The 104317-nt window shown below is 37.8% G+C and overlaps 1 protein-coding gene across 1 annotated transcript; it reads left to right on the top strand.

Annotated features, from left to right (window-relative positions):
• Nucleotides 1-3042: 3042 nt before the first annotated feature.
• On the top strand, nucleotides 3043-95304 carry galnt18b (UDP-N-acetyl-alpha-D-galactosamine:polypeptide N-acetylgalactosaminyltransferase 18b). The gene is made up of 11 exons (XM_028438863.1): nucleotides 3043-3487; nucleotides 47126-47321; nucleotides 48717-48883; nucleotides 60057-60240; nucleotides 62553-62750; nucleotides 62939-63053; nucleotides 79044-79229; nucleotides 81052-81189; nucleotides 86760-86855; nucleotides 91770-91934; nucleotides 94871-95304. Exons 1-11 carry the CDS (start codon nucleotides 3250-3252, stop codon nucleotides 95015-95017), a joined length of 1830 nt encoding a protein of 609 aa, XP_028294664.1. The 5' UTR covers nucleotides 3043-3249; the 3' UTR covers nucleotides 95018-95304.
• The last annotated feature ends 9013 nt before the right edge of the window (nucleotides 95305-104317 follow it).

Below are 104317 nucleotides of genomic sequence, written 5' to 3'. Positions count from 1 at the left end.
GTCTACATCACACAACAGAAGTGTAATAGAAGTGAGCTTTTTTCTGAAAAATTAACATCACACACTTGTGATTTTTTATTGCGATAAACTACGTACAAATGTTATCCGTCAATACCAGGTGCAATATCCACCAAATGTTTAATGAGCACGGTGTAATTTCACATTGATTGGATGTTGCACATTGTTACTTTTGTTCCTCATAGTCGGGATGACAGTTTTTGAAAATGTACAATTTAGTATAAAAAAAAAACAATAATCATGTCCTAGCTGATAATTTTAATAAAAACAATTTGCATTTAAATTACAAACAATTTGTCTTGTTTTGTTATTGATTCCCTTGAGCTGAGGTTATACCCAGAGCAACTATGCAAGTACTGTATGTCCAGAATTAGTCAGAAAATACCGGCCTGTATTATTGTTGTGAGCCCAGGATCATGTATTGTCCCACCTCTAGTGACTAACCATCAAATTCAATCTAGTTAATCAATCCAGGGTTTGTTTACCCTTTGGATTACAAACAAGTCTTTGTAACCCAAAGACTTGTTTGATTGAGTTTACAACACAATTATTCCCCAGAGGACGTGTTTCATACATTAGGACATGAGTGGATAACACATTTGCTGAACCCAAACTAACCTGTTTCTGTGATAGTCCTATAGTGTGGAGATTAGGGATGCAATAATTCTCAATAATATATTGAACCATTCAATATGGCATCCACGATTGTGTACGGACTTGTAAACCATGGTTTTTACGGCCTGGCGTAAAGGCTCCGCCCTTGTATGTTACTCTAAATTGGCATTGCCCGTGTGTCTGCTTGTGCCTGTGAGTCAAGATGCAGGGATTAGGAAATCCGTTATGTGAATAAGCCAATCACAAGTCTAAAGTTTGGCGACGCTGACAATAAACAGTATTAACTTTTAGCATGGTTTGCATGGTTAGCAGTTACGGCTGCAAGAGAGCACTTCTGTCTTTAAAGTTAGCATTGTGGGAAAATTTAGCTTTCATAGTCCAGTCAAGGAGGAGAAAACAGTGAAAAAAATGACTGTACACATTGTTTTACACGTATAGCCTATTTAATGGAGACACTTCCAACACGACTTCACATTTGCGGCTTCATCACCCAGTGATATTATTGTCTGAAGAAGGTTGACCGAATAGGCAACACCATCATCTAAAAAGCAACAGTCCCTCCCAGTGCCTTTGTTCACACTTAAAGCTGATATCTGGAGTTTCTGAGAAATCTATGTTTATGTATCATTCTTTTGTAATGCAAAAAAATACCTTTTACTATGGTCTACTGCTGGTGGTCATTCATATACATTAATGTATATAAGTCCCTCCTTCGTCCTATAGACCCCTATACAAATGGAAACGATCGCCGAGTCCACCCAGCCAATAGGCTTTGACTTCCTGTTTTTGAGACTGTCAATCAAAGTAAATGTGGAACTGTGCATAGAAACAAGGCTGTGCATCACAACAGCAAACAGGTAAATATGATTTTGGCTCTTACCTGACCATAGACCTATATTAATGTGACCCGATGCGACCTTATGTTCTGCGATGCAAAAAAGTAGAGGCGTGGCTTCTGGTAGATTGGGAGAGGCAGTGGGAGGAAGTGAGGTTGTTTAGGGCGGGACATTGAGACGTTTCTCAGAAACTCCGGATAGCAGCTTTAATGCTCAAACATACTCGGGCAGACTCTGTTCACAACGGACTCCGCGCGGACTGTCCGCTCTCCTTAGAGCTTACATACCCGGGCGCACCGCCGCGTAGTAGTTTCCATTAAAATCCCACATTTTCCACAATCATTAGTGCTTCTTTGTTGTCCTTGTACTCCTGGGATGCGTTTTAACGGCGTCTGTACTGTGGTAGCTCATCTGCCAGTCTCTCCTCTAAACTCGTCTTCATCTCTCCTGCTCTGTTTCACCAGGCGGGTGAAATGCAGGTCGGTGTTGCATTTAGTGCGGGTCGATACAATGCCGAGCAGTGTTTTGTGTGACACAAAGCACGCGGAGAAGTCCACGCGGTCGTAAAATCTGAGCTTTGCATTGCATTTCAAAATTGGCTCACTTGTTCAGGGAAACACGAAAATAATGAAGGCAGTATCACCAAGGATTTGCAGCTGTTTTCGGTGGTTGGAGATGTGGGTTTTTCACGTTCTAGATCCACGTTACAAAATAAATGGCCAATTTAAGTTTATTACAGGTTTATTTGTTGAAAGTAATGAATTTTAGTTTATTTATTTTATTTTTGATGAATGTTTCCCTAGTTTATCCATGAGCTGCCAGGGTTAGGTACGGAGCCCTGGAGGTGACATGGATGAGATTAAAAAAAAAAGGGTAATTATGGCGGGATCCCGACTTACTAAGTAACTTGGGGCCCGAGTTAATAAGTCGGGGCTTGAAATAGTTAACTCAGGGGGTGCACGAGATAGTACTGGGCTCAAGATAATTAAGTCGGGCCAAAATTAGACTGCGGTAACGCCATCAGCGGTTTAAAACTAGAATGCCCCGTTTACATCGCATATTCTGGTAAAGCCGCCAGAAGCCGACAAGAGCGTCATGATGCGTTCATGTACACCTCAAATCACACCAACAGTACAGGTGTATTGTACCAAAAATTAATACAAAATCTAATTATTTGCATGACACTGCACCAGATTGTTGTTCTACAGCCTCTCAGGTACCTCCGTGTCAATTTTCAACTCAAGTTAACCACTTCTCCTTTGGAAGGGTTAGTTTATTTTATATGTATTTTATTAAGTTTTGTTTATTTTATATCATAAAATACACCACACATAGAAATGTGTATGAATTTTGTTTTTGCTTTAAAGTAAAATAAAATGGCTTAAAATTATCCCTTGCTGTTCTTTAAAATGTACTTAAAACACTTTAATGGCCTGGGCCATCAGAACTGAACCGTGACAAAAAAAAAAACCGAGGTACGTATTGAACCGTGGGCTGGCTGTATCGTTACATCCCTAGTGGAGATGGTATATCCCTTCGCTCCTATTGGCTGCTGCAGGATGCTGGTGGCTCTGCTGTGGCTTCAGGCTCACACACTGACTGGACTCAGAGTGGAGCACAACGATGCATCGTCTAAAAGCACTAAAGCCTGTTTAATAGTCCTCACTCTGCAACATCGGATTCTGCATCGCTGCACTATCGGAGGAAATAACTTGACTATTGTGGGTTCGGTGTCCGCTCCTCCGCTCTGACACGCTGCTCTGCATGGAGGGATGTCGGCATGGCTTGCACCAGGAGAACCAAAACTTTGGTGTCCACATGCGTGATCCTGAGTGGCATGACCAACATCGTTTGTCTCCTCTATGTCGGATGGGTGACAAACTACATCGCTAACATTTACATTAAGGTGCCGATGCCTTTAGCGGAGAGAAAGTTAGAGGCTGATAAGCGAGGAGACACTCTGCGGATCATGGAGAGGCTGGACCGGCTGGAGAACGTGGTTAACCAGCACATCCAAGGTAAAGAAACAACTGTGTGTACCTGTATTACCGCGATACGAACCTTCTGCTGAAGCCTTTTCATTTCAAACAATGAGGTCTTGTGTGTTGCATGAACTCTGGTGAGGTTATGGAATAAATCTGAAACTACTTCAGTCCAAAGGAGGACATTTAGATCACTTCTTTGATAGCCTGAGGTAGACTAGGTGTGTTCTTCACTTCATGCTTACTTCTATAGCAGTGGTTCTCAACTGGTGGCACTCTGGGACCCACATTTTACCACCGTCATTAAATCGTGACCCAGTTGTTTTTTATTTTTTATAATTCAACCAACCAAATTAATTCTTTCTAAAATAGCTGTTGAAAACACATGCATATAATCTTTTTTTTAAAACATAAATCTATATATTTTCCTGTGTAACGTACATTTCACAGCATGCCTGTCAAAAGAAAAGTTTATTTCAAAATAAAAGACAAGTCCAACATGAGAGATATTAAGTATTAATTTATTTTTGACCAGTTGTCCGCGACCCACCCAGTACAGGTCTGCGACCCACCTTTGGGTCCCGACCCACCAGTTGAGAAACCCTGGTCTATACTACAATGATCAAGACATTGATAAAATAAACGAAAGAGCTTTAGTAAAAAATAAAAACATGTAAAATGGCTGGAAAAAGCATTTAACCTGTCTGAGGTAATAGTGACAATCCAAAAAATCAGTTATTGAATAAAAAAATAAAATTTTCAATATATATATATATATATATATATATATATAATTTATTTATTTTAAGTCTTAATATTTTAAGGACTAACAAAGGCAACAGAAAAACAAATGTTCATTGTGTCCTAATTGGAGAAGATGGAGCTCACAATGTAAAGACAACACACCTAAAGTTATCATTTGTATCTATAGCATTTTATATTAAATAAAAGTCCATGGACCCATAGTTTGGTAAATCTGTCATAATTCCATCCATCATATGCATGAGGTAAACTCATGCTGAGGAGCTTCTGCAGATATAAAGCAAACACGTGTGGATGAATATTAATAAATCTTCCACCTACGATCATCAGTTATTCTCAGCTTTGCTCCTCAGAAGTTTTAGAAACTCTGGTTATCAAGTTCTGGTGTTTAAATCAAAAATCACTCTTCTGTAATTTAAAATATATATATATATATATATATATTTATGCATTTCCATTTATTTTATAAAGATTCTCAACAAAAAGTCTTGCTATTTGATTTGGATGGTGTGGTATATGGTAGGACTAAGCACAGGATTAATGTTACAATGTTATTTATGTGATATGGAGAAAATGACAATTCTGATAAACATTTTACTCCCTATGCACAGCACAGATAGTGTGAAAATGTGTCCTTTAATTCTATCTGATGAAATAACACGTGATACGTGTCAGGTTGTCAAATCACAACTTGAAGCGTATCTTCTGGATCAAAGCTTTGATTAATTTAGACTTTAATCATCACAGCTATTGAGCAACCATCATTCGCTCAGTGCTGGTAAACACAATTATAAATAGCAAATAAATACAAACTTCTACCTGTTTATTCTAACCTCTAAGGATTCCAACTGGCCAAACTGATTTACTCATTTTAACTTGGTCTGCTGCCAGGAATGTGAAGAATCTCTTTGCTCCGACGAACTCATTGCTGGTGTACAATTTCTTTAGCATGATTGAACATAGTTCATTTTTGTTCCCGTCTGTTCCTATAAAAGAGCTGTTCCCCGTCACCTCAGAGGGAAGCCATTCAGTCGGCAGGTTTCAATCTAAAACGCACAGAGCTGCTACAAAAGTGAGATGCGGACAGAAATCTTAGTCAGGGTTGTGCAATGTCATTCCATCTTAAGCTGGGGTAAACTTACCTCCCAGAAGTGGCTCTTGATTTCAGGCCACAGCCATCGTGCTTCAGTGAGGAGCTGCTAATGAATTACTTTCAATGTTTCAGGTCCTTCAGTTACTCTAGGTTTGTAGTTACAGGTGCTGTTGTTTGCTACTCCACCAGTGCCCAATACACAGATAAGAGGCTATTATTTGAAATGTTTCAACTCTTGCATGGGTTAAGCAGATAGTTATTGTTAGTCACTGCAGTTAAGAGATTTTGGAAAGTGTATACTTTCAGCATTAAAAGGATTATTTCTATGAAAGTGGCTGGCAGCTGTCTGGAGCTGTCCTAAGCTTTCATCAGGGTTTTTATTCTAACGGAGGTCCGTCAGAAAGAAAACCAATGCTGTTCCCCAAACATGGACCTTTTATTTTCTTTCCACTGTCTTCTTAGGTCTTATAAAAACTAGGCCAGTCGTTCTGTTGTTAGTTATATATATAAAAAAAAAAAGGCATGCATATTAAATATTTTCACCTTTACTGCTCTCACTCACACACACAGTATGGCAGACATGGGCAACTGGCTGCCCGGGGATCACTTACGGCCCTCGGTCTAACTTTGTGCTGCCCCCAAATTAAATGCGCAAAAATTACAGAAAATCCAAGAAAACAAAAACAATGACACTAAAATTTACCAAAAACATACAACATTACAGAAAAATACAGTGAAAGATAAGACAAACAAACACAAAAAATAGTCCAGAAACGCACAAAACTACTACAAAAATGAACAAAATGACAACAGTGATAAACAAAACAACAAAAATACACAAAATGAAAAAAAAAAAAACATACAGAATTATAGAAAATGACAACAAAAGTACAGAAAAAGATATCCATCCATCATCCATTTTCAAACCCACTTGCTCCTGTTTTACAGGGTCGCGGGGGTCTACCGGTGCCAATCTCATTGGGCGCTGGGCGGGGGGGTACACCCTGGACAGGGCACCATTACAGAAAAAGACAAGAGAAAAAAATTGATTACTCTTACAGTACTACAAACAAACTAAACGACAACACAAATACACAAAATTGACTAGAAAAAAAAGGAAAATGACAACAAATACACAATGACTCTAAAAGAAAAATACACAAAAGGACAGAACAGAAATGCAAAAAATGACTTGTAACAAGGAAAACAACAGCAAGCCTACACAGAATGACAGTTTTGTGTATCAATTAATGCTCAGATCGGTCATTATTATAAGTGACACCTCTGCAGTACGGCATCGATGTGGATCGTTAAAGGTGTTGATGCACATTTCAATATAAGATCCTATTTCTAAACCTCTGATTTCCAGAGAGAAGACAAATATCACAATATTAGCAAGATTTTTTAGAGTAAAGAGTTCTTCAATCACCAGGATCTTATGAAGGTGAATTATGGAAATAACTGCTGACAACATATCACAGCATATTTGCATAAATAAAATGGGTACCATGAAAGTTCTTTCAATATGCTCAAGCATGGAACAGCATGAGGAGATGTTAATTCATGTTCCCATCTAGTTTGAGTGTATTTTCTGCCAATACAGATACTCTTGATTCTATTAAGAGCTTGCGTCATCCACACTCCCTGACAAGCCAGAGTGTCATTAGTGCACTTTCGACATCTCTAAAAATACGTCTTTCTACATCGTTATGAGAAGCAAGTGCAGAAGTTATATGTGCTCAGTCTTGCATTTTTTAGAATCGTACTGTGACTTGCACACTTTGGAAACCTTTGTGAACCACCAGAGCCCTCACACAACCACAGGCTATATGTGCACTTAGTGCATTGGGGGCCCAAATGAGCTCCCATACCACACCGAGCACTACTTCTTGTTAGAATTAAACATTTACTCCGCAGAGTCATCAGAGATGTCGACAGTAGCTGGATTTCCATTACAGATTTTTGCAAAATAAAAGCTATATTTCTGATTGCGCTTTGAACGTGTTTCCATTGAAGGTTGTTTTGAGCAGGGGCCTCGTAACTCCCGTGAAATCTCATCCTACGAGACTTTGCTGCAGGAAGACGGACGCTCAGAACCTCCTTATAACGTTCTGTATTCCTTTGTAGTTTCACGTCTAGTGAGGCAGTAATAATGTTAAGAAATGTCCTGGTCTCCTCTTCCGTTTACACGTACCATGCCATGTTTTCTCGGAGAGAAGTGGTCACGTCATGTGACCATGTACGTCACGTTCTGTGATGTGTATTTGCCGAAAAAGTGTTTCCATTAACTTTTTCATTTCCGATATGATACCGATATTGATCTGATATCAGCATGAATCATACGTACTTCTATTACTTTTTTTTTCTTTAATAAAAAAAATAATGACTTGTTTTGTAGTGTGGAATGTTAGAAAAGGCTTGATCAAGTGATGTTACTGTCAGCAACAGTAGATATGAGAAAAACTGACCCATTTTTTGTTAACCAATTGGTTGCAGACATTTTAACCTTCAACATAATATCTACAGTATTCTACAATTGAATAAAATTAAAAATGAATTGAACAAAATTAAAATCCATGATCCGACGTTTGTTTTCAGGCTGATATCGGACCAATATCGATATTGGATTGGGACACTCCTAGTTTCCATAGCGCTTTTACGATACTTTTCAATATCGAAACGCCTGAAATTCCTCCTCATGAAAGCGTCAAACCCTTTTAGCGATATTTGAGTGTCCTTATGAAATTCAGGGATTTCCATCACCAGTATTTATTGCCCTATTTAGATTTTGCCAATTCCAAAGGTAATGGAAACAGTTAGAATCAGCTAACACACAGGATTCAGGCAGAGTTAACTGGTGTTTGAAAAGGCTAAAATAACCTGGCAACCTGCATTTTTTTTCTTCATGTATTGAAAACAGACAGCCAAGGGGAGTTAATAGGAAGGCTTGACTTAACAGGTTCGTACAAGCCCTTCACGATGAAATGTGCTGCAGTAATCACATTGGTGACTCTCTAAACTACTAGCCATTGGCTATGTGTTTTAGGTAATATCAGGAAAGACATTCAATGATACGTTGCATTCGTGTTTTTAAAACCAATACATTTGCAAAAATGTCAGACTAGACTAAAGTCTAGTTCTACCATTTGATTAAGTTGTAGCACCACCAAGAAACATGAGGGAAGATAGAAAGCAAGAATTAAAGAACAGGCAAACAGAAGACATCATGAATAAGGTTGAGAATTAAAAGAAAATCCACTGTCATTATGTGGAACAAAGCAAACTGAAAACTAGCTTAAACAACGTGCCACTTCAGTGCTCAGGAGAGGGAACGGGTTGGTTTGCAGGCGGTAACGCCTACTGAATGTAACAGGTGTTACTGCTATGACGTTAACACAGAGATAAAGTGATGATTAAATAAACCATGGGATTATAACGAAGGCACGCCCGCACTAATAATAGTATTATCGTTCATATTTTCAGTGGGATGAGCTGATAGACTTGCTGCTTTTACAAAGTCAAGTTTCATTAACAATGATGTTCAATGTTGATGACAAGCACTTGTTACGTCGCCTCCTCTGACCTTTAAGGTTGTGTAGTATCAGTGTGCTGTCTGATTGAAAGGCTTTGGTATCTGTGAGACATGGTCATTAACATGCTGCTGATTAAGCTGCAAATGGTCCTGACATTTCCCTCGATGCATGGGCTTCAAGCAAATTTACCCATCATGTCAGTTGAGAAGCTCAGTAAATCAGCTTTTCAGCCGATGCTCAGAGGACACTAATGTCCTGGTCTTTATCGGACTGGATTTTTCAAAGTGACAGAGTCTCACTTCAGAATAAACGAGTAGGATTGGAAAAAAAATGATCCGGGCCTTTCCGGGGCTGTTTGCAGGTGTTCATGAGCATGTTAGAGCAGGTTGTGGTATGCAGCTCTTTATAGTAGCACACACATGTGAATTTCCATGGAAATAACCATCCAAAGACTCATGAATTCAGATTTGATAAAGGTTCACAGTAAAAGTAAAACAATAACAGAAAAGGTAAGAGTTTAAATGCAAACTTTGCATATTGGTGTAAAATGTTTTTCTTTGTGATTGTGAATTATGGCTGTAGAAACTTGCTTGTTTCTGTGATAACTTGATTTTCTTTTTTAGAATTTCCTATTAAAGAGATTTTTACTTGGCAACAGTGGGAGCTCATTATCACAGCGGGTAGGACACGATGCACTGTGGAACTGCTACAGTAAAGAGGTGAAAATAGGCTTTTTGCTTGTTTTGTTGCCTATTTAAATTATGAATGCAGCTTGTTGTTAGGTTACAGTGATTATTTTCCCAGCAAATGTAAGCCCACATAAATTGTGTCGACATGGAAACATTAGCCAGATCAAAATGGAAACAAGAAATGTTTCTTTTTGAGCAGGTCATCTTTGTTGCAGAGTGGGAGTATGTAATGAGGGTAAACGTTGGGCAGGGACATTTCCTGGTGGAAACAATGATCCACCATCAAATTGGGTGATTTTCAGGCCAACTAAATTCTTCAGATGAATTATTGTTCAGTAAGATTGGACAGTTTTAGACTAAAAGAAGAAAAAGCAGCATAAATCTATGAAGATTAACAACAGATATGGTTTTTACAGAACTTCATGGCCATGGTTGATTGCTTAATGCCTACTTTGGTTTTATATAAACAACCATCTTGAACAATAAGAGCTACTTTAAAACCTTTCTATCACAACAAAACCTTAAAGGGAATATTTTATAAAGCGCGTCAGACTGATCAGAAGAATAAGAACAGTACAGATAGTAGAGGGCTTCAGGTTTCAACATACCCTCTGTAAGGTTTTAGACTTTGTATTTTCTATTTGGCTGTGTGCAATTTCTCCGAGGAAATATGGTTTCCTTTAATAATCCTAAAACGTTACATTAGATTAGTTGACTTTGAAATGGTGCGATGAGGGACTGTAAGCTTGGGTGATGTGATAAACCGTATATGTTGCTCTGTGCTTCCTCCTCTGTTGGCTGAGGATGGATAAATGTGACTCTAGTCTGAAATTTGAAGAAGTTCAATGAACGGATGGATGTTTGGCAATGAACTATGAATACAATTATTGTTTTGAAAAAGTTCAACACTTCTCAAGGCTGTACAGTGCAACAAATTTAATTCCATTTGATAATAAAAATCCTTTTATGCGCAGGGAAAAATGGATCCATTCGCAGTGTGAGGCGGTTGCGCTGGTATGTCTGAAAAAGTGGGTGACGTGACAGGTAATCAGGGAGAAATGAAATAGAATATAATAAGACAAGAGAACTGAACGAAAGCGAGATTTTTGAGTGTGTGAAAAGGCTTATTGCACGGTAAGAAGAACGGACAAAGCGGTGCATCATCTGGTTCCAGTAAAAATGACCATAAAAGGCTGTAAATTGACTGATGTTTAGACGTGGGGCAGTGAAGAGGAGACGTCATGTGGAGATGTCTTATCAGTTGGAACACAGAAATCTCTGTTAAACCCAGAAATCTCTGTTAAACCCAACAAGAGTGTAGCAGTCTGCCTACCTGCCCGTTCTGATTGGCCGAGTTGTCTGAAGGGCACCTTCATCAGCTAATACAGTGCGGCTTACTGTATGTGACGATGTGGACTTTGTATGGATTGTTCTTGGAAAATGGCTAAATTATTGGGATGCGGCCAGTGACGTGCAGTCAGGGTAGGCAAGGTAGGCAGTGCCTACCCAAGCGTGAATTGATATTTCGATTATTTGTTTTAATTTTAAATGATTTATTTTTCCATTTCTGATAGCCTACAGTACCTATAAGTTTGAAAGTGTCAGCATTTTGTGCTTTTCATAGCCCAAATGACTAAACATCGCTATTTCCTGGTACGGCTGATGCTGTTTCAGTTGTAAGGCAGGAGGAGGCCACACTGTCTCTCAAAAGCACATTGCTGCTCTGCCTCTGGCCCCATAGTCTGTGTTTATGTGTTTGCGCATTCAGTTCCCCAATATGAAAACCATTTAGGGTAAAAAGGAAGCTTGGTACGCTGCCTTTGGACGTAACCATGCTATGCTAAATGCTATACGTACGTTCAGAGTGCATTAGTGAATTGATACAGCGTGGCCGCTGTACTTTCTTTAGCTAGAAGCGGCATAACACTACAGAAAGGATGACAGCTAGAAACTATAAAGAAACTTTCTTTTGAGGAAAAATGACAGCTTTTAAAAGATGGGAGATCAACACCTGAGCTACCAGACCTTCAGCAAAGGAAAAGTCAGAAAATGTTTCGTACTTTTCACAGTGAATGGTAGGATTGGGTTTGTGGATGTGCCTCACTGAGGCTGTTCTGAGTTGTTGTTGTTGTCATTTTCTCCATGTTTCAACGGATGCGCTGCCGTGTTATGAGATATATCTTGTTGGGAGAGTATGGAGGCTATATTGATAAATTGTTTGTTTTTTTTAATGGGGTTTTACAATGTTGATTTTGCTAGATTAACACTTGCCAGCAGAAATATGAAATTATCATTGGTGTCAACATTGTTGGTCTCGATTTGCAACACCCTGCCTACCCAACCCTAGGGTTCATGGCACGTCACTGGATGTGGCCAGAGCGGTGCGCTCCATAGTCCGGAAATTAATTATGATGAAAAAACGCAACATATCCACAAGCAAACATCAGCGACGGTAGAGAGGAACGACTTCCTCTTAGCAGTAAGAAATCTCCAGCAGAACCTGGCTCAGAGGTGGGTGGCAGCCATCCCAGCTGGACTGGCTGGGGTTAGTTGACAGAAACAGGAGAACAGAACAGGAAAGGAATATTTCCCCCCAGCTTGACCTGATCTATTTTAGTTTCAGGTAGAAAAAAACAATCAGTGGTGACAGACGAGCTAAAAAACGAATGCAGGAGCTCAGTACCACAATACATATACTGTACATGATCAGGTTTATTTTTATCTATTGATCTGTAAGTTAGCTAAACATTACTAAACTTTGAAAATAAGCCTCAGCTAGCATTTGTGTAGGGCTGTCAGGAGTAATTATAAATGAAATGACAGTCCATCATAAAACACACAGACACCCATCAGTTGTGAAAAACAAGATGCTGCCACGGCTATTGTGTAGGCCTGTAGTATTTCTGCTGGCTGCGGGAATGACAGCTGTAGTGTTACACTGTCATAACTTGCTGAAAATTGTTAGTTTCATACAGGGCTGGGTCAGTTACAATTACGTTTTCAATTGCCCATGTTCAATTACAATTTAATTATGACTACAGTGGGCAGCATTTTTTTCTAACTGCAGTTATTTTATTTATTTATTTTATCATCAGAAAGTCAATTACAATTCTGTTTTCAATTACTAAAGTTTAATTACATTTAATCACAATTACTGAGCCTGAAATAAATAACCTAATACAAATTAATTTTCCTCTTGTGTTAGCATCTGTTATGATAAAGGGTTCTAAATCAGCTGTAAAATACACTAAAACAAATATCTATCGTCTCATTTATTTCCTATCTATTGGTTACCTTGTTAGGCTTCTTAATCAATGAAAATATAGGTTTTAATAGTCTTGGTGTGGGCTTCTGGGCCTTTTTTGTGTCAGTATACCCAAGTTTTCAGTTTTTTTTTGTTTTTTTTTTAAATGGTAAAATGTGGGAAAGCTTGATATGAAACATATTTTAATCATTGTTAACTACATATGTGTTGAACTGTGCATTGAACTGTAACACAGATGCAGGTTGACTCCTAAATTGTGTCCTGGATTGTAGATTTCTAAACTGGCAGACCACAGTATGTACGCCTGCGACACTGTGTTTCTGACAAAGTGGTCAGCAACACCGGGGTCCCACAAGGGACGGTCCTCTCTCCCTTCCTCTTCACCACGGACTTCAACTACTGCACTGACACCTGTCATCTCCAGAAGTTCTCGGAAGACTCTGCAGTGGTTGGATGTATCAGGGAGGGGGACGAGGTGGAATACAGGGCTGCTGTGGACAGCTTTGTCACATGGAGTGAGCTGAACCATCAACAGCTCAATAGGACAAAGACCAAGGAGCTGATTGTGGACCTGAGGAGGACCAAGAGGCCGGTCAGCCCCGTCTCCATCCAGGGGGTCAGTGTGGCAGACGCCAACAGACTCATAAAACTTGTATGGCGTCAATTTAGTGCCGAAAACCGTAAACTGTAATCACGTTATGTGCTCGCTGTTACTTCTGTGATCTCTCCACGCGTGGTGATGTTGAATTTTAGCACTTTGAGGGCGGGCATTGCATAGACGGCCCCTCCTTTCTGATTGGTCACTTTAAACGTCACTTGAAAAACAGTCAGAGCCAATCAACGGCACAGTAGGGCGGAGCATCACAAAACCCATGTATTTATTCAGGCCTTCATGTAATCTACTGTTACATAATTGTATGGTTTTAGCATTTATAGAATCTTTTTTAATCCTATGTTGTTTTATCATTATTTTACTGTTGATAATCATTACATATTTTATTCTATCATTACATATTTTATTCTATTCTATTTTATTTTTGTCTTAATCAGTTTTGATGCTTTCTAAATCTTTTTTTTATTTTGTCCATCACTTCTACTTTGAATTGTATTTGATTTGTTTGAAAAGTGCAATATGAATTGATTGGTTAGCTGCTTGTCATGGTTGATTAAAATAATGTAGTTGGTTGCAGCCTACGTATTTGTGTATTTCAAATGGTACAACTGATTAGCTGTCCTAACATGGAAAAGCCACAGGTAATTGGTCTATTATTTTGATATTTAAATAGACCAGTTGTCAAAATATGTGTTACCTGAAATAGTTTGTTTGGTATGTCACACCTTTCCTCCATAGCTACAGTGAGGACACATTTTTTTGATAGCAGCAGCTACCAAAAAATGTGACCTGAGTTTCCTCAGTCCAGCTGTGGTCCAGAGTGATGAAAGTCTGTGGTTATAAATATGAAAAGCATGTAAGTCACCTGAAATAGTTTATTTGGTATGTCACACCTTTCCTCCATAGCTACAGTGAGGACAGAGGACTCGTAGGAGGACTTGTAAGAAGAATAAACGAGGTGCATTACAATAGGGTCCTACGTCCTAATTATGTCAGAATTGTAATTAATTACCAATTGCAATTATAATTGACCCCAAACCTGGTTTCATATCATGACTTCCTGAAATTGCCTCACATATATTTAGGTTTGTTTTCTTCTAATTTTCACATTTTAATCAGTATTAAAGCAGAACTAAGAAACTTGCGCCTAGCGCTCCCCCTAAAGGTCCCTTTGGTTATGTCACTGTCCTAAAAACTCCACCCCCCCGCCGCCTGACCCACCCCACAGCTACATGTGCACCTTTGCGCTCCCAAGACGATTGCAACCGAACACTGAAAAATCCTAATACAACAGTGACACTAAGGGTGCCCATGTGAACAGCATGAGGAAGAGACAAGTAAAATAAATGAATGATGTGGGAGTAATACGGAGTGTGGAAATGTGTGTGATGTGTTTGTGTGCTGACAAAGCGGCTCTGAAAATAGATAGATATTTGTGTGTGTGCTGCCTAATGGAGTGCTGGGTTGTGAGTGTGTGTGCGTGCCTGTTGCCGCGACGACAGTGTGTGTGATTGCTGTGTGTTGCCGCGGAGCTGTCACTGCATGGAGTCGCGCTGTTCCTCAAACAAAGGCCTTCTCTGCCTTTTTTTTTGCTGGCTCCGCCATGATATAAGTTTGGTAAAAGTGAATTTGTAGACAACCGTGTGCAGCCCTGTGGTCATAATCTAGCACTAGTTTGTATTGGGCTGTGTAAAGCAGTACGTCTTGCCACCGGGTCAGAGGCAGGGAAAGTTACAAGTGCAGTTGTCTGGCCAGAGACAGCAGGGAGAAATGAAAGACCCCCCAATCACCCCATAAACACTTATATTACCCTCACAGGGACTATGAGAAGGATTTATTAAGGTGAAAAAGTTACTTAGTTCTGCTTTAAAGCATTGCTTTAAAAAGGGTGAGGATGTTTCCCCGACTTCCGATTTAATTATAGTAAATCAATTATTTCATGTGCTAATGCATAACACGTGCATAATTAATGTGTTGATGATAGCAGAGAGTTTTCGATCCAAAAGCAATATTAGTTTAACTGGGTCAGTTCTATGTAAATTAGGTCTTTTCGCCTTTAAAATCAAAGCTAAAGGAAAGATTTACGAATAAGGATTTAACTAGAATTTAGGTTTAATATATAAAATATGCTAATGTGTAAAAAGTCAGGGTAAAAGCTGTATTTTAATTAGTCGGCAGTAAAAATTGGCAACCCCAAGAGATGTTATGTAAGCAATGATACCAAAAAATATTCATGTGATGGCAGCTGGGGCATGTCTCATAAATATACCTTAGGTTTGCCTTTCTGTGATCAAAACATACACAAAGCCCATTCAGAGACTGCTGCGTGCTAAACCCCTGAGCTTTGAATAGCTCAAACACCAACATTTTCTGTGAATAAATCTTTGCATACTTTTCTATCGTCTGTTCAACTGCATCTAAGTACCTGGGATTTACTGTTATTTGATCAAAATGTGAATGTAACCATGGCTATAAGCATTTTATTTTTTCCTTTTCGATTTTCGTGACGACCCTGATTTATTAGTCAGCGCTCATTGTTTGCACCCCGAAGGCAAAACTTTGGGAATCAGGAGCTGCATGGGAATATTCTGGTTTTGCGATTCAGATAAATCACAAAGTTATTGAACTGCAGGGATAGAGAATTCACTGGAGAGTGTTTAGTAGAGAAAACATTTCATCATTTCGGTTTAATGAGGCTAAATCGTCTTACAGAGAGAAATCTAGACGTTGTGAAACCTCAAACATAAAGCAAAACCCTGATGTGTATAGATATTTATAAATGAAATGAAACGTTTTTTACACCCCCATGCTGTAAAAACATGTTTCCACAAAATGCTTTTCTGCTACATGTTTACAAGACTTGTCAGCGTTCGGATTTTGCTTTTACTTTTACTTGTTTGCACTGTTGTATTATTTATGACACTAAGTAGAGAAGGGTGCTTTGGTTGGTACACATCTATCACATACAAAATGTTTTCATCAGCTGAATGAACAAATGTTCGCTGTCAACATTTCATGCAGTTTCTCTCCTTTGAGCTTCCAACTCATGTTCAATCATTTTAATAAATCTAAGCAAATTCCTAACACTTTGAAATGAAGTAAGCTATATTTAGCAGTTGTAGAGAAGCTGTTACATGAGAAGACAGCAATATTTTTTTAAAATGAGGTCAGTTTCTGTTTTTACATTTACAACTCTAATGTGTATAAATTGAACCCATGCATTTTTTCAAAAGTTGCATTCTGCCCAAATCTTAGCTTAAGGTTCTCTAAAGACTCGATTATTAAGTTCTTCAGAGAACACACAGATTGGTTTCATCCTGTAAACAGAGGATAAACACAGGTTCCATAACGTCTGCTTCAAAAATTGCTTCCCTGTCTTACATTTTAGACAGATTTATTGTGTCTTTGTTGACAGGCGATCACTGTTGTCTGTTATTTGAGCTCAGCTCACATTTCCAAGAAACACATTATTAGATTGACATATTTTTCAAAAGATAACTATCCATGTTACCTTGATTATTTGGATCATTTGATTACATGCTGTCAAGATCTGCCATTCCACCAGCATCCCAGTTTGGTTTTGGATAATTTTCAGTCAAAAAGTGAAAGAATAGCTCTAGGAACGTGTGAAATGTTTATTTTTGAGGTGTGTATTCAGCTCTTCAGGCTTTGGCCCAAGCCCTGAAATATTCATAAATGTTACTCAGTGGGGGGTGAATCCATTGTGCAATTTATGTTGTTGTGTACTTGAAACATCATAACTGTCAGTCCATCATTTATTTCTAAAGCTTTTTACTAAAACCAACCAAGGAGCTTCATACTAAAATCAAGTAGCAGAGGATACACTGAAGCTAACAGTAAGAGACAATAAACATTGTTCATTTTTGTCTTCTTTCACAAGCAAGTCATCTCCATCTTTTCATTCCATCTTTTCCCTCCATTTATCAATGAAAGCACCAACTGTTACGTCCTATTTTACTGCATCCATAAAGCCTTTCTGTGGTCTTCCTCTTTTGCTCTCATCAGGCAGCTCCATCTGCAACAGCTTTTATCCAACGTATCCACTTACAAATCAAATTGAAAGGAAGATAATAAAAGTAGCAAAAGCATAAAAACACATGTCTATCTATCACTCTGTGTGTGTTATCCTTGTCCTGGGTGTACCAAATGCCCTCATGTGATCTTAGATATTCACCAGCTGACCCCAGCCATGCACCCATTACCTAATAAAGTCTATACAGAACCTTAATATCTTCATTGTTTTTTAATTAACTACATTTTTTGGTATAGCTTCACCAAACTATGTGTTTATAAACTCTGTGCAATCCTGGTAGTGCTAAAATGGCAGTGGTTCATGGGTTTGTCCAGGGGTTGGCAAACCTTTTTACTCGCTCGCTACATTCTGCTCTATAATTTGATCCAGGGGCCTGACCATGATCACAAGCAGATGGATGGTGTTTATGTGAATTAATATCAATGCCTTGTAAAAGCTATTAAACACAAATTTTAGGCACTCAGAGTCGTCAAGTGGCAAAACATGGATAATTGTAAAGCAAAGTAACAAGGTAGAGAAATTGCCACCCACCACACACTACAAATTAATGAATATAATAATAACAATAATAATAATAATAATAACGGCTTAGATTTATATAGCGCTTTTTTCAAGGAGACTCAAAGCACATACAGAAACCGTTATTCATTCACACCAGTCACTCACATTAGTCATACCGGTGGTGGTAAGCTACAATGTAGCCACAGCTGCCCTGGGGCATACTGACAGAAGCGTGGCCTACAGCCCCTTTGACCACCACCAACATTCATACACAATTCATACCCATTCATACGAGACAATGTGGGTAAAGTGTCTTGCCCAAGGACACAACAACAACGACTTGGATAGAGCGGGATACAAACCCCCAACCCTTTGGTTATCGGACGACCCACTCTACCACTGAGCCATGGTCAGAAAATAGTCATATAGCAACATCCCTACTAGAAAGTGTGACAAACTGACACATATGTCAAATTCTGCCCATAATCCCTATCAGTTCTGTTCGACTAGTAATCATGTTTTCCTGTGATTGAAAATGCACACAGAGCTTAATCTAAAGTCTGTTTATAATATATTGTGATGAACAAGGGGGTCAGATTATTATGACTGCATTTCGATCTGAAAAGGGCAAGGCAGTGGTATAAAGACAGGATTAGTTTATGGTGTATTAGTTGAACCGGATCATTTCACCTGGTGGCCTGTCACTGCAGAAATATCACACAATCACACGAGTCGACTGTCCGGGGTTTTGTAAAAAACGCGCTGGTGATTCGCCGATAGTTGGTAATTAAAGGTTTCACAAATAATGTTTTGGGGCCATGTCACATATCTCCATGCTGGTATACCTCTCATTGAACAGGTGCCTGACGGTCTCGGAGTGTGAGTAATGTCGCCCTGGAGATGTAATCTTTTGTGATTTCATCGTATAAATCATCTGAAGCATATGAAAAGTATAAAATAAAAATATAATACAAAAGTGAAATAATAACTGGAGTTGACTAATACCCCAGTTAGCATGTTTGATACAATGTTGGGAAGTTTAAGAGCCAGTAAAGTCATCTAAAGTGGGAAAGATGATAAAATGGAAAGGAAACAGAAATGTAACATCTATTAGAACAACTATACCGTTACATTTAAATGGCATATAGTTAAATGTAGTTGAGCTATCAAAACTAATTTAATTATTTGTTAAATTCATTGACCGGTTAGTCAATTCCTACCAAGGTAGATAGATGGCCTCAAGTATAAGTAAGAAGTAGTTCAATTAAATAGTACTCACAGTAAAAGGTACTAGTTACTTTTAACCCCCAACATTTACTTTTGGTAATAAATCCCTTGCATACAGTAAACATCTCGTATGTAGACTTTAATTGGACGAGACTTGCACAATTGGAACATAATTTAATTTACACTAACTGTATAAAATAAAAGGTTTGTCAAAATGTACAATTCTTTTTTGAAGAGTAACTAAACCCCTGCTTTCTGCTGACCTGCCACGAGGAGGGAAATTCAAAAAACACCTTGATTATGGGTGTTACTGCCATAGCAGTAAGATACGCCCACGCCACTGTGCGCAAAGAAAGACGGTGATACAAACAATGATGTTTGCACACGCACACGAAGCTCATGCACAGCCTTAGAGACACCACTCAGGGGGAAACAGCCCTGCTCTCCCATCGCCTCACACTCACAGCGATAAGACGTACACACACGTCCACTCATGCAGAGACAGACGGGAATACACACAAAGCATAGATGTGTCTGTAAATACACACATAGCATAGATGTGTCTGTAAATACACACATAGCTTGATGAGTCCTCTGATTGGCGGACTGGTGACCCGGCGTGCGCGGGGCGGTTACCGACGGAAGGCAGGTCAGCGGAGCGGCGTCTTTTTAGCCTCCTCAGAAGCAGTTTTAAACTTTTTGCTTGCCTCGGCAGCAATGAATTAAGTTATAAAAATGATCAGGCACTAAATATAGCTAAATGTATGAACTCTAAAACAGTGCCATGCCAAATGTGCCATGTGGGTAACAACATAATGGGTTGAACCCAAGAAAGTGGCTTTGTATTGATCATTAATAGCACGACTAAGAACATATGGATTATTTGATTATTTTCTGGTAATTTTATTTTTTTTGTAGTTTTTGTTGATCTTTTTTTTTTTTTTTTTAAATACTTTACTCATTAATGGTTGGGTGTAGAAATGTAACAAATGTACTTATTTTAAAAAGTACTTAAGTACAAGTAAAATTACTGATTTAGAAATATACTAAAAAGCCATAAAAGCAATTAATTTACAGTAATGCGAGTAATCCACTACTTTCACCTCTGCTCATTACCCAGGATTGGATCAAAATTTAGAAAATAATTGTTTACATCTGTTAAAATGTATACCTGACAATAAAGTAGCTTAACTCAGACCCAAATCCATTAAAACATTTATCATTGTATGGCCTCTCTGTGACTTTAATAAGAATAAAAGTGTCTGTTTGGATCACTAATGTGGTGCTGGGTTGATTTGTCTACAGGACTCTGCTTTTAATATGACAAGATAAACTTTCAGTTTATTTTAACTTAATATTGTCTTTTAATTTCTTGCACAAAACATTTATTATTTACATTCCTAATTAGAAAAACAATGGCATACAAATTAATGAATATGAGGCTCGTGTATTAATTTGAAAAGCATTTTAGACTTCTAATCACTCACTTCTAATGTTTTTTTCCTCAGTTCATTAATTTCGCATCAAGTTCATTATTATTTTTTTCTTCACATCCATTTGCCTCAACAATGTCACATCCCTTTGTTTCAAACTAAGCTATATAATCTACCCTGCTGTAACCCAGGCAACACACCAATCTCCCTCCGTGTTTTCACCTGTTACCTCACCTCACTATCACATCCATCAACTTCCATCCAACCTCAGCCAAGTTGTGTTAAAGGATCATCTCTGTGGTGGCGTGCTATTTGTTAACTTGTGTCTAATGCCTTCTAACCTTTGGTTCTTCTGTGAACCGTTCCCAACGATGAACTGCTTCGCCATTGGAGCGCTGGTATCTGAACCATACCAGAGTCTGTGTGTAGAAAGAAGTGCTGTTTTTCTTTTTTCTCTGCTTCACCTTGGTTAAAGAAATCCTGTTGTCATCCATCTCAGCAGAGCCTAATCGCTGTCACCTGTGTGTGAGAAATTAAAATCACAATATAACGTAGTATAAAGCACTTAGTGTTCTCTTAAAGCTTCACATTTACATAAAGACAATCACTCATCGCTTATCCTAATAATTTGCTAAGAATATTACTTAAATCTTAGGTTGCCATCTGTAGAACTTTGAGGGTTTGAATTCTGCTTTGATTCTAAAACAGTCAGTGTCAGAACAACGTGTGTCCTGCTGTAGCAAGTGGGTGCCACTATATCAGTTCTACGACTCAATTACGATTACCTCTGCGATATACAACTGCAGCTTGAAGCGTGAAGCTGCGTATGTAACACAGATTACACGGTTATATAAAAAAAAAAAAAAAAAGAATAGTGGGTCTATTGATGGATAAGCAGCAGCTCCTGTTATTTGCTATCATTGTGATCCAATCAGTCTCAGGTTCCTGTTATAAATAATGCAGTGGTTCCTAACCATATAGGAGGCAAGCTTCATCAGTGCATTCACCCAACCTTTCGTATCTAGAGATTTCAAATGTAATTTCTTCAGCTTGAATTGTGTGTTCTACTGCACTTGTATTTCCCATTTGCATGCAGCTTTAGAAAGTGTTCCTTTAGTTTTGCTCGACTGGAATTGGTTAACTTGGCATTGAAAATCATGCATTTGGGGCGTGTACTCCAATCTCAGTCTTTTATACAGGTCAGGGTTCTCATCAGGAATCTTTCACAGCACTGGGGGATTGCATGGCGAGTGAGCGCCATGGAAACAGAAAGCTTTGAAATGTATGAGGGCCGAATTTAGTAAATATTACTGCTACTTTAAAAAAATAAAAAATAATTTGTTGAATTGGTGAAAAGGTCATGAAGAATACTTTTACTCATGCTTGGTATATATTAAAAAGACTGATTCCAAGACATGCTTTTCAAATTCAAATGAGTAATTATGTGGGACCCGCAGTAATATATTGGACTGTTATGGACAACCCGTGCCCGCCAGGAAGTCTTTTTTGTGTCCAACAATTATTAAGACGTAATGTTTTAAAAAAAAAGGAAAAAATACAGAAAAGCCCCGTACGCTACTGAAAACGCACCATAGGAGGTGACATCACTCCGTAGGGGATCAGAATTAAAACGTGGGGCCTCTTATGCTCAACAGCGCTGGCGAGAACCTTGCAAGTGAATCCATATTGTACGTATTCATCCAAACACTTTCTTTTTTTGCTCAAAATAGTTAGTATAAAGGTATTGAAAGATTAAGAAACTCCCGTTATGTGATCAGCTGCACCGTAGCCAATGATAGCCCAGCGGAGCGAGATGTCACAAATAACACGAATGGGGAGAACAGAACGGACACACGTGTGCAAGCGTGAGTTTTTTTTTTTTTTTTTTCAGAGCGCCTTTCATTTTAATTTCTACACATTAATGTTTAAAAAAAAATATATTTTATCATTATTATCGTAATTTAGCTTTTAACAAACTAGGACATTTATTTTCCCTGTTTGTGTCTTGACTTCTGCCAAACCCCTGGTTAAGAACCACTGAAATTATGGTTAGAATATGATTTTCTTTTAAAGATAAAGTCAAATAATATCAGGATCAGAGGTGATAATCAGAGACGTTGATAATCCCAGAGGGAAATTACTTTTGTTACAGTGCTTTACAGTTAATGAATTATAGCAAGGAAAGAAGCACTAGACAAGATTCATACAACAAACAAAAATTACATTAACATAAGAAACTAAATAATAATAATAAGTATAGAGTATATGAGAGTAAAGTCTACGTGTTTACAATTTGTGCCGCTCTGTGTAAAGTCGTGTCATTGTCAAATGCTAAAAACCCATCATGTGCTTTGATTTCCTTACAAATTTGCTCTGCAATGTTTTCATTATCCACGCTACATCCACCACCGTGAAATTTAGGTTCAGCAAATTCCCCCACTTTTGGCAGGTGGCAAAAAAAATATTTCCATAGCTGTTTGATACCCAAAGGTTTTACTTAATCTGAGCGTTTGAGCCTCTAAAAGCCGGATGTGATTTTATTGACGTGATATGTTGTTTACTGACACTGTAAAGTGTAAACCTTTGAATTTCTGTGTGACAGAAGGTTGTAATCGATTTTTGGGGCTGTCACTTGAATAAATCGTGATACAGCAACGTGACAAATATTACCCACAACCGGAACGACAGATCCACTTGGTGCTTGTTTTAAATATACTGAAAGAAAGTTCGGCATTTTCTTACTGACAAATGCAAATGTTTTTACACACTGCTTGAAAACAGTCATATTGTAATGTACGCTACTACTCAGGTTCAACATCATACAGGTGACTTTTAAAAATAGTTTCTCTTCAGTCATCAGACACCATGAAAACTACAACGTCAAAAACATACAAACATTTCAGACACAAAGCACTTTTAACAAATAATGACAACAAATAGGGACGAGTGAAAGTTAAAAGTCACAATTACCGTGTGTGATCCTCTCAAACCATGCAGAATAGTTAGGATTTTTGGACATATCAGTTCCCTCTGTAGCAACATACATAGGCATTTTCCCTCTGCAGCCACATTGCATCTGATTAATTCCACAGGTGCAATTCTTAATTACCTGTGGTCATGTGACTTGACTCATTCCCATAAAATAAAAACAGTCCACATTCTTAAATCATATGAACTTAAGTGCTTATGAAAACAATTACAGAAACCAAAATCTAAAACTGCGTCTTGGACAGTTACAATATATACAGTAATAATATATATATATATAGTTTTCTGCTGCTTTAATTCTAACATATTACTGTTAGTTTCATGTCAAAGATGTTAGTTCTTGCTTTGATTGATGGATTCCCTTTATTTGATGTGGACCACAATTACATTGGTAACCCAGATGTGTTGTTTTGAGTGTGTTAGCACGTGTGCTAATTTACAACATCTGTCCACAGGAGGCTTTTAAAAAGGTCAAAAGTAACAGAAATAATAAGAAAGTAAGGAGGAAATATGCGCCGCACAAAACATTACAAAAAGCAAAGTAATATTCAAAGTTAAATACAGTCATAAGTTATAGACCCTTTGATTGTTTGTAAACATTGTGACTTATTTTGTTGGGCGGGGCTTAGCCTGGAGGCAAAACCACAATTGTCTTTGAATGTCCGCTGGAATCCTATAAAACTTTAATTTACGTCCACTAACGTTATTCCTCCTATTCTGGCACCCAAGCAAAGCACACAAGACAACATTCTAAAGCTGTAACATTACCAGTTACCACAGTCTTTAGCCAGCGGCGTTTCCTGTTTTTGCCTCGAGCTAGAGTTGTGACATCACTTGTGACGTGGGCCATTTGGGGTCTATGGGCCAGAGGCAACATGGGCAAGTGAGAAACCAGGTAAAACTATAAATGTGAACACAGTTGTTTTGATTTTAGCCATTGTTTGAGTCCATTGTTGAAAGCATTGTCACTAGTCTCTAATTTTTTGAATGCATGGTCCCAAAATGTTGAGACTTTAGGTTGGTTCTTCTTCTGTTACGCAATTCTTCCTCACAATGTAAAGGGTGAAGCAACACTGCCCTCAGCAGTTAGCTCGGATCGTTCAATTAGTATAAATATCTCCATATCCATAGTATTTACTTAAATCTGATAGGAATATGGCAATATCACCCTCTCCTCTGCACACACCCAACACAGCATAACGTGGATGGCTGTTCATCATAGGAATGGGATCCACACAAGGTTCCTGCTGCTAACAGAAGGTTTTCCTTGCCGCCATGATGAATTCATGTTGGGTGTGGGATACATATGTATGTGTATATACGTATATATGCATATGTGTGTATCCATAAAATGAAGAGTCCGTCCTTAAGACTGCTCTACTGTAAAGTGCCTTGAGATACCATTGGTTATGATTTGGCGCTATACAAATAAAGATTGATTGATTGATTGATATCACAACAACAACACAAAACAATAAACTACCACTAAATAGCTTATTATGTGTGGACAAAATAAAGAGCGACACAGTACATGACCATACATGTATTTTCAGCAGTATAGCCAAAAGAGCCACAGCACAAAAACAGCTTTATGGAAGTTACATTTACAGTTCTACAACTTTGGTATCACAGGTTTTTTGGGGGGAAAAAACCACAAAATGACGCATCAGGAGTAGAATGCCGACGCACGATCTTAGGCAGACATTGGCGAGACGTATGCGTGCTATCTGGGTTTAATACTATTTTTTTTTTTTTTGCCCACCCCCCCACCCCCGGCAAGAATCTCAAACTCCGCCTATGCATGATAGGTGGTCCAGCATTCAGGCTGTATTTTGTCAGGCTGATTCAAACGCTAGCAGCTGCCATCAGAAACACGCCGCCAGCCGCTCAGTGTGCCTGACCTAAGGTGCAAAGCAGTGCAGTGTAAAACCTTCCCCATCATGTGCTTTTCTGGGGCATCTGCTTCATGCAGATAAGAACTGAGCCCTTTCACTTTTTTACCTCAAAGCTCAGGCTCAGTGTTAATAATTTGTTTCATTGTAACTTTTATTAAATTAATGTTCGCTCTACGTTTGGCATGGAGCCGTTTTTCCAGAGTGCAAAGATGGATGTAGAGGCTTTTTTTTTCTTCTGTGTGATATGTGGAATCGTGTCTGTTTGGCTGAGATTACAGAACTGAAACAAAAAGCAGAAGATGAACTTTCATCTCTTTTCAGCGATAGCTCTCACTGGCTGTTGTTGCTGGAATAATCAGCCTCAGGTTCAACATATGGGCTGAAGCAACTTTTCAAAGCTTTCTCAGGCTCAACAATAGGCAACAATGCTTAGTGGCATGTTGATGGGAAAATCATTTACTGTTTTGAGTGGAATTTATTCACAGGCTATGTTAAAGCGCTTTGTTTGTGCTTTGCCTCAAACTACAAAAATACATGATGTTCTTTTTCTTTGCTGAAAGGGACTGTGCAGTCATGTCTTTTGTATCTGCAAATGATTCATGAAATGAAAACACAAGTCACACAAGGTCTTTTGACTTCATGTTTTTTACATGCATTTTTTAAGCAGCAAAAACCAAATTTTTTTTAGTTGGGTTTTATTTGAGCTCTTTTCACCCTGAGTTAGTCATTTTGTTTTAATAGTTTTAATACTGAGTGACATTTGTTTTGTTTTTTTAATGTACAATTCTGCAGTGACACTAAATCTGAATCGCACCGCAGCTCTAACAGTGAAGCCACAAACTGTGGGCAATATATTTAGCTGTCACCTCCCTCTAAACATCAACAATCTTCTCTGTCCTGTTTAAAGTGATGGACTACAAGTGTCAGTCACCTCATTTGGACCTGTTACAGTGATACGACTGACACTATATTGTTTATTTACCTAAGACACACAGGACGTTTAGATGAACAAACACTATAAATAACATGTTTCAACTAAACACAAATTAAAAGCAATTTATAATTATATCCAGTCCAACAACTCAGAGTTTTCCAATCAACACATTCCATTCTTAATGTGATCCCAACATTTCTACCAGCTTTTAGAGTAATATCATGTATTCTCAGTGTAGACTTTTTCAGAGTACTGAAACAAACCTAACAATCTGTGTCAGATTCACAGCAGATGTGACTTTTAGACTTGATCAGATTGTACTTTATTAATCCCACAACGGGAAAATTCCCTGAAAAATAAGGAAACACAAAATATGAGAACAAAAATATGAGAACAAAAATATGAGAACAAAAATGTTTTAACAAATACAATGAACCTATGAGGGAAGTATGAGATGTAAATGAGTTTGGTTGATACTTTCTGATAACGACTTCATTTGTTTGTTTCCTAAAACTTTACAAACCTAGATACTGACCTCTTTATATGATGCCATATCTGGGAAAGATAGGCTAAAGCATTTTCTTCTTGGTAAGAAAGAAGTCAGTTCTTATTTATTTCAAGGTTTTAGGTCCAATACTAACAGAAAATGCTTTAAAAAGTGTTGTCCATTTATTTCAAAGGCAAATGGTTTTCTACTGCAGGGTTGTTTTTCTTTTTTTTCCTTTTTTTTGTTTGGATCAAAAAAATGCCTCTTATCATTTAAACTGCCTCTGCTTTGAGTTCCATTTCTCAGTGTGTTTGTAAGCTACAGTCTGGTCCATGTTTATTGTTTGCATCAGACAACTGAAATATTGCAGCAATCCTGTTTACCTGTTTTCTTCAGGGTATGTAGTTTTAATATTGATGAAAGTTGTTTTCCTAACCTGTAAGTCACTTTGACTCACCATCCACTCAGCAAACACTGTTATTCACTTATCAACAGGTCGACTGAAAAAGCAGCATTGCTCGTGTAAAGGTAGAGCAAGGGCAAACCCCTAGGCTTTCATTTTCTATCCAATAACGCAATGTCTGATTTATCGCTCAGTCTGTTATCAAGCTTTAATAGATGAGAGAAAATGTGGATTCTGCAGTCCATAAAAGTTCAATTTTTCAATGTTCAATTTTTTTTTTAGTTTGCAGCGTGTGTTCTTTTACTTCTGCAGAAAAACATTTAAGATGAGGGAAGGCGAGGTAAACAAACAGGAATAATGTTGTTTTTTTTTTCTTTCTCCAACTCATTGGAAAGATTTCTCCAGGGATACCAAGGTCAAACACCAACAAAACAAGGACACAGACTGAACTAAAAGCTGGCCTGAGCAAAAATGCAAAAAAACAACAATATGGTTGACTCAAAGTGATGACTGGAAAAAAACAGAAAAGTTGATAGTACAAAAAGATTGTTTAAGTGTTTTCGAGATCAACTCCCCTCAGATATCAAGGACTTCTGTAGGAACCAAAGCTCTAAATCATGCTTCGGAGCACTTTGACTACACGTTGTAGTATGTAGTAAATATATTTATTATAGAAAGATACGGAGCCCTAAAGGGACACAGGTAATTATTATTTTTTTCATTGCGTGCTCACGTAAAGGTTCCACGCGAGCACGTGATACTAATACATGTTTGCGTTAGGGGCAAGGATGTTTTTTTTTTTTTATTGCGTGCTCACGTAAAAGTTACACGCGAACACTTGATACTACTATTGCGTAAGTGAGCATGTAAAGGTAATTGTTAACTTTAACCCTAAGGCTGAAATAAAGCTTTACTAGATCTTCTAACACAGTGACGTGCCATGAGCACTAGGGTAGGGTAGGCAGGGCGTTGCAAATCGAGACCACCAATGTTTTTCCTCAAAAGAATGTTTCTTTATCATCTCTAGCGCTGTCATCCTGACTTTAGTGTTATCCCACTTCTATCTAGAGAACGTAGCAGCGGTTGCCACGTGATATCAATTCACTAATGCACTGTGAACTTACGTATAGCATTTAGCATAGTATGGTTACGTCCAAAGGCAGCAAAAAGAGCTGCTTTTGGACGTAAATGGTTTTCTTCTTGGGGAACTGACTGCGCATGCGCAAACATAAAAACGCGCTATGGGAACAGTGGCAGAGCAGCAATGTGCTTTTGAGAGGGGGCGTGGCCTCTTCCTGCCTTACAGCGGAGTGAGACGGTGCAGCATCTCGGCCGTACCAGGAAATAGCGTTGTTTAGTCGTTTGGGCTATGAAAAGCACAATGCTGACACTTTCAAACTTATAGGTACTGTAGGCTATCGGAAATGGAAAAATAAATATTTTATAGTTATATTATAATTAAAATAAATAATCAAAATATCAATTCACACTTGGGTAGGCACTGTCTACCTTGCCTACCCTGACTGCACTTCACTGCTCTAACATGATTAACTCCTTACGAGCAGAACATGCAGCCTGATGACTGACACCCACGTAAAACATTTCACGTGCGCGCTTAAAACTATTACGTGCTCTCTTAGAACTACTTTTACACGCTCACGTATTTGTTTCACGCGCTTGCGTGGAACCTTTACGTGAGCAGGCAATAAAAAAAAATATCCGTGTCCTTTTAGGTGCTCAGCAGAAATAACATAAAACAAACGTGTTGTTAAAAACACGCCAACATGAGATTTTCCACACTGGGAGGAGAAGCCATTTTTGATCTTGAATGAATGAATGAATGAATGAATGAGGGCAGCATGGTGGTGGAGTTTGCAAGTTCTCCATGACATGGGTATTCTGTAGGTACTCCAGTTTCCTCCCACCTTCCAAAAACATACATGTTAAGGTTTATAGGAGTGAATGGTGGTTGTGGAAAATAAAAGTGAAAAACTTTGTTTAAAGTTGTTGGTTCAAGCCTTGGCTTTCTGTGTTGGGTTGTGTTTGTTTTCCATTTGTCTTGGTTTGGCAGTTTATAACATGTATGGTGGAAATAGATTAATGTTTTTGTCAATAAATAAATGACGAGTATAGTCCATTGGGCCAGATCGCAGACAATTATGTCTGCCTCACTGCGAAATGGCCTCGTTTCCTGCTTCTTCTTTTTTTCCATTACAGGCACTCCAGCTTCCTCCCACAGTCCCATAAAATGTATGTTATGTTAATTGGCGTCTCTAAATTGTTAGCTCAATTAGAGCTGCGTCTCAAATGTCGGATATGACAGACTGGCCTCGATTGGCCTAATGCATCTGTAATCCCTGTCAGCTAATGACCTTTTCACTGGTTTATTGCTTTTCCCTCAATGGCCAATCTCTGATAAATACTAAACATGCAGTCCAAGGACAACATAATCATTTTGAGTTTTTAAAATCTTGTCATACCTCTTGTTTTGCTTTTAAAACACAAAATTACAATAAACTTTTATATGTCATCAAAGTGGTTTTTGTTTTCGTCGTGGTCTTGTTTCAAAATCACTTTGACTAAATCTATCAAAGTTATAGTCAACTAAAATAATTGTCATTTATTATTTAACTGCTATTGATCGCTTAACTTCCTCCACAGGGACAACTTTTGTTTGGCTCTTTTTACATCATGCTCCGCCCCTTTACACTTACCTCTTACCTTTAAAATAACTGATTGCAAGCAATTTGTTCATATGTATTTCAGTTTTTAAAAGCATTTTTATGTAGTTTTAATTTTTCAAATAAAAATATCTTACCCTTCAGTAATCCTGTCATTATATGATTGTCTTTGTCTAGTCAAGTGGGAAGAAATTGCTGAATAAAAAGTAGTTATTATCTTGTGAAGGACATAATATGTAATATAATAATGCCTATCCAACCCACTCCCATGTGTAATGATGAAGGAATATGAGCTGACCTGTCTTTGTTCATAAGGTTAGAGCTAATCAAGGTAGATTTCATAAAGAATTTGTAACCTTTAGGTTTGATGATGCCTGCTTTGGTTCTGTTCTCAATGAATAAAGTGTGATATGACTATCTTGGCCTTCAGTTCACTTGCAGCTAATGAGAACATATTTATCCTTATGAAGTAAAATAGTTGGCTGCTTTCTGCATTTGTCTCAGTTTCTTTAACCTTGCTTCTTTGTCTGCAACTCCAATCTCCATAAATCTGTACAATGTTAATAGCACTAGTGTCTCAACAGCCTTTTAAAAATGGTCTCTCTTTACACATTCATACATTTTAAAAGATTGATGGTTTCATTTTGTTGCGCCTTTTGTGCATGTATTTTGTGCTATATTTACAGCGTTTTGCTGAATTGACTATACCCTTCACATTTCAGCAGTCAGTGTATTATTACTTTTTAATAGGTAACTTAGTTCATTTCTTGTGGAGTTTAATCCATGTTTTTCAACAAGCTGTGGGTTAGGGTTAGTGATGAGCCCAGCATATATCATCCAAGATGTATTTCTTTTGCATTTCTCTTGTGAAGATAAAGTGAAATACTTTCTAAAAATCTAAGATGCTAAATTTTGCAATAGATTGCTGATAGTCAGGGTAAGTTTAGCAGAGTATTTCATATACTTCTCCATGTAAGAGCTGGATCTACTTTTCTTCCTGGAGGCTACTCTCAGCTTGACCGTTAACAGCAGATAAGAACTTTCAAATTATGGAGTTTAACAGGTTCAATATTTCTTTTACAGAAAATAATATTAATAGTTTAAAAGCAAATATGGGCCGTGGAGTTAGTAATCAGAGGTTTACAACTCTTTCTAATGATGATCTGTAGAACTAATTTTCTCCCAGAATGAATAGACAGTGATTCATTGAATATGAATGTAACAGCAGTGCAGCACACTCCTTAACTCCACATTCTGACCACAGGTTAGTGTTTGTGACTCAAACTGAGGCTGAATAATACATGAACGCAATAATATATGACCTGGGGCTTCTCCAGGGTCTCATGGGTTTGAGGCCAAGGCAGCACATGGTGAAAGTAGTTTAACAAAGTATTTGGGAAATGGATGATGCTCTTGAACTCTTAGCACCTTGTCATTAACCAGAGAGTCAATAGCCATAAAGAAAGTACCCTTAACATTATATTTTGACCTTATGACTCAATCGTATGTTCAGTTTTTGAAACTTTTTTTCATTACTTTTGAATGGATTGATCTGTTATGTAAATGCAATCAAGATTTACATGCAATACAAATTAGGGGTGTCCCGATCCGAATTAATTGGTTTACAATAAATGGGTCTGTTTTTTGTTTTGGTTTTTTTCAATAATCAAGCCTTTTCTAACATTCCCACTACAAAACAAGTAATAAAAGTATGTATAATTCATGCTGATATTCTATCGGATCAACATCGGTATCGGCCAATACTCAAGGATGCAATATCGGTATCGTATCGGAAGTGAAAAAGGGGACATCTCTAAAACAAATGTTACATTTGATACCAATTCTATAAGACTATTAGGAATATGGATGCCATGATTACAGATTTTCTTGGTGGAATTATTAAATCCCATTAAAGGGGGGGTATCATGTATTTTTCAGGCACATAGTACCTTTCTGTAGCATACTCAAATAACTATGCTACCCAAAATTTACAGGGTTACTAAAGGATGAGTTCACCCAGAATGTAGGCTTATTCAATAAGTTAACTGCTTTATTTTTACCCCGGTAGAAAGTGTCAACCACAGCCCTCCACTACAGCCTCTGTAGCTCCGTAGTGGGAGGGAGAGTCTGCTGCCTCGGTTTTACAGACAGTAACAAGGAGGGGAACAAGTTTTTTTTTTAAATGTTTTTATTTTTATTATGATTAATGCGTACATAAATGAGTGCAGACACCATGAGTCAGAGGTTTCTTAGAAAAGTATTTACAATAAGTAAATTAAAAGCTAAATCTGTGGAGGCGGGTGCTGTGGGCTGAACTAAGGAAAAGAACATAGGAGGGGGGAGGGGGCTCATCCCCAAGGCGGAGTCACGTCCCCTCTAGGAAAACAGCAGGAAAATGGCTGCTAGCAGGAGATTTAAAGATTACTCAAAAATAAGTGAATCACTGGAGGCATAATCTTCAGGAGGGAATGACACTAACATGATATAAAGCTTGAAAATGTGATTTTTACGTGATACTCCCCTTTAAACAAATAAAATACAAACAAAAATATCAGAAATATCACTAAATAATATATTATATACAATGTGTAATTATTGATATAATATGAATTAAAGAATGTAATTACAATATCAGAAATATATAAAAGCACAAGGAGGTGATGATGACTGTTATCTTGATATTTGATATTTCATATACATTACATATATATCTTACTTTTTAAATAATTATAATTACTGTTATACTTTTTTGTGTGTTTTGTTCTTTGTTTCAGATTTGTTTTGTTTTTCTTTGTGGCAGCCAGTGTGGACAGCAAAGTATGAATTTCATTGTGTTGGGAAATGTGTTTCCTTACTGTGCAGATGACAATAAACACTTTGAATCTTGAATCTTTGAATCCTATACAGGCCATTGTGACACTGAAAGTGTTTGATGATTTTAAATGAACCAATCGACCTCAAACTGCGTCAGTCATGTTTGCATACCAAGAGCAAAACCAAAAAGACATGTTCGGTTTTACATATTACATAATTGCAGATCATAGAAAATAACACTATTTTCTACCAATTCATTGTTATGTTAGGTAAACATTGACATGACTTTACCCAGTTACTACAATTTACTTTGGTGAACAATGCCAGATGGTTATCCCACAGGTGCTGAATATTTGATGTATTGCCTGATTTCACATCATATTGGAGGCGGTTTTTTTACATTTAGTCTGGCAGTCTTCCACAATGACACCCTGGTCATTTATTTGGAGGGAACAGCTCTTCATCTTCCATGCTTTAGTTTTTTTGGACTGACACGCCTTCAGATTGCAACTGCACGAAGCAATTTATAATTTATACTGATAGTCGACTTGCTTAGACGTCTTGAAAAAAAATTTAATTTTTCACCATGGGGTTTTCCAGGAAACATTTTAATCACACATCTGCATCCTACTGTCACAGCAGCATCTAAGTCTGTCTATATTTAACAAACTGATCTTAAACCTAGTTACATGGAAGGTAAACTACATCTGTCCTCTGTATGTTGCTCTATTTCCTTTAACTGATTTCAGAAGCTGTTTTTTTTTTTAGCGTGATGTAATTCAAGCAAGTTGATGAAGCCGTAATCTGCTTATTGAGAGAACTGTAAACAATGAGGAACTAAATACGCATTAGAGAACTGCATCACATGCTTTTCGGTGCTCTGTTCCTTATGAGGGCCATTGTAAACAAAAGTATCTGTATGTTGTGTACATTTCTCTTTATTAGGGAAAGCACAACTTAAACTTCAGCCTGCAGCTTTAGGAAAGAGCTGAAAAACATCTTTAAAATGTTTTTCCTTTAAACCTCCAGGTGATAAATCAAGAGTCGTCGCCTGAATAATCAGCCATCTACAGAAGAGTTGATCAAAAAAATAACTTTGGGGAGGGGGGGGGAACTCTAAATCTGTCTTACATTTACAGCCATGTGGATGAATTTTACACTCCACAACCGGCCGTTTGGGAAAAACCCCATAACAACTTATTTTAAGTCTGCAACTCCTTGAGATCGAAAGTTTAAAGATGTCTTGAACTTTTCTGAAGACTCTTCTCGGTCAAGAACATCTTGACAGAAAAGCACTCAGGGCAGATTTACTAAGATCTCAAATAAGAGGTTAAGTCTCTTGCATGCCTTAATACTTTGGTGGGGGTGACCCCTTACCTGCTGTGAATAGGGAATTTACTAAGATTGCAGCACAAATTGGTGCACCTTGTCATGACCCAGCTTGAAAAGGTCACAACAACAAGAAAGGGAGACGAGACCATGGCAAACATTCAATCAATATTTATTGTTTAATTAAACAGAATCATCCATCCATTTTCTTCCACTTAGCCATTGCCAGGTCGCAGCGGCAGCGTCTTTAGCAGGAGACACAGACCTTCTCACCAGCCACTTGAACCAGCTCTTCCAGGGGGATTCTGAGGTGTTCCCAGGCCAACCGAAAGACAAAGAGTCTCCAGCGTGTCCTGGGTCTTTTTCCAGTGGAAGGTGCCCTGAACGCCTCACTAGGGAGGCGTCTTAATTTGGTATCTGAGCCACCTCATCTGGCTCTTCTCAATGCAGAGGAGCAGCCGTTCTACTCCGAGCCCCTCCCGGATAACTGCAAAAATCAAACAAATCAAATTAAACCAAATTAGGTCAAATTAAACCAAATTCCAGTTAAGTAAACCAAATTAGATTAAATGAAACCAAATTCCATCAAAGTAAGCCAAAATTAGGCTAAATTCCATTAAATTAGATATTTACATCATAGCATGTACATCAGTAGAATCAGTAGTGTAAAATATGTATGACTGAAGGTAACACAAGTGTTGTAAGATGTAACTAAAGCTAAAAACCTAACATAACATAACCAAGTCAACCCAAGGTGTGATGTATACCTGTGTGGAGGCCAGAGGAGAGAGTGAGTGAAGGATTATGGGAGCTTAAGTAACCTCAGCACACTGGGCCCAGGTGTGTGACATTACCTAATCAGCAGCAGGCTGGAACGCTGAGCAATCAGCACATGATGCCATGGATAACTAGGCTACGTCCCTCCTATCTCCTTTCCTATCCATAACCCCCTGCAGACGTCACAGGGTTATGGAAAAGTGGTTTGAATGTAAATCAAAGGAAAAGAGGTTACCGGGCTACGAGGAACAAAAATTAAACTAAAGGAACTTCACATTGAGAATGGTTGCTCACACTCACCTTCCACTCACAAATATTAATTATGTTGAATAAAACATAATGTGGCTAAAAATGTCTCTTATCCCTTTTTCTTGAACAACAGAGTGTCTGTTTTATGTCAGTTATAATCTGATCATTTGGCTTACATATAATAAATTATGGGTTTAGATCATTAAAAGTTGTTCAAGGCATATTATTGCATTGGTAATTTACATGATCTCCGTCCCTTGTCGGTCATCGTGAGTTTCCGGAAGCGCTCGGGTGTGCGTGACCCTTTAAATGTTGTCGCCGCAAGGAATTGTGGGTCATCATTATGTGGTCTCCTTTGGTAAAGGATGCATTGGTGTTTCCTAGGATAAAGGAGGATATATAGGAATCACTGAGCCTCTTTTCCTCAGCTTAAAGAGAACTCTAAGGCTTTTTATCATGGCCAACACCTAAACACTTCCGACGGTGAAGTAACAGTGGATAGGAAAGAAGATAGGAGGGACTATTCGGATTCAGCCAATGTCTTTGTTTGTGGTAATTATAAGATTCAAAGAAACCAGTTACTCTGGGAGTCATCTGACTTGGGACTCTCATCTTTCTCATTTAAGCCGATATTTTCTGTGGAAGTAAATGCTCAATGTGTTGCTGGGGCAGTTCTTCGTTTCGTGGCTTGTATCATAATATATGAAATAACATATACATTCCTACACTGCGGAGGGCAGCATTACACTCTACAGTGTACAGCCTGCCAGTAATCCAATAGAAGAAGAAGATGCCATGAGCATCACAACATGTAGATATAGTTGAGACCGCCCTATTTAGATGAGCATTTTGCAGTAATTGGAGGCGCAATAGAGCAGCATCTGCACTTCCCTGTCTGTCCATTTAATTATGTAGCCAACAAAAAAAATATAAACAAGAGCTGTCAGAGAGCGCAAACCTCCGCCAAGGTTAGGGGTGCAAAGTGACTGGGCAGGTGGTGCTGAGAACCAGCCAAACATCCACATTGTGCTCCGAAACTTATTCTGGATACTGTATTCACAATTAATTTAATTTGATTTAACTGAACTTCTTGAGGTATCCTGCTAACAAACGTCCACATTGACAAACTGATGGACGGATGGTCAGCTGCTCACACACAGTTTAACACTGCTTTTCCTTCGGTGGCTGTTGGTATAAACTATATTGATTTCAAATTTTGTCACACCACAACCTGACATGACCCACAAGTTGAAAACCTCAGATCTTAGGTCAAAGACAAACTTTTATTCTTCAAGAGCTTTTTCTTGGGCAAGTAAAGCTGTGTTTATCGATTGTCCCATCTTCCTCACAAACTCTACTACTTTTGCCATCATGTATTTTGTGCATGACTGTTTACCTTGCCTACAAGATGGATTCTCCTGGTGTTCACAAACACCACAATCCATCTTGTGCTGCTCCCGCCTTTGCCTTTCGAACCCAAACCGAACCAATCATGAGGCAGCGTTGTGGTTTCTGGCGCGATATCCGAGTGTGACGAAAGCAGAAGCGCCGAAGCAAAACTGGCGCATGCGCAGTTGCGGGCAGAGGAACTAGCTGGGCTACCGCTATTAGCATAGCTCTAAATCAAATTAGGAAGATGTCGACACAGGAGGATGAACGTGTAGAAGCTGATTTAAACTCAGTTTTAGAAAAATCCAGCATTTCTTTTTTTGAAAGAGCAACAGCGAGAGGCGCTTTGTGCTTTTTTGGACGCTAAAGACGGCAAAGCGGAGCCTTGTTGTTGTTGTATCAGCATTTCTGTGGCGCATGCTGATGACGACATCATCATTTGTTACCGTGTGATAGGCTAAAACAAATCATGGTGGACAGGAGCTTTGCCCCATCAGCTTCAAGCATTCTGTTCATGTCCCTCCCTGGTTTCGCCAGACACAGACCCAGATCGATGTGGAGAACTGGAGTTAGAGGGAGGGCTACACATCAATCAATCTGGCTCTTGCTCGGTTACGTGACTGTAGCCTGCTGATATATAACACATTATGATGAAGTATAGTGCAGGGTTATGCTGTGAAAAAGCCACTGGAAAGTTAACTCCATACATTTTTAAGGTCCTCATGTTTTAGATTTTCACATTCTGATGTAGACAATAATGCCTGTAGCATCAGATTGCAGAACTAGTTTATGTAACAAAATCCATAGAGAACTTGATTTTTCTGTTTACTTGTCTCACTGCAGATATATTAAAGTTATTTATGTAATATTAATTTAAAGACAAATTAAAAATGTATATTTGTTTTTCATCCCGTCTCAAAAACAGTCGTCATCATTTTCATTTATTCAACAGTTTCTGTCATGTGTGTCAGGGTAAGCCGCTGTCTTTGTGCTTTCATGAGCTCTTGTTTTTAAGCCCCTAGCGCAGCAAAAGAGTTTGACGGAAAGTTGTCGAGAAAAGTAGGTCTTGTTTAGAAAAAAAAAAATTCAAGGTTCACTCTTTGAAATTTCATTTCTGGAGAAGAATGCGTCAAACAGATAAATATCCTTTATGTGAGATTAATGGGATTCTTCACCCCGTATGTTTCTAAGCCTTCTGTTTATTTTTCTCATGTCAAAGCTCTGAAATATATTTTATTTGATATATTTGTATCCTTCTTAAATGAGAGCTTTTAATGGGAAAAGGTACACCTTGGACTTTTAGAAATATGCGGTAAAGGATCAAAAGTGCAGGGCATGGATAAAAATAGGAGGATAAGTGAAAAGATGCCATGTGGAAGATATTTTTTTCTTTACAGTACTTTGAAAGTCAAATCTGATGGGAGCTTTTAAAGAAAAAAAAAAGGAAAGAAAGACAAGACGTCTCTGATCACTGAATTTATTAGAATAACAAATCAGGCTTTTCAAGGCAAACAGTAAAAGTAAAAAATGTGGCTTAGGAGACACATCTCTGTGGATTGATATTAAATAATGCTCTTTTCAAAAAAGATGAGAAATATAGCAGTAGGTTGGTAAAAATGTCTGGATGGTAATGACTTTCAATGACAATCAGCCAAGAATGAAAGTTAGAAATGATCTATGTGAATGGCATGACTGATTTCAGCACATTAACAATGAGAAATGAACAAAAGCAGCAGAGCTGAAAAAGGCAGCTCTGAGTAAACAACACACATTTGTCCTAAATTGTGCCACTGCACACGTGCAGCCTTGCACACTTACATAAAGCGGTGATGCTTGTCACTTTTTGACTCTGTACACGACTTAGTTTGCAGTAACACTTGTGTACTGGTTGTTTTAGAAAGTAAAATAAAATACAAAATCAGTGCCCATGAAGGGGAAAGACGATTAGCAGCTTTCAGTTACTTCAGTGAAATCCGAAAAAGGCATCACAGCTCTGCTTTGTTTATTCTTGTACTGTACATGAGCTCACACACTCCTGGTGGATTAGTTTGTAATACAAACATTGTAATCTGACTTAGTTTGCATAAACAGGCAATAGATACATAAATGGATTACCGCTGCGATAACCTCGACGGCTTGTCCAATCCATCCTGTGGATATTGCATGCAGTAGTGTGTGTATGTGTGAATCATGAATTTATTATTCACACTGGATTTTCTAGTTCTCGCTGTGTGTCGTAAAGCAAGATTTGGAACCTAACAACAAAGCAAACACACATTCTTTGTAGTGTTTACTTATACATTTGTAATATGAATATCTTTCATTGTGTGCGACTGATAATTTATGCACCTGAATATTCTTTTTAAAAGGGATTTTTTTTTTTTTTTAATTCATTTTCTGCAAAATTGAGGGTTTATCCATGCCCCTGAAACTTAGCGTGTTGCAAGTACTAGAAACACCAGAAGAATCTCGTCTAAGCTTAGTTTCAGTTTCAGTTTAACAAAAAAAAAATATTCAAACATAAATCCCAATTTAAAAATATATAACAAGACTGGCAGAAGCAAAAATGCTTTTATGCCCATCATAAATCATAACATTCAAGTTACCTTTCTCAATAATTCACACAAAAGAAATGCAAGCATTCAACAAGTACATTTGAGGTGCCTTTTTTCAAATTATATATATATATATATATATATACACATGTACTTTCTTTTAAATACAACATTTAACAAAAAACGCAGACATATTTCTACTGCTTCAAAACACTCTAAAATACATTGTGACATTTTTTTTTTGTTTGTCACTCGTTTTATTTCTTTATCCACATTATTCCACAAATGAACCCCTAGAACAGACAGACATCTTCGTTTTATCTTGGTAAAATAAATTGATCTCTTCAGCTGTATTTGCTGGCCTGTAGTGAGAAGTATTTATGAACGCCTTCTGGAAGAGCATTTATTTTTGCTTTGAACATTGTCATTATCGGTGTTATTTTATCACAAAACACTATCTTTTTAAATTTCATAAGTTTTGATTTAACAAATAATGGATGTGTGTGGTCATAATATCCTGCTTTGTTTATCAATCTTACTGCCTTATTTTTTTTTTTTTTCTAAGTTGGACAAACTTCTCTGGGTTCAGACATTTTCATATTGATGAGGCTTGACTTCCTTTTAACACTCTGAAATCTACATCACGGCTCGTATTTGCTCTTCTTTAATGTCAATAGTAAATGAATAGAGTGAATAATTTTGACAGCAACACAGTGTTTAATGCTGCGCCTCTGTATCCCACTTCTGTTTGATTGGATGCGTGTTGACACTGACTGAGATTAAATCGCTTCCCATGTGTTTTAATTGGAGAACATTTTCTGACGAAGAGCTGCAGAGTCGAAAATTGGTGGTGCAATGGTTAGACAGGAATCGTAAACCGATTACGGTGTTTGTGTGTGAATTTTTGACATGACACCTAGATCATGACATCTTTTAATTACAACTCTGTGTTACTCCAAGGGTTTGGATGGTTTGAGTGCTCAGTCAGGGTGTAAACAACAATAATTGGTCTGGTATTGTGCTCACTCATTTCATTTCTCCATTTCCTCAATTATAACCCCCCCAGCAAACCATTACATGCCACACTCAACGACGTGGCTCACATAAAACAAAGTTAGGCATTGTGCTACAGACACAGTCACAAAACGCTTCTTCACACAAATGTGTCACTTATCTATAAATACTCTATTTTCAGCTCCAACTAACAAGAGTGTTTGTTTTATTTAGATCCCCATTAGCTGTACTGCAGAAGCAGTAGCTATTCTTCCTGGGGTCTACATCACAGACTATATATTCACACAGAAACAACAATATAATTAAAATAAAACACAATAACCAAAGCATACATAATACACAACAACATGAACCAAAATACACACAACATAGAAACACAAAAATTAAAGTAAATTAATAATTGATGAAAATAAAATAAAAACTCTACCTGTATGCAAAATATTCAGGTATAAAATTATGCCATACATTACATATCAATGTCTTTGTTTATTTGTATATCTTGAAACCAATATCCGACGTGCTTTGGACTCCTAAGTTATCTGAGCATCACCTACAGGATATGAAATTGGTTCTTTGCTTATGAGAGAAGGTAAAAGTAAAATGGTTTATGATAGATAGAAGTAGTTAAATATTACTGTATAGTGAGCTGTAGTGTTTGTCTTTAAGCTGTGCCCTAATCGATGAACGGAGTGGTTTGTGATTTGGGTTTCTATTGGAAATGAGACCTTGAGGATAGTCAGACTAAGCAGTAGGCACACGTGTGCATTTTTATTTTGTGATTGTAGGGTCATATTTATGTACTCAGTCACTCCCTAGGCTTCAAACGGCCAGTAAGTCCTAAAAGCATTGAAGCACTAGGGGTGGTGGAGAAAACTGATAATCAATTCATCACAATTTTATTATTGACAATCATGAATCAATTCTTAAATTTCAAAAAAAAAAATTTAAGATATGTTCACTTTTTCCAAATTGTAATGCAAACCAGGCCAAACCTTCTAATTTGGATATTTCAGTTACATTATGTATATATTGAATGTGCTGTGAGGTGTTGCTTAAAAGTTGAATAAATCAGCATTTGACTGGAAAAAAATAATCATAAGTCGTTAATGTTTAAAAAATCAGTTTGTAATCGAATTAAGACTTTGATAATCAAATGGAATCAGGAATTTGAGCTATGCCCAACTGTACTACTGTATATACATGATAGAGATGTCCCAATATCGGATATCTGTCTGATACCAGCCAGAAAATTAATATTGGATGTAATCTACATCTGAAATCTCCGATATATATTATATTATATTTATTCAATTGTAGAATACTGTAGATATTATGTTGAAGGTTAAAATGTATGTAACCAGTTGGTTAATAATAAATGGGTCAGTTTTTCTCATCCTTACTGTTGTTAACTATTGTTCTCTGTTTGAGTAACATCACTTGATCAAACCTTTTCTAACATTCTACACTACAAAATAAGTCATAAAAGTACATATGATTCTTGCTGATATCGTATCGGATTGATATCAGTATCGACCAATACTCAAGGCTGCAATATCGGTACTGTATCAGAAGTGAAAAAGTAGTATCAGGACATCCCTAGTACGTATATATTTTAAGTTAAGAGGATAAAAGGTGTGTCCCACTGGAAGCATTTCATCAAACGTCTACACCTGTTGTACACGGAGTTGACTTTACACATTATTCTCTAAAGTGTCAAATATTCTAACCATGTTTGACACTGAAAAGGGTTTTTACTTTGGTAGAGAGAATGAATAACTGTAATATTCATCCATTCATTTTCTGACCCACCTGTTTTCAGGGTTTCCAGCTCTCAATGGGCATTAGTTAAGGGTACACCCTGAACAGGGCGCCAGTCCATCGCAGTGTTATGTTTCCTTTTTTTTTTTTTTTTTTTTTTTAAAGCAATGCTAGAATGTAGTTTATTTTCCTTATTTAGTGATGTTTCCGCTCGATTGTTGCCTGTTTTTTTTGGTGTTGTTGTTTTTGTTTCGGTGTGTGACGATCAGTGTGCTCTGGTGGTGTGGCAGAACATCTTCCATCGTCTTTCCTCTGTGACAGCCAGACACCAAGCTGTTGCCTTGCGGTGCACGTAATGAAAGCACACCTAGTGTTTCACACTGCACTCGCCTACAGTGCTGCTGGGACTCTTGGGGAATACTCTTCGTATCTATACACACACACACAGACACACACACTGAGCTCCTTGCCTTGCCTCAGGTGTAGGTGCCATGCTTTGCTTGAGTTAGCGCCAATGTTTTTGGACTAATTGGGTTGTAAAAGGAAATCACTCACCAATCGCAAGCTTAGAGCTTCTCACGTAATCGCCTTGATTAAGAAAAGTCATGTGGGATCTTTTTTCCCTCTTTGTGCTTCACAACAAAGCCAACAACAATTCCTTTTTATTTTTTTTTTAACATATGTAAAACAGATCTTCTGAAACTGATTTTCTCACTACACTCACAGTCTCTGTTATGGACCAACCAATATACTTTCAGATTTAAATCCTTTTTTTTCTTTCTTTTTGGGAGTCATATTCCCACTGCATGGATTTTTTTTTTCTTTTACCAACATGACATGCATTCACTTTTTGACATCTGAATGTTTATTTAGGACAGCATCTTAAGTTGCTCTTTGAGGACAAACAGAACATTGATCAAATATCATAAGCAAGAGACTGCATCGCTGTCAGACTATAACTTTTATCAATAAGTGATTACATTTTTGAGCTTTTTGTTTTTGGCAGAATCTCATCTTTATGGGTTGAAATCTTGGCTGCCCATGTTCTTTAAATTTTAAGGAAGTAGGACAGTCAGAAATTCTGACAGAATGCCTTTTTGGCTTCTTGTCAAACTTTTTGAGAAGAAAATAAATATTCCTGCCGTATCAAATCGCTGAATATAAAGCTACAGACTGCAGGGGATCTACTGCTCCTAAATAATAGCGAACCATAACCTAGCATTCACCTTTTTGTTTTTTGTTGTTGTTTCACTGGATGATCCTCTGTTTGTGGTGAGGGAATTGAATAGCAGTTGTAGTGTATAGTGGATGTCCATTGACCTGTCACTAGTGTAGTATTTAATACTACTTTCAGAGCCTTGAATGACCCCTGCTCTTTAGTAGCTACATTACAGAGATCAACAGTGATAAAAAAAAAAAAATACAGATTAAGCATTTTGAATTCAATCTAATAATTAGCCAATTTCATTAATGATGACTTCACTTTATTTAAAAGTGTTCCAATCATGATCTGGGCCAAGTCCTTGGCCCATTACCACCTTTTGAGATTCATTTCTCACATTGCCAACATTGTTTGGTGTGCACACGGGTAAAAGTAAAAGAGAGATATACTCTGTGCTTAAAAGAACTTTTGACACTTACTTGTACATTTGATATTATTCTGAAATTCGACGCGTTATGAAATCTTTGGTTGTAGCTTTTGTTTATTTTCAAGCTGAAGGCATAACCGTTTTCACTGAGAGTGCAGTTTGGGTCAGCGGGCTGATGTTGTTGTTGGTCTAATAGCACAAAAAATGGTTGTTGTGTCAAGTAATTTCTTTGCAAACTAGGCATTTGCAACAAAGCTATTCTACAATAGGCTCAAAGTTCACCTCAAGCTCTTCTGAGAGGCAGATTTTATAAAGTTTGTTGAAACAAACAAAGAACAGCTAAGAACAAAGCTGGTTGTTTAGCTGTACAGTAATTGTTGTGCTTCACGAGTAGGGTAAGGATTTAACATATTGATCAAAACACTGTTATCTTTCCCTTGTATGATTAGGCCCTGTTTGTCTCTGGTTTATAATGTAATCCCAGTACAATTACCTCTTTGCAGCCTCGTTTTAAATCTTACCAGGCTAACATTGTTTGTGTGGTAAAACGATCGGCTCATGAATTTTAACCGCCCTCAATCTGCTTAAAACACACTCTGTACACACACTGTACACACGTAGGCTCACACACTTCACCTTGACTTTTGGCTGCATGTCACAAAGGATTTATTCTTGCTCCTCTTCGAGGCTTTTTCGACTTAAGCTCTGTTCTTTGATTTTTAAAGACTATCTTCAACCAGACTAAATAGGTAATTGTAGGAGTTCTTATTATTTTTCTTTTGCAACACCTTTGACCTAGAACTCCTCCTAGGCTAGTAATGCAGCACTAATGACACAAATGTCATCTCATAGGGGCAATTGGAGCCAAAATGTCAAGGTCAAGGTCACGCCAAGTGTCAAAAACCCAAATTTTCCATCTCTCTATGAATTTATCGCACAAGTTCGATGCTTACATTTATGAAAAGCTCATCTCAATTGGAGTATTTTATTTAATCACATCAAAGCTGTACGACCTACCAGTAAAAAGATTGATAGGGGTCAAAGTTCATTAAGTCACACAAAAAAAAAAAGTTTTTTTTCCAATAACTTAACCACAAATTGAGAGACAGTGCTCAGACTGGTACCATTGAACAACATTTTCCTTCAATGTGGGACCTACCAGTAAAAAGATCAATAGGGGTCAAAGTTCATGATGTCAGAAAAAAAAAAAATCCTATAACTTGGCCACAAATTGAGAGACAGTGCTAGACTGGTACCATTAAACAACATTTCCTTTCAATGTGTTACCTTGGCCTTTGCTCAAGGTCACCTTTAAGGTCAAGGTCAGTCTTCTGTTTTTTCTGCATTATATAACTTCAACAAATTCAGATCCAGGTTGTCATTTTTACTGCGAATTTTACGTTATGAAAATAAACTATTTATGGAACTACATAAACATATATTGTATATACACACATATGATGGTGTACTGTATAGATATTGTAAATCAATGCAGCTATTGATGACATATTACCGAAAATCCCAGTTATGTCACTCGGAATCAATGGATTTGAATTGCCCGTCAATAACTTCTGTTGTCACAACTCTCTCTCTAAACGGCTCTGGTGTTTTCTGTTAAAACTCCTGCCTCCTTATTCTCTGCCTCATGGTCCTTTAACCTCACCACATGACATTAGGGAAGCAGTTGATATCCAGCAGGTACAGAAACGATTGCTACAGGTGATGGGGCATGCAAGTCAGTTGATGTCAGTGACATCACGTCCCCTTTTATACTGAAAAATACAGCTTTGACTCACTGCAGTGACCCTTGACAGTGGCTGGTTCTGTGCAGAATAATTATTGAATCACACCAAAAATATTTTATTTTTCCTTCTTTTAAGTTTTATTTGTTGAATTTAAATTCCAACTTGTACAAAATACAGCTGAATACCATTATTTTATTTGTGTTTATTGTTTTCACCTTCATTTTATGACTGTTTGCTTTATTTATTTATTTTTTTTCTTTTCTTACCTTGTCTGCACATGCTGTCGAAGGTCAACACTATATATTGTGCAATCTTTTCAAAGTCAAAGTCATCTTTATTGTCAATTTTTCAACATGCGCTGGACATGCAGAAAAATCCAAAAAAAAGTTTCTGTCTGATCCACGGTGTAAACTAACAGTAGAAAGATTTTAAAATGTATACAGAATATAAAAGATACAAATAAAAAGACAGATTTCCAAAAATGTCCAGATACTGTGCAAATGTGTGCATTTCAAAAAAGCAATAGCAGCAACAACAAATGTCCATGGACCTGTATGTACCGCAAGTAAATGAATATAAGGCACTAACTTAACGAATTAAATAATAATGATTTGTTTTGTATTTTAAGAGTCCTTTTGTTTTTTTGTTTCTGCGACAACAATTCATGTTTTATTATTGCAATTAAATAAATTATTTTTTATTTAATTACATTTTTTTACATCTTACTGTTGTTACTGCTCATTTAAGGTGGCTAATACTGAATGATTGAATTGTAGCATGCTGTAGTGAAGCAGCCACATATGGCTCTATATGTTCCCAAGTGGCCCTGTTCGGGAAGAATCTTATGTAAGTTGTGTGTTAGATGTGTAATCTTATGTGTTATAATCCCTGTGCCCCAATTAAGCATCCGATATTCCAAAATTGGCTACCAGGCTTTGAATTTAGACACGTGATCTAAAGGTTTTCATAATTCCCACTGTGTATTGAGGTTAACAAAAAGTGTCAGTGCTCAAAATCCCCACAGCGTCACTATATCTTCACTCCTGAATGCTATGCACTATTGAACCTGAGTAATATGCCTGCATTACAGATACTTGGCACTTATAAAACCAGCAAACGGCAAGAATATTCTCTGATTTTTTAGTTTTATAGTCGCTGTTAGAAATTTTTACTGCTCACTTGTACTTGACGCTGATGCCATTACTTTTTAATTTACTTTTGTGTGGCTGAGGAGACTCGGGAGTTTTCTTCTGAAGTTCTTTTACATCTCCCAAAGCTGCAGCAAATGTTTAACAGATGCCACCAGTGTTAAATGAGTTTTGAACAAATCGGTGTTTCTATTAATGGGGTCCACGAGCAGTAATGCCCAACAACACTGAACTAGTGTCTATAAAAACTTTTACTGCACCCAACTTTTGAATCCTCCTCTTTTCAGTTGTTTAAAAAATAGATAGATGGTGCAGATTTCCACTGTCGCTACACACCCATACAAACAGAGAGAGAGAAAGGGAGAGATTAGAGTTTGAATATATCAGAAAGTCCATGTGTTTCACTGCTTTGTTATCTTGAGGGATATTGGATTCACTGTGTAGGTCAAAGAGCAAAGTCACACACATCACTACCCAGCAGCTGCAGGTATGAATCAACTCCTTTGCTCAAGGACGTCGTAAATAAGAACTGCAGAAGGACAGTCTGTCTTTTTTTACAGTAATAAGCCACCCCTCACCTGAGAACATGCATTACTGTACGAGAAGAACTCCATACATCACAGTGATTACATTAGCATTATCAACTTCACACATTCCTCAAATGTCACCTCACACACAGTGTCACAGAAGTTGACATTATTCAGCCTTGACAAACAGTCATGAGTCATTTGTCTTTCTGTGCCTCCCAGAGACCCCGGGGAAGGAAGACAATGGTCAGCCGGACTCGTCATTCTCTGACATGTCATTGTTTGCTCATTGGGGTCAGGATCTCAGCCCGGAGAACCGACGAGTGGCTCTGAAGATGTTCCAGTACTACGGATACAATGCCTACCTCAGTGATCGCCTCTCCTTCGACAGGCCACTACCCGAACTCAGACCTGAGGGGTAAGACAATGGCATGATGATTATGTACATTTAGAAAAGTATATGCACAAATCATATAATCGGGCTATTGAACGCACAGCTGTATTGGCCACATTCCAGTAATTTAGCAATTTTCCAAGATAAATTCACGTAAAGGTCGCGCCATGACATAGGCCACACCCTATTGGCTGATGAGGGTGCCCTTTAATCAGAACGGGCAGGTAGGCGGGCTGCTGTACTCCGGTTAACGGAGGTTTCCGTGTATTTCCTTGTATTCTGATCAGTTTTATTTCCACATAAAGTCTCCTCCTCACTGACCCTCGTCTACATATCAGTCCATTTACAGCTTTTTATGGTCACTTTTACTGGAAGCAGACGTAATACATGATACAAAGCTTCATCCATTCCCATGCACCATCACGTTGATTGGCCTCTGAGTCAAAATTCAGACACAATCGTTTCTGAACAAACGTAACATGGTTATTTGGCTGATTTTTACTTTGTCCGAAGTGTTTCAGCGCTCTCGCTCTCCGTGTGTGTGTGTGTGTGTGTGTGTGTGTGTGTGTGTGTGTGTGTGTGTGTGTGTGTGTGTGTGTGTGTGTGTGTGTGTGTGTGTCACATCAGCTGTCGGTCTCTGTCCTGTGTGCGATCGCTCCTGATAAACCTAGTGCAGTGATTTGACATTATGCCATTTATTATTAACTACTATTAACTACTATATTTTTAACCTTATTGTACTGTTTATTCGCTCTTCCTACCGTAAATGCATACGTGAGCACCTCTCCCCAAAGTTATTACTGGTATTTGATTTTATTCAAGCAATCAGCATTCTTATTTTATATATAATATATACACATTATCCAAAGCTCGTTTCTGAACGTTCAGTTCATTGTGATGTTCAGTGGCTGTCACAGTTAATTCATTCACTTTTAGTCTCTAAAAAGCTGTTGTGGTCTGATCAGCATGGCCTGTTCACATCATTTCCAAAGCAACATATTATAGGACACTAAAGTTATAGACTTTATTGTCAAAATTTCCCTCCGGGGTTGCACTTTGTAGACGGTCCCTGCCTTGTCTGCTCTCCTTCAGAGGGAACACTACTTCTGCCCACACCTTATATAATTAAAAAAACTTAAACCGTGCATGCTCTATATATTAGCCTTAGACGTTGGTTCCAAAAGCTTCTTTGGTAACATTCCTAATGCTATAGATGTCATTAAAAAATGCACATAAATTAGTACCCAAGCCAAATTTGACACTTTGATAAATGAACACACTATAGAAATCTGGCAAAAAGCAAAGTTGGCTTGAAAGCAGAAAATCTCCATCTATCTATTAAGCTAGAGGTGTTAAATATATTCAGATGTATCAAAGTCTAAACATGTCTTTAATGATATTTATCTTTGGTTTCCACAGGTGCAGAAATATAACCTATCCTCTAAACCTGCCTCAAGTGAGCGTCGTGTTCATTTTTGTCAATGAAGCCTTGTCAGTCATCTTGAGATCCATACACTCTGCAGTCAACAGGACACCCTCCCATCTTCTGAAAGAGATTATCCTGGTGGATGACAACAGCAATAACAGTAAGTATCACCGTTGTTAATGAAGGCAATTCACATTAGTCAGAAACATACCGAAAAAAGGAACGGACTAGCGTATCTTAGCAGCAAACATTAATTTTAAATCTTTATTTATTAAGTACTTAACCCCACCCCTTCAGATGACTCTCCTTGTTGTTTTCTATAGCGTTATTGTGATAAGGGAAGAATTATATACGAACTTCTGAGTATAAAGATAAAAGATTTTAGTGGCAAATAAGCAGAAAAAAGATGCTCAGGTTTTCTAAGGAATTTCTGTACATCCATCTATGTTTAATTTCTAATTGTGTTGAGTAGAACTATGATAAATTTGAGTTTTTAAGCATTATATGGGGGTATATATGTTGAGATATAAAACTATGTACACTTTTCATATTCTTTTCTTTTATTTCATTATATTATAGTTGAAACCTACATGTAAAAGAGGGGGATCGAACCTCAAATAAATATTCTCTGTTTTTACAAATGTATTTAATTTATTGTAATTGTACTCTCTGAGTTTTGTTCTAGGAAAGAGGACTTGTAAAGATCACAGGCATTCATTTACGTCATTATTCTTTCAAATGTTGTTGTATGCCACCCGTTGGAAACTTTGTGCGATTGTTCAAACAAAAATACAGAAGAATAAAGAATTCATGTATTTTTTATTTATTTTTTTTTAAAGTCACACAAGGTAAAGATGCTACTACACAACTCAAATCAGGATGTTAAACACTATAGTTGGAAAAAATCAATTCACAAACAGCATTTTAAGGTGGAACGTGTTCTATGGGAGCGTTCTTTCAACAAGATCCTTAAACATTCGTATTGTATACTAATTTGTCTCACTGTGGTCCGTGAGGTAGCATAGCAACTAATCATATTTTAAACTTTAAGAGTTTTTAAAGCTGCTTCTAACATAGATGTGGGCTTTATACGTATATGTTTAGCTTTTTAAATGTGCTGTTTCTCACAACATTAAGTATTAGGTTGTCTGTGAGTGTTTGTTTTATTGATGACGTAGTCCCTGTTCTTCTATACCTTGTTGTTCTGTAAGGAAGCTTGGCGGGGTACATCCTGCACATATTGTCAGAGATACTGGCTAATACAGTGGAATATTTCTTTGCACTGTGGGGGAAGACATAGAAAACCTATCCACTTTTAAACTCTGTGCAGCAGTACACTGAACCAGTGTAGAAGCCCAAATGTCCTTGTGGTTTGAAGATACCCCAGGTTTCATAAGCATTACTACATATCCAATAGAAGTGTGCCAATACATTAATTATTAAATTCATCGCGATTCGACGCATGACGATTCAATAACGATTCATAAATGTTAAAAATGTATTTCTTTACATAATACCTAAAGCATGCTGACCACCTTCTGTTCTTACACAATAACGTGGCATTTAAAAACCCAAATTCCACAAATGTCATGAGAGCTGATGTGGTAGGTTTTATGTTTTAAAGTTGCTTTGATTGTGCACAAGTTAATTGGCTCACACCCTCTTTGTTCACACATGTGTTGAGGAGGAACCAGAGCCATTCTTAGCATCTATGAGGCGAGGCATGCTGTGCACACGCTCGCACTCCTGCCGTCAGTCAGCTGTTAGTGTTGCATACATAAAAGACATGTCTTCAGAGCGTGAGAGGAAACCAGTGTAAGCACAGAAAATTAACTCAGCCAACTGTGATCGCCACAAATCATTGATCACATACAATTTTGTTGAAAAAAGTCCATCTAATGTCTAAAATAATCTTCCATGCTATTTCCTGTACAGAGATCTCCCATAGCTTATAATATTGATAAGTGCTTTTTACCAGGGTTGGGGTCAATTACTTTTTTCAGTTACAATTACGTTATCAACTACCCATGTTCAATTACAATTAAATTCCGATTACAGTGACGCGCAATTTTCCCAATTACAATTAAATCACAATTATTTTCTATCCTCAGAAAGTCAATTGCAATTACATTTTCAATTACTGAAATTCAATTCCAATCAATCACAATTGCTGAGCCTGAAATAAATAACCTAATAAAAGTTATAACATTCCTCTTGTGTTAGCTTTCTGTTAGTAACTCTTACAATAACGGATCCTAAATCAGCTGTAAAATACACTAAAAACAAATATCTATCTTCTAATTTCTTTCATATCTATTGGTTACTTTGTTAGGCTTCCTAATCAATGAAAATATGGGTTTTAATATTTTTGGTGTGGGCGTCTGAGCCTCTTTTGTGTCAGCATACCCCTCGATTTAAAATTTTTAATGATAAAATGTGGGAAAACTTAATATGAAACACATTTTAATAATTGTTAACTACATACTGTATATGTAGAACTGTATTGTAACTGACAATAATTGAGGATTTTTATAGAATGTCCATGTCAATTACACTTAATTACACTCAATTACAAGTGAATTATCTAAACTCAATTTGCAAACAAATTACGATTACGACAGCAACAGATTTTTTTAAATTATAATTACAACTGTAATTACGGTGTAATTAACGCGATAACAATTATAATTGACCCCAACCATACTTCAAATAATTTTACCCAAAAATCTACCCAACTGAGACAGAGTTCCAGTGATTGCTGAAGGCCCAGAGGGCACAATGGGATAAGGTTCCTCTTCACAAGATAAAAAAGACATTAAACAGCGACTCATCTCTGGAGCGGAGCTGCTATAGCTGACGCTCACACTCAGCTGCTTAGATGTGCAGCAAATTTCACTGCTGGCATCGAAGCAAAGTGACCAGATGTTACACCTGACATAATTATCCCCAAACCTAGAACATTTAAAAAAAAAAAAAATTTAAGTGTACACAGAGGCTACTATTACCGGTGCTGGTTGATGTGAAATGATACTAAATGATTCATGTTCCCAAAATAAAGACATTTAACCATTGCAGGTACCGCAGAAGACAACACGAGCAAGAGCATACAAGAGGTGTGTTGAGTGTTCTGTCAGTTTTTTACATGAAAGTGCGGCTCGTCCGTTGGTCAAATTTACTGGTTTTTCCTCTAGCTTTAAAACTACTTTAGTATTCACTAAAATAAATACAATTATACCACTAATTATAGCTTCAAAGCTCAGAACGGTGCCCTGGGGCTACAAACACACCAGCAAGCTGATTAGGTCTTTGTGGACATCTCATTAAATAATTTTAACAAACTAACTTTTTTTTCTGTGTGGGTTGAGGGTGTTCACTGTCATTTTTAAATCTTCCATGAGCTATCCATTAGCAAAAAATATATTTTACAAAAGGGTAAAAAAAAAAACAACCTCCCACATTGAAAAGAGACTACTGTATATGGTTGACAGTGCAAAGGCTGCGTACCATATAAGGGTGAAAAGAAGGCTGTAAAAGGCAATGGGACTAATCCAAAGTCATTTACAGGCTCTGCTCAACTAAACCGGCTTCAGTGCATTTAGCAACGGGCTGAATTAATGTTGAATGTTAAACAAAATGTATTCCTAAGTGCTAAACACATTATAAAACTTTGATGCAATGAGATGTAAATTTAAAACATGAAGGAGCTTACCCCAAAATAGGGACATGTTAAAATTTCATGAATAGAAGGAGCTTTATAGCTTCACCTCATTTCTTTTCTTCAGTGAACTCATTACTATTGTGTGGTATCTACTATTTTTAACAATGGAGGAGACCATTCTGGTTAAAGCCAGTTTTTATTGTCCAGAATGTTTAACTCCTCGAAGTCACCTTGCTTTGGTAGATCTATGGTACAGAGTACATCACAGTTTTGCTGATATATCACTGCATTTTCTTCAATGAGATAATACCTGACTGAGGACAAATCTCTATTTATTCCAAGTTGTGAGTCCAAAGGCTTGAATGCAGCCTAGATGATCAGTATTTGCAGCTTTTTGGAACAGGCTGTGACTAAAATGTGACATATGTAGTATATAAGTTTCATTTGGTCATTTACAGTGTATTTACTGTCTCTATTCTAAATAAATGAATAAAATAAAATAAAAATAGATTAAAAAAAATAAATAAATCAAAAGGATCCTTTCTTTCTTTGGACATCTTATTCTAATTCCTGTTTGTGCCAAAGGAGTCTTCATGTCTTGATGGATGGATGGATGGATGGATGGATGGATGGATAAAAGGAACGGTGAGATCTTTTTGGGCATTGTATGTTTAATAATAAAATATAGTAATTTCCTCAATTTTCAGAGCGTCATGTCTACACAAACATGTTGGTGAGTAAGAGACAGTCTTAGAAGACTGGCTGTGGGAGCCAATGATGATAAGCAATTTGTTTTCGACTCCGGCTAGTACAATTTTGGTCGTCTTGAGTCCTGGTCCCCGCCAGTATTCCAATAAAGTGGCCTTAACTCTCAGCCGAGCATTTAATTTCTCCAAGTTGGTTTCAAATTCCTTTTAAACGTTCTTTTGAATTCGTTCATCACATCAGTCTGAGTATTAAGAGCCCTGCACAATCCATCAGAAATGACTGCCAGCCTTCCCCAAACAGCTGCCAATGTAATACGGACTTTGCGATGGGTCAGAAAGCTGCCAGCTCCAATCAGCAGCATGCCTGCTACCATAATTCCAATCGTGTAGATGTCTTCCAAGTCCTCAATGGAAAGAATGGACAGACACACGACCCTCCGCTACGAGTCAAACGCGTATCCAGCAGCAATTGTTCCGTCCGGACTCGAGAGCTCACCTCTGCCCGTTCTGTTTGTCGAAAAAAATTGGTCGATTGCATTGAGAGACCAACTGATCAATTCCATAATTTTGGTTTTTGGATGAAGATGTTAAAGAGAGGCTCCTATTAGATTCAAGACAAAACAAGCAGCAGCAAGGGCAGATAATGTGGGAGAGGACGCAGAGAATGCGACTGCTTTTGTCAAGTGCAAGAAGAGAAGAGAACCTGTTATCAGTTTAATAGGCTGTAACAAGCACCTCTGATATTTGTTTAATGTTAACAAACATGCTTTTTCCCTTTAGCTCTCCTCGTTTTCAAGTATTTCCACCATTAAGTCTAATTACCTCTTTTTTCATCAAATTGTTCATTGGAATGCTTCATTATCTGATACACTGTTTTGTTGCACTGTTACACAATTCAATAACAAGTGTCTCTCCTTTTCCATTGCATAAGGTTTTTTCTACCCTATGTGAACAGCATTCTGGGATAAGCATGATCTAATCCAAGTTTTAAACTATTATATAACTCGCCACACAAGAGACTCTTCTCATTACAAACAACACATTTAGCCTTTGGCTCTTTTAGTAACATTTTGCCGTTTTGCTCAAGCAGTTAAAAACTTTAATGTCTAAAGTTTTCGCTATTATTACGTCAGTGTTTCTTTGGATAATGTCAGTCTGTGCTGAAGTTTCTTGACCAGGTGACCTGTGATGCTGCTGAGATTGTTCTTTGGGTGGAACTCATTAGCATGTTCCAGAATGTGTCGTCACAAAAGGAGAAGAGGCTAAATGACCCACCAGACTATTTCCAAATTGGGTAAAGTTCTGTACTAAGGACCAAGAAATACTTGCTTACATGTAGAACTAGTGCTGTCAAGAAATTATTATTATTTTTTTTAATTATAGTTATAAGTTAGCACATCATAAATGGTAAAAACTCTTTACTGAGCAATACAATTATTGAACACTGTACTCGTTGGTTTTTCTCTCCTTCTGATAATAATATTTATCCAGTGACTTTGTTCACTTGTCAGTCATGGACTTATTCCTTTTGGCTCTGGACCCTGTTTTTCTTCTCCAGTGTGGATTGGAGACACGGCGCGGTCGCAGCATGTTGCAGCTAGCTGCTACACGTTTAGCATTGAGGTGGTAGCGGAGGCAAAGCTCCGGAGATCGTCAAACTCTTTCTTTCAAAATTTGCACACAACTGGGCTTTTGTTTTCCATCCAGTGTTTTTATAAGTTGTAGTCTGTGCATCGGTATTATGGGTATACCGCAAACTCTTGAAATGAGAAAGGTTCCGTGCTGTTTGGAGTGCAAAAAAAAAAGTTATTAACGGTGTTATTTTTTTAGTGTGTTATTTATTTCTGCAATTAATTAATTGTAATTAACGCATTAAATGTCAGCCCTATGTAGAACCAGCGTTTGGAGCAGTATTCATCAATCAGAAGCGATGTAAGATGACTTGCAATTCCACACTTTAGCTTAACTTCTTCCTCCTCTCAAAATCAGAAATGTTTTAGTGTTACCAGAGTTTGTAAGATGCTTTACAGAAATGCACACATGGGCATTAGGCTCTGACTGTCAGGATCTAAAGCAGTGGTTCCCAAAATCTTCAAAGGGAGTTGTAGCAGAAAAAGTTTGGGAGCCATTGATCTAAAGCACATCACAGGGTGCAGTAAAAGTGCTCTGTCCCCGTGTTGATGGCATTCTATAAGGAAAGTGTGATTAGATTAAGATTGTTGAGATATGTTTGAGAGCATCAAAGTATTGGAATACAGTAAATCCCCAACAAACAGTGTGAGCTGGACACTGGGAGGTACAGGTTCTACTTAAGAGTCTGCTTTGCTAATTGAGGAACATTTGACCAAGAACTCGATACAATGTTGGACTTTGGTCTCTTAGCATGTTTTGCCTGAGGTTTTTTGTGGTTTCTCAGTTCTTGTCCTATACTCTACATGGTGGAGGTCGACACATTTGACAAAACTGTGCTTCGATTACTCAAGGAAGTGCACCATTCACATAACGTCAACTGATTTTATGAGGTTTTAAGGTGTCTTCCTTGTTCAGCTGGAAGGCATGTGTGAATCTGTAGTAAAATGGCTCACTGTGGCATCCAAATGCTTCTCCCACCGGCATTATCAAATTGAATTTCTTGTTTCCTGGTAAGTGCAACGCCCAAGTCCATCCACCGTAATGTTCATGGCCTTCTTAGCAATAATGTCCAAGGAACTGGATGACACATAACTAAGCACGAAAATGTCTGATTGAAACACAAAGAGTAGGAATGATATGTATGCTATGCTTTTTGGCAGAAGTCTCCAAAATGGGGATATTGAGGAATATTACATGTGTTTGAATGCCAATAGTTGATATAAATGACTCCAAAGACATTTCTCACCCAAATTAGTAACAAAGATGTTTTAATTCAGCTTTAAACTGATCATCTAAAGTGCATTCATGTAATGGCTTGAGAATTGCTTTAATGCTGCTGGACTTAAGGTTTAAGATTTTCAAAGTGAGTGTGACTTTGATATTTAAAGAGAGATTGTCCCTGTTACATGTTGCCAAGTGATGCAGTGAGAAAAAAACATCAAATTAGAAGCCTGCATTCATGCAGATCTGCCATCTGTGGTGCAAACAGAATTGCCTGGGTGCTAAGAGGTGGCCTCAACATGCCCGACAAGAAAAATAAAAAAGAGAAGGCCTCATAAAATCTGTATAGAATTGGACTTGCATGTATATGCCTATATATATATATATCACTGACCACACAAAACGGTTTTAAAGCCCTGTGAGCTTTACATAGCAAAGCTTTCACGTTGTGCCTTTGTGGATTCTGTAGGTCAGTATCCATGTGAGAGATTTTTTTTTTTTTTGCCATATGAGCTCAAGGCTAAGATGAAGGTTCTGCTGCCCACAATTATCTTTCTTCCCTCTGCTCTTTGAAAAATCTGTAAAAATATGTGACATCAACTAAAAGTGAATGTGATTTAATATAGTTATTTCATAAAACTGAATGATTATTTAAAATTGACACACGTTTAACAAATGATAGAGTAGAAATGAATATGAATGACTAAAATGATCAAAGATAAGCTGCAGCAATCTTACTCAATATCTGTCAAGGAAATACTGTCTCCATTTTATTTAATACATAATTGTTTGCATAACAAAATGCTCTCCAGCACACTAACATGCAACGATCCATTTCCAAGACACCAGCAGCTCCCAGCATGCATCATGAAATAAACCGTGATCATGTACAAAAAATGAATGCCAAAATGCCTTTCAAACACTTCAGGTGTACTGTGTACTCTTTATAATCAAACATCTAGTTAATACTGCGTTGAATTGTTGGCAATATGTTCTCATTCTTCTTCAAGTAAGTTAGTCTCATCCAGGCCTTTTTATTGTCCCCTGGGAAACAAGACTTATCTGTGTCTCAAGTCAGTATTCAGAAGAACAGATGCATCACTGACTTTTTTGCATGGTTTTTTTTTCATTTGGTCCAATATCACTTTGGCCTTTCATTGTCTTCTGGATTTACTACTCGTACAGTCGATGTAGGGTGTAACCTCCCCATGCAACAACTGTTGGTGGGAATGCACAAATTGAAGATTTGTAGAACTTTTAGATGATTCCAGCTTTTAGAATTGCCATCTTAAGGTTCATCGAGAGTGTTGGCTTCACATTAAAAATTCACTTATACAGAGATCTTGTCAGCCAAAAGCATATTAACATCCAGTGGGAGGGCATTGGTTTGAATTAAAGAAAGCCCTAATCGTGTTTAGAATGATACCATATTTATAACTGTCAGCCATAAAGTATCACATTGAATCATCTTTCTGTCTTTGAACCTCTCACAGCCTACTATATAAAAAGGCTGCTTACAATCAGGGTATAACTCAGATTTAGTTCACCACACAGAGAACATAAAAACTCACTTCCACCAACTATTCGCAACCAACAGCATTCAGTTCCTATTGTTCTGAAATAAAATCTAATCATTGATTAAAAACCTACAAAGGCAGATGAAAAACATCTTTTTACAAACTCTACATCAAAAGGCTTTGACCTACAGTTAGTTGAACCACGTTCTTTTCACTGTGACACATCAATGCACACCTCAGTGATTCTTTTTTTAATGAAGCAGGTTGTATTTTATCCAGTTGTAACACATGCTAAGACCAAGCTACTCTGAAAATGATGGTACTTTATTGTTGTCCTGTTAAAATAGAGGCACATATGATCCATTATATGGATCTACATGAAATGTTTGCCTTTCAAGTTTTGAATGGATGGCTTGAGAGAGTGATTGCACCCCAGTATGTGTTGTACTCTTTTCTATTGAGATTTTATATTACCATCAGATATCAAAATGCTGCTGAATGGATATTTAAAGAGATATTCAGTGTCTAGCCCAAGGACACTTTAAGATACCACTTCCTATAGTCAGAGTCGGTGCCAGACAAAATTAAATGGGGGGGGGCATTAAGAAAACTGAAGGGAACACACATTTTTGTTCATTCCTGGAGTTATTCTATATTGTGTGCTACTGAGAGGATTATCTCTCATTCAGAGTGGAGTGGGTGTGTCGGTGACGTGTGGGGGGATGTTGGTGACAGGTGATTTGTTAAAGGAGGATACAGTGGTGATGTTTTGACAGGTGAACTGTCATGCTGTGTGTGAAGCAATAAAGAAAGCCATACCTGTCCGTCCTATCCTTCACGGCTTCCACATCGGTGATCCTGATATTTTTATATGTCTGTCGACGGAGCACAAGCCGGCGGCACCGCAATGTTTGCCGCTACGGTCATGGTCAAGTTACCAGAGTTTTAGCAACAAGACCCAGAGCCGTGGTTTCAGCACGTGGTAGCCTAGTTCCAGCTCCGAGGTATCACTGCGGACGACACAAAATATTACCACATCGTCGCGGCGGTGGATTCATCCACCACTCGCCGAGTGATGGGATTGCTGCGAGATCCACCGGTGCACAGCAAATGCACCGCTCTCAAACATCAGCTCCTACGTTTGTTCCAGCTGTCTGACACTGATGGAAAATATGCTCGTGCTGCTGGGATCATGCGACACCTTGTTCCTCTTCATCCAGCTGTTTCTACGCCAGCTTCCGCCGCAGGTGCACGTGGCTCTGGCCACTTTGCCTCTGGTGCGGGTTAAGGACTACCGGGGAGGAAGCCGATCGGATTCTGCTCGAATCACGGCCGTACGGAGTGCATGCCCTATGGCCGGCGCAGTCTCAACACCAGCCGGAGGAAGGACGCACCGGCTGCCATCGAAGCGGTGACGGACCGACGCAAGGATGACAGCCAGCTGTACTTTTTCCACCGCAGTTTCGGAAGTAGAGCCAAGCGCTGCATGCTGCCCCGCTACTTCTCTGTGCAGGGAAACGCCATACACAAAAACAAAGTCAGCTCGCTAACATACCTCTGATGAAGTGGTCGCTACAGACACGGGTATTAGCAGACTCTGCTCATAGGTTTAAAATCCACTTTTTCGACATTCCTCACTTTTGTGAACAACAATCTTCGGTACTCTATAAAATCTCTTTTTCTTTTCTCGGTTAGAATGATTGGAGTAGCCATAAGCTACACAAAACATGGGCATTTTGATGCAACCTGCTTCCAGTAATGTATATTATGGTCCAGTTTTTATCCAATAAATATATTTCAGCTAGCTTGTGTTGTTGTCAGGGTCTATGAAATCTGCCTAAGGCCTTCAGAATCAACAGAGCAGGCTCCCGTGCGCTGTCAGTGAATGGACTCAGTCAGTTGTGACAGCCAATCAGATGTCGTCAAGTAATAAAAAGTTTGTTCCAAGGCGCCCCCTGTGGAGTGGGAAAGAGTGGAGTGGTGGGGCACAGTAGGTCAGCGGGGGGGGGGCACGGCCCATGATGCAACACTGTCCCTAGTGCATCACTACGTTTCTACTATGACACCATGTCATGTACACAAGCTTCAGGAAAAAATGTAATTTGCATTTTCTTCTTACTTCCTAATGTGAGGGAGTTCAGATGATATAAACGTGTTCCTCCCTGCATGATGTTTAAAACGTGGAGTGTCACTGCCATAACTGGTAGAAATATATTAGAATTTTCAAGCAGTCAGAAATGATGTGGCCGTCTAACACATTATGAAAATATTCATACCTCTAGCAATAATAGAAATAAACTTCAGATCAAACATCTAACCCCATGGACTTCCTAAATCTCTGCTTGTCTCGAGCCTTCGATATTGCAATATCTGTGTTATGATTGGTAAGTCTGAAGTGCTAGCTTGAGTGACTGTTTGCTTCAGTGATCAAAGCAGTGAAGCATGAGTGCTTCTGGTCTTTGACTTCAGAATACTGTCCACTGGAGGAGAATGTAATAAGCTCTAGTGAAAAATAAATCTAAAGCTATCATTGTCTGAAATTGCATCTTCATCTCTCAACATCTGTGGAAAATTCACATTTTATTTTGTGTTCTAAAGGTGAACTAAAGGAGAAGCTGCAGGACTTTGTGTCCGAGACAAACAGCCAACATCCAGGATTCATTAAAATGGTGCGGCATGCAAAGCAGGAGGGTTTGATCAGGTCAAGAGTGAGTGGGTGGAGAGCTGCCACTGCCCCGGTTGTTGCCCTGTTTGATGCCCACGTGGAGTTCAACGCTGGCTGGTGAGTCACCTACAACAAGAGCAACTCAAGATTACCGTGGCTCAAACAGAAGAGAGCTGCTTCATCAGTCACATCATTCTGTGTGGGTTTAGAGAAAATGAGTTTCTTTTAATACCAAGCCTCCAGGCAGGCTTTTTTCTTCTGCCAGTTTGCATGTATACAACACTACTAACAGACCAACCCACCTACACTAAACGACATATCAATATAGACTTTAGCGTCTATGTAGTTAAACGTTCTGCCTGTAGGCTAAGTTCTTGCTAAGAGAAAAATGTCCTGCTTACAGCTAGAAATATTTACACGAGCTACAAACATCTCAGTGGTAAATGTCGCAGTCTTTATACTGGCCTATGTTGTTATTATTGCATTGTAAACCAAACAGACAGCTCTCACACATTTTTGTGAATAAAGCAAAAAACAACAAACAAACTTGACACCTAAATGTAAAAATACATACATTTAAGAATTGTTGAATCTTTCATTAGAGGCATAAGCTAATGGCATGAGCTTATTTACCTTAAAACCCTAGATAGTTGACGATGATAAATGTTCTTATTTTTAAGGTCTAAAAGGAAAATATTGGCAGTGCTAGTATCGAACAAGGAAGGGGGTTTGTAATCGAAGGGTCACCAGTTAAAATCCAACCTGGGCCATCACTGTGGGATATTGAGCAAATCCCGTAATCCTAATTGCTCATATTGTACGTCGCTTTGGATAAAAGCGTCTGCTAAATGAAATTGTAATCTTTGTAATCTTCGACATGATTGCAGTGAGCAACAGTAGAGACATCCACACACTGCAATCCCCTACAATTTCCTTCGGTTCACAGCTGCTCTACTTTGACCTTCTCTTCAAAAGCTAAACTCCTGACACGCTCACTCTGGGTCAGGCCCACCCTCTGGTAAAGAAAGTTTATTTTGGTCCTGTTTTTATTAGATTTATTTTTCTCAGTGATGACCCACATTTTACTTCAATTAAAAGCAGGCATAGAGCAATAGGGATCCATCCTTTCAACGCAACCTTCCCTTTCCAACAACAGCACTGGTACTTAAGGTGGGAGGATATATACAATATCTACAACACAACAGATTGTTACAGTTTGCTTTTATTTTTTTCCTATTAAGTTGAAAAGGTCATACCCACAGTAAGTATGTAGGTAAAAGCAGAGTTATTTTTAGAGCTGTAATTCTTTTGGGTCTTTTTTTCCTTTCCAGAAATATCTTGTCGTTATCGTGAGACTATTATTGTCTACTGTATCCTATCGTGAAGTAAGTGTATGAACCCACCCCTCATGAGTGTTGGGTTAGGGTTAGCCATCACATTGCAAGTCTTAAAAGTACATAAAGTCCTATTCTTAAAGCAGATTATTTCATTTCAAGCTAAAAAATCACAAAGTTCAAGAAACCTTTTCCAGTAGGGTTGAAATATATACACTACTGATCAAAAGTTTTAGAACACCCTCATTTTTCCAGTTATTTATTGCAATTCAAGTCATGCAAGTCCAATGAACAGCTTGAAATGGTACAAAGGTAAGTACTGAACAGGTTTGGTTTCCCAAAACTGAAAAATAAGGTACATTTCAGAATTACACAAATAGGCCTTTTTCAGGGAACATGAAGTGGGTTCACAATTTAAAGCTGTTCTGCAGCAATGAAGGTTGACTCAGCCTTGAAAGCTGGTGCTACTAATTCGTAAAGGTGTTCCAACTTTTCTTGGTTACTTCCAACCCCCTCTGTCTGCATAAAAGCAGTGTTGGAACACACTGTGGTACCAGAGCATCATTGATTCCATGATTTCTTTTTCAACTCAAATAGCTTATTTGTTCTATGCTTTCATTTCAAAGTGCAATGACACAATAAACTGAATAATTTTCAGTAAAAAACTGGAAAAAGTGTTGTATTCTAACACCTTTGACCGGTAGTGTTAATCGGTAAATTTTTTTCAAAACAGGGTTTGTTGGGATTAGTGTACTAAATACTGAGTGGTGGAGTATTCTCCATGAAGTATAATGTAGCATTTTATTAACGTCGACTCTAGAGATTTATAAACTTTTATTTTGTTGCTGTGATCCCTTCATTATGTGTTGACACTTTCATCGAAAATATGTTCATGTTCTAATAGACAATACAATTTCCGTCAAGTTATGACATGTACAATAACACTTCATCTGAATGATAAATTGTATTAGTTTTTTAAATTGCTTCTTTTTTTCAAAGCATCAAGACTCGACAGGTCTGATCATAAAAAAAATTGAGCAAGTCATCCATCCACATGCTCACACTGAAATGACTTTCATTTCTCCATATTTACAGGGCTGAGCCCATTCTGCAGAGAATTAAGGAGGACCGAACTCGCATCATCTCCCCATCATTTGACAACATCAAATATGACACATTTGAGATTGAAGAGTACCCCCTCTCTGCTCAAGGCTTTGACTGGGAGCTGTGGTGCCGTTACCTCAACCCACCAAAGTTGTGGTGGCACAAAGGCAACAAAACTGCACCAATTCAGTAAGTCAACACAGCATGTCTCCATTTAAGCTGGAATATACACAGCGATCTTAAACAAATCTTCGTAAATCCTGTAAGAGGTCCCATACCATCTTATGTCTTCCCTGTAACCATAGCAACTGTGTCACTCTACCATCACTGGTAAAGAGGCCAGAAACTGACAAACAAAACTTTTTAAATCCCCACAGGAGTCCTGCACTGATTGGTTGCTTTGTGGTGGACAGGCTGTACTTCGAAGAGATCGGTCTGCTGGATGAAGGAATGGAAGTGTATGGGGGAGAGAATGTGGAGCTTGGCATCAGGGTGAGTCACAATGTCACTGCTGTGGCCGCAGGGCTTTGTTCATCAATCTAATGTGGGGGAAATATACTCTCGTGGTCTAGAGTCTGTTAGGTGTGAGAGCTTCACTTACAAGCATAGGGACTCTAAAATGTGTTTAATGTTTCATTCTTAGAAGAGTAACTAAACCCCAAAACCACAGATGTATGTGGGCAGGATGGGACTGGCCATCTGACATACCGGGCATCGTCCTGGTGGGCCGTTGACCCAAAGTGGGCCAGTCCGGTCCGTTAGTTTTTTTGGGGGGGGATTTTTAACGAGCAAGTGGAGGCAGCCATGGTAACAGGTGGCCTAAAATGGTCTGAACGTGGCAAGAAAAGAGTGTAAAGTGACTAAAATGGAGCAAAAGCTGTCACGAGTGGCCAAAAAAATGGGCAAATAAGGCAGAACCAGGTGGTATGTAATGGCAAAGGATAGCTTTAATGAGCAAAATGTGGCAAACAATAGTGAAAAGGGCAAAATGTGGAACAAAAAGATGCAAAATGTAGGAGGAAAAATGGAAACAAGTGGTATTTATTGGGCAAAAGTTAGCTCATTGGGATGAAAAGCAGTCAAACAAAATTGAAGAAAGGACAAAAATTGGATTAAAGTGTCAAAAAGAACTTGCAAAAATTGACAAGGGGTAAAAATGGGACAAAGGAAGTTACAAAATGGCCAAAGGAAACAGGTAAAAATTAAGACATAAAGAGCCACATGTTGAACATCACTGACTTAATAACAGCTTCTACATGGTGTCCACTGATAATGTAGTGGGCTCTGGACAAAAAATGCCAGGACTGATTTTTTAGTCCCAGTCCACCCCTGTATGTGAAGATGATGTAGTGCTGGTGATTGATTTTTGTCCAACTCTTGACATTTTACTCAAAGTATTTCAGTTTATGGCAAGTAGGTTGGATTGAAAGAATTGTAAAAAGAGAGGTATAGCGAGTATTGAGTCGGTGGTTAGCATAGCGTAGATTGTTCTTTAGAGATTTGATAGAATAGACTGGGCTCGTCTTAACTGCTCCAGGAGTTTCCAGCTTAGACGCCTGTCAACAAAAACCTCATGGTTTTGTAACTCTTTAAGGTAATTGCTGTTATTAATTATTATTTACAAAGACTTGAATGATAATTCTACTTACTAAAAGGTTATATATTTGGCTTTAATTTACAGTAAAAATATTTATTTATCAGATTATGAGGAAGGCTACAATAAATGAATGCAGAATCTAAGTGAAGGATTGAGAGAGATGGACAGTCCTTTAAATGTAAGCACATGTATTAACTTTACACAACAATACTGCCATGCAGTGATACTTGGCTTTACATTTTGTGACTTTCATAAAACTAAGTGTTATCAATAATATGATCCTTTATTTATACGTGATGAGCAGAGTCAGTGAATCAAATTTACGGTTGTCCTCGTTTGAAAACATGATTTGTGCTCTGGTTGAATGATGAAGTCCAGTCAAAGCATGATGAGTTTATAAAAAGGATTTGTTGTAAACTAAATGAAAAGAAAAACCAAAAAGGGTGTTCCATCTTTTTGGAGGGCAAGGTGGCCAGCAATTAACGGAAAGTTTTCTGAGTGCCCATTTTACAGATAGGAAGAGACCCACCCTAAGATGAGAGGAAAAGAGGGGGTGAAGGGAGGAAGGGGTTGAAAATCACTGTTACAAAGCTCTGCTTATCACAGTTTTTGGTATGAGACCTTGAGCAGAGACTGTTTGTTGCTGGCACTGTGAATACAGCACAATCTGTCTGTACTGCGGGTGATCTAATCTAACATGACTCAGCAATGGAGCAATGTCTCTGTTTAAAAGTACAACGATTAGGGATGTAACGATTTATCGCAAGGCAGTTAAAAATCGATTCATAGGTATCACGGTTGATATCGATTTTCTGAAAATTTAATCGCAGTACTTTTTTTAACCAGCAGAGGGCGCTATCCACAAGTGTAGGCGGCGGGCAGAGCCTGCTAATACTTTCTTTCTGGCCGCCTTCTACTCTTAAATATGTTAATAAATGATTCATTACCCCTTTAGCACCGAAAGAATATCTGTAATATTACTTGAATATCTGTAAAAGTCATATTTTTCTATTAGCTCTGTCTGCTAGCAAAGCTTCTCTTCTTCACTGCAAGATATCTGCATGTCAACCGACCACTGTGTTACCAGCGCCCTCTGCTGGTCCAAACAAATATGACGTAAATCAGTGCAATCAAGGTTTTTTTTTAAGTCCAATTGTTGAGGCACAAAATACATTTTCAGTTGCACTTTTGAAAGAAAAAGAACTATTATGCAGTTTTGCATTGTTTATTATAGAACCAGAATTTAAATTAATAGGCTTCATTTTCATTTGTATTATTCCTTTATTTATTTCATTCAAGATTTATTTTTAGTTAAATTGCATTGTTTTGAATAGTTTATCAAGGAATTCTTTTGACAATGAAAAATAAAAGGAAAAAATACCGTATTTTCTATTTTCTTTGTTTACAGTCCCATTTTGTAAAATAAATCGTGAGAGAATTGTATCGTGAACCCAGTATCGTGAATCGAATCTTATCGCGAGTTGAGTGAATCGTTACATCCCTAACAACGATATAATATTGCCATCATCGTGTATAAACACATGACAAATTGTACACATGAACACACATTTGATGATATGATGATTAATATAATAACAATTGCCATAACAATAATTTCATTCTTTTGTTCTCCATCTCTCTTTTGTGTGTGTGTGTGTGTGTGTTTTTTTTTGAAAAAAACAAAAGTGATCCTGGCTAATTAATTCTGAAGTCTGGATGATTATCGGTGTCTCTGGGTGATCCTTTTGAAGCACACGTGAGACTTGTGGAGCTCAAAGTCATTGTTACTGTTCCTGTTGATGCACAAGGACATTGCTTACAGATGAGACACACACTGCCTGGGTCTGTGTATTTCATACTTTTTGCACTGTAGTAATACATTTGGCCTCATCTCTGGCTGGGAGCTAAAAACATGTTGTTCATCCACTTCATTGGTCCATTGCTGTCACCCACACTGAGAATAAAATCCACCAGGAGCACTAATTGATAAGCAAATTTTGAACCCACACTGAAAATGCAAAAATCAGCTCATCCAGTAATAAATTCTTGGTCTGGAATAACATCATGGGAGGTAAAGGAAAACAAATTTATGACAAAACGCTGATTGTGGAAAATTCTGTCCTTAATCACGACAGCAATTCAATCAGGACTGTAAAAAAGACATTACTCCAGCAATTTGAAGTCTGCGCTCTTTGTTTTCACATATCTTAATCTATATCTGTCTATATTTTTGTTGTTATTTACTTGGTGACAGCTGGCGGAGCTGAAAAAAGCAGCTCATGCCTGGAGGAGATGTTGATGTAGTGCTTTTTTGACAGAGACACAGTGAGCTGAAGTTCAGCCCTGGACCCTGGCTTGGACTCTGATTGTAAATCCTACAGCGCCCCAAGGGGCACAGTCTGTCCATCTGACTCCCTGTCCGTCAGTGTGTTTGTATGCCTGCCTGCGTGCTGCATATTGGTCATGCTTCCAGACCACCTGCCATCCCCCACACACACACACACACACACAGGCTGCTGACAGATTCTCAGAGACACAAACAAGCCAGCCGGCTACAGGCTTTGGACGGGGCGAGAAAGGACTGTCCTTGATAGTGAGGGTGTGAAATGGTTCAAATGGACCACAGGTCTGCACGCTAAGTACTGTACAATCATAAGAATGTTCTCAATACAAGTCAATGAAAAGATTCTAGACTCAACTAAAAAAAAAAAAAAAATGTTTTTGATCATTAAGTACATTTAAAGTCATGTTGGTTATTTTTATCATTTTCTTTTGTCTTTTTTTTTCATTTTTTAGTGTCATTTTTCCAGGACTATGAGATTTTGTTGTTTCTTGAGTCATTCTGTGTGATTTTGTAGCTTTTTTTAGCCATTTTGTGTGGGTCTTTTTTGTAATTTTGGTAGTTTTAGTATTTTTTTGTCTTTTTGTAATTTTTGTGGTTATTTGTAGGGCTGGGCAATATATCAAGATTCAAAATATATCAAGTTTTCTATTGTAGCGATAAAAATTACAATATCACCTATATTGAGATCTTGTTTTTTTTACTTGTTTTTATTTATACAATCACACAGTACAAATAACATCATACAAATATTTAACATTATTCTTTTTTCATATTTCTGAGTTATGAATTTTATAGCTTATTTTGTATTAAAATAGTCGTTTTAGGAGTCGCCGCTTTCGTTACTTCTCAGAACAGCACGAAAAGCACAGTTGGATGGATTTCTGAGTGCAAACTATCCCAGACCTTCCCCATAACAAGCCACACTACAGAACTCACTCACACGTGCTGTCCCTTAAGAGAAGAGAAAGACAAAAGTGGCACATATTGTGCAGATAGTTTGTTCATAAATGTGCCTCTGTGGCTTTTATCCATCATCAAATTTAACAGAAAATTTTCTTTCTGGTCAGACTATATTGAGTTAAAAATATCTCGATTTACATTTTTGAGAAAAAAATATCGAGGTATGAGTTTTGGTCCATATCGCCGGGCCCTAGTATTTTCTAATTTTTGTTTTTGTTTTTATAATTCATGAATTCTAGACTCAAATTGATAAAAGCAAAATATTTAATAATAATAATGCATTGGATTTTATATAGTGCTTTATCGTAGACACTCACAGCGCTATACAGAATTAATGGATTATTCTTTCACTCTACACTTAGTGGTGGTAAGCTACACTTGCAGCCACAGCAGACTGACGGAAGCGAGGCTGCCATGGTGCGCCACCACCACCAACACGCACTCACACACTACATTCATACTAGACAATGTGGGTAAAGTGCCTTGCCCAAAGACACAATGACAGATACCACTGGGGTGACTGTCCCCCACTGTTGATATATAAATTAAAGAAAAATAATTAAAAGTGTAAATGTATCTTAATTTTAGGGATGTAAAGATTAATCGTGAGGCAGTTAAAAATCAATTCAAATGTGTCACGGTTCACATCAATACTCTGAAATTGAATCAGAGTATTGTTTTATTTTTTATTTTTTTTACAGCAAAGGGCACCATCTATTTAGAACTTGAAATTCAGGACGCACCACCGTGTTTTAAATCAGAAGCGTGGAAGCATTTTGGCTTCATCAAGACAGAATGAAAGAGGCGAGAAAGAAAGAAACGTGTGAAATTCAAGGTCAGAGGGACACAGAGAGGAAAGGGAGAAACAAGAGAGAGAATGAAAGCCATAGTTTGTTTATTCATATTATTTCTTTGATATGGGATTTGTTTTAAAGTCCAATTGTTAAGGCACAAAATACATTTTCAGTTGCACTTTTAAAAAGAAAAGGAACCATTATGCAGTTTTGCATAGTTTATTGTGGAGACAGAATTTAAATGAATAGGCTTCTTCTGCATTTGTACTATTTCTTTATTTATTTCATTCAGGATTTATTTTTAATTAAATTGCATTAATTTGCATAGTTTATCGAGGGATTCTTTTGACAATGAAAGATGAAAGAAAATAGTGCAGTATTTTTATTCTTTATTTTCGAAGAAAAAAAATATAGAATTTTCAGTCATCATTTGTCTACGGTCTCATTTTGTAGAATAAATCGTGAGAGAATCGTATTGTGAACCCAGTATCGTGAATCGAATCGTTACATCCCTACTTTATTTACTCTTTCTGGTCTGTGTTTCTCTCTCGTGGCTATTGTGAGCCATTGTTAGGCTGGATTTCTATTGCTATAACACACCTGACTGTAGTAAGTAGCTCGTTTCCATGCCTTTAGCAGGGCTGGCTAATTACAGAATAATTAGATTCAGCTGAGATGTAAAACGTGCAGGATGCTGCTGGCTCTCCACAAACCAGAGGGAGTCGGGTGGGCAACTCCAGTCCTCGAGGGCCTGATTCCTGAGACGTTTTAGACGTGTCCCTGCTCCAACACACCTGAATCAAATGAATGGCTCGTTATCACGCTTCTGCAGAGCTTGATGACAACACATTGGTTTCAACCAGGTGTGTTGAAGCATGGACACATCTAAAAGTCACAGGAATACAGCCTTCGAGGATGAGAGTTGCCCACCCCTGGCTCAGTAGCTTAAAAATACAAAACGATTACAGTAATATCATCATTTTACTTTTTTGGTTTACCGCTCCCTCTAAAAAAAAAAAAAAAAAAAAACAGTAGGGTTTTATAGGATCAGAAGAGGAATTTGCTGTAGACTGGAAGTAAATATTTCTCTCTCGGATGATGCGTCCCGTCACTGTCTGGAAGGCGGTACAGCACATGATGACTCAGCACTTTAGAAGGAGCTTTATCACGCCGATGATTTCCCCAAACACCTGTGAGTACTTGACGCTGTGCCAGTGAAGCCAGCACTGGGTGATACATCACCAAAAGACCAAAGAAGACATCATCACTTACAGCCTCTGTCCGCAAGGTTGTGTTGAAAAATGTGCATCATTTAGGGCCATAAAAAAACTATTAGCTTTCGTGCTTAGAATTTATGAACGTGGATATAAAACACACCGAGGCTAAAATCAATGATTTACACAGTGATTCAGCCAATTACCACGTATATTTGATTTCCTTTTAATAGACACGTTAAGGGTAATTTGACAAAGACAAATGTAAAATATTACGTGTAAGAAGAGACTTACAAAACAATTGAAAAAATATGCAATTCATTCACTGCTTGTTTCTGTTGTTTATTTTTCAGGAATTTACTCACTTTGTGTCATTTAGCAAACTGTACTGCACTGATTATCCAGAAGAGTCTAATTTAAGCTTTATTGGCACTGAGCAGCCCAAAATCTATACAATCTCTCAGAGAAATCTCAAACCAGCAGAACAATCGATGAGCTGGTCTTTTGTGTAACATAAGTGCCAGGATAATAATGGGGCATTTCACAGCTCAGCGTCATACATTATGTAAAGGTTTTTTTGTTACTGTAGCAAGACTGCTGAGCAGATAAACGTTTGGGCACAGGCACACGGATGGGTTTCAGATTTATTATTGGTTTCATTGCACGATTAGCACAGTTTCCCCCTATGCGCGAGTGTTAGTAGAGTCAGTAGCTCTTTCAATCCAGCCATTCCCTACAATGTGAAGCAGGTGTGAATAATAGCATGCACTACCCCATAACAGAGTCCCTCCCTGAATCACCTTACCTCCGAGTCTTTTCTGCCTGCTGACACACACACACACAGTTGGGAACTTCATGTTTCACCTTTCATTCAAAAACACTAGGGAGTAGTGCGTCATACACACACACACACATACAGAGAGAGGCTGGCTTGACCTCGGATCATTGCGCTGTGAGAGTGTTGGAAACCATCGCTACCATCACTCCACTGAGCTGAGTTAATTAGTGACAACCCTTTGTCGATGGAAGTGACTTTAATGGGTTATTTCCCTCTTCTCGTCCTCTCTATTTTAATAAAGAACCATGTGATTACTTAGCAGACATCCTCACTCTAACTTCACAACCTCCAGACACGTTCTGTTGAGTAAAACTCATTTAATCATCTTTTGCAACTCATTGATGATAATTTCCCTGCAATTTATAACTCAAGTACATTTAGGCTGCATGACTAAGCTTTTAAAATGTTGCTTTATTTGGGGCTGAGATGGGTTATGGTGTAGATGTCATTATCGCCGCCCTACAGGGACATTTCATTGCCCACCTCTACTGATTGAAGATACTTTCCTCATCACAATCTTGGGTTTATTTCATAGTCCCTCTCAGGAGGTCACTTAGTAAATTTTGCAGTACATACACTCTTCATTTATAGCTACTGTACAAAGTGAATTTGTTTATGGTATTGCTGGGGGTAAAGTCATTTGGCAGTCGTTTAGGATGGTTAAAGATTAAATTTAATTAAATTGGGGCTTTCGCCTTTATTGGTCATATATGTTTTTTTACATAAATAAAATTTGCCTTCTGCATTTAACCCATCCCTGAAAAGCAGTGGGCAGCCATGTTGCGGCGCCTGTGGAGCATCTGGGGGGTTAAGGGACTTGCTCAACATCCCACAGCAACGGCCCGAGTGAGATTCAAACCGGCGACCCTCCAATTACATGTCCAGTGTCCGTAACCACTAGCCATAGACCACTCCCACATTTTTTTAAAATTTTTTTTTTTTGAGGATATTATTCAATAGTGTGTGCTCATTGTTATATAGACATATCAGACTTTAAAGGACTACATGTAACCTGTATAATGTCAAGTATAGTATTTCTGCAATATCTTTATTTTTTAATGATGAACATGTCAGATAACATAAAGTGGTGTCTGACAAAAGTTAAACTCTTCTGTTTTTAAAAAGATAAAATATTTTAAATTGAGTTAGCCAATTCAAAGATTAGCTTGCCAGCTATTTGTTTATGTTCAAAACATTGCCCTTAAATATTCTTTTTGGAGCAAAATGAATGAGCAGTCATTTTTTAAACATTTTACACTTTTGCATGTCTTCTGTATAATTGCGTAACCCCAGAGGATTCTTTGTATCTGTGAGAGGATTCAGATGTTTATCATTCTGTGTTTATGGAAACTTTGGCCAGAGTAATTTCAGATTTGATGACTTCATTAAAAAACAAGAGCAATGTTATGGAGTAATACAGGAGCAATTTACCAAATATTTGTTTTGTTTTTTTTTTATTCTTGTGGGTCTCAGTCACAAAAAGGTTTGCATTGATTAAATCCTATTCAAAGATGTAAGTTATGTTAGAGGAAAGTGGATGAACGCCTTACTATTAACTCGGTGATATTAAAGTGCCATTAATGTGTCATCAGTGCTGTTTTTGTTTTGTTTTTTTACATTAGAGTTGTTGTGAAGGACCAGGTCCAGTCAAATGATGATAAACAGAGATCATTTGTGGTCCAGGGGTCTCAGTGTGGGGTTTGCATGCTCTCCCTGAGTTGTATTTTGTTAATGCTTAGGACCACAAATGCATAGAATAGTGTTTATTTCCATATGTTCAAGTTAAAAAGAACAGGCACAATGGAGTTCAGAAAAAACAAAAAAAAAGCAACAAATCAGCCAAGACAGTATAACAGTAGAAGGTTCAAAACAAGGGGAAAAAATAAGTATACTCTACAAAAATGTAAGTTATATTTTAAATCCTAGGACTTTCTCACACCGAGTTAGACTCATGCCAGTGTGGATGGAACCTGCCCTTCACCTGGTGAGGTCCCAGGACTCTATAGTGCATAGTCTGGTCGAGAAGATGAAGGGTTTTATTTGCCTGCGGAGGAAACTTTAAATCACTTATCTACATAGTTTGAACTCTGCTTTGGGCAGCTGAGGTGGAATCCAATTCCAACCTTTAAAGTGAATCTGCACTTTGATGTAATCCATTTTTAACTAAAAACTGAGGAAATGTAAAATGATTCTGCTTGATACATGATGATATTTTTGAAGCAGGTTAAGATGCATGGGGAGTATTAAAGCATGTGGCTTCTAAAAACTGTGTAATGAAAATATAAAAACCCTAAAGAGACAAGTAAACACTTTGTGGAGGAAGAAGATGATCAGAATGTTCTGTTTATCTTCTCAGGAGACCAATGGTGTTTTATTTACTGTTTAATGTCACTTTACTTTTCCACCTCTGTCTAACCAGTGAGGAAGGCAAATAGATTCTGATCCTGTTAATGAAATGAAATGAAACGCTGAAATGTGGTTTTTAAACAGACTGTTTCTTTTCGGGAAGGTTTTCTCATTGTTATCGATGAGCAGGCACGATGTACCTGATTTAAAATATGATAAGTACACTACAGAAAAACCAAACAGAGAGGCACACGTGTAGGGGTGAGTATTGGCAAGGATGTTGCAATACGATACCTATCACGATACTTGGGTCGCGATACGATATTATTGCGTTATATCGCAATATTCTACCCAGTTAATATCAAAATTAAACGAAGAGATGAAAAATGAAGTTGCTGTATGTGTGTTTATCAGAAGATATTGATCATTCAGAGGACAAATTAAGTCAAAACTATTTGCTTCAAAACATCCTATTTATTATTTATTATTAGTGTTTTTGCACATTTTCACTGAAAAAAGAAAATGTAGAGTTACACACTGCCATCATAAAATAAAGTGCAACAGGTTTCTTTTCACTGAAACTACTGTGTAGAAGTCTCAGAGTAACCATGACAACATAATGACGGCATTGTAACAACTGTAAGTGAGAACATTAAGGATAAATCACCGCGTTACTGATAATGCACAAAATAAGAAAATAATTTCTCCTATTGTATCAGTTTAAACACTGATCTGAACAGATTACATGAAAATAAAATACATGTGCACACATAAATATTGCAGGCATTACACACTGCCATCATTAAATCAAGTGCATCAAGTAACATTGCAACACATCGAAAGCATTGTAATCACTGAAATATTGCACAAATACACAAATATTAATTAAAAAAAAAAATACATATATATATACATATATATTTTCTTTTTTTTAAATAATAAAAAAAATCGATTTAAAATCGGCAGCCAAAAATCACGATATATCGTGAAATCGATTTTTTTTTTCACACACCTACAGTACACACATGTATACCACAAAAAAAGGGTATAATAGAGCACTCAAACGTTTTTATCCCTGTCCAAACAGTTGTTGTTTTAGCCAGTTTGGGCTTCTGCATTTTCAATGTTGACATGTTTTAGTTCTTTTGTCTTGTCCGAGGTCTACTTTAAAATACATTCTCCGATAACAAGTCACTGATGAAAAATCTGAAATTGCTTTAACAGTGTGACACAACATGCAGGACACCACCTCCATGACTCCAGTTCATCACTGCCAAACTTTTATTACCATAAGGTCAAAAACACTGTCCTGTGCAATTAGGAATATAAACATTTTTTACTTGGTTAAATATGAAATGACATTATGCAACCATAGCCCCCTGAGATTGTGCACCTCCTTGTTCTTTCAAGCAGTGAAAGCTTTTGAGGCTGTTGATACAGATGTTTAATTTATTCAACTGCAGTTTCGATTGAGGACGAAAAACACAAACATCACAGAGCCGAGCCTTAAACCTGCTGGGGGTTCAAGTTTGATGCTCAGAAGATAGGCAGAGCATTTGAAGGCTGTACAGCAGGCATAAACAGTTCAATAAATGGTTGCCAGTTCAAATTACAAATCTGATGCCTTAGTTTTGTATTCGTTATATGATAAGAAAGGTTTATTGGTATGTGTTTACACCGTAAAGATTCAACGATACAATCGTGTAAGCACTGGAATTACAGTTTTCTGTGTCTGCTCTCACTGCAAAGTACCAGGCACCACAGTTACACAACAATAAAAGTACCTCTACACACAATAAGGCAGTGGTTCCCAAACTTTCAGAAATCTTTTCAGTTGCACAAAATATCAACAAAATCAGTTAAAAAAAAAAAGTGGACTACTCTCCATTGAAACTTAAATGTGCAATCACTCATTTTAGAACAGTAATAATAGCATTCTTTGAGTGCAAAGAAAAACATATTTCTGTATTATTCATGCTCAATGTTCTGCAAAGCCATTCTCGCCTAGTTTGGTAGCCACTGCAATAAATAATTTATTTATTTTCCTTTCTCTTCAAACTGCATTTTAAAAATAAACTGACATTAAAATTAGACATGGGTTCGGCTGATGGTGCTTCAAATCTAGAGTTCAGGAACACAGTTGTTTCTTAATTCCGCTTTTTATCCCTGTACCACTTTTTGGTACGCTAGTTCTGTGGATAGGAAGAATTCTTCATGAGGTATTTAAACCATGTGTCAGGACTGTTTTTTTTCTGTCTCCGTGAGTGAACCGCTGTGACAATTGCGCACCCACCTATTATGTCAGGCGATCAAAGTACATTCAAAAGTACATTTCCCGAAGAAAGTTGTCTGAATAAATAAAACCTGATGGTATGGTAGACCTAAACCACAGCCATTTAAGGATCAACTTAACTTTTTTTTTGTGTTAGAACTGAACAAACTGAAGAAACAACTAAAACTGTTCATGCAAAGAGTGAAGGAGGATATATTTAAACAATAAGGATAATAATATGGTAAACAGGACATAAGGATGATTTATTTTCATTGTATTACACAACACAATTTAGAAGGCACTCGTGAGCAAATACAATTAATTGAAACAAAAAATGAAATAAAAACACCAGCACAAATGATCAAAATGAAACAAAACATACTAAACCACACAGACGGATCAGTTTGTGATCCATCACAGTAAATTGGCTTTTTTTCTATATAATGTTGCTGTCTAATCTTAAAATGAGAGAATAACTAAGATCCTACTTTGCACATTCCTTGATTGGAAACACATTTTTTAATTGAAAGTTATTTACTTTTTAACATTAGATGATTATTGTTGATCAGATATTTTCTTTATTATTAAGGATTATTGAGGATAATTAATAAAATATATGAGACTAATGGACTAAACTGAGATTGAGACTCCAGTTGTAGAAGCTTGTGTACACTGGTGCTTTATACCAACTGATCTTCTTTCATAAGATTTTTGTGATTTTCACACTTCACTCAACTATTCCTTTGTCCTAGCTGCTATTTTCTAACACTTATTCCATGTGTTCATTTCTGTTGGATGGGAATGAAAAGTAGAAGGCTCTCTGCTGCACTTTTTGTTCCTCACACAACTGCTACCGTCGAGATGTCTGGCTTGTTCATTCCTTGCTTATCCTCGATTAGTGTTGAGCTAAGCAACTTTTAGATGTCTCCTGGTATCCTTTAGATCTCTGGTGGTAACTCAGCAAAATGTGCAGAATAGACGATCACATTATATCAGCCATATTGGAGAATGTGAAAAGCTTTTAGATTTCAGAGTTGGAGACACTAATCAGCTTCACTGTGCAGAGTTCACTTCAATTTTTATAATGTTTTGAACATTTTGCTTTTTAAGCATTAAACCAAATTTAAACGAAAAAGGTTGAGTCACATGAATTTATGAAAAAGATATTTACAAATACTTCTTACATTCACTCCACTACATCTGAAACACAAATGTTTTACTTTTTACATTTTATTCCCTTGTTACTATGCACTTTTTCTCAGATTTCACCTCACGTTTTTTTTTATTTCATTTCTTCATTTCTAACACAAAAAGTTTCTGTTGATCCTTAAATGGCTTGGTTTAGGTCTACCATACTTTTAATATGTCATCATATGTTCAGGTCTTATTTATTCAGACAACTTTTTTCAAGAAATTTACTTTCAAATGTACTTTGATCTCCTGACATAAAAGGTGGGTGCGCAATTGTCACAGCGTTCACTCACGGAGACAGAAAAAAACAGTCCTGACACATGGTTTAAATACCTCATGAAGAATTCTTCCTATCCACAGAACTAGCGTACCAAAAAGTGGCACAGGGATAAAAAACGGAATGAAGAAACACAGTTGCAGGAATACCCAAATCAGCCAGACTACTACAAAGCAACGTCACAAGAAGCAATAGACGCAATGAAAAAGGACAAATCGCTTGCAGCCTGATGATCTAGCCTGTGTCCAACTGTGGACTGGGTTTGTGGGGGGGCTTCGGCTTGGGTGGGGTGTCTGGGTGCCTCTGTGCGGGCGTGCGTCCCTCTGGATATTCTCGTGGTACCCGGTGGTGCTTTCCTGCCCCCTCCTTGCACATGTGGGTGGTCCCTGGGACTGGGGGCCTGCGTGTTTTTCTATGCCGCTCTTTCCTCTTGCTCTCTGTCTCCCTGTCCCATCCTACTCCAAAAGAAATAAATAAAAAAAAAACTGTTGTATTGGTTGGTGAATGTAGCTATGTTAGGGAACTGAGACTTTCTTGCCTTGATTTGTTTTATGTTAAGCTTGTTGAACAGCCTTTAGTTCATTCTGTGAATAATGTTAATTTGGTTGATTTGATGTGGTTTTATGAATACAAATCTAAATGTTATGGTAGTTTATAAAAATCACACAGTTGTACTAACTTAACATGTAACAAATTGTGCATCAAGTGTTTTCTTAATTGCACTTAGAATGATAAATATGTAAGAAATGTTCAACTAACTTTGAATACGTTAGCATTTGTTTTTCAAATACTTTCACTTAAGTACTTTTGACTGAGCTACCTTTACTTGTATTGGAATAGTTTTTTGACAAGGAGGCTTGATTATCTTACTACAGTGAAAGTACAAATACTTTTGTCCACCTCTATTAGGGCGTATGCAAGTATATAAAGTTGCATGGTGGATAGACTTCTGAGGTCTCTAATGTGAGGTGCTCGTGTCATAGGCTTTTAATCAATACTTAGTCATGCCTTTGGCCTCCAGGGCTTTGGAACTATTGGCATTCTCCACACATGGAGACTTTCTCTCAGTGGAGAGATATATACAGTCGCAGCAGAGGTGATGAGCTGCCTGTGGTCGTCTGCCAGGACGTGCTTAAAGCAACGGAGACGTGCTGGCCGTCATGGCTTCTAGCATTTACTGTGTGGAGCTTTTCCTCATCTCTGTGCTGGTCAGCTTTAACGTGTGGATAAAGAGCAGAGACCAGAACAGAAAATTAAGAACAAGTAAAATACCAGTATGTAGTAGAAAACTATATATATATATATATATATATATATCTAATCAGGTTAATGTAATGCTTTCTATATATAGTAATGTTGTGGCCAGTGTTGGTCAAGTTACTTGGAAAGATAATTTGTTAGTGATTTCTCCTCCAAGGAAATAATTCAGTTACTTTACTGATTACATATTTTCAAAAAGTAACTAGGTGCTTTTATACTTTACTTTATATAATTGATTTACTTGTCAAAAATGTGATGCACAAAATAATCAGTTGACCTTTCCGTCTAATTATTTTCTTTTGGCATGTTCCACATAAAAAATGTAATCAAAGCCTCTTTTTAGATCTTGTTTTATTCAAATGTTTTAACACTATGCACATTGCATCAAGCAAAAATGTTATTAAATACAACAGTTTCTGAATTGAAGAAAATTGTTTAACATTTAAACTTATTTATTGCACATTCCACCAAATTCCAACAACTTTTCCTTCTATTACCTTATATTTCCAACTTTCTCTGTGGCAGCATGATGCCGTTTTTGGCCGGTATTTTTTCTACGATGCGTCGGAATCATTCAGAGTTTTCGGTGGAAATTGGCAACATTTCCTCGACAATATAGTCAGCAACGAGCTTCAACAGTTCAGCAGCACTAACTCCTGTCGCTCTTAAATCTATTTTGTCCTGTTGTTCTGCAGGAGATGGGCCCTCAGAAGAGTTTCGCCCGGTAGAAGTGAATGTTGACGCAGCAGCGGGATCTAAGGCTTTCTAAATTACTTTTACATTCCTGTGCCGGCTTGCTAGGTGCTTGCTTAGGTTTAAGGTGGAATTCTTCGATGTAGATACGTGTTCTTCCCACGCAGAGTGCACAGCCTACGCTAATGTTTTTGTCGTCTTTTACGGAGTCAAATTCAAAGTAATGTCCGTTCCTCCAAGCTGTTTGGACATGCTCTCTCTCGTGCTTCATTTTCGTGTGTGTTTTTCACCAATGATGTTACGCCGCTCACTTCATTGGCTTGAGACTACGGTGCTCGTCTGGGTTATAATGCACTATAAAACACGCGACGCCCAACAAATAGTTGCGAGACGGTTTCATTTAGTAACGCAGCCTGCTTGCGGGAAAATAGCTATAATCTTATCATTCTTTTTTCAATTATAATCCCATACTTTACTCATTAATTGGAAAAAGTAATCAGATTACAGTAACACGTTACTGCCCATTACTGGTTGTGGCCACCAGATTTGGGACCTGAGCTCTCTTTAAATGGATAGCCTCGTAAAGTCAGCAGCTTATTGTATTTTACAACCTGTTGAAGCACTTTGTTTGTGAGCCAATCGCAGCAGAACAACAATCACATCTATTGCTCTGCTGTTTTCGTTGTTTCAAAGCAGGTGTGGCAGTGCGGCGGGAGTGTTGAGGTCCTGCCTTGTTCTCGCACAGCCCACATCGAGCGCGCTCATAAACCATACACCGAAGACCTGACGTCCCACGTGCGCCGCAACGCCCTCAGGGTGGCAGAAGTTTGGATGGATGAGTTTAAAAGTCACGTCTACATGGCGTGGAACATTCCCCTGGAGGTCAGTGCTTAGTTGTGTCTTTCTCTTTGAATTGCATTGTTGTTATTCATCACTCCTACACAAAATAAATGTGCGTTCATGCGCATATGAAGCAAACTTCATGTTATCTTCAATAACTTAAAGACACATTCCATCGTGCTCCCAAATTCCTTGTAACAGAGCTGAGATCATTTCCTCTCAGCTGCGCTCTTGTCACTGCAGATGTTGAGCTGCATGGGCTTGTGACGCCTCCAGAGCAAGCAACTGAAATTATTTCCTTGTCGCTTGCAGAATGTGCTGAATTAAATACGTGTCGATGAATAAATGAGTGCCTAATTGGATTCAATAAAAATAAAATGAGACAATGTTAGCATCGAGGAAATACTTAGCAAAGACTAAAAAAGAAGCATTTTTAATTAATTGAATAAAGCAGTTAAATCACAGCAGTGACTTAAAAAGAATAGAATTTATTGTTGTTGAGCAAAAATGCAATGGGTTTTATTCCTTTGATCAACATATGGATAATTTTGCATTGAGAAAAAGAATCAATCTCTTGTGTTTCTTGGCATTCACAGCTTTTTTTTTTTTAAACAACATTGCGTTTGTCTCAGATTTTCAACTAATTTCACTTGATTGAATCGGATTAATTTCAACATTTATCTGAACTTATCTTGTGGTAAATGAAGCGTCCCTCAAAGGCTAAAGTAAATGTTTGCTCACTGAAGCTTTTTATCCTTACTCGCATAATTTGCTTGTGTATGTAAATCTGTGTTATGAATAGATGAGCATCTGCAGGCAACTCTTTCAGTCAATAATGAGGTGCTAAACACCATCCATACTCCACATGCATGAAAAGTTGCCCAATTTCTAGCCCCATGAGTGCACAGCACATCAGAATTATAAGTGGCTATAAGTCGTTTTGAGGGTGCAGAATAGGGAAAGGAATAGATTTTTTTTTAAATTTAAAAAAAAAACAATAATTTATATTCATGGCTGTATTCAGAAACAGGCAGCAGATTTTCTGATGCTAATTTAAATTAAAAAGTACTATAATGTTTTCCTTTATTTGTTGAAAATAACTGTGACTCGTAAATTTAAGCTTGTTAAAAGATCAAAAATAAAAACATTTTAAGCAAGGTTTCATTGTTTTGGGTTTATGTTTGTGACATAAGAAACAACGGCTACTCTGAAAATATACCATATAATTCCATAATTTTTGCTCGACTAAAACATAGTTGTTTTAATAGTTATAGACAAGTACATGTTCAGCAAATCTACATTAATGCATTAACAGATCACAATAACTGAAACAATATCAGATATTATTTGGTGCTAATGTTCCAAGCACATCTTGTTGGGTGAAAACACATTTCATTAGCATGAAATTTCAGTTTATTTCTGTGTTTTGCTGTCCATCACCTGTTTAGTACACTTGCTTTGTTAAAATGCGTGTTCTCTGTTGTAATACAGTAGTAAAATAAAAGCTAAAAAAAAAGACCAGTAATTCAAATGTAGTTGAGTAAAGTCTATCTAAAATAAGAAAGAATTTTTCCTTAAAGCTTTTCCATCACTGACTGAGACGCTTGGGTCTGATTATTTTTAAAGTCCAATGCTGCAGCTTGATAGTTGATGGTTTGCTGGTCAGAACTAAAAGGAAATCGAAACGCTAGAGAGGCTTTTCAAATATACAACAAATGACTGGAGAGTGCTGTTCAACTCCCCAACATTGGCTTTCTCCTGTACAAACTACAGTTAATCAATTTCTTTTTTTTCTCTTTGTGTGTGTACGTGCGTATGTGTGTGTGTGTGTGTGTGTGTGTGTGGGCGGGGGTTGGAAATGTAGGACTCAGGAATTGATATCGGTAACATTTCAGAAAGGAAGGCTCTGAGAAAGAGGCTGCAGTGTAAAACTTTCCGCTGGTACCTGGTCAACATCTACCCTGAGATGAGGATGTACAGCGACACCATTGCATACGGAGTGGTAAGCTGGCCCCTCCCGTTTCATCTGATATTCATTGCAGTGTCTGTAAAAGGCCAAAACAAGGCTAAAGTGAACATTTCCTTCTGATGAGATCTGCAGTTTCGCTGCAGCAGACTTTCATTTCTGCTTGTTTTGAAACAGCTTTATTTCCTCCGTCCTCACAAATCCTGCTTGTATGCATCCTAATGCACTTTGGTATGCAGGCTGCAGTATTAGGCCATTGGTTTCTATGCTACTCACACTTTTTCCCTCTATCTTACAGACTATTAGAAAATATAGGCAGTCCCCATTAGATCAATTTTTCAGAGTTGGATAATCTCATTATTTCTTATCAGTGACATGAAATTCATGACTGAGTCAGTCGATTTGGTTTGAGAAGTCATTAAAAGCTGTAAAATGTCGCTGTTGTTAAGCTTCAGTGGCTGAACAAAAATATCAACCATGTAGCTAGCTCTGTCCTAGCCACATTACAATATGTTTTTTTTCTTTTTATTCTGTGGATTTGTGCTAAACGAGTCAGTCAGCGCGTTCATCCAGTCTTTAGTTTAAAAAAAAAAAGGTATTTAAATCACATACTATATGATCAGTCTTATTTAATATGGGGTCTATTCTCCCATCTGGACTTAAGCACTTTGTGCGATTTTGCGCGCCTGCAGTTACGCACTTCTCTCCTACGCGTATTCTCTGCCAAAAAGCTGTGAATAAAGGCGGTCTGAAGGAAAGGAGGCGGTGATATCATTCTCTTAGGCTGTCTAGAAAGCACAGAACATGGAGTTTTCCCAACGCATGTAAATGTCATTGAAATTTGTGAAAATGATAAAGTTCACTTTTAATTCCGCATTCTGTCCAAGTTACAGTTAAAATCTCTCTCCTTGATCAGCTCATCATCATCATCATCGTCATCATCATCATCCGCACATTCCATAACATCGTCATCATTCATCTGTCATTAATTTTTCACTTGTTATTTACTCTTGTAGTGTAAGCAAACTGTGGCTTTACATTTTACACAGTGTTAAAATAGTTTAATCAGTCTGACTAGTGCAATATAATGTTTCACCTGATGAGGGCGCTGCACTTACTCCAGGGTTAGAAGTACGTAGGAGGAACAGGACTTACGCACACCGGAGAATACGCGTAAAGCCAGATTTGAATGGGAACGCCCACATTTCAGGGCTGCTCCACCCACAGTGCGTAACTGGGATGAAGGCGAGCAGCGACTTAAGTACAGGGAGAGAATAGCACGCAGCCAAAATCAGCGCCGTTGCACGGCTTTTTGGACTTGTGTGCATGGGAGAATAGAGCCCTGTGTGCTTATTACATACAAAGTAATTATCAAGCCATTTAGAAATATACACTATGTATATCTAAGTATGCTCGTGTGCCCTTTCTGTGTCCCCACAGGATTCTCCTGAGGATACATGTTTACTGATGATATTCCGCTGTACTCTAAAAGCATTAATCTCCCCATGCTACCATGCTCTGCCTCTGGATTTACTGATTATTAGATACAATCATACAGCGTCAGAGCGAACAGGGCTCTGAAATAATGCCCTCCTCTGATCTCAAATATTTTTCTTTATCCTCCTCCTCGATTCATCATCCCTGATACTCCCCATAACGCAGTCGCTATCTTATAACCAGACAAACCTTTGTCATAAAACAACTGAATACCCTGTGGGCCTCAGACACTGAGACATATTCATGAAGCATTACACTTCAGATTTACATTTTCATATAGTTAAGATGAGTTAAAGTGTGTTCATGTGAATTATATTTTACTGGTAGACACAGTATTTCTGTCATTTTTATTTACCAATAATTCTGCCTCCGTGTTTTTTTTTTCCTTTTGTTCACGTGAATCCCACCGAAATGTTCTGGCCTGAAAGTGCAATGGTGCCACATAAAACTCATTTGTCTTCGTAGTTTTTTTTTTTAATATTTGGTTAATTATTCCTGCTCATGCTTACACAGTCCTGCTGAGGGTGCAGTCAGACTTTTGTCATTAATTCTTCACTAAAGAACTATTGGAGCATGTGATGAGACGGACATGGCAATAGATTTTATTTGCTTTTATTTGTTGTCCAAAAATGTTTTTGCTCTTGTTGCATTATGCTGGGGTTACACGTTACCAATGTCAAATCAGCGTGATTCCTGTCACATTTGTGACATCTGCAACGAAGCGCAACCTAAGTGGAGGAGGTTTGTAACAGCATGTAGCTTAGTGGTCAAAGGTTTTCATGACAGTTTTCCCAAATTAATTTGAAAACATACAATTCTTAATATAATGTACAGAATGCATAAATATTTTAAGTGCCATGAAACACAGTGACTGTACAAAATATACTGTATATGAATTCATTTGCTGTTCTTTTGAAAATACAAGTTCTTTTTTGGCACTCGAGTCACGTAACTCAGATGGACTTATCATTGGTTCCCGGCTCAACTATTCTGGTACACTTGGATGGTTTATCCACTAACCCCAACCAGTGGAAGCAGATGACTGCCACCTCTGAACCTGGTTACGCTGGAGATTTCTTCCTATAAAAAAGAGGGAGTTTTTTCTTCCCACTGTCGCTAAATGCCTGTTCATGTGGATCTTGGGTTCTTTCTGTCTTACTATGGACTCTATAGTTTGTTAAGCGCTTTGAGATGACTTTCTTGTAATTTGCGCTATATAAATGAAGTTGAATTTAATTTGATCGAACTTGGTTCTTCTTCAGTTGCGCATTTCTTCTACACAATGTAAATGGTGAAGCGACACTGCATCCAGCAGATCATGTAGGGTACTGCAGCAAAAATGAAGCAGAAAGTGGCCGCTTTTTTACAACATTAATCTAAAATTGAGGATTTTTAATGACGCGTCACAGAGCTGCTTTCATCTTGTAAATAGGATGTTACATTTTATTTTTTACAGCAGTTTTACTGTGTGTTGGACTAAATGCTGGGATTCATTGGATTTTTTAATGTCTTGGGAAAATTTTAAGACCACTTTTAATATGTATTCAGTAAGACATAGCATCGCTTTAAAGGGGAGGAGTGCCGGCTTGTTTATGTTGCCATTTTTTTTCAAAGTTTGACAAAATAATTGACTGTTTTCTGTGATGGTTGTGCATTAGAATGGTTTATATAGTTAAAAATGGAAGATTCTAAGATTTCAAACGGTATATTATACCTGTGACATGGTTCTGTATTTGAGAAGCATTTAATCACTAATTGCGTGAATGAGTGAGAACACGCATTTTGACCCATATTCGAGGTTATTAAACGACGCCTCAACGTAATTCTCTGTAGTAAACATTATCAACTATGTTACAAATCATTTATTTATTATTGTATGTTACACACATTGTGGTTGGCACGAATCTCGAGACGATATATTTAATTCTATTTTTTCTTTTGCCCCCCCCTGCAAGAATTTCAAACTCCACCTATGGGTGCAGCATTTGTAGCATTCATGGAGAAGTTTTTGACATGTCAAAAAATTCTTCCATAAATGCTACAAAAATGACCCTATTTGTCCCATAACAGCAGCCTGATGGAGGAATATAAGGGTCTGTGTGGAGCGATGTGAACTGTCCAAGATCTGATGATGAATTTTGGTGTATGTGGCAACATCCACCACACTTGTGTCGCCGCGTCCCGTATAGTGACGATCCGCCCATGACCGAGCGTCACAGAGCGTGACAATAATCCTCTGATTCATGCCATTTTTTCTACTGCGGCGTCATGCGTGCTGTTGAAATGTGAGGCACTCTGTCAGGAGTGTAAATTCCTGGCGTTCGAGGTTCTGTGTAATCCCAGCATTAGAGAGAAAACAGGTGACTCTTCCCCTCTGTGCTCTCTATTTAATTATCATTTTCAGTTATTCATCAAGATGTAATTCATGGTTATACATTTTAATGTGTTCTGCAGTCCTTCGTTGTCATATAATTACTATTTGTAGATGGATATATGCCCTCATTGCTTCACCATCTCTTCTATCTTCATCTTTTCCTATTATTTGCATTGCCAATTCAAAAGTCAACCTTCATCACTAAATCCAAAAACCTGCTCTTGCTCTTTTCTTTTTCGCCTGGCAGCTCAGTCCGCATATTCTTGTGACAATTATATTCACTGTCTCCTCTGCCCACATCTGTTACTGCCCACACTAAGACTGAAACCCAATGATTAGTGTAGAAGGCCTCAAAAGATAAATACAATGAAAAAATTCCTAAATTTCACTACATGCAAAAAGTGCAAGCTAAATATTTTCAAATCAGAATTAAAAGGATTAAAAAGCAAAAATAAACAGAAACTGCATGTAAAGAATCTGTGTACTCTTCATTCTTTGGTTATTTAGTTTCAAAACCAGAAACAGGAAAATGGAAAAACCAAACAAGCAGCGTTTTTCTGTTTTAAAATTAAATCTGGTTCTGTTCGTGTGATATTTGGATATTTAAGGGGAAACTAGGATGAGAGCTTCATGTTTTGTGAATTTCTGCCAACTTTACCAAACAGCGTTACGGTCCAAATAGTATCCAGATAAACTGGTGACTAGGCGGACTTTTGATCCCGGTCCGGACGTGAAAAGAAGCAACGCATGAATCACATTACTGGTGATTATCAACGTTATTAATACGTAAATAAATCAAAACCAAAAAAATGGATGTTACATAAAACATGCACATGATCGGTGGTGTAATGAATCTACTGGTGCTCCTCGTTTATTGAGATCAACTTCCGTGTGTGTTGACGGCTGCCGTTAGCGGTATTTATAACGTGCAAAATAAACATTTTACTGCCCTCAAAAAAGATGTAATTGTTTTTGCAAAAGTGTCAAATCATAGAAGTTCTAACACCTATTGTTCCTCACACCAGCCTCAGAGTTGATAGTCAGTCACCAGTTTATTTATATACTATTTGGACCGTAACACCGCGAAACAAAACATAAACATGAGCAGCTTTTTACGAGCTAAAACATCCACACGCTGAATGAAAACCCAGGACCTGGGCAGGAAGGTATAGCGGACTACTAATTAAAAAACTTTTGCTTTTCATGTATTTGTTTTATATACCCAATTTTCGATCGCAGTAAAGACGCATTTACTCCAATTTAAAAACTCCAATTAACATAGCAGTCACAATTTTAGACTGTACCCGTAAATTAAACTCTCACAAGCAGACAAAGAACATCTAAACTCCAAAGATCCACCCAGGCACAGTAGTAGAGGTTAATCTAAACAAAATCTACAATAAAGAGAATCATGTTAAGGATTATCATTTGAGAAACAAGCCTTGCACTATTAGATATAAATATCTACCTTTTCCTAAACGGGTCGTATCATGATCATAGACTTATTTATAGATAAGATGCACCTGGCAAAGTAGTGAGTCTCATACTGTGTTGTGTTCAACGTCTTAAGTTGAATCGTACTTCTCAGCTCTTTGCAGTTTGTCCTTTTTATCTGATCAGTAGCAAATTACAAGTTAATCTTATAGAATTCCCAGCAAATGATACTTCACTGGATTTGTTCACAGTTACACATTAGTCTTTCTTTTAATCTTTTGCATCTTCTCTTGTTGGTCAGTTGAAAAATTCCCTAAAGAAGGATCTGTGCTTGGACCAGGGACCGGACAATGACAACGTTCCTATCCTCTATCTGTGCCACGGGATGACGCCACAAGTAAGAGCAATACACACATTCTTTATCTGTACCGCTGCAGCAATGGTCTGCATACCACCAGTGTTGATATATCACCGTCTCAAGGCTTTTCATTTTAATAAAACTTGTTCCTCCTTTCCTAAACTTTTAAGTAACTTCACTGCCTGAACCCAGGCAGGTTTTCTTGTTTTGTTCTCTCCAAAAACAGATGGTGATATATTTTCTCTCGATCCATCAGTCAGATTTTACTTTTAAGCAACTTTTCAAACATAGAGATTGTGCAACGAGAGGCTACAAATCTTAAACAAAAGCATGCAGATGCATCACAAAATGCCACGAGCACAAATATATAAATAAAAGGCGATGTCAAAGACCTAGTAAGGAAAGTGAGGAAGTAAGGAAAGGGTAAAAAGAAGAAGAAAAACATTTGAAATATTACTTTCTAGCCAATTCAACTTTATGTATATAGTCATCTCATAGTGCTCATCACAAAATATACACTTTTTAAGAAAAAACCCAACAGTACCACATTAACAAGTATCAGCTACAGTGGGGGAAAAAATCCCTTTTTCTCCAAATATGAGTATAAGTTAAAAGAAATGCACAATATGTATATAAAAGCCAATTCATGGTGTGTTTTCATAGTGTTTTCATAGAACTCATAATATACAACCCCTGGCAAATGGAATCATTAGTCTTGGAGTATGTTCATTCAGTTGTTTAATTTTGTAGAAAAATAATAGATCACAGACATGCCACAAAACTGACGTCATTTAAAATGGCTTTAACTTTCTGGCTTTAAGAAATACTAATAGAAATAAAAAAAAATAATTGTGGTAGTCAATAACAATTGCTTTCTTAGATCAAGCAGAGGGAAAAAATACAGAATCATGAAAAAAAAAACCACTAGTACTTTGTTGCACCACCACTTGCAGTCTCTGAGGAATGGACTTAATGAGCGACAAACAGAACTATTCATCAATTCGACTCCAACTTTCTCTGATTGATCGAGCCTTATGTCATGGACCATTTCCTTCAAATTCCACCAAAGATTTTCAATTGAGATCCGGACTATTTGCAGGCCATGACATTGTACCTATGTGTCCGTCTTCAAAGGAACGTTTTCAATTTTTGCTCTATGGCAAGATGCATTATCATCTTGATAAATGATGTCATCATCCCCAAACATCCTTTCAATTAAGGGAATAAAAAGTGTCCAAAATGTCAACATAAACTTGTGATTTATTAAAGATGTAATGAGTGCCTTAACCTGACATGTAGCCCCATATCATCAATGACTGTGGAAACGTACATGTTTTCTTCAGACAGTCATCTTCATAAATCTCATTGGAACGGCACCAAACAAAAGTTCCAGCATCATCACTTTGCCCAATGCAGATTCCCGATTCATCACTGAATATGACTTTCATCCAGTCATTCACGGTCTACGACTGCTTTTCCTTCGCCCACTGTAACCTTGTTTTCTTCTGTTTAGGTGTTAATGATGGCTTTTGTTTTGTGACTCCCATTCCCTTTAGGCGGTTTTTCTTACAGTTCGGTCACAGACATTGGCTCCAGCTCCGCCCATTTGTTCCTCATTTGTTTTGCTGTGCATTTTCTTTTTTCCAAGACATTTTTCTTTAAGTTTTCTGCTTTGACGCTTTGATAACTTCCTTGGTTTACCAGTATGCTTGCCTTTTATAACCTTCCCATGTTGTTTGTACTTGGTCCAGATTTTAGACACAGCTGACTGTGAACAACCAACATTTTTTGCAACATTCCGTGATGATTTACCTTCTTTAAGAAGTTTAATAATTCTCTCCATTGTTTCAACTGACACCTCTCGTGTTGGAGCCATGATTCATGTCAATCTGCTTTGTGCAACAGCTCTCCAAGGTGTGAGCACTCCTTTTTAACTGCAGACTAATGAGCACATTTAATCTGATGCAGGTGTTAGTTTTAGAAATGGAAACCTACAGGTTGATTCCATAATTTTTTCCTCAGAACTGAGTGATTCCATATTTTTTTCCCTCTGCTTGATCTAAGAAAGCAATTGTTATTGACTACCACAATTTTTTTCATTTTTTTCCCTTTAGTGTTTCTTAAAGCCAGAACGTTGCCATTTTGAATGACTTTAGTTTTGTGGCATGTCTGTGATCTACTTATTTTCTACAAAACGAATGATTCTCCAAGACTGGTGATTCCATAATTTCTGCCAGGGGTTGCAATGAGTTTAGCATTTTCAACTAAACAATGTAATTTTCATTGTTTTTTGGGGAGTAACCGGGAGTGCAAGGGTCCAAATTGTTTGCACAGCTTAGTTTACTTTCTTCAGATCCTGGACCTGATCGATTCCTCCTTCCTATTACGTTGGGGCAGATTGTTTCCAGAGATAGTTTAACACCACAGTGACATCAGTAAGCTCGTCCTTTAAAGTGTGGCTTTATCTCACATTATCCACTTGAATTTAGACTCTTCCTCTGGACACAATCCACACTCGGAGATAAGAAAGAAGATGAAAAAAAGATTTACAGCTTTCTCTCTCTCTCACACACACGCATGCACATAATTATCTTATCTTTGACAACTTTATGGTTGCCATACTCCTCGACATGAAAATGCTTATTTTAAACATCAAACAGGTTGTTTGAAGGTTTATTCAAACATGTTTATTCTACTTCTGTGTGTGCTCCATATCAAGCCAAGGAGTGGAGTTGCACCAGCATTTCTAATGTTATTAAAAATCTCCTGTGTGAGACAAATCTAGTCTGCTCTATTTTTGTGTTTTGCAGTTACGTCTCAGAGACGAATTAGTCCCTTGATTTTTTTTTTTTCTCTTTTGCTACAGTGATACATAAACCAATTTTTTGCTGTTGTATCCAGTTCACATATTATGTAATTGACAGAATAAGCTACGTTTCACTGGTGGGACTAACTTGCCAGGGTGCACTTTGTATCCAAAGAGGTTTGATTAACACCCTGCATCATTATTCTGTAATGAAAGTGCAATAATGCATGAGAAAAGGAAAAGTTCTTAAAGCTCACTTAGCAAATCATGACATGACTTAACAGCAGATCAGCAAATGCACAGGGCAGCACATCACTCGGAGCATTTACAAATCATACCCACTTTGCAATGGAGATTACTGCTACGTGCAAACAAACTATAATAATCCCTGTGTTCAGATGTCATACTTATTAGTATGAAGGAGAGGGTTCGGTCACCATCACGCAAATGAGATGCGTATAACAGCTGTAATGGCAACTCATTTGTTATTTATAAAACATTATAGTAGTTCAAATGGATCAGCGTAATTAGCTTAATGGCATTAAGACTCTATACTCTGACGATGATCGTATCAGATAGCCAGCAGTCTTACATTAATATTGGGGCATCTTAAAGGGAATGTAATACAATTTACTGTATAATGAATTATTAAGAGTGTCAATGGTGCAGACCTAAAACCAGTACGTCTAATGGGAGATCTGTTGAGTCCAAGCAGGTGAGTAAATAACTGGCTGAAAATGTTGTGATACTCCACAGTTTTACAAAGATTCTCAGATATTTAAATTCTTGAATGAGTAATAAACAATTCCATATGGGATTTTAAAAGGCCCATGTTACGCTAAATTGACTTTTCTGTGCTTTAAACATCATAAAAGTGCTATTTGGGCTTCATACACATGCCCAAAGTGTTTTTTTCATTGATTCCCTCAATCGTTATAGTGATTTGCTCCTTTCTTAATACAGGGGGAGCCCAAACACCTCACTCCAATTTGATGACGCGTTCCCACATTGATGACGAATTTGAAGCGGCACTGAGCTGGAGAAGCCACGCCTCCAGAAGCTCTCTGCTGTGATTGACATGTAAACAGACACGCCCACGAATTTGAGCATGAGCTCGGCTACGGAGTGGGTGGGAGGAGGGCGGGCCGTCCTCTGGCCCTACACCACCGTGCAGGAGGGGGAAGTCAGTGTCCCGCCTATAGACACGCCCACTCATGAATATGCATAAGTAGGCCGCAAATCAGCCCGTTTGTGTATAATTGCTCAGAAAGTGACTTTTCAGAGGCTAAAACTCTGGAAAAAAGGCGAGTTTGAGATAATAAACCTCAAATACTATGTTTTGGGGTTCTTAGAACAAATGGAGATGGGTGAAAAATAGAATGACATGGGACCTTTAATGAGAGAAAAGGGGGAAAAAAGAAAAGGGGGAAAAGGGAAAGGAAAAAGAAAAAAGTTAAATTAACCTGGAGGAAAAAAAAAGACATTTTTTTTTGTTTACCAAGAAAATGTTTAGTTTCTTGAAGTGATTTTCTGAGACTTTTCTGTTTAGCCTATTTTACCACCTCCGTTTGTTATAAACCTTTCAGCTCCATCCCTGTTTCACTCAGATACAAATCACTAATTTCCACTCTTGTTTAGTCGCTCTTTGTCATTTTGATGCACTAAAACCAATTATTTCATTCGCCAAAGGCTTGTTTTTTTCTCTATCCACCTTTCCTTTATGTAATTACCACAAGCCCCCAATGATAAAATACACTCTCGGATCATTTCTCTTTGCTTTGCAAAACTCTCAGCAAACAATTAGGAATCAGCAAGAAGCAAACTCTTTCACAGTCGTCATGCGCATGCATCACATTCACACAATTGTCATTAGATGCAACAGTCAGCCGGCTTCTTTCACAGTCTCAACCCTGTAGATTTAATGAGTGTTTCTATTCTGCCAGATATCCTGTATGAATGTGTATATTCATCCTAGATACATATCTTGTAATACACTATGAATGAGCCACATGGTCAAAATGTACCTGTGTGATAGTAAACAGCGCCCTCAAAATGTCAGCAGGAGCAGTAGAGCAATGCAGCACCTCATTTTTGAAGAACAAACAAACAATTTCCCAACTGCAAGAGTGATGTGGTTTGTCTTTCAGAACGTGTACTACACCAGCACTCAGCACCTGCACATCGGGCTGCTCAGCCCCACCATGGATGACGACGACAACAAGTGCCTGGTGGACGTGAACAGCAGACCATGTCTCATCGAGTGCAGCTACGCCGCAGCTAAACGCATGAAGCTGCATTGGCTCTTCACTCAGGTGACAACCTCATCAAACGTGATCCACGTGTATATTATATTTCGCTATCAAAAGTTCACGCTCAGCTTTCTGTTCTCGCTAAGCCTGAATTCACTTTATTTGAAGAGACACTGGCAGTTTTGCAAGTTGTTAAATTGGAATGTTTAAAGAGTATTTTCTTTCAATTTTGAAATAATATGAACTTTTTTGCTTTAGGAGTTTGTTGTAGCTCCAAAATATATTTTAATGCATCATAACTGGCCTGATCACAGCAGAAGTTTTGATCAGGGCTCACAAGACTTCCTGTGTCTTTCTGCAATGCAGTCGGGATAGTATTGAACGCAGTTAAACTCAGCTTCCCAGTTGTGCAGGACATTTACATGTGTCTACTGGAAAAAAGGTGCAAATAGTTTTTACAAAATAAAACTGATATTGTATGTATCTGCCTCACTGTATATTCTAAGTTATAGCTCAACACAAGAAAACGTCAAACTTACAGTGAAGGGTTATAAAGTAACCTCCCCTGGAGATTACACATGTAGCATCATTGAAACATGGTTTCATATACTTTTGAAAAAAAAAAAAAGCTTTTCTCTTTAAGTGCATACTTATATTAAAGCTCAAATCTAACTATGTTACAGCCAGCTTGTGTTGTAAGTGTCAAGAAAATATGCCTTGAGGCCTTCAGCATCTGTCAGTATTAAAAACTTGAGTCGTGAACACAAGGCCTTCGAGTAGGCGGACAAATATTTCAGTTTTCTGGTTAAAGGGCCAGAGATCGTATCAACCATGGCTATATGTTCAATTGGTGATGTTCTTCAAGCACTTCTTTCTGTATAACAGTGGTTCCCAAACTGTTCCTGTTCCCGTACCCTTGCAGACATTTAACCTGAAGCCATGTTTTTTCAACCTTGGGGTTGTGACCCCTGGGATTTAAATGGTGTGCCCTGAAATGTCTAATCTATCTATAAAGCAAGGAAGCTCTGTCTGTTTGTCTGTGTGTGTGTGTTCCTCAAATATCTCTGTGGATCAGGCTCAGATTGAACTGAGACTTTCAACATGGCTGCTGCTTGTTTCAAAGGTGTGCGATGTTGGATTTGTTTGGACTGCAATGATACCGTTCATAAATTATTTCATAAAATAGTCCACCGGGAACGGAGCCAGCAGAGTCACGTACAGATTGCAGAGCCAATCACTGGAGAGTATTTCTTAAATGTTTCAATTATTATTCTTTTTCAAATTATAACACCACACACACACAAAACAATCTTAAATTCTATACTTCCACTTTCTGAGCTGCCGCATCTTGTCACTTTGTGCACTAATCCTGGCAACAGCAAACATAATCAAAAGCTAATTCTAGAAAGAAAAAAAATGATCAGGAAAATATGGTCACATACAATGTAGCCCTACAGTGAAAAGTGTCTATATAATAATTTTTTAAAAAGATAAAGAAGAAGGTAATCCATGGAGGCTCCTGACTGCTGGTCGATTTATATTCTAGTTTTCAGTTTTTATTTTTTGTTCATGTACCCCCTATGGAACCTAGGCTGTATACAATTAGTCATTAACACTCATCTCCAAATTAACATAGTTTTCCATAATCATTGTTTACTAGTTTAATACATCAGCATGCAATAGCAAAAAAAAAAAGTTTAATCACAAGAGAGGTACCAGTGTTGTACAAACAGTATTGATATGATTTAAAACTGAGATTCAACATTGTTATAGACATTTATTGTGGCTCTACCTTTATTCTATACATTTTATTTTGAAATTGGTCCTGCACCTCTCTGCTGATATCAGTTTCCTTTGGATTTGTCAGCTTAACTCAGTTAAACAGGATCCAGACTCATACATTTCTCATACAGTTCTTACCATGTTCTTTACGATTGTGGTTTCGAGCCCTACTTTCATCTGTATCTCTTTGTGTTTCCTCCCACAGTCTAACAACATAGGTTTGGTTTTTAAGAGATTTATCCAGGTTTGTGCCTGAGGCTCCAGTATAAAAACAGTACAGGAGATTATGGAAGATTATGGAATTGCTAGAAATTCTAACATTCCACCATCTTGTTCTGCTCCATTTAGAAAACCAATCCACTGCCCACTGGTTTCTTGTAATTCTTTTATAATCAGTGTTATTCATTTACCTTGTCATAGTCATTAACTGACTCAAGCTGTCTCTTTCTGGTGGTTCAATGAAGCCACATTCCAGCCATTATTGGCCGCCAGTTATCTATTTACCGGTAGATAAGTTTTGAGGATCTCAATGACCGACAAAAGAATAGTTCAAGACACTCTTCACAACTTTCTCAATCCCACTTCTGTCAGGGGAATGTGCTCTCTCTGTGAGCTCTCTCAATTTATGGACCGCTGAAGGTCTCTACCTTAGACACCTTCCGTTTGTCAGCCCGGGCGAAGTAATAACAAAGGTCCTGCTTCACGTTTTCAGAACAGGCTGCAATATTTCTGTTGAGCTCACGTGTTCATACTGTTCCGACTCTTACAGCAGGTTTGCCGTTGATGGATTGTTTAGACCTTCTTTTCACCACCAAAGGTCATGGTCTTTCTCTGGCCTTCATATTTCTCTGGTTTACACATTAAATTATTTCTCTCATACAAAGATTAATTCATGTCACAGCGATTGCTGTGAATCTCACACACGGGGCTTGGCATTATGGTTGACGTGTTATTAAATTATTCATTACCAACTCAGATTAATGTGCATCTGTTTGTTTGTCACTGTAGCAGTGTTTGTTCCTACATCATTTTTCTATATATTTTATATTCCCTCAGTGCATTTGCCTGGATAATAACAGCAAAAATAAATCTGCATGATTGTTTTAAATCATGTTGATAAAGTCAAACAGTCCAAACACTGATTATGTCTTTACAGACCGCTTTTTTTCCTTTTAAGGCCGAAAACAGTTTGAAACAGCCTGCTTTTATCTTTGCAGGGAGGATCTATTCAGAACAAGAAATCAAAGAGATGCCTCGAGCTTGTAGCAAGCAGTGACAATGAGTTTGGCTACCAACTGGCTCTGCAGAAATGCACTGGGCAGAAGTGGTTCATCACAAATGTGCTGTTCAGCAGCTCCCTCTGACCGACTGCTGAGTAAAGGACCAAAGTGATGGAGCGGTGTCTTTTGTATGCACACAATTGTATGAGTGTCTTGTCTGCCAGTATGTAAGGACAAGAAGCACCAGATTTAACACTGGAGAAAATTAAAATATTTTGTGGTTTTTATCAACCTAAAAAAAAAAGAAAAGTTAAGAAGTCAAGTTTTGTTTTTTACATTTTGCTACTGTAGCAATGCTTCCTGAACCTGTAACTGCTGTAAATATTTTTGCTTAGTGTCTCAGGTTCCTTGGTTTATTATTCAGATAAATGTTGGGATATGATTAATATTTTCTACATGTAAATATTTTTTGACCATTTGTAATATATAAAAAAAATAAAATTACCAATGTAAAATACTTGGTGCAATTTTTTTCTTCCATAACCCATTAACCATGTTTTAGCCTTACTAAAGACCTTGATCATCTCTTTGATTGGAGGATGAATCACTCTACAACTGGATCAAGATCACTCTATTCAGGTACGGTAAATAATTTAACAGAGATTAAATAGAAGTGTACGCTTGTTTTGTGGCAAAGGTGAAGTCTAAAGACTGTGTCTGTCTGTTTCTTGCTCACTGGATTATTTATTCACACACGAATTGTTTTTTTTACATGTTTTTGTATTAAAACTTTAAAGATGTGTAAATGTCTAACCGGCCACCCAGTTAAAGTTCTTTCATCTACTATTTTCCTATAGAAGATATGCAAGCCTTTTAGTTATTGCCCACTAAAACTATGAATTCCCATTTGAGTTTTTTTTTTTGTTCATTTCTGTTTTATATTTATTGTGTTTTTAACCACCTACAAAAACATTGTAAAGCCAAAAGAGAACCATTACTGAAGTATACAGAATCGTTTTAACCATATTGTTGATTGCTTTTAATACCTTTTTATAACATTGGCCTTAAACTTGGAGACCTAGAAATTGTTTCATTTTTGTATATTTTGTGGAAAAATAGCCAAAAACATGTTTTTTCTTCATGCTTCTTCTTAAACTGCAATCTTCTGTCAGGATGTAACAGGCACTAACTCTTAAGAAATCAAGATGTCGGAGGGTGATTTTTGTCAGTTTGTAATGACAAATGCAGGGGCAGAAACAGGGCAGCATGGTGCTGCTGCGTGTACCTGGGGAGGAGACAAGTCAGCTCAACTTGCCCGTCCTCATTACCATTCGCATTTAAGCAGAGATTTGCAAACCCCAGCATTAAATATACATGTTAACCCCCTTTCATCAAAAGGACTTCCCAACCAACACATATTAATATATGCAATACCAGCGTGTCTGCATGTTGACAACCAGAAACTACACTATACATATCTTTTGCATCTCCTTTTTTTTTTTAATTATTAAGGAAAGCTTTTCCTCCTAAACTAGACTTAGGATCAAGTGTTGATTTAGAACAATTTTTATGTGAAAATACACTACATCGTAAGATTTTTCTTACTAGCTACGAGTCCAGAAGATAATGGAAGTTACATTAAACGTTTCTCTAAATAGAGAAAATCTGACAATGTCCCCGTTTGAGCTCGAGTCACATGATGTTTCTCAATCGTTTCTCTTTGCGGTCTCACTTTGCAGAAATTACTGTCATTAGATGTGCTGCCTTTCTGGAGGAACTAGTAAATAGATCTGATTAACATTCAGACTAAATCTTTAAAATCAATTAAATACCACGATACAACTTTAATGTGAGGTGACGTGCAAATCCTCGCTTTTCGTTTTCGTCTGACTAACATTTAAGGATGCTTAAAAAATGAGAAAAAAACATTAACAGACATGGTACATATGTAATGCATCCTTTACAGGGTAATTAGTAATTCCATATATCTTTGTCCTGCACTTTATTTATGGGTCCATCCTTTTTGTGATCAAATTGAACAATAATGGATATAACCATTAAAATAAATACAACATGGTTATATCTCCTGTTATTTATTCACGCAGCAGTCGCACTGGGGGAGGTTAGCTACTTCTGTAGCCACAGTTGCCCAGAGACATTCCGGGGAAAGACACAACAGTCCTTCGAACCGCAACCAAATTCATTCATGTGTTCACATTTGCACATAGCAAAGAGGGTTAGGTGTCTTACCAAAGGAAACAGCCATGATTTGGATAGAGTAAGATTTTAAATGCCAACCCTCCAATTATTAAACAACCCGCTCTGCCTCAGAGTCTTCACTAAAACAGCTAAATGACTAATATTCCAGCTTTTAAAATATTTTGGAATACACAGCATGTTTGCCTCTTGCTAAAGGTTAGACGAGACATTAGGTGCCTTAGAGCCAACAGTCAACTGATCTATAGCTGAATGGGAACACAGCCTTTCTACTGTGGGTGCCAACTGAAAGTAGGTCAAGGAAATAATATTTATATTGTAAAAAATATATAGTAAATATAACGTTAAGAATGTTAATGATGATGTGTTTTGTTTTTTATTAGTAGTCCATACATGGAGTTATGTTATGTTAAGGTCAGGTAGTCGTCAAAGTTCTGATTTGGGTATTAATCAGAAGTGATTTTCTTATTTAAGTGCATTTTCTACACACAATATTATAAGTCAAATATTCATGACTAACAATGTAGAGCACGTGGCCAAATCTGGCCCTTTAGAGTATCTGATTCAGCACGCTGGAGAACGTGAAAACATGAATTACTGTGTAAATGACCAAATAATTCAGTTGTAAATTGTTGATGGAAAAAACTATTTTTTTCCAAAATCACAAAATATCCCTAAATTAAATAAAAAATTTACATACAACATTTAAGTGTCCGTCGCTTATAGATATTGTATTGCTGATGCCTTCCATACTTTACAGCTATTTTATAACTGGAAGCACAAATGGGCACATTAAAGGTGCAATATATAAAATTTTCAACTTTTAAATATGTTTTAAATACTTAACATAAAAATTTGAGTGTTAAGAAACATGTCCTTAGCTGTCATGCCATATGTGATTTTTTTTGAGACTACATAGTTATATACATTTATAAATATTGCTGGCCCGGCCAACCTGTAGTACCAATTTTCCACAGGTTGGATGAGTATAGGCCTATTTAGAGCAGAATAGTCCCTGAACTAGTCGGTTTTACTCAGTAATATGGTGGTGGCAGAAATTGCTTCAAATCTCACATTTTGCAAATTTAATGTTGACATTTTTTTGTTTTCCTGCCTAAAACCTGTGGCTTACTTGTGATCGAACTGGTCCTTATTTGGCCCTTAAAGGAGACATATCATGCTTTTAAATCCTTCCTTTTTACATATAAATCATACAGTTGTGGTCTATATAAAGCGGAACTGCAATGCTTGGGTCTGAATTCCTCATTATTATAGCTCAACAGGCCCCTTTTCTACCCTTTTCTGATGTGCTTCTGAGAGCAACTCGTTTTGGTGCAGTCTCTTTAAATGCAAATGAGACACTCCATACCCCGCCCCCTCTTCAGGTTGAAGAGGTGACACTCGGTTCAACTCCACCCTGTTCGGCCATTTTTGTAGTTTGATAGAAAAGATACGATTGTTTAGCGGCGCAGAAAATGTTTATTCACACGTTATTTACAAAATGTCAACAACGGAAGACTTGTCCATCCAGCCTTACATGTTCGAGCCAGAGTCGGACCCCGGCGGAGCGAGATGAAAATTAAGATGATGAACCTGCAGAACCCTAACAAGTGAGCTAACACAAGCACCAAGCTAACGCTAGCGCCAAGCTAACGTCACAAAATGCATTTTAATACAGTCTTTTCGGAGACAAAAACGGCAAAATGAAATGACTAATGAAAACTTTAGACTTAAATTCAATCACGTAGGCCATATCATCAAGGATCTAAAACGAGCACACAGCGCTAACATATGAAGACGGTGCAGCTGCTAATGCTAACAAAACAATGACAGGGACGTCTTATCATCACACTTTTTAGAGTTATTTACAGCTTACCGAAGTGCTCTGTTCGTCGTCTCCAAAGATAGAAGGAATTGAACCCTCAATCAGACAAAGTCTTTCGGCAAATCCTTCTTTATACTGGTGGAGGTTGCTGAAGCAGTCTTCCTTGAAGTGCTTCGTGCACACAATAATGACCTTACCCACAGATGTGGGTACATTTCTGTGAAAAATAAACTCAACCAGGCACTTTGAAAGGTTCTGATGCTGGGGACGGGTGTAATGAAGCGTGTGGTTTACTACATCCAACAACCCAACATTTTGACTTATCCTCTCATAACTTCGGCATCCTTGAGCTTGGACTACAAAATAAAGCGGAGAAATAAAAATGGTGGATTGCTCGAAGTGTTGGGCCAGGAGTCGATGTCCTAATTTGGCAGTTCCGCTGCAAATACTGTGACGTTATTGTTCAAAAAACGTAATAGAGAATAGAAAAATCAAAACAGATTGAAAATATGACCAAAACAGAATATAAAGATATCAACGGAGCACCTGAAGAGACTAATTTGAACTTTTCTGTACTTCTAAACACTCTAAATATACAACAAAATGCATTTAAGGGCTAAAAAAGTGGATTTAGCATGATATGTCCCCTTTAAATTAAAATGAGTTTGACACCTCTGATGTAGTAGGACACATAAAATATCTTCAATATAATGTGGCCACTGTAAAAGTAGCAGCAACAAAAGAAAACGGTCATCAATTTTATTTGCAAGCTCTGTCACAAGATCATGAGGTTTGGTTATTTTATTTAAAAGTCCTTGTAGAGCAGCCAGGAAATGATAAAACCTGTCAGTTCATGAGACATGGTTGCTGCCATTATGCTCGTTGTAGAGGTGGTGTTAGTAACAGGCTGTGTTTGAAATGGCACACTACGCACTTTAGTGGTCCCAATTTGATAGTCTGCACAGACTATGGCCACCAGAAATACCCGGATGTACACTATGGCTGTGTCCGAAATGATGCACTATTCACCTGTAGTGTACATGGTGGCCACACTACGCACACTCAAGCGCCCCATGATGCATAGCGAGTGGTCACAGCCAATACAGTGGATGCCGGTCTAAGCCAACAACCGGAGAGATAAAGATATAAATGTAAGTTTCCGGTGTTTTTTATTGGTTCTATTTACTATGATAATAATATATACAAGTACAATCAATCAGGCACCGTTTACAATTTTATGCTGCGTTCACACTGGATGCGTCACGAAATGTTTGTACGTCCAGATTACATACAAAGTCAATGGATGGATGCGTCCCAGATGCAAAATCTTTCCTGTGCGGCGGTGCGGTGCGATCCGCACGTCAAGTGCTTTTAGCCGTGATCCTGATTTTACGCATATCCGCAAGAGTTGAAAATATTGAACTCCTGCGACTGTTTTATATGACAAAAGCCAATCAGACTCTTTGTTGACAATGACACCGGTCTGTTCACCCATTCAACCATGGAGTAGAAGCTGTGTGTGACCACCTGGAGCGGTATGACAGGGCCTTTATAACCAGGATTGGACTAAGAAGGATTTTTGTGGAGGAGAATCATGCGAGGAGGTGGTGGTAGCAGGTAAAAGTTATCACCTTTGAAAGTCAGCACTGAGCTAGGATAACATTAGCCGCTAATCACACTGCTATTTTCACTGGTGGTTTAGGTTTATGAGAGGAGAAAAAGGAGCGCAGCTCCTCGCTTCAGCAGGCAGTGAAACTCACCGTGTTGGATGTGTCGCTGGTGGTCGGTGCGTATGAAGCGAATGGGGAACATTTTTTGATCCTGCGAACCCTGCGGTGCATTTCGTACGGCAGATACGTCCGTGCCTGCAGAAGAAACATTGTAAACGCAGACAATACGATTGGCGAGAAAGTTACAGGGACGTAAAATAGTCCTGGGACTGGCTTCAAGCTAAAAATCAACATCCCTTTTTCAAAACAAAAGCATATGTGCCTGTCTTCTAGTAATTTTTAACACGTTAGTAAATAGGGCTCTTGTTTTGAAGTTAACCGGAAGTTCTGTCAGTAGGACAAATGAGGATCTCCAGAATGTCGGCATAAAATGTGTTTCCCCGAGTTTTTATGGATCAAATGAGACATTTAATATTTACTTGGTCACTTTTTCGCTTGAAATGTTTTCAGACCTTTCAAAGGTGAAGAATTAATGGAGATATTTTAGACTCCGGGTGCTTCTCCGCTTTTGTCATACATTTGCAAGGCATCATGGGATACTTGGAAGTGTACTTCGGTGGGAAGTAGACCCTAGTTTGAAGTGGGTAGGGCCGAGGCTTGTAGTGTGTAGTGCTCCATTTCGGACACGGCCATAGTCATGGTAGAGGTTGTGACACAATCTGTGACCAGACAAAGTGGTGGCTGATGATGGCTCCACCCGAGTCATCTGCCGCTGACTAGCAGAACGTGGCTTAAGTTTGCAAGTAAGTATGATTTAAGCCATTAGAGGGACCGGAACAACATTTTTTGGATCACAGATCTTGTCACAACACCCATTTACACAATCTGGTTTTTAATCATCGACTAATTGTTTCAGTGGTTTTGATGGAAAGAGACAAAGCAGAGGAGAAGGAGTCACTGGTCAAAGGAACAAGTAATTTATTGTCAAGTTACAGGCACAAGGTCTAAATCTGCCCTGATTGATCTCACGTAGATTATAAAAAGTGTAAGGTTGCTAATAACAGTAACCAAAACATGACATTTTTCCTACCAATAGATTGGGTTATTGTCAATGTATAAGTCGACTAAATATATATATATTATATGAAACGTAGAAGGAAACTAGTTTTATAGCACAAAACATAAAAGACTAAAAATGGTTCAGAGGGAGTGTATTGTGTACAGTATTGCATTTTGTTTTTTCAACTGAAGAAATTAAATGAGGATGGAGGTTTTTTTTTTTGTTTTTTTTTTTAGTCTTTTCCTCAAAACATCTCTTACCTTAAAATATATATATACTGTATGAAATATAATAAATACGGATTGTTTTCCTCTCACTCTCAACCCTCTCTATTTCAGTCATTCATCTTTTTCTGAAAAAACAAAACAACAAATCAAATTCTTGTCATTGTTTCGGTCCCTAATAGAGAAACATTGAGGAACATCTTGCTTGCAGAAGCTTTGGAGTGATCAAGGAATCAGCTGAGTGTTGAACACCATATGGCAAAAGGAAGCAGCTTGTCAGAATTGAGAGTTTGTGAATTCCCCACAGGATACAGTGAGGTGTCTCCTCTTCAGGTGAGCTACAGGTATCTGAGGGAGATGCTGTCACCAAAGACGAGCATATGGGACGACAAAGGCTACTCTGAAAAACTGATACAATGGTTCAAGCAGCCAATTCTTTGTGAAAAACAAATATAGATCCTGCCAAAGATAAAATGACTATTCACTTAAAATCAGCAGAAGTGTTGCAGACATGGTTGAAACAAAAAAGCAGATTTAGGAGAGCAATGCATGTAGGTGTGAATGTTGTGCTCACTACGCATTGCAATATGTTTCATATGTGCGTCAATGTCACTGTTAATTGTTTATCTGATTAGTGAATCCAAGTGTTGAATGTGTTTCCATGGCTACAAGTCCAAAGCGTATTTTACAAAAATAACTTTGAAGGTGATGAGAGGATGTAAATGCCTTCAAACACAGATGTAACTACAACCCGTTCATTATTTGTCATCTACTGGAGCGCTTTGACTTATTCAACAAGCTGCTTAATGCATTTTTAGGTTGTGTATTTGCATGTTACACCAAAAATTGTGATTTCCACCAGAAAGATTGATGTTCTCCACATACTGTAAGGTTTGAGAAAGATTTTATTACCAAAAACTGAGGCAAATCATGGGTCCAAATTCAGACGACAGCAAGATCTTTTTGAGCCCAGTTTTGAATGTTTGTTGTATTTGTTTATTTAACCACATCACACGCAATAAGAGTAAATAAATTGACCGTTTGATTTAGTTAAAATTAACCATTAAGAATACAGTGGAAACATTTACTGTCGACAATAGAAACCGATTAGTGACGTGCCATGAGCACTAGGGTTGAGTAGGCAGTGCGTGGCAAATCGAGACCACCAATGTCAATACCAATGACAATTCCATGTATTTCTGCTGGCAATTCAACTTTATTTGTCATCTTAATGCGCTTATCAAAATATAAAATTCATAATAAGAAAGAAAAAAACCCAACAAGATCCACATGAACAAGCATTTAGCCATCTAACAAAATCAAAATCGTAAAACACCAGTAAAGAAACATAAAGAATTATTCAATAGCAGTCTCCAGACTCTCCCAACAAGATATATCTCATGACAAGGGATGTAACGGTTAATCGTAAGGCAGTTAAAATCGATCATAAGTATCACAGTTGAAAAAAAATAAGGAATATTTTTCAGTTATCATTTGTCTACAGTCCCATTTTTGTAAAATAAATCGGGAGAGAATCGTATCGTGAACCCAGTATCGTGAATCGAATCGTATCGGGAGTTGAGTGAATCGTTACATGCCTACTCATGACATGGCAGCGCATCCGTTGTTTGTGTTGGAAACACAGAAACACGGAGAAAACGACAGCAACAACAACTCGGAACAGCCTCAGTGAGGCGTATCCTCAAAGCCAATCCTACCATTCACTGTAGAAAATACAAACAATGTTCTGACCTTACCTTTGCTGAAGCTCTGGTAGCTCAGGTGTTGGTCTCCCATCTTTTAAAAGCTGTCGTTTTTCCTCAAAAGAAAGTTTCTTTATTGTCTTTATCGTACTGCCTGTAGTGTTATCCCGCCCACTAGCTAGAGAACGTACAGTAGCAGCGACGGCCACACTGGATCAATTCACTGATGCACTCTGAAGGTACGTATAGCATTTAGCATAGCACGGTTGCGTCCAAAGGCAGCGTAGAGAGCTGCCTTTGGACGTAAATGGTTTTCATCTTGGGGAACTGACTGCGCATGCGCAAACACATATAAACACGCTATGGAAACAGAGGCAGAGCAGCAACGTGCTTTTGGGAGGGGGCGTGGCCTCCTCCTGCCTTACAGCGCAGTGAGACTGTGCAGCATCTCTGCCGTACCAGGAAATAGCAATGTTTAGTAATTTGGGCTATGAAAAGCACAATGCTGACACTTTCAAACTTATAGGTATTGTAGGCTATCGGAAATGGAAAAATAAAATATTTAAAAAATACTATAGGTTCTCTTGAGGTTAAATTAAAATTGATGGTAGTTTGATCATTTTTCCTGTTAGGCAGGTCCCTTAGTTTTATAGTTCATATTTTCAAGTTTAAAAAAATAAATATTAAACTCAAAGCTGCTCTGGGTTTAATTGAGCATTTCTTGACATATTTTATCTACAAATTG

This window comes from Gouania willdenowi, chromosome 3, assembly GCF_900634775.1.
Source record: "Gouania willdenowi chromosome 3, fGouWil2.1, whole genome shotgun sequence".
Classification (NCBI taxonomy): domain Eukaryota; kingdom Metazoa; phylum Chordata; class Actinopteri; order Blenniiformes; family Gobiesocidae; genus Gouania; species Gouania willdenowi.
This window is presented reverse-complemented; position numbering and strand designations above follow the sequence as displayed.

Excerpts from the sequence above, each read along its gene's own strand:
- galnt18b (XM_028438863.1), top strand. The coding sequence starts at position 3,250 with ATGGCTTGCACCAGGAGAACCAAAACTTTGGTGTCCACATGCGTGATC. Across the intron at positions 63,054-79,043 it reads ATGTGGAGCTTGGCATCAGG|GTGTGGCAGTGCGGCGGGAG; the intron begins GTGAGTCACAAT and ends GTTTCAAAGCAG. Across the intron at positions 79,230-81,051 it reads CGTGGAACATTCCCCTGGAG|GACTCAGGAATTGATATCGG; the intron begins GTCAGTGCTTAG and ends TTGGAAATGTAG.